Genomic DNA, 144,179 nt, shown 5'->3' on the forward strand with positions numbered 1-144,179 from the left:
CCATTCCCAGCCTCTGCTAAGTGGCCAGATGTTTTCCTCATTAAGGCTTTCCTAGGGTAGAAATGATTCTTGCCTTTTTTAATGCAAGATTAGTAGTCTTTTGGCAAGGCCTAGGAACTGTCTACTTTCAACTGCCTTTAAAGATGAAACTCTTAATATGTATTCTAATACACAGCATCATCTATAAAATGTTTACCCTGAATACAGCCTAGCTGCCAGATTGACCTCCAGCTTACAGGAAATACCAACAGTAGATGATGAACAAGCTAAATGACATGAGGAATAAACAGTCACACAAATCCAGATTATGGGATATTCTCCAAGGCAACTCTTCTAGACTCTTTACTCAATCACATGAAAATAAAAATTAAATAGATAGAAGACAGATAGATAGATAGATAAATTTAAGAGGCAGTGTTCTAGGCTAAAAGAGACTGGAAGAGACACACTGAATGTAATATATAAACCTATATTAAATCCTGATTAAAAATATCAAAATAGTTATAACAGACATTCTTGTGGCAATTGAGGAAATCTGAATATGGACTGGATATTACATTAGAATATGGAATTACCATTATTTTCTTAGGAATGATGTTGGCATCATGTTTATATTGAAGAATGTCTTTATTCTTGGATACAGGGTAGAGTATTTAGGGGTGAAGTGTCATGATGTCTACAACTTACTTTTAAATGGCACAAAAAAGATACCTATGTGTGTACACACAGGGATAAAGCAATGATGTTAAAATCTTCACAGTTGTTGGATCTACACGGAGGTATTCAGTGTATAATTTTTTTCTACTTTTTCATGTGAAGATATTCATGTTAAAAAGCTGGGGGGAAAAACAAGCAAAATAAAAATAAAGAGAAATCCAAGAGAATAAAAATAAATAAAAGGAAAAATATTTTAAAAACTAAAAAATTTTTAAAAGGAAGGGGAGGGCTTCCCTGGTGGCACAGTGGTTGGGAGTCCACCTGCGCCTGTCCCCCGTGTAGGGGACACGGGTTCGTGCCCCGGTCCGGGAGGATCCCACATGCTGCAGAGCAGCTAAGCCCGTGAGCCATGGCTGCTGAGCCTGCGCGTCCAGAGCAAAAAAAAGGAAGGGGAATTTGTTGTAATTAGAAGACACACATTCCATTGCTTTGCCTTCTGAGAAGCATAGTGGAGAAAATATTGCCAGCAAGCACATACACAAGATTGCACTACTACAGTCATCTCTTAGTATCTGTGGGGTATTGGTTCCAAAATCTAGAAGAAACCAAAATCCACGAATGCTCATGTCCTTTGTATAAAATGGCATGGTATTTGCATATAACCTACTGCACATCCTCCCCTATGCTTTAAATCATCTCTAGATTTCTTGTAATATCTAATACAATGTAAGTGCTATGGACATAGTTGTTAATACAATGTAAATGCTATGTACATAGTTGCTGGTGGGCAGCAAATTCAAGTTTTGCTTTTTGAAACTTTCTGGAATTTTTTTTCCAAATAGTTTTCATCTGTGCTTGGTTGAATGTGCAGATTTGGAACCCATGGATATGGAGGGCCGACCATACTAGTGAGACAAGGAAAGAGCAGCATTATAAAATCCCAATGCAGGTTAGTGGTGACGTCTCAGGAGGAAGGAGGAGCACAGATGTCAGTGAACATTATTATCAGTATTCTAGTTCTTAGATTCTGTGGAAGCTTGATATCTATAACATACTATTAATAAATGAATAAATAAAATGGAAGTGGGCCATGCACAAACCGAAGATGGTAGCTCAAATATCTTGTAAAATCATTGTCCAGTTCCTGTACTTGGTTATGTGAATAATGAGAAATTTCCTCATGTAGGAGTCTTCAGTCCTCTGAACACTGAAGCAAACAATTATACTCTTATGTGATGTTTCTATTTATCCACTTCTTTATTCAATCCACAAATATTTATTAAGCGTCTGCTATATTCCAGGTGTATAGTATGTACATAAACATATATATAATTTATTAAGGGTCTGCTATATTCTAGGTATATTGTATTATATAGATGTTATATATAAATGCATGATATATATTTACTGAGGGTCTGCATAAATCAAAGGCTATGAAGACAACATAAAGTGTATAAAGGGGCTTGGGAGCAGAGAGCCTGACTTTTTTGCCAAGCAGCCAAGGGCAAGCTGTCTGAGAAGGGGCCCTTTGGGCAGGCCTGGAATGACTGAGTGAGCTGCTGTCTGTTCTCTGGGCAGGAGTATTCCTGGCAGAGGAACAGTAAGTGCAGAGGAAGGTTCTGCGGCAGGAGTGTGCCCTGTGTCAGGGAACACAGGAGGTCAGAGCAGTTCCAGAGAAGTGATGAGGGTCAGAGAAGGTGCTGAGGCCATCATAAACGCTTCAGATTCAGTGCATTCAAAGCAATCAGTGGTTCTGAGCAGGGAAGTGATATACCTGATTTGTGTTTTTAAAGGTTAAAGCTGAGTGATTCTCTTGAACAAGTGAACCAGAACTTTATTGTGTCCACAAAGGCAGGGGTGATATTCAAAACACTGAGCAACTTTCAAGACAAGGGTCCTGACCAATCAGAACTGACACTGGTCCTGCAAAAGGGCCAGGTGCTGGTAAGCCCCTGCTGGGGCAGGTGGCCAGTTCTGGAGCTGCGGGATCTGGGTGAGGTCTCCGAGGTTGAGGAGGGCAGGGGCAGTGGGGGCAGGGGACATTGGAGGGCTCACGGAATGCCTGATGCCCAAATATGGAAATGGTCAATATTTTAACAAAAGAATGGGTAAATACACGCTTGTATAAAGATATAATGAATAGAAATAAGACTAAATCATATCTCTGTCTAAAGTAGCTAGGATTGTGGTGGAAGTTGAAGGAAACCCAAGCAAGGTGATCAATGAGCAGTTCTACTTCTTCCCCTGATCCCTTTATTCATGGGAAATACAAGAATCATCCGTTCACCTGTGTGTCCATCCACATGTCCATCCAGCTATGCAGAGACTCAATAGGTTTTGAGCTGCTGGTATTATTTGTCAAATACTGTTTTTAGTGCTGGGGATGTATCAGTGAATAAGATAGGCAACATCATGGATTTTGTGGAGTTTATATTTTAATGTAGACAATTAAAATATACACATTAAGCACATTTCAGCCTGAGAAAATAAAAGCTCTTGATGATATAGTGATTGAGAAGCAGGTTGGATACTTTACATTCTATAAACAAATTAGCAAGAAACAGACAATACAAAACAACTAGTTCGTGCTATATCACCAGTCCCTAGAGAAGAGACTGGCACATGGAAGATGCTTAATATACATGAAAAAAAAAAAAAAGAACGTGCAATATTATTTAGCCATTAACTAGAATTAGATACATTTACACATCTACACATGGTAACATGAAAGGGTCTCTATGAGCAGAGATAAGCTGCGGAGAGATCATTTTTGTCAAACTAAATGTAAAACTAAATTCACAGAGAAAGAGCTGTTAGAATAAACACTACATGGTTAACACTGGGAGGAAAAGAGAAGGGACTTCCACTTTTTAGTTAATATATATTTACTGTTTACATTTTAAGGGTACACACTCATTTTGAAATACGAAGGACTTTTTGAAATATGCACACATGGAGGCTAAACAATACACTACTTAATAACGAAGTGAGCACTGAAGAAACCAAAGAGGAAATCAAAAAATACCTAGAAACAAATGACAATGGAGACACGATGACCAAAAACCTATGGGATGCAGCAAAAGCAGTTCTAAGAAGGAAGTTTATAGCAATACAATCCTACCTTAAGAAACAAGAAACATCTCAAATAAGCAACCTAACCTTGCACCTAAAGCAATTAGAGAAAGAAGAACAAAAATCCCCTAAGTCAGCAGAAGGAAACAAATCATAAGCACCAGATCTGAAATAAATAAAAAAGAAATGAAGGAAACGATAGCAAAGATTAGTAAACCTAAAAGCTGGTTCTTTGAGAAGATAAACAAAATTGATAAACCGTTAGCCAGACTCAACAAGAAAAAAGAGGAGAAGACTCAAATCAACAGAATTAGAAATAAAAAAGGAGTAACAACTGACACTGCAGAAATACAAAGGATCATGAGAGATTACTACAAGCAACTCTATGCCAATACAATGGACAACATGGAAGAAATGGACAAATTCTTAGAAGTGCACAGCCTGCCAAGATTGAACCAGGAAGAAATAGAAAATATGAACAGACCAATCACAAGTAATGAAATTGAAACTGTGATTCAAAATCTTCCAACAAACAAAAGCCCAGGACCAGGTGGCTTCACAGATGAATTCTATCAAACATTTAGAGAAGAGCTAACACCTATCCTTCTCAAACTCTTCCAAAATATAGCAGAGGGAGGAACAATCTCAAACTCATTCTACGAGGCCACCATCACCCTGATACCAAAACCGGATAAAGATGTCAAAAAGAAAGAAAACTATAGGCCAATATCACTGATGAACACAGATGCAAAAATCCTCAACAAAATACTAGCAAACAGAATCCAACAGCACGTAAAAAGGATCATACACCATGATCAAGTGGGGTTTATTCCAGGAATTCTTCAATTCTGCAAGGATTCTTCAATATACGCAAATCAATCAATGTGATACACCATATTAACAAATAGAAGGAGCAAAACTATATGATCATCTCAATAGATGCAGAGAAAGCTTTCGACAAAATTCAACACCCATTTATGATAAAAACCCTGCAGAAAGTAGGCATAGAGGCAACTTTCCTCAACATAATAAAGGCCATATATGACAAACCCACAGCCAACATCGTCCTCAATGGTGAAACACTGAAACCATTTCCACCAAGATCAGGAACAAGACAAAGTTGCCCACTCTCACCACTATTATTCAACATAGTTTTGGAAGTTTTAGCCACAGCAATCAGAGAAGAAAAAGAAATAAAAGGAATACAAATCAGAAAAGAAGAAGTAAAGATGTCACTGTTTGCAGATGACATGATACTCTACATAGAGAATCCTAAAGATGCTACCAGAAAACTACTAGAGCTAATCAATGAATTTGGTAAAGTCGCAGGATACAAAATTAATGCACAGAAATCTCTGGCATTCCTATACACTAATGATGAAAAATCTGAAAGTGAAATTAAGAAAACACTCCCATTTACCGTTGAAACAAAAAAAATAAAATGTCTAGGAATAAACCTACCTAAGGAGAAAAAAGACTTATATGCAGAAAATTATAAGACACTGATGAAAGAAATTAAAGATGATACAAATAGATGGAGAGATGTACCATGTTCTTGGATTGGAAGAATCAACATTGTGAAAATGACTCTACTACCCAAAGCAATCTACAGATTCAGTGCAATCCCTATCAAACTACCAATGGCATTTTTCACAGAATTAGAACAAAAAATATCACAATTTGTATGGAAACACAAAAGACCCTGAATAGCCATAGCAATCTTGAGGATGAAAAATGGAGCTGGAGGAATCAGGCTCCCTGACTTCAGACTATACTACAAAGCTACAGTAATCAAGACAGTATGGTACTGGCACAAAAACAGAAATATAGATCAATGGAACAGGATAGAAAGCCCAGATATAAACCCACGCACATATGGTCACCTTATCTTTGATAAAGGAGGCAAGATTATACAGTGGAGAAAAGACAGCCTCTTCAATAAGTGGTGCTGGGAAAACTGGACAGGTACATGTAAAAGTATGAAATTAGAACACTCCCTAACACCATACACAAAAATAAGCTCAAAATGGATTAAAGACCTAAATGTAAGGCCAGACACTATCAAACTCTTAGAGGAAAACATAGGCAGAACACTCTATGACATAAATTACAGCAAGATCCTTTTTGACCCACCTCCTAGACAAATGGAAATAAAAACAAAAATAAACAAATGGGGCCTAATGAAACTTCAAAGCTTTTGCACAGTAAAGGAAATCATAAACAAGACCAAAAGACAACCTTCAGAATGGGAGAAAATATTTGCAAATGAAACAACTGACAAAGGATTAATCTCCAAAATTGACAAGCAGCTCATGCAGCTCAATAACAAAAAAACAAACAACCCAATCCAAAAATGGGCAGAAGACCTAAATAGACATTTCTCCAAAGAAGATATACAGATTGCTAACAAACACATGAAAGAATGCTCAACATCATTAATCATTAGAGAAATGCAAATCAAAACTACGAGATATCATCTCACACCAGTCAGAATGGCCATCATCAAAAAATCTAGAAACAATAAATGCTGGAGAGGGTGTGGAGAAATGGGAACACTCTTGCACTGTTGGTTGGAATGTAAATTGATACAGCCACTATGGATAACAGTATGGAGGTCCCTTAAAAAACTAAAAATAGAAATACCATATGACCCAGCAATTCCACTACTGGGCATATACCCTGAGAAAACCATAATTCAAAAAGAGTCATGTACCAAAATGTTCATTGCAGCTCTATTTACAATAGCCAGGAGATGGAAGCAACCTAAGTGTCCATAATCAGATGAATGGATAAAGAAGATGTGGCACATATATACAATGGAATATTACTCAGCCATTAAAAGAAACGAAATTGAGTTGTTTGTAGTGACGTGAATGGACCTAGAGTCTGTCATACAGAGTGAATTAAGTCAGAAAGAGAAAAACAAATACCGTATGCTAACACATATATATGGAATCTAAGAAAAAAAAAAAAAAAGGTCATGAAGAACCTAGGGGTAAGATGGGAATAAAGACCCAGACCTACTAGAGAATGGACTTGAGGATATGGGGAGGGGGAAGGGTAAGCTGTGACAAAGTGAGAGAGTGGCATGGATATATATACACTACCAAACATAAAATAGATAGCTAGTTGGAAGCAGCCGCATAGCACATGGAGATCAGCTCGGTGCTTTGTGATCACCTAGAGGGGTGGGATAGGGAGGGTGGGAGGGAGGGAGATGCAAGAGGGAAGAGATATGGGAACATATGTATATGTATAACTGATTCACTTTGTTATAAAGCAGAAACTAACACACAATTGTAAAGCAATTATACTCCAATAAAGATGTTAAAAAAAAAAGAAAGATGCACACAATGATTATATGCTTCAAGAAGGGCGATCTGGAAATGGAGCATGGAAACTGGTGAATAATTTGATCCAATCATGAAAACTTATACCAGATAGTCACTTTACAGGTGATGACTCTTCAAACGTTTAGGCAAAGCAAGCTCACTCACACTCAATGCCATCCATCAGCCAGGCTCCCTGATGCTCCTCAGGGCCTGGCACGTGTCCAAGAAATACCTGTATGGAGCAGGCTACATTTTCTAACACATGCATATGTGTTATCTCAGAAACAAGGAGCAGAAAGCATAGTGTAAAAACAGAAAATAGAGAAAAGTATTTCACGTTTCAAATTATAGCATCCGGGTGACACTGTTGAAATAAAATTGTCAGGACCTATGGGTATTTAAATAACCCAGATGGTCACCTTGGAGGAAGATTAGAGACTCTGAGTGGATGAGCTCTCCAGGAGAAAAAAGACCAACCAGGAAGGACGAGCCTATCCTGGTTTCTCAGTCTAGAGAGACCTGACACATGGTGGGGATATCAAACACCTGGAAACAAAGGCATCCTGTGCAGATTTTTGTGGAAGGATTAAAAAACTAACAAGCATGCCCTCCATAAATTCTCCTGGGCAGTGGCGGCCAAAAAGCCCCGCCGTGGACAGCTGCACACAAAAAATGGGTGGGTGGGTTGCCGGCAGGAGAGCATCCAGGGGTGAGGGTTCCCTGACCCTACAGGCTGAGCAGGAGAATCACGGGGCTCAAACTCCTAAAAAAACCTGTAATTTTCAGTTGACTAATGGTAGGAAAATCAACATGTGAATCACCTTTCAAGTATTTAATTTAATTAGACAAGGAAAATGAGGCTTCTTTAAAATTCTTACTTGGTATTAACTTCTGTCACAAAGCAGCCTAGCGTAATTGGTAAAAGTGAAAAAGTGATTACTGAGGCTTAAGCTTATTTATCACAGCTGCTGCACTTTTACAAAGTGAGTTTTACGGTGCTAAACCCTCCGCCAGAGCAGTACAGACCCCGGAGCATGGATTCCAGTGTTTTCATAAACCACCTCTAATAAGCCGCTGTTAATAGGATGGGTGGGGAGGGGAGGGGAGGAGAGTAACGAACATCCCCCCACACCCCACTGGAGCTCACAGTTTGGTCTGTTGTCCTAGGTGCCCATTCTTCCCCTTGCTGTCTTCTCTGTCACTTTTGAATCAGACAGTGATGGTGGGTGAAGGAGCCCTTAGCTCAGATCCTCTAATCCTTGGCAAAGCACTTGCCCAGGGTCACACGGCCATTTACCAGCAAAGCCAATTAAACCCAGGCCATGTGACATCCATGTCACAGACCTTTTCTGTCTTCAGCAAGCCAATCAGAAAGAACAGGGATACAAACAACAAATGCTGGAGAGGGTGTGGAGAAAAAGGAACACTCTTGCACTGTTGGTGGGAATGTAAATTGATAACAGCCACTATGGAGAACAGTATGGTGGTTCCTGAAAAAACTAAAAATAGAATTACCATATGACCCAGCAATCCCACTACTGGGCATATACCCAGAGAAAACCATAATTCAAAAAGACATATGCACCCCAATGTTCATTGCAGCACTATTTACAATAGCCAGGTCATGGAAGCAACCTAAATGCTTATCGACAGATGAATGGATAAAGAAGTTGTGGTACATATATACAATGGAATATTACTCAGCCATAAAAAGGAACAAAATTGAGTCATTTGTTGAGACGTGGATGGATCTAGAGACTGTCATACAGAGTAAAGTAAGTCAGAGAGAGAAAAACAAATATCGTATATTAATGCATGTATGTGGAACCTAGAAAAATGGTATAGATGAACCGGTTTGCAGGGCAGAAGTTGAGACCCAGATGTAGAGAACAAACGTATGGACACCAAGGGGGGAAAACCGCAGTGGGGTGGGGATGGTGGTGTGCTGAATTGGGCGATTGGGATTGACATGTATACACTGATGTGTATAAAATTGATCACTAATAAGAATTTGCAGTATTAAAAAACAAACAAAAAAACAACTAATACTAAACTTTCTTTGGGTTATTTGTATGGAAATATGTTAATATAGATGTTTCAGACATTGCATGAAATTTCTAAAAATCTTATACGTTCTGGTATAATGATGTTATAAGTCATAATTCTAGTTATTACTTTAAAATGTGTATCTCAGAAATAACTAAATTTCCTTGTCAATTGCATTATTATGAACTTTCATCAAATCTTTAACCATGGTCATTTTTAAGTCTTTTGTCATTTACAGACAGCTCTGGATGTACTCTGATGCTTTCACAAAAATGTTCCTATAAAAGGGTTTCATCTTCAAGGAATTCATGGAAAAGACTCTGACAAGTACAGGTTTCTGGTAACTGACTATACTGCTGAACTGAATGAATAAGCATTTTCAGAACTCCAATGGAAAACTGATCAATTCATAAAAGTGCTAACAAAAGATCAAGATGATAAAATAATTAATTACATGGGACTGAGTGAACTGATGAGGGTGATTATAATTTTTGTGACTTTCTGTTTGAATTTAAAAAAAAGAAAGAAAGAACAGGGAGCAGCATTTCAGGAGCCAAAATCAGCAGTGTTGCTCCGCAGCTTTCTGTCTGGTGCTCTTCTGTGGCCCTCCCTGGTTTCCCACTGCATTAGTAACTTCTGTTTACCTCCTCTTCTCCCCAAAGCTCTAAACATTTGGAAGGCAGGTTCCTGACCCCATCTCTCTTCGATTACCGGAGGGCCAACGGCAGCAGTTTGTAGGCACTAGGTACAGCTGTGGTGAAAGAAAGAAGCCTCTCCATACTAATAACTAATGAATTTTAGGAATCACTCTCCTCTACTCAAATAGACCAAAATTTCCACCTAATGAGTGGTTGTTTGCAATGTGCCAGCCTCTGTGCTGGAATCCAAAAAGGAAAAAACAGACCCAGTCTGCAAAGAACTTACAGTCAGGTGGGCAAGAAGAAAATTTTTCTTTTCATTTTTGGGTAAAATATTAAATGAAGGCTCAGAGAATAATAGCACAAACACCCATTTACTCACAACTCAGACATATAAATTTTGTCATATTCATGTGGTCTCTCCCCAAGCCAAAAACCAAACAAATAAAACCAATATTACAGCAGGCCAGGGATTGCTCATGACCCTGGACTTCTAGGCTGGGGATTCCGCTACATTTCCCTTTAGAAAAATACTCGATTAGGTAAGTTAGGAGATACAGGTGTTGGAGAATAGGACTGTTAAAATCCTTCCAAGAATCCAAAGACCCTAAATATTTCATTAAGCACGTTTACCTGACAAAGGATTTCTGGCCCCCTGTACCTCCACCTCAGCCAGCTGTACCCTTGTAAGGAGGCCACATGGCTGACAGGGGCAGGGCGGGCTGCCTGCAGCCACCTCCCAAGACCCACCAGGCCAGGCTTTGGAGCGAGGGGTAGACTGAGCCTCCCTTGGGGAGTTCCCTCGGAACATTTGGGACACCACTATGTACTGTCCTTGCCACATGAGTTCCAACCTGCCCCTCTACCCCAAGGCCACCTGCCCCTGGAGACTAGAAACTTGTGCCACTCGTTACCTGTCTGAGACCTTGGATTATGTGCAGTAGCCTATCCTACCATGAGGAGGAACTTGGGACCTTCCCCTTCCTTCAAGTTGTCTGTTTTACCACTTTCCAGTGAGAACAATCAAACCCATCACATTGTAAACATTAAAATGTGCAAATTTTTCTATAATAATTACACCTCAATAAAACTTTTTTTTTTTTTTTTTAAGTAACTGATTCTTCCTTTTAGCAGGCAGATTCCATCCAGGGATGACTCCATGTCAGTGGCTCTCAGAGTGGCTCCTGGACCGGTAGCAGCGGCATCGGGTGCAAATCTACACTCATCTCCTAGCTGATTAGTTTTTCTTTCTTAAAGCAGGTAACACCAGCTTAGCTCCCAAGAAACCCAGGCTGCATCCATGGGTTGGGTAAGGATTCGTGGGTGCTGTGGTTCCCTTGGGCCCCTCTGGGAGCTCAGGCTGCACCCGGCCTGACCTGGCAGGGTGTCTCCCGTCTGCCATCAGCACTTGGGGCAAGGCTGCTGATACTTCTCCCATCTTCAGGACACGCCACTGGCAGCCTGCCTTGTCGGCAGTACCAAGGCACATGCTGGCTGGAGCAGCCAGAGTCATTGTCTCCCCCACCCCCGAGCAGGCCAGGGCTGTCATTATTAATGTTGGGCAGACATATTATTTACGAGCTGCTAAACTAGGTTGAAGAATAATAACAGCAGGATAACAGAACTACAGGCTACCAGTTTTGTCTGTGCCCAACTTAAATTAAGCAGTTGCAAAAGATAATTGGAGACATAAAGGCCCAGATGTAGAGTCAGCTTGTAATATGGCAAGACAGATTTGTAGTCTTTGTTCACATAACACATACAGAACTATTCAAGGCTGCGCATAGAATAAGGGGACTCATTTCACATGTGGCTTCTGAGAATCACTAGAAATACTTAATACGCACAACTCATGGACAAGTAGGTAGGTGGTTTCTGAAACATCTCATAGTAACTGTTGGATTTTTCTCTTTTTCTCTCTCTTCCATTTGCCATGGAAGAACCTAAATACCCAAATGCAGTGGTTCTAAGACGGTCTCCAGACCAGCACCGTCCACATCATCTGCATTAGAAATGCAGATTCTCAGGCTCCACCCTAGCCCTGCTGCATCAGAAACTCTGGGAGGCTCAGCAATATTTTAACAAGCTCTCCAGGGGATTCTGAGGCCCTCTCAAGTTTGAGACCCTCGCCCGGTAATGGATACAGTGGAGCACCATAATTCCACACTCGGGAATTGTACACATTTTGAATTTAGAACGTGGGAGTCCTCGGTCAAGCATAACACTACCCGGTCTCCACACACTTGGCCTCCCCACAGCAGCCCTGCCTCTTTCCTTTCCCAGGTACTGCTGGCTATGAGTGCTGGCACGATGCTGGCCCCTCAGCACAGGTGTTCCAAAAATATGTGTTAAAGGGACAACCAATCCTCAACTGATCATTTCCAAACTTTCCCCAATTTTGTGAACATCTCAGTAAACAACACAAGGGTGGAATCTATGAAGGTTGTATCAGGAACCTCCCAGAAACACTAAGCTGGGGTTCTACTGCATCAGCAAGACCAAGGGACTGCTCTCAGGAGCTTTATTTTCAATACCAGGGGTCCAGTCTGACTGGAGGAACAACTCAACTTGTCTATCATGTGATGATGAGCTTCTACTAAGCAAGATTTTTATTTCTGTCCATTAAAACAGAAGGTGATTCAAGCACTTTTTAATTTATAAAAATTTTAAATGAAGAAGGTAGTAATGGTATCAGTTAATCTCAGGTCAGGTTTTTTTGGAAGCTCCTAATAACTTCTTAAACATCAAGCATTTCCATGAAGCTAGCCAATTAATTAAAGGCTTTATGAGTAAGCACTTCTACAGAATTCTCAAAGGAATAGCCAGGATCCTCATATAACATAGGGTTTAGATGTTCCATACTGGAGCCTGTATACTCACCCTTTCATCTTAATGCACAAAAGTGTCCAGAAGAGGATGCAACGAGGGGTTACATACTTTGGAGAGCCAGCCAGGCTCAAGGCTGGGAACCTAGTTTCCAGCCACTGGCCCTGGCCCGCTCAGAGTGGGCCACTGCAGGGCCTACTCTGGTGATATAGTGACCCTCCAGGTGGCCTCAGGCAGGTAACATGAAGCCTCATCATTCAGGACACTCAAGGTTGCTATTGTCCCCCTCCCAGCTCTGCGAGTCTTCCTTTCAAGGTAACACGGGAGCCTGCAGAGGACAGACTGACGGTGCGATGACCTGGAGGCTGGTCCAGCAGCATCACCTGCTGCCAGGCCACGGGCAAAGCCCACCAGCCTCTCCTATCCCTGATCTGCGGCATGGGATCCCCCAGGTCTCCTCCAGCTTAACAAGTCTCTCTATCCCCTAAAACCTTCTCACTGAAGAAAGATGTCCAGGACCCATGTAGAAACAGTTAAGCGAGGAAATGGTAAGGTCGGGGAGAAGAGGGCCAAGGGAGCAGACCCCAAGCCCCAGCCCAGTCAGGGCCAGATGGCGACTCCATGTCCAGGAGGCAGGAGGCGTGTGCTACACCCCTCACAGGCTCAGCGTGGAACTTGGGCAAAGGACACGGACAGGGCCCCCAAGGTGGTGGGCGAGCTGCCCTTGGCATTGGGCTGGCAGGGAGACAGATGCTCGGGAACTGCTTCAGGGGTCGGTCAATGCGCTGTTTCTGACACTAGGGGGCTACAGACCCCTCTGACGACTTGACGGCCCAGACCCTCCTCCCAGGAAAAGCCACGTGTGCATGCACACAACATTCGCACAGCCTTATGCGGGGTTCCTAGCTCTGTATTAAGAACCTGAGGAGCAGAGGTACACAGAGAACAAGACAGCGAGAGGCTGGTGCCTGTGATAACAGAGGGAGTAAAGACTCTGGGGAGCCTGGGGAAGGGGGAGTAAGCCCAGGTGGGAGGCTTAGGGAAGCACCCCTGGTGAGGAGGCATGAAAGGCTGGGCCAGGGCTGGGCAGAGCCAGACAGGAAAACCGGAGTGGGGAGGACTCAACCTCAGCCTCTTCATTGTGAAGATGACCAAACACCTACCTGGCAGTATGGGGGTGAGAAGTAAGTTAGAATAAGTATAAGTCCACACAGCTTCGAGTCCACACAGTGAATCTAGTGTTGGTTCCCTTCCGGCTTTCGTACCTGCTACCAGGGCTTTGAAGGGGCTATCACACCCACCTCCTCACTCCCCAAACATCTGGGAGGCAACTGACTGTCTACTCGCAGGTGCTGGTCTTGTTGTTGGGCCGCAAAGCCTAAGGCCAGATCCCTGCCTTCCAGAGGCTTCTGGCATGGCAGGTGGACACAAACATGCAGACCACTTTCCTCCCTAGAAAGAGGAACTGCAAGGCAAAGCCTCCAACTAGGACTTCCTAAAGGAAGGGTAAGGGCCAAGGGGCGGGAGGCTGGGAGGGAAGGGCCTCCTCAGGGCTGGGACAGGAATGCCTTGGAGAAGCAGTCACAGGGGCAGCCCGACTACCAGCCCAGCAGGATGGGACCCCTCCCTTGCTCTCCCCAGCCACAGGACTACCAGCTACCAGGTACTCACACCTGAGTACCAGCCCCCTCCATCACCTCCTTAGTTTCCCATCCCCGTCCAGACTTGACCAGCCCGTTACTGTAAGTCCACAGGCGGCTCTCAACGCAGAAGCCCTGCTCACAACACACAACCACAGCTGACCTCTCTGCAGAGGCACCACAGGCCCGCCCTCCTCCCTGGGGAGGAGAGAGTGACACTCTCCTCCCCAACACATTTCTTTAATCAGAACCTCATCCTTGTCTTCTAAAGCTTTCTTTCTAAGACACACACACATACAAACACATCCCTCCAGGGGTGGATGACAACACACATTTGTCACTTACACATTACAGAGCAGATATGCCTAAGGACAGATTTAATAGGAATCAGGACTAAAGACAAGTGTTCTGAACAGGCTGAAGCAAAGTTGCTGCTTCCTAGGCCATACTGGGTGTAGGATGCAGTGGCAACGCTGTGCAGGTCCAGGCAAGGCAGTGTCCCTCATTCTTTAAGGAGCCAAGGCAAGGCTGTTATTGCTACCAGTTCTGCCTGGCTCAGATCTAGGTTCCTGGTGCACCTTGTTTGTCATCAGACTGTAGCTGTGTACCTGGCCCTTTTCTCCCAGGGCCCACTCTCCCCACAAGGAGACGCATGAGGCAAGGGACTTCCATCTCTCCACCTCTGATATTACATCAGCAGGTGGAGGCCCTAACCCCCTACACCTCATGCCCTAGAAACACCTGCTAGGGGTGGAGAGGTGGTGGTGACTTTCATTGGGTTTAACAGGAAGTTGGAAGAGAAATGACCATCTTGTTACTGACGTGTCCACTGTAATTTTAACGATGGGACCTCAAAATGTTCTATGAATAGTATATTTGAGTTGACAGTACTTTCTGGAATAAAAGCATTATAACTTTAGTCTCAAGGACTGATGAATTAGGGTAAACTAATAAGGTGACATCCTCCAAGTCGGCAGCTCCACTCAGCCCACCATATCTAAATTGACAGGTCTTATTTTCTATTTGTTAGAGATAATTACCTGACAGAAAAATTTATCAATCAGCTTCTTACAGTTGCTATGTGATACAAGGATTTGTACAATTTGTTTCAGTTCAACTTTAATTCTAAGTCAAAATGTCCAAGTTCCTCTCTCTACTCCTCTGCAAGTGTCTTTAACTCTCAATGGAAATACATACTGTGAATGTGAGGGATCATAAAATATGATGAAAAGACAGTGGTGGATCAATCTCTTAGCTGCTTGTAATGAAAACTTAAAGGGAAAAAATGCTGAGTATAAACGCCACTGGCATCGTTGAGCAGCCTCATATATGCAGTTATTCAACTCGCCTTGTAAACACAAAGCAAAACAAAAGCACAGCACAAAGAGAATTCCTAGCCCCACGCTCAGGAGGCTGGCGATGCCGTTCCTAAGGTCGCCCCCAGAACCTAAGCCCTTTCAGTCATGATTTTTTTTTTGTTTTTTTTTGTGGTACGTGGGCCTCTCACTGTTGTGGCCTCTCCCGTTGCGGAGCACAGGCTCTGGACGCGCAGGCTCAGCGGCCATGGCTCACGGGCCCAGCCGCTCCGCAGCATGTGGGATCCTCCCGGACCGGGGCACGAACCCGTGTCCCCTGCATGGGCAGGCGGACTCTCAACCACTGCCCCACCAGGGAAGCCCCAGTCATGATTTTTCAAAAAGACACATTGGAGACCAAGATGGAACTCTCAGGAAGCATTTTGTAGGAAATTAGAGGCAGTTTTATGGATGTGTGGGCTTTAATCCAGGAAGTATACGTATAGAGTCCTGAGCCTTGCCAACTCTTGCCAAAATGTATCTCATTCCATCATTGCTCTGTTAACAAGGGGTTCAGTTTCTGTTCCACAGAAAACACCAGATGCAAGTGAGGGCCAAGCCACCCGAAGCTGGGATCGCCGAAGAACCAGAGGTTGAGGAGTCCTGGCTGCTGTGCCCTTCACTGCCAGCCACTACAGGCAGGGCCACAGTTACTGAGTCACCTCAATTCTCGACCCATAAAAAAGGGCTTCCCTGCCCGTAAAAGAAAGGGCTTGGACTAGATTAATTCATTTGAAGAATAACAACTGAGCACCCACTATGTGAAAGGCCCTGTGTGGCAGGCACCATGGAGAGGAGCAACGGTTAGACGCAGGAGGCAGCTATGCAGCGCTCCCCTGCTACGTGAACAATGACGTCATTCGTACTGCCCGTGGGAAAGCGGGAAAGAGCCCAGCCGGGGGGGATGAACCAGGGGCTCTACCTCAGTCCCCACCTAGCTGCCCTGAGATGTGAGGAGAGCACAGCTGTAACCCACAGAGACACATCAGTGAGCTGGGGTCACTGCTGGGAAGCTCTGAGCTAGACATGCATGGAGGGTCCTCAGGAGAAGTGTGATCCTTCAGAGGCTCAACACACCGTGGGAGCGCGGGGAGGGAGACTCCCAGTAGGCAGAATTCCCCATGACCAGAGCCCTGTGGCATCTCTTCGGAAGTCTGCCACCCCAGTGTCCACGCACCATTGATCACATGGGTCCACTGCTCAGTGACCATGATGGAGGGGAGGGCAGAGAGGTGGGGGCAGAAGGGAGGAAGGAACAGCAAAAGACAACACTGGCAGGAATTAGGAGGACGATACTTACCTGAGATTTGGAGCTGGGAAATGCTGATGCCGTCATCCACACGGCCTGGGTTCCTTGGAAGCTTGAAGGAATAAAGTTACTGGCTGAGGACCAAATGCCACGTGTACCTATGGCTCTGGAAAACTGATTCTTTCGGCAAATACTGTTGGAGATTCAGGCAAATAAGACCCAGGGTCCATCCTCAAGGAGCCCACTGGGCAATGGACTCACAGAAAATGATTTCTTAAGAACACGTAATAAACCAGGAAGAAATGCCATTTGTTCCTCTCTGGTGCTACCCAAGATGGGAAATGGATGTAGCCCAGACTTATTTATTAGGCTTCTTAAATGATGTTATGCTATATTTCCGAATGATATTAAGCTGTATTTCCATCCAGGTAAAGCAGGGTAAACAAGCAATCAGGGAACTCAAAAATCAAAAAAGCAACTTGGCGAGGCCATGCTTTGTGCACGTGTGTGTACTTCACAAAAGGGTTAAGTGGACAGAAGTAAGAGGGGGAAAAAATCTAGAAAACCTCCAGAGAAATATAAAATGGTCATGTACAGTAAGTCCACCCCTACAAGTGTTCTTTTTTTTCAGTAAAGAAAAAGAAAACTGAGCAGTGACCTGACCCAAAACTATCAGAGGAAGAAAAGCAACATCAGCTCAAGACTGAGCAGCAAGAAAAATAAGACTCTGTTTGCCAGATAAAATAGGAGATATCTGCAGCTGGATTACCTCTGTGTCAGTCACAAAGGGTCAGTCTACTCAGCACATAACCGAGTTTCTCAGCTTCAACTGAATCCCCTCATCCAAATTAAGCCATCTCATTTCTGATTCATAAAATACTATTTCACAGAAAAGTGAGTCACTTAATTACTACCTAATGTAACATAAATTACATTTGCATTCATTTAAAACAATTTCCTAATTACAAGGAAACATAAAAAAAGGTTCTGAGTGTGATTTTTAAGATGCTGAAACAAACCAAGATTTAATTTAAAATATATTTACAATAACTACAAATGATTACATGATTTTTTCTTAAAGGTCATATCTGCAACAGAAGAGAAATATTTTGCTTTAATCTGATCCTTTACTTCTAATGGTTTATGGGTCTTCAGAATTGATAAAGCATTTAGCTTGTGGACGCACAACTGAAACCCAGCACGAGGCACTCTGGGCACAGGTGAGTGAGAAATGGAAAGAGCAACACTTGGTGGAAGACACTCCCCTGCAGGACAAGAGACCATGCTCTGCAGCAACAGCGCTATTGCCAGGTTTTATTCACACAATGATGATCTCTCATAGGACCTTGCGCAAAGCACCTCAGTCTTTTTTCATATGGGATTGAGCATGTTAACTGTCACTCAGGAATCAAGAGTTTTTCTGGAAGATAAAGAAGTATCTATAAAATGTACCATGATCTTAGAGAAATGTAGTACAAGATTTTGAACACTATTTATCAGCAGCATACGAGAAGAGTCATGGGCTCCAGTAGAGCCATATGCTGGCTGACCCTTTGCTTTTCATCTAAGACTTAAGAGACCTTATAGGTAATGACAGAATAACTAACGATAAAATAAAGACAAATTTGCCTTTGTATCTTAGGAGTCTACATCAATCTAAATAACAGTATCTGGTAGTGGATATTTAAAATCTTTATTGGTATTAAGCTAATATAAATGCTAACATCAAAGTTTGTCAGACGTGTTAAGAGAACACAAAGCTACATTGTTACATAAATACAAAGATGATACAAAAATCCACTTTCTTTTACCTTTGAAACCCAACTACATGGGATGTGGAAATATTTTTTTATCAAGTAGATAATCTGTTTTATCAATAGCTAGAAAGCCATTTTTGTAAGTTGTCTTTCAGCTGAAAAAACAATACACTACTTACATCATATTGGAAAAGGAATGACCTCAAGATTTCCAAGTAACACAGCTCTTTTTCACATCTGAACTCCCCTGCTGATCATTAGGAACAGTTTCAAATGTCCCATTCTCGGCTTTCATTTGTGCCAAACCCTGGACAAGTCTGTAACAAGGTTATGGTAGCAAAACACTGCGTTTCTGCACGGGGTGCTAAGTCATCTGTCCTCCCTTCTTCTTAGCACAGCATCATTCACATTAGTCTGAGGTCTCTCCTAAATCAAGCTGTGCTTATATACAGAGGAAATATGAAATCAAAGTTATTTTCCTTCTATCTCTTGTAAGCTAATAAACTATCTCAAATTCATTGTTTAACTGAATATACTGTTCTGTTCTTAGAGATGCTGTGGTCCAAACTCTGTCCTCAGTCAAGGTGAGGGAGAGGTGAATACAGCCCCAAAAGGCTCAGTGCTGGATCAACACACTCAAGAATGGGATAGATAGTCTTTTGTTGGTAGGTGTTTGCAGAATACCTTAAAAAAGGGAGGGGGGCTTCCTTATCTGATCCAAAATGGTGCTGTTTTCTGTATCACATTCTTATACAATTCCCAATTATCTAAAATGCTGAGGAATGAAAGACAGAGTTCTGTTTCTTTTGACCAAATAGCTGGAAGTATTAAAAAGTGAAGGTAGACTAGAAATAAAACACAATTCCAATATGTTTTAAACCAGATTTAAGTTGTTTTTTTTTAATTCAAATTGATCCAAAGCAAAACTTACATTACAAAGGAAGAACAAAATACATTATGATATAACACACTAGGAGTTACATGAAAGCTAAATTTGTGGGCAAAGGGCCTCATCCCAATCACATTCTGGGCTGATGAGCAATTCTGCAAGAAAGTTAGAATCTCAGTTTTTGTATGGTCCACTCTGGTAATTAAACTACACATTCTCATCTCATAGGGTGTGTATCTGACAAATCAAGCTAGACTCCCTCACGCTCCAGATGTGTACTCTTGCTACTGCCAGAACACTGAATTCTCTAGCGGAAATGCTGTTCCAAGCATGACTGATAATGAATTAAAAAAACAAAATAGTCAAGTCCTCCAAACTAACAAGCATGGATTATTCTGTGGTAAATAGTTTAGAAATATGGGAATTAAATAATCTAAAAAACTTACTCTGCTGTACATTTATAAACACAAATATTTACACACAAAAAAATCTGTTTTTAAAAGATGAGGTTTGCAGTTCATTAATGATCATCATCTTTTATGAGCTGGTTTCTTTGGTGTACTTGCCAAATATATTTCTAAAAAGGTTTAGTAATAGGCTTAAATAATAAATTTCAAAAGAAACATAGAAGGATCAGTGACAAATTTGATACTATTCTGAACATTTCAGTCAAGATTCTGGAAAAACCAATCAGTTGATTTTCTGAAAATATGTGTTCTCATTATGTTACTACAGAAAGCTTCTCTGTCAATCAAATTCAAGTGCAGACCAGCACGTTCATCACTATATTCCACCAGTTACCAACTTGGAGACATTTTAGTTATTGTTAAATATGATACGTGATTGGGATTCTATTAACAACAACAAAAAAAAAAACATTCTTTTTAAACTTCCAGAAAAATGAAACCTCAAACAATAAATAATGGAATTATACACTTCTTCATTAAATAGAAATTTTGATTCCAGGAAGAGCATTCATAACTTTTTTCTGAAGTCGCAGCAGCAATACAGAACAAAGAATTTACCTTCATCTGACCTTTTTACTTGGAATTCCCTGACTCAAACTCAGTGGCTAACTTAGTTTGGAAACCTTTGACTGGCTGGGGAAAGAAAATCATTTTGAACTAACTGAATAAATTAATAGACACATGAGGAAATAAGTCCTGTGCAAATGTAACATTAACATCACTGCTCAGAGTGCAGGACCCCACAAGCCCTCCCATCTCCTCGTCTCCCTGGGCCCAGGGTTTCAGGGAAAAGTAACACAATTCATTTCTGGCCATGCCAGGTCCCTGATGCTGCAAATGTGCCTTAGCTCTGACCTGGCTATTGGTTTCCAGAATGAGAACACAGCTCAGCTCCTAGCTTCATAAAGGCCTCTCTCTCAGAAGATAACTTTTTGGAGATATTTTTATGAAAAAAAAAAAAGACCACCCATTTCTATCCATCATGTTCCAGTTATAGTTTTGGGATGGTTACAAAACTGGCTACACTCTTAGTGGTTCCCTGTAGAAGAGGCTACGTAGCCCATCTGTGATCCCCCACAGCAACCTATTCCCGAAGCTGCCTGTTCTTCAGAAACCTGTACCCAGCCTAGGCCCAGCAGATCAGACATCTGATGCCACAGCTACTCTGCATCCAAGAGAATAAACTCTGTGCTTGAGGAAATAACACTGCTGGCTCTGAAAAGGGTAAAGCCAGAGTAGACTCCTAATTCTGCTTAGTTATACTTTTCAGGTAGGTGAAATAGCTTTATACTTAATGACTTAAAACTACAAATTCAGACAAGAGAAGCCCTTCATCTTGTAAACTTCTGATAATGAATTTATTACTGGTGTGTAACTATTCTGAAATTTCCTAAAGCACTAAGAACAATACTGGGATATTTTTAAAGTTTCTTCTGAAACTAACATGATGACAAATCAAGCACAGAACTCATTTCCAAGGGCATCACCATAGATCCCTAATGCCTCTAGAACCATTGTTATTGACACTTTATCATATTTATGTTTATACTAAAACATATGCCAATCAACCCAGAAAATAACTGTTCTGAAGAGCGTCACTGTGCATAACTTTAAAATAGATAGGAAATGCTTAATTAGCATATTAGGAATTAACCAGATTTACAAATGTGCACCCATTAGAAATTTTACCCTTTAGAAATTTTATTTCAACTGGGAAGAAAAAAACACCATGAAACCACCCCAAATTATTTAACCATTAAAGCCAAATGGTTTAACAATATTTTGGGCTATTTTTAGGGAATACTCTACCACCAGGACATGAAATTTTCAGCTTAAAGTGAAGTAAAAGACAAAGCTTAAAATGGAAATTGCTAAAATGGAAATTGCAACTGACATACTATGGTTCTGCAATTAAAATTAGTGGTGGTTCCTGTTCTCACAGGCATGTCAAAGCCAGCTGTGGAATGAGGAACATCAAGTGAAATAATGCATAAAATACACCAGAAAGAGTACTGCACTGGAGGCACTGTTTTAAAAACAGAATACACGGGCTTTATAAAGCTATTTTCTTTCCCATTAGTTTTTTTAAAAGCACAATTCAACTAGAGACAGAAGTTGAGACGCAACGTCTCTGGGTAGTGTACTTCAGTTGTTAAAAAAAAAATAAGTTAAAAACAAAAGCACACCAACAGGAAAGCAGAGGTAATGGATTTATGTCATCCAAAGCTACATTAATTAGGAAAAGAACAGTTTGAAACAGCCAATTTGTACTCATTAAAAATGACTGAGGTGACAGCGTTACTTTAAAATTTTCTTAGGGCATTTTCCAGTAGAACCCAGGATGCCCTGGGTAAAACTGTGCCTCCAAACTGTAACAAGTGCTCTGCTGGTTTATAATATTGTGCACGTCAATGAAACCATACATTTGGAAAGGGTAAATTCTCCACTCCTAACCTGCTTGTGTCATTTTGGAAAAACAATTGTTTTAAATGCAATATTGTATAGAAAGCTTGAACCTCGTAAACTTGGACCAAGAAACCAAATTAAGACCTTCAAGCATGTGGGGGGTGTGTGTGTGTGTGTGTTTATATATATAAAAACATCCCTCCCCTACAATGAAAACCAAACAAACAAACAAAAAAAACCTAAAAGTGTATACCTGCTTTCTGATTTCACAGCAAATCAGAAATTGCATAGGATATACTTTGTGCAAGGCAAAAAGCCTTTTAAGTATCTGGAATATAACTCCTATCTTGCTCACAGTTCTGTGTATATCAGATATCATCAAATTTGTGTTTTAAGTAGTCTTTCATGACCTTGGCAATTGGTAGTTCATCAAGTAGCTTTAGGTTTTGAAGGCCTATACATTGTCGAATTTTAATTCGGCACAGGTCCTGCAAGTTTCTGGGCTGTCCTATAAAGACAGAAAAAAGAAAATGTTACAAAGCTGCAAAGCACAACATTTAAGGCGGGCTTTAAGGTTCTGAAAAGAATAGTTTATTTCACTGGGAAGCGTCTCTCTGTGGACTTTACATTCAAAGGATCAGAGAGACTCTAGCTAGGAGGACATGTCCTGGGTACCTTCATATGGTGTCTCATTTGATCCTTTTCACATCCCTGGGATGGTCGATATTTTCACCTCCATTTTACAAATAGGGACACTAAAGATCAGGGATTTTAGTCAATTGCTCAATGTCAGACGACCAATTAAAGCTTTTTAGACAGAGGCTAAAACCAGATCTTCTGACTCTAAGCCTGGTATGCCTACCAGTACAAACTGGAATGTCAGTTCTTGTCCCAGGTAGGCCTCTAATATGCTGGGTGAACCAGTGTGAGGCAAATCACTCTTCTGGGCCTCAGTTTCTCCACCTGAAAAGTGAGGGAACTAAAAGAGATGCTTTCTAACATGGCTCCTCCTGTCAGCTCACTGTCCAGGGCACAGAACACAATCCTGGGGAGCTCTCCCAAATGACATCTGCCCTGGTGTTCACCATGATTCTGGACACAGCAGAACTTGGCTGTGGGGAGGGCATGGACTGGGAGGGCAGCGGGGGTGGAAAAAGCACCCCAAGCTATTCTGAATCTCCATCTCTTCAAACATGCCACCCTGACCATCTGCCAATAAAAACCTCTGCTATAACCCAACTCAAAAGAAAAATTACAAAATGCAATTCCTTTCACTTTTGAATATTGTGTTTTACCAAATCAATATAGATGACCACAAACACAAGCAAAAATTCTTTGCCACAGAGCCTCAGAAGTGTTTGGATTCACATAAATTCTACTTTCATATTAAATAGTAATAATAATACAAGCTAACATATGTTGAATGTGTACTCTGTGCCATGTAGTCTTATAAGCTCCCGATATATACTAACTCGTTTAATCCTTTTACGAGGGAAGTACTTTGATCATCAACCCCATTTTACAGACTGCTTGCATCTCTAAGTAACATGCTCAAAGTCAAGCAGGATGCTATACTTCAGCGATTCTCAGACTTCTTGGCCTCAAAACCTCTTTACAGGGACTTCCCTGGTGGCCCAGTGGATGGGAATCCGCCTGCCAATGCAAGGGACACAGGTTCGATCCCTGGTCCAGGAGGATCCCACGTGCCGCGGAGTGGCTAAGTCCGTGCGCCAGGGCTGCTGAGCCTGCACTCTAGAGCCTGTGAGCCACAACTGCTGAGCCTGCGCTCTAGAGCCGCCAGCCACAACTACTGAGCCTGCGATCTAGAGCCTGTGGGCCATGACTGCTGGGCCCGTGTACCTGGAGCCCGGCTCCGCAATGGGGCGGGGGCACCGCAACGAGAGGCCCGCGCACCGCAGTGGAGAGTGGCCCCCGCTCGCTGCAACTGGAGGGGGCCCGCGCGCAGCAGTGAGGACCCAACGCAGCCATAAATAAATAATAAATAAATAATTAAAAAAAACCCCAAAACACTTTACCATATTAGAGGTTAAAACAGAAATTTCAGAAATACTTATTAATTCATTTAAAAATAACAAAGATAAACCCCATTATATGTTAGTTAACATAAATACCATTGTTATGAAGGTAACAATATTTTCAAAAACAAATGAGAAGAATGGCATTCTTTCACATTTCCGCAAATCTTTTAAAGTTCTGGCTTAACAGATGATGGCTGAACTCTCATATATGCTCCTACACTCAATCTGTTGCGATGAAACCACATCATCCAGTCTCTGGGGAAGCCCACTTACTCTCATAAAAGAAGGAATGTGGAAAAGACAAATAATGTCTTAGTATTATTATGAAAATTGCTCTGACCTCGATATCCTGAAAGAGTCTGGCTAACTCCAGGGGTCCCCAGGCCATACATGGAGTACTACTGCTGTACTTAGTACTTACTTGAATTGTACTCGTTTACAGGGATCACCATTACTCAAAATTAAGTAATTCTTTATAAACGAAAAAGGCTCCTTAAAACTTAGACCTCTGCTCTGTAAGACCTGTATGAACATGTGCTTTCCAAGAGGTACTTAATACATGGTGTCTTAACAGAATCACAGCTGAAGCTACTGCTTTCCTAAAAATGGCTGTAAGCTAGGGGCACATGTATCCGTGGATGTCTGCATAAGGATCCCTGTAAGGCTGTAGCACTCACTCATGAGTCTCTTGGTGAGGTGTGTCCCCCTCATCGTCCAGATCTCTACTAAAAGGGCACTGCTGAAAGGGAGATGAGGTCAGGTTCCCCATCAGATTCTCTCCGAGCTCCTTTTCTCTACAGTACTTAACAAGGCTATGATTTTACATTTACTTGGTGATTACCCATTAATGTCCATCTTCCTCACATGTTCCATGAGGGTAAGACGATTTCTGGTTGCCAATGCAAAAGTCCAATGCCTGACACAATACTCAACGAATACTAGTTGAACAAATGAACACTTAATAGGCTTGTCCTTAAAGTATAAAACAGTCAGCTCATTGCAAAACACACCCATGTCAACGGCAAATCATTTTCTAACCTGTTTTGAATTTTTTTTCATCACCATTCATGGGCTACCTTTAGGAAGAGAATAAATTATCACTGTCATTTTTCAATAAATGCTTATAGTATTTGATCTGCAAATGCAAACCAGAATATGTATCAGATTTGAATCTTCTTTTTTTAAAGAATTTGATTTTCCTAATAGATGGCAGGTTCTTTTCAAGTACAATATTAATGAAAAGAACAACCACGAGGTATTCAGGCAAAAAACAGATGACATAGAATTGACATATATAAATATACATGTGTACTTAAATGAAAACATATCATCTAACAATGTGGAAAACCTGTATTATTGGAATTTGCTTAGCTAAGATAGAAAAGATGGAAACAATAGGTTCCAAATAGGGGATCTTCTGATGGTCTCGTTTTGTGGCAGATTATACTCTCCAAAAACGACCACGGTACCTCCTATGCCTCATGCTCTTTTTTTTTACAATGTGACTGGATACCCCATCATTAAGAGATGGTATCTAGGTTCCCTCTCCTTGAAACTGGGTGGGCTCATGACTATGGTGGAACTCATAGATCATAGCTTTCACCTGGCTCTTGGGACATTCACTCTTGGCACACAGCTATCACCACGCCATGAAGAAGTCTCGACAGTCTACAAAAAGGGACTGAGGTCAATGCCCAACATCCAGGCTGAGCTCCCAGCCAAGTGCCCGCACAACTAGCCAGCCATCAGAGTGAGCCCTTTTGACAGTGGAGAGGCCCCAGTCAAGTGGCTCCAGATGACACTGCTTGGAGTAGAGAAGTAAAATAATCAACTATTATTATTTTAAGCCACTACAATTTGCAGCATTAGATAACCAAGTGAGATTCTGGGATGTGGAAGTAGGGGGTTGCCATTAAAAAAAAAATCTAAAATAGATGGCTTTGTCATTGGGATCAGGCAGGGGGGAAAAGCTTTGACGAGGCTGTTGGTCAGGGCTTAAGGGAAAGTTTTTAAAATGTTACTAGAAGCTGGAGGAAAGGGGAGACTTTTAATGGTTTAATAAATTCAAAGGAGGAAGCTACAGAAATACTACCACCCTCAGAAGCTATTGGTGCATTAGCCTTTCCCAGGGAAAAATGCACTTTCTATGCCTAAATATCAGAAAGTTTTACTCAATTTGCTACAGAATTTTCTTCTTCTTAAGCAGTGTGTTGTGGCAGTCTTTTAATGTCTGGGGAGAATGTGATCTTTTGAAGATTTCCTGACCATGTATAATTCCTGTCTGCAGAAAGACCTTGAATGGTAAAGGCCAGAGTGGTTAAAAGCAGCAACTCTGCAGCCAGCATCAACTGCTGGCCCCAGTAGCTCTTGGGTGAGCTACTTAGCCTCCTGCCTTGGTTTCTGCATCTATGAACTAAGGATAACACCACCTACATAATAGGCCTTACAAGCATATAAAGAATTAGTTTTGGTAAAGTGCTTACAATAGTACACAGGCATATAGTAAGAGCTAATAGAGTATTTGGTAAATAAATGTTAAAATAGTAATTTTAAATACTTGTAAGGATATGTTTTACTTCCCCTTCTCAGAAACGTAGAGGGCTCCTTTTTGGAAGATGAAGTTTCCTGGTGTTAAGACGGTAAGAAAACTAGCTGACAACTTAACAGTAAAAGAACAACTCGTAATCTAGTCCTGGGAAACAGTCCTGAGTAAATTGATGGAAATCATATTCTGGAAATCACCACATGACCTGGAGTTGGCAGAGATGTGAGAACTTTGTATAAAAAAGCTGTGCAGTGATGAAGTGAGGTGTGTCGTTATACTACTGCTCCACAAATAAACAGATATTCCCTCACCTTGCCAGGTAGCAGCACTGAGTGAAAAGCGGGCTACATAATAAAGAGTAATAAAGACTAATTGTAATGACTGTTATTTCTAAGACTATTTAAGGACCCATTTTTTCAGGAATATCATTTTAGGAATAGAAGATTATGACTGAAAAAGAAGTACAGGCATACCTCGTTTTATTGTGTTTCGCAGATACTGCATTTTTTACAAATTGAAGGTCTGTGGCAACCCTGAATTGAGGAAGTCTATCAGCGCCATTTTTCCAGCAGCATTTGCTCACTTCATGTCTCTGTGTCACATTTTGGTAGTTCTTGCAATATTTCAAACATTGCCGTTATTATTATATTATTATGGTGATCTGTGATCAGTGATCCTTTTCTTGAAGTTACTACTAGGCTAAAAGGCTCAGATGATGATTAGCATTTTCTAGCAATAAAGTATTTTTTAAATTAAGGTACACACATTGTTTTTTTAGACATAATGCTATTGCACACTTGATATACTACAATATAGTCTAAACATAACTTTTCCATGCGCTGGGAAACCAAACAATTTGAATGACTTGCTTTATTGCAATAGTCACTTTATTGCAGTGGTCTGGAACAGAACCTGCAGTATCTCTGAGATGTGCCTATTATTTATTTTGTTGTCAACATATCACTCAAAAGTATTTACTGAGCACCTACTATGTACTTAAAAATGCACTGTCCCAGAGATTAAAGGGGCAAGAGAAAGAAGGAGGTGGTGGCAGAGGAAAAGAAGGCAGAGAAAGAGAATAAAGGGAACAAAAGCAAAAAACCAACACACGTGCACGCTGCTTACCAGGCATCTTAGAAAATTACTCCTGTCCTGTTAAATAGCAACTGCCTTGTCCGTGGGATGACAGGGGAGACCTTGGGGGACATCTCACAAAAAGAGTATAATTTAAGGAATTATAAACACTATGGGGGATGCAGAAACACTACAAACTATTATTCATACTAATGAACTACAATGGGATTACATAATACTTCAAAGGGTTATTAGTCTTTCCATTTGGTAAAGAAGCCCATCATTAGTAATAATTGGGCTGGTATAAAATAGGAAATCAGCTTTTGAAGGGTCTGGTCTAGTATAATTACAAAACCAGGGCAGCAGCATAATTTTGAAAATTAAATATCCTAAAGCACCTCCTTTTGACATGACCACCACTGCATTTATAATAGGCTAAACTTATTTATTTAGCACTCTCCATCTTAGGTCAACATCTGGAATGGTCTCCCAATACCTCTTTGTTTTATTTCAGTTTCCCATTTTAAGATCCTACCATAAACACATTTTATTCCTTTGCTTTTGCCTCTGAATTCCCTTCACAGGGACTTAGTATGAAATGTGTTAAATCTTATTTTACAGGACAAAGGTAGTTGCAAGCTCACCTCAAAATAAAAATCATGGTATTGTAAAATAAAAGGCTACTCTGATTTAACTCTTAGATAGAATCCAAAAGTACACAATGTCAGCCTTGATGACATTTGTCCACTTGTTACATTTTTCTTCACAGGCACACGAGCTTTGACCTATTTTTCTCATTTGCACTAAGCCAAACAAAAGCATATATTGCTTCCTAACAAATAACAGAAGTCCCTAGAAGCCTACATAAAAAATAGAAAGTAATACAAATATGACAGAAATAGTACAGAATAAGGTAATAATTTCCATATCAAAGAACCTTAAAATGTGGTGTAATTTGACTTAAAACTGTGTACTATTTATTTATTTATAAAAGTGATTTTAATAATTGGGACTAAATAACCTAATAAGACTACAATGTAGATGTGTAGCAAAATCCCCAATGAGAAGAAAAATCAATAATCAAAAATAACCTTAGTTAAAATGTGTTACACAAATTATTTCCTCAAAGAGTTATACTAAGTAACACTATTTTGGTAAGTCATACTGAAAAAAAAAAAAGAAAAAAAAAGTCAAAGAAATTGATTAAAGAAGCATTTGAAAGGAACACAGGAGGAGTAAGGGCACCTGATGCTGAGGGGTTGTATGGGGTCATCTGCTTACATACCTACCTGTTGCTGTGCTGGACTTAGCTGAGAAAGCCACAGCCTAAATTTCACTTTCTTAAAATTAAAGTCATGATTTATATTCTTACTTTTTTTAAAGTTTAAAACTTTGCAGCTAAAACATACTACTTGACTATGACTAAAATTTAAATAAAGACATGTTTCAGGTTACCATAGTGTTTATAAAATAGTATTTTTTTTTTATAAAGACTTGTTCCTTTATTTTATTTTTTTTATTATTATCTTTTCGGCGTTACGCGGGCCTCTCACTGTTGTGGCCTCTCCCGTTGCGGAGCACAGGCTCCAGAGGCGCAGGCTCAGCGGCCATGGCTCACAGGCCCAGCCACTCCGCGGCATGTGGGATCCTCCCGGACCGGGGCACGAACCCGTGTCCCCTGCATTGGCAGGCGGACTCTCAACCACTGCGCCACCAGGGAAGCCCTAAAATAGTATTTTTAAATGCCCATGATTTCAGGTTACTGTAGTGTTTATAAAATAGTATTTTTAAATGCCCGTAACTGATGTTTTAGAAAGTAACAATCTTAAGTACTTGATGGATTAAGTCTCTGCAAAACAGTTTATCCAACTCATTCCCATTTACCTAATCTTTTTCTCTTAGAAGTATGAGCCCTTTATTTTTCAAATTCCTTTTGGTCAATTTACTTATTTAAAAAGTTTTTATTTAAATAATGTATTTAAAAATTATTTATTAAATACATTAAAATTATTTAAAATTTAATTTAAATAATTAATTCCTATTATTAACTCCTTTAATTCCTTAAAACATACAAATTGAAATATTGATACAACCCAGCACTACCTTTTACCTACTACTGAAGCATATTGAGCAGCTTCTTCAAGTATTTGAACAGCATCTACTAGAAACACAGATCAGTGCATTACCTTAGACTCCTCTAGATATTAAACACAAACCCAACTGGCATATTCTCTGCCTTAAGAGTAATTTATACAAGAGCCTGCCATGCTATGTAAAAAAGAAAAAAAAAAAGGTGTTTAGTAAACAGTTAAGTGGTTAACTTACTCAAGGACTCCTTGGCACCTCTGATATGGTGCTGTGAATGGTGAATCTCTGAAACTGGGATCTAGAATCCAGGGTACTAGTCTTCTAAACTGACTTGCACTCTTAAAATTATAGGACCTCAAAGAATTTTTGTTTATGTGTGTTATATCCATCTATATTCATCATATCTAGAAAATAAACGTCAGAAATTTTAAAAATACTTATTGATTCACTTAAAATACTAGTAATAAATTTATTATCAGTTGAAATAAGTTTTTATGGGAAAAAAGCTGCTTTTCAAAACAAAGATTTCATGAGAAGAGTGGCACTGTTTTACATCTCTGCAAATATCTCTTAGGTCTGGCTTCAGAGAAGACTGCTGGATTTACAGATCTGCTCCTGCGTACCATCTGTTGTAATATGCTGTTATGATTGAAGTAGATGAAGAAAACCCAGACTCACATAGGTAGTTGGAAAAGGAAGACCATTTTCATGGCCTTTTTAGATAATCATGGATCTTCTTTGATACTTCACCAAAACTCAACAAGAGGTGTTTTTTTAAAGGTTAGATGCAATATGGAATCTGAAACCACAACAATGAACTTCTTTTTACTCTTTCACATTAAAATCCATTGGTCTGTTTTGCCCTCTGAACGGATCTTTTACCCATGCATGATTTTGTAACATCATGCATTAGTCATTTGGAAAATACTGGTTACCTGGGTTATTATGCAGATCTTCCATATGTTGACCCAATTTATTACATGATATCAAAAAATTACTTTTGGGGCTTCCCTGGTGGCACAGTGGTTGAGAGTCCGCCTGCCGATGCAGGGGACACGGGTTCGTGCCCGGGTCTGGGAAGATCCCACATGCCACGGAGCGGCTGGGCCTGTGAGCCATGGCCGCTGAGCCTGCGCATCCGGAGCCTGTGCTCCGCAACAGTGAGAGGCCCGCGTATCACACACACACACACAAATTACTTTTGTTATTATCTCTACTAATCTCAAAAATGTCTTTACATGTTGGGAAACTGTCAATGTCCCAGTGGCAAATACAAAAATACAAGTTTTTCAAAATTCTAATTTTCACTTGAAAGCTCAAATTTTATGACTCCCCATAAATACTGTCGGTTGTTTTCCTTAAGGTGACAAATGCACTTTACTCATTTTCAAGAAAATGTCTACCAAATACCAAAGCCTAAACAGCTATAGTTTGGCTGTCTGTCCATCCTTCAGGTAAAAATGGTATTCCACCAAAAATGCTGCTGGTTCAGCTCAAACAAATCACAGATGTACTTTTCCTCAATTCAATCACAGCACTTCATTACATAGTAAGAATACTTTCAATTTCCATCCCACAGAATAATTAAAAGGTACATACTGAAAGGGATAAGATTTAATAAAATTAAGTCAAAGAGATTCCTAAATGGAACTGGAACACTCTTTACTGAGATGGCCTTGTGGTGAAGAACACAACTACTAGTACCCTCTGGGGCTCCTGCCTTGATTAATGCTGAGGTACCTGCCATTTTACCCACCACAGCTCTTACACAGTCAGTGCAGAGACACAGACGTAGTGAACGGACATGTGGGCACGGGGGGGACGGCGAGGGTGGGATGAATTGGGAGACTAGGTTTGACATGAATACACTACTATGTGTAAAACAGATAGCTCATGGGAACCTGCTGTATGGCACAGGGAGCTCAGCTCTGTGCTCTGTGATGACCTAGATGGCGGGGGGCGGGGGGGGAGAAGGGAGGTCCAAGAGGGAGGGGATATAGGTATACATATAGCTGATTCACTTCATTGTACAGCAGAAACTAACACAACATTGTAAAGCAATTTTACTCCAATAAAAAAAAAAGAAAAGGCAAATAATATCTTAGTATTGTTATGAAATTAGTTTTGGCCTCATGGGCACCTAAAACTGTCTCGAGGACCCCCAAGAGTCCACACTGTTCTACATGAATCCAGAAACAAAATAAAACCACATGCAGCAGGATATCATCCTCTTTAAGAGTGTTTATTGGCAAGAATTTTTAAAAGGAGGGACTCCACGGACTATGGTCTAATTCCCCCATTTTTCAGAGAAGGAAACAGACCCATAAGGCAGGTGGAGGCTAAGCAGCTTGCCCAAGTTTATTAGGTAAGTCAGACACTGGGTCAAGAGCCCATTAGCTGCTCTCTCCACCACCAGACTCAGCTGATTCAACGCACCCATGACACAGGCACAGCTGAGAAACCTTCAGGACGCTATAAGGGAGACACGTGCCTCTGAATACAAGTGGGCAAAACTCTACTCAGCCCAAGGGACCATGGATAGGATGATTTTCACATTGTAAGTAAAAATGATAAAAATAATGAATAGACTTCTGGTTTCAGCTCCAACATATAAAGAACTTGAAGTCCTCACTCCAGTCCTTACAAGAAGAAAAAGCTGAACAAACTGAAATTAATGACTTATCTAGGACCCATCGGTAAACTGATGTCACAGGGCAAACCTCCACCATAAAATCTGGAGAGAGAATCAGCTCTAGAGTCACAGCTGAAATCTGTGCACCTGCAGCAGTAGCTACTGGAGCCACAAACTGGTAGGAACACTTAAATGGTCATTTTGACAAACTGCCAGGAGCCGTGCATGGACCAGCCTGAGAGGGAGAGCCACAGTCTTAGGAAACCCCCGATGTTCTGAGCTTTCCTTTCAGGAACCCCATCAGGTTCTCACATGAAGAGACAATAAAGACCCCCTCATGGCTCTGCCAGGGGGAGGGTGAGAATAACTATCTGACATACACTCAGAAACTTCATAACAAAGTCTGTTCTGCAAGGGAAGAGACTTCACCAGAGTCTTATCCCACCTGGAGAATAAACGTTTCTCTGACTCCAGCCACTGCAGTCCTCCTAGCTCACCAAGGTGTGGGTATTTGGGGGTGGGGGGCAGGGCATGAAACAGGGGAGAGGGAAAAACTGCTTTCTCATGAAATCTCTCTTTCTTAAAAAACTTTCATATTCTGAGTAACTCCTTGACTCGGAAAGTTTACATTGTAGGGCAGGGAGATGATAAGGGGAAAAGAGCACTAGATTACAATCCCATTGCTCAAGGAGAGTTCTATTATCATTTAACCATTTCTCAGGGTAAGCTTTACTTATGAAATAGTCTTTCTTGAATTTTTAACGTTGCACCTCTTTTAACAACAGTTTCTTGTGCTCGCCCTTTCTTGTGCATAAATGTTAATTTTTTCTTTTGAATTGGACAAACATTCCTACAATCTCTGCTCTTTATCTTCAGCTAGAGAATTTTTGCCCATTCCTATACGCCAGAGTTTCCATGATCCTCTTAGCTCCAAATGGTGTCTGTGCAAACGCTACATACAAATTATTCTACTTTAATTAACTGCATGCATTTGCATGACCCTCAGAATGAGTGTCTCCAATAGACCTCCATCAACGGATCTCCATCATCCTCCATCAATGGACCTCCATCAGAACGTCTGCTGCTGTCTGTCATCACCACCATTTCTACCGGTCATTGGTCACATTTTCATTGCTCTCTCTGTTGTTGTCCCTTTAGTTTATTTGCTCCACTCTTTTTTTTTTTTTTCTAGTAAAAGAACTAAAAGACCAAAAACTGGCTTATCTAAGCAGGAAACATCTTTCCCTCAGCAAGGTGATCTTCATTCTCCAGGTAGGATCTTTGGCTCTTCTTAGCTGTATTTACTGTTCCAGGGCACAAAAAAGCTGCTCCTTCAGTTGACTGGCTTTCTGGAGGTGATCACATTGAGTTCCAGCCATTCTAGAAGGCAGAGGTTTCTGGAAGTCTGTCTGTAGAATAACAACACCTCTTTGTGGCTTCTCCCTCTACTGTGACCAACAAGGCACCCACAGATACTACCTTATAACTAAGCCACTTGACCTGCTCTGTTTTTATGGAGTGTGTATCAGAGTTTTTATGGCAATTTTCCTAAAAAGCCACAGTAGCTTTTAGATTCTAGGACTACGACTGTCTTGAGTTCTTCCAATTTAAATAACTTGCTCTCTAGTAAAATGGCCCTGAATAAAGACCACCAAGTGGCATTTCTGCTGTCCTTACACCTCAGGAGTTTGAGTTTTCAGATTTGAGGCCAAGGACTTGGGGCCTAGAGAGCGGTAGCTCTCAGCAGCAGTAAAGACTGAAAGGAGCTCAGGGATTTGACTTGATGGCTCCCTGAACCACCTAACCATCTTTCACTCTGGTTTTCTTTTCTTTTTAAAAAATTTATTTATTTATTTATTTATTTTTGGCTGCATTCGGTCTTCATTGCTGCACACGGGCTTTCTCTAGTTGCGGCGAGCGGGGGGCTACTCTTTGTTGCAGCGCACGGGCTTCTCATTGCGGTGGCTTCTCTTGTTATGGAGCACGGGCTCTAGGCGCGTGGGCTTCAGTAGTTGTGGCAATGGGCTCAGTAGTTGTGGCTTGAGGACTCTAGAGTGCAGGCTCAGTAGCTGCGGCGCGCAGGCTTAGCTGCTCCGCGGCATGTGGGATCTTCGCAGACCAGGGCTTGAACCCATGTCCCCTGTGTTGGCAGGTGGATCCTTAACCACTACGCCACCAGGGAAGTCCTCACTCTGGTTTCCAAGAGAGCCAGTACAGAGCTCCAGAGGGCATCAGCTACAGTTGGTCCTTCTAGCACATAATTATTCACTCGGAAAAGAAAATCTAATAAATAATGCACAGGTGAAGCAGAAACACTTAATTTGCTTTTGGCAGGAAACACCACTGACAGCAAAGTCAAGAAGTAATGAATTATGTTGCATCACCTGAAGACAGAGGATAACTGCAGCCTTCCAAGGACAGATGGTCCTTCACTTCTGAAAAGCATCCCAAGTTTGCTCAGCCACCATCCTTACAGATGCAGCCAATCAGCCAACCCACACTTACTGAGGACCTACTAGGTGTATGGCTCTGCTCTAGGTGCAGTGGAGAACTCAAACACAAAGAGGCAGTCCCGTCGATTTTTCTATCTGCCCTAATTTTAAAGGTACGTGTGAATCTCTTTTTAACTCAACATTCTTGCTCTCCAGCAGCACTCCATGGTGGAACTGAGCAGCTCCAAGGGCTGGGGGATGAAGGGGCAGCTCCACCCATCCCCCTGGCTGCCTGTCTCCAGATGCCGACTACACAACAGTTTATAGAGTTGAAAATAGAGGCAATGGTAGAATAAGAATCTAAGGGATTCACTCTGTAGGTAGCAAGCCAGCTCTTGCTGTTCATCCACCCTCACTTAATTAATTATTTTATTTTTAAAAAAACATATATATAGCACTTAAAATGTGCCAGGTACTGTTTTAAGTGCTTTATGAATATTAACTCATTCAATCCTCACAACAAGCCTGTAAGACAGATATAATTACCCCAATTTTAAGATGAGGACACTGAGGCACAGAGCAGTTAGCTAACCCACCCAAAGTTACAGCTAATGTGTGGTAGAGTCACGGCTGGTCTAACGTAGTCTAGCCCTAGTCTACACCATTAACCACTGAGCAAGGTATTTAACAAACAGGCTGCGGCATTTATGTGTGTAACATGCCTTCCTGAAGACAGACAAGGTAATTTAACCATGAGCCTCTAGTGTTCAAGTTAAAACAACAACAATAGCAGCAACCACAAAAATACATTCAGACTTTATTAAGAATAAGATATACTTTATAGGCTACATACCACGACAGAATTCTAACCTCAAGTTCAAGAGTAATCTTATCTTTCACTACACCAACACCCCTACTGGTCTATATAAATGAAAACTGCTAGAACTTTTGCTGAGAGAATCAGCATTTGAATTTTTGCTGTAGTCTTTTCCTAAAATGTGGCCTGGGTCTGAAGGGTCAGCTGGGGAGGAATCAGCACACACAACATGTCCTGTCTCTGGGTACATCAGTGTGCCTCAAAAGCTTTTTAGCCCAAAACACCTCTCCCAAGGCAGGCCTATCTGTGCTGTACAAGTCGACAGCCACTAGGCACTTGTGGATGTTTAAATTTAAATTAATACAATTAAATAAAATTAAAAATTCAGTTCCTATGTGGCACTTGCCACATAATAAGTGTTCAACAGCCACATGGGGCTAGTGGCTACCACAGTCGACAGCACAGAGACCATTTCCATCATCACAGAAAGTTCTATTGGACAGCATGAGTTAGACTCTGAGTGTGATTTCTTTTTATGCTTGAGTCTGAATATACTTAGTGGTAATAATTTCATCCTTCCCTTCTTATGAATAAACAAAATACAAATTACACTTCATTTCTTCATAAGTTTTCTACTCCCAAATTCAGCTCTCAGGGGGGCAGTGGATTATTTATAAGCAGGTCAAGTAAACTCCTCATCCTCCAGTACCTGGTACCCAGAATGTGTTTCTTCTTCCATAACAATGAATGAAACATAAAACTTAGGTGAGGAAGGGGAATTCATTAAAAAGTGTGGCAGACAAATGTTTTGTTTGTAGACTGTGGCTTCATGTGTGATGTTAAGCTCTGAGACACATACTCGACTGGTTACAAGGAAGTCGGACAGGAGAGGGTGGCTACTCCACACAAACTAATACCTCTATCCGAAAAACAACACGAACACATGCACCACTACACACAATGGGTCAGACACTTTTCCTGGCTTTAAAAAAAAGTGCCCACACAAAAACAGGTCAGTTATACAGTCCTGTGTGGGCCAGAGACAGTGGCACCAAATTTTCCACTGGGAGCAAATTTTTCTTTACAGCACTTTCTGATTTCTATCATCCTTAACCTGCATTACTAAGATGTCTGATAAATAGCACTGTTGTTCCATTTCATGTGTGTTCACATTGTAAAGAAGAAGAAAAGCAACAATAAAACATGAGCAACAACTTAGCAATAAAGCACAAATTCTAGGACACTTCCATAGCTATGGATGCTAAGATCCAAAATTCTCCTAATTCCTCAATCTCAAGTCCAGGAAAGCCTGGAAAGACTATGTTTATGACCAGTAGGAACTGCCCTGTTCTAGCATCAATCTTAACACCTAACATCGAGGGTGTTCTAACACCCTATCTACCCCCATTTACTTTTAGTAACACAACTGAATTTTTAATGAAATCCTGTGATATAGAGCTTTCTTTTCATTTCAGATGAATGGAATGAGCAGGGCTAATAAGAATCATTAATGTCTGGTCATTTTAAGTTGTAAAAATACCTTAAGCTCCTCAGAAGATGCAAAAATTTTTTTTAAATGTAATAATAGTAATAATTAAATTACATACTTGTGACTTCTTGTAAGAAATCCAAACACGGTCGACTACTTCCAGAAATGCTTATTGAAACAGCCAGTGGGGTCTGTCCTTCATAGTTCCTTGTGTTCGTGTCCGCTCCATAATTATATAACATCCGTGCACAAAGCACGTCATCCCTAAGGGCAGACAAATGTAAAGGAGTTTGTCCATCTTCTAAGCGACCCAAGTTTGTGTCTGCTCCTCTCTGAAGGAACATTCGGCAATAAGAGTGATTGCTTTTGATCACAGCGTATCGCAACAGGAAACCATTCTGAATGTCAATGTTGGCATTGTGGTCCAGGAGGATTTTCACACAGCTTGACCTCTCTCGGATAATGGCGAGCTGAAGCGGCGTTGTACCTTTATCACTGAGCGGGTCGACCTCAGCCTTGAACTCCAGTAGGAGTCGGACAAATGAGTCCCTACCATAGTGAGCAGCCACATGAAGGGGAGTCCAGCCATCATTGCTTTTTGCATTAATAATGTCGCTCCTGTATTCAGATTCTAACATCAGGCGTGCAATCCGAGCCCGGCCATGCATGGCTGCGTAATGAAGTGCAGTGAAGCCTCCGATTAAGTCCTTAACTGTGGGATCAGCTAGAGTTAAAACCAAAATGAAAACATTAGCAGACTCTGAGACAAAGCAACGAACTCTGCCATGGCACAGCACATCTTAGCCAATTCTCATATGAAATGTGAAATGATTAAACACTATAATGAATATTAAGTCCTTCTTGCCTCAGCTTAATTGAAATACCGTTTTAATGGAGAAAAAATTTAGTAGAAAGTTATCAAACCTCGATTAATAGGATGAGTATATGACTTACAAAGCGTTTAAAAGCTGTATACAAAAAACACAGAGTCCAGATCACCACATCCCCTCTCTTTGCTAATTTCACCAATTGCCCTTGGCTTCCCAACTCCCTCATCTCTGTACTGTTTCATGTTTCTCTTCTGTTTTGAACTTTTTGTTTTATTTTCTCTTCTGCTGCTTCTTGGTCTTAAAAAGAAGCATGTGTAGCAACATCTGCTGATCTAAATTACGGATGTACTGTGGTCTGGCAGACTGTGTTGTTTTAGGGTGTATTAGGTAAAAATTAAAAAAAAAAAAAGGTTTTCTGTGATCTGTAAGAATTCCAAAACATGTAAGATATATGTTAAGTGATCTTGATAAATCGTGTTTTTATAAGATAAAACTCTATTCTGAATTCTTCCTTTTACAAGAACTTTGGAGTTTTTAAGAATTAAGCAGCACACATTGTGAGAAAAATTGGGAGAAACCTCAGCACTGAATAAATATTATTTTCTAAAACAGTTCCAAACCTCTCTCCTAAATCGACAGATTTCTGGAAGAAAAAAAAAAGAAATAAAAGAGAAGAAAAGAAACCAAAATGATTTATCTGCTGTGTGACTCCTCAAGTCACAGACTTTTGTCACCTGCCCCCAATCTTTCCTAAAGCTGAGGGTCAGTTCTACACAGCTCTCATCCCACTAGCCTTCCTGGACAAGGGCAGAAAAGGGGTAAGAACCCTCATATGCTATAGGTAGGTCACTTCCTGGAGGCCAGCAATTCTGTGTGAAGATAACTGGGTGGACCTAACTACCAAGGATTAAAATACTTTCTTCTTATAAAAGTCACCATTAATTTTTAGCTTGTTCATGAAAGAAAAAAATTCATAACTGTTCTTCAAACAAACAAACAAAAAGCCTCCACAGTCATGTGATTAAACAGTCACGTTTTGTTTAGTAAAATGTTGGTTAGTTCTAAAACATTTTATGACAGCTTGGTCTCTTAGAAAAACCTATGAGGCAGAAAACTGTATCTAAAATAGTAATGATACTGTGGAGAATACAAATTTCAATTAAGAAATAGTTACAACAAAAGCTATAAAAAGTTAACACTTTTTAGGTAAGCTATATCAGTTGAATTTCTAAGATTATTTCATATAAACTGACATTACACAACACTAATATGACTTTTATGTGTTTATAGAAAATGAGGGTATCATATCTGCCTTGGTCTTCACTAAAAGAAAGATATACAGTACTTATTCACTACTTAATTTTAAAAAAAAAGGAGCAAGAATATTTAAACAATGCACATTGCTGCCATCTACTGGTAAGGCATGAACATGAGCTGCTGTTTCCATTTTGACAGATGATGCTGAGCCCTCAAATCTGTTTTCAGATACCTCACTTACCTAAAGTAGACTAAGTGAAGACAGGCATGAAATATAAAAAAGCCCCTTCTATTCAAATAAAACCATAAATCTTGCCAAGATGGCCATTCCTAATCTATACCTGACCAATCAACTGCTTCCAGACATTCTCTTTTAATCTGTTAGTGAAATTTAAGAATACCTTTTCTCACTTCTCCCACCTTTCATCTACCATGGGTGCCTTTAAAGTTGCCAGCAAACAGTCTCATGTGCATCCTATACTCGCTTTGTTTGACAGTAAAATTAAAATTACGTTACATAAAATTGCACTTGCATCTTTAGTTTTCCCCCTCAGGTCTTTTTAAGATTCTACTTACAACTTGGTGCTATACCGAGCTAGGAGAAACAAAGATTAACAAATACAGCAATGATCTGCTTAGTCTAAGTAAAAATCACTAAAATCCATTAATTGAGCACACACTGGAAACACAGCACAGAAGGAAGACTGTAGGTTAACAACGTATAAAATCTGTATAGTTACTTTCCTCAAGAAATTAACAAATAGGAAATATAAGACAAAGATGAAAACAAAAATTAATTTAAGGATTATTAGCCAATGCAATAAGATAAGAAAAAGATTTTATTTGTAACAGCAGAAACTACAAAACACCTAGATATAAATTCTGTAAGAAATGTGAAGGGCACATGTGAAGAGACCTTCTTTGACTTAATTGAATTCACTTCATCTGTGTCTGTTCAAATGTTCCTTCAACAGAAAAGCCTTCCCTGAACACTAACATGGTAGCCCCATCACCTCATAACTTTGTCCGCTTTAGCAAGCTTTCTCCCCCCAGGTGCAACCTATTTAATACAAATTGTAGCAGTCTCAAGAAACCCATTTGAAAAGTTTGAAAGTATGTATAAATAAAAGCAGACAAACATTCCCTACCAATATGGCTTCTTTCTTTCCAACAGCTTTACTGAGGTGCAATAAAACTGAACCATTTTAAGTATACAGGTTGATGAACTCTGATGAATTGTATACAGTCATGTGACTACCACTACAGTCAAAATATTGCCATCATCTCAAAAAGTTCCTTCCTGCCTCTTTATAGACAATTTCCTGCCCAGACTCTGGATCCCAGGCAACCACTAATGTTTTGCCTTTCTATAATTTGATATAAGTGGAATCATAGAGTAGTAGGCTTTTGTATTTGACTTATTTCACTTATCATAATGCTTTTGAAATTCATACATGTTGTTGTTCATCAAAAGTTCGTCCCTTTGTATTGCTGAACAGTATACCATAATATGGATATACAGTTATTTATTTATATAGTCAGGAGCAAATGGATAAATGGGTTATTCCTAGGCTATAATGAACAAGCCTACTGTGAACATTCATATACAAGTCTGTTTGTGGATATACGTTTTCAGTTCACTTGGGTAAATACCTAGAAGAGAATTGCTGGGTCATATGTTAAATGTACAATTTAACCTCCTAAAAAAGGGCCAAACTGTTTTTCTAAGTGACTATACAATGTTACACTCCCACCAGCAATGTATGAGCGCTCCTAATATTCTACATCTTCACTAATACTTGGCATTATTAGTAATTTTAATTTTATCAATTCTATTGAGTATAATGGTAACTTACTGGGATTTTAATATACATTACCCTGATGACTACTGATACTGGGCTTATTCTGATACGGGGCTTATTCATATACTTTCTTTTGTGAAGTGTCTGTTGAAATCATTTACCCATTTTTATTGTGTAGTTGTTCTCATTATTGAGTTTAAAACTCAATTGTGTATATATTCTGGAAACAAGCCCTTTTGTCAGATATGTTTTGTATTTTCTCCTAGTCTATGGCTTGCCTTTTCATTTTCTATACTGTGTCTTTTGAAGAGAAAAAGTTTTGAATTTTGATGAAATTTGCCATTTGTTTTCTTCTATGGTTTGTGCTTTTTGTGTCCTGTTTAAGAAATCTTTGCCTAACACAATGTCACATAGGTTTTGTTTTCTTCTAGAAGTTTTATACTTTTAACTCATACTTAGGGCAATGGTCCATTGCTAGCTGATTTCTGTGTACAGCGTAAGATCAGATCAAGGTTCATTATTCTCCATATAAATATCGATTTGATCCAGCACAATTTGTTTAAAAAACTACCTTTTCCTCGATGATTTATCCTGGTGCCTTTGCCACAAAACAATTTACCATACAAGTGTGGATCTATTTCTGAACTCTATTCTGTTCCACTGATCTAAAAGTGTATCCATATACCAGTACCAGATTGTCTTGATTACTGCAGCTTTATAGTAAGTTTTGATAGCAGGTAACATTCTCAAACCTTCTTTAAACTGTTTTGGGCAATAAATTTTAGAATCAACCTACCAATTTCTTCAAACAAGCCTGTTACAATGCTGATTGGAACTCTACCGACTCTAAAAATGTAAATCTGCCCCAAATTATCTAAATAATGTTTATTCTTCCAAACCATGAGCACAGAATACCTCTCTATTTATTTAGGTCTTCTTTAATTTCCCTCAGCAATGTTTTGTACTTTTCAGCATACAAGTACTGCACATTTTTCATTACATTTATTACTAAACTTTGTTGTTATCATAATGAATTGTTTTTACATTTCATTTTCTAAATGTTAATTACTGGTATAGAGAAATAAAACTGATTTTTGTATACCAACTTGTCTATTCTGTAATCTAGCTAAATTCACTTTTTAGTTCTAGAATGTTTGAGATTTCTTATGATTTTCTAAATATACAATTATGTTCTCTGCAAATAAAGACAGCTTTACTTCTTCCTTTCCAATCCCAGGACCCTTATTTGAACAATAAAATGTTGACGAACTGCAGTAAAAGCATATACCCTTGCCTTGCTCCTAATCTCAGAGGGAAAGAATTCAGCAGTTCACCATTTACTATGATGTAAGTTGTAGTTTTTCACAGGTGCCTTTCCTTAGGGTTTGGAAGTTGTCTTCTGCTTTTGGCTTGCTGAGAGTCTTTATGATGAATGGGTATACTATACTGTCACATGCATTTTCTGCATCTATTGAAAGGATCATTTGGTATTTACTTTTATTCTATTAATAGGGTAAATTACTCATCATATTTTCAGATATTAAACAAAGCTTGCATTCTTGGGATAAACACTAGTTGGTCGTGATGTAATATTCTTTTTTATATAATGATGGATGAGATTTGATAGTATTTTGTTAAGGTTATTTCTAATTTGTCATGAGGGAAATTGGTCTGTGGTTTTCATTTCTTGCAATGTCTTTATTTGGTTTCAGGGTACTATATGCCTTATACAATAAGTTTGGAAGTGTTTCCTCAAATCGTTTGGGTAGTGCTGTTATTGTTTATTCCTTTAATATTTGAAATACTTCAACAGAAAAAGCAGCTGGGCCTACCTAAAGACTTTTAGTGTAAAGTTTTAATTATGAACTAAATTTCTTTGATGTAGGACTATTAGATTATTCTATTTTTCCCTTGGGTCAGTTGTGGCCATATGTGTCTTTCGAGGAATCTGTTCATTTCTTCTAAATGGCAGAAGGGTGTTCATTATATTCCTTATTATCCTTTTAGTATCTATAAGATCTGTAGTGAAAACAGTTTTTTCCATACTTGATATTGGTATGTGTCTTTTGTTTTCTTCATCAGTCTAGCTAGAGATTTATCAATTTTACTGATCTTTTCAAAGAACCAGCTTTTTCTTGGTTTCATAAATTTTCTCCATCATTTGTCCATTTTCAATTCCACTGGTTTATTTTCTTCTCTTTGTTATTTCATTCCTATTCTTACTTTGAATTTAATTGTAGCAGTATACAGAAACTGTTCCAAGATAGCCCCCTTTCCTCTCCCTTCCTTTGTCCTATTATGTCATATATATTACATCTTTATATAAGCCCAACAACAGTTTTATAATTATTGTTTTACGTTGTTGTCTTTTAAGAGATGAAAAGGGGGGAATATATTTCTATTGTCTCTGGCAGCACGATTTTAAGGGGGACCCTCCCATAATTCCTGCCTCTTGATGCTCATGCCTTTGTGTAATTCTCTCCCCTCGAGTATGAGCAGGAACTGTGACTTCCTTCTAACCAACAGAATCTGGCAAAGGTGAAAGAATGTCACTACTGTGGTTATGTTATGATACACAACACTCCATCTTGCTAGCAGACTCATTGTAGCAACTTTCACTGCTGCCTTGATGAACTAAGGAGCCTTGGTGGGAAAGCCCACAGGCCAAGACTCTGCAGGTTATCTCTGGGTACTACTGGCAACCTTCAACCAGTAGCCAGCAAGAAGCTGAGGCCCTCAGTCTATACATCCAAGGGAATTCATCTGCTAACAACCTGAATGAGCTTGGAAGCAAATTCTTCTCCATTTAAGCCTACAGATGAGAACAGTCTGGCCAACACCTTAAAACTGTGAGGTAATAAGTATATCTTGTATTAAGTCATATGTTTGTGTAATTTGTTACACAGCAATAGAAAACAAATATACTATTTTTTACATGCATAATTACCTTTACCAGTGATCTTTATTTGCTCTGTGAATTTGGATTACACATGGTCCTTTTCTTTCAGCTGGAAGGACTCCTTTCAGTACTTCTCATAAGGCAGGTCTGAGAGCAACAAATTCCCTTCATTTATCTGGGAACATCTTTATATCACCTTCATTAAAAAAATTTTTTTAAATATTCTTATTGGCTTTTACTTTTTAAAAATTAATTAATTTATTTATTTTTGGCTGAGTTGGGTCTTTGTTGCTGCACGTGGGCTTTCTCTAGTTGCGGCAAGTGGGGGCTACTCTTCGTTGTGGTGTGTGGGCTACTCACTGCGGTGGCTTCTCTTGTTGCGGAGCATGGGCTCTAGGCGTGCGGGCTCAGAAGTTGTGGCTCACGGGCTCTAGAGTGCAGGTTCAGTAGTTGTGGCTCACGGGCTTAGTTGCTCCGCGGCCTGTGGGATTTTCCTGGACCAGGGCTTGAACCCGTGTCCCCTTTGTTGGCAGGCGGATTCTTAACCACTGCGGCACCAGGAAAGCCCTATCACCTTCATTTCTGAAGGACAATTTGGCTGGATTTAAAATTGCTGGTTGACTGTTATTTGTTTTCAGTAATTACAAGATGTCATCCCATTGCCTTCTGGCCACTGTTGTTTCTTATGAGAAATCAGCTGTTAATCTTATCATTGAGGATCCCTCGTATATAATGCATCACTTCTCTAGGTGCTTTCAAGATTTTCTCTTTGTTTTTAACATTCCCCAGTTTGACTATTACATCTCTTAGATGAATATCCTACTTGGAGACACTGAGTGTCTCAGATGTATAGTTTAGCATTTTTCATCAAATACAGGAAGTTTTCAGTCATTTCTTCTTCAAATATTTTTTTCTTTCCCTTTCTCTCTTTCCCCTCTCTTTTCTGGCTCCCATTATGCCTCATGAATATATTGGTATGCTTGATAATGTTCCACAGGTCTATGGGGCCCTGAGTGAGGCTGTGATACTGCTTGCAGCAAGCAACACAGCAGCCTCACATTTAACAGGAGACCTGGCAAATGAGACAGCCATGTGGGCTTTGATAAGCTGCTACATATTTCTGGGAATTGGGAAGGCAGATGCATGCTTAAGAAAGACCAGAGAGGACCCCAGTTATCTACTCACTTCTGGCTGAACATGAGGCCAGAAAATGGAAGCTGGGGCATACCTGTAAATTGTCTGATTATTAAATGTGTCTCATCCTATACACAGATCTCCCTGGCAAAGGGTAGAAGCCTTACCGGCTCAAACTGCTTAAGCACAACCTCTGACCAGTTACCGGTCAAACATAAGTTATTTTGGCCATAAGATGTCTTACGTATCTTATTGTTGTTGATATATTTTTTTTTTCTAGCTTTTTTTTTTTTTTTTTTTTTTTTGCGGTACGCGGGCCTCTCACTGTTGTGGCCTCTCCCTTTGCAGAGCACAGGCTCCGGACGCGCAGGCCCAGCGGCCATGGCTCACGGGCCCAGCCGCTCCGCGGCATGTGGGATCCTCCCAGACCGGGGCACGAGCCCGTGTCCCCTGCATCGGCAGGCGGACTCTCAACCACTGCGCCACCAGGGAAGCCCTGTTGTTGATGTTTTTAAAAATTCTTTTTTTATATGTTCCTCAGACTAGATAATGTCTATTGATAAATTTTCAAGGTCACTGATTCCTTCTTTTGCCAGCTCAAATCTGCTGTTAACCACTCTAATGAATTCTTCATCTTAGTTACTGTACTTTCAACTCTAGAATTTCTATTTATATATATGTATATACATACATTCCCATTTACATATATAAAATTATATGTATTCTATCTCTTTATTGATCATTCCTATTTGATGTGTCACTGTCACATGTTTTCATTTAATTCTTTGAACATGGTTTCCTTATTAGTTCTTTGAATACATTTATAATAGCTATTCTGAAGTTTTGTTAACTAAGTGTAACATCTGGGCCCCTTCATAAGCACTTTCTATTAGCTAGTTTCATTTCTTGTGTATGAGCAATACATTCCTGTTTCTTAGCGTGTCTCATAATTTTACTGAAAATTGAAGATTTTAGACTATATCATAGCACCCCTGGATTTTGATCCTCACCTCTTCCAGGTGGGCTGCTGTTGCTATTTATTTTAGTGAACTGCCTAGACTAATTCTACATAGTCTGTCTCCCTTGTAGCATACAGCCACTTACGTCTCTGCTCAGTTGTTATTATTAAAGTCTGGCTTCTAGGGGCTGCTCCTAGGAATAACTTATGTTTGACCAGTAACTGGTCAGAGGTTGTGCTTAAACAATTTGAGCCAGTAAGGCTTCCACCCTTTGCCCAAGAGATCTGTGTATAGGTTGAGACACACATTCAATAAACAGACAATTTACAATTTACAGCTTCTGTTTTCTGGCCTCATGTTCAGCCAGGGGTGAGTAGATAACTGGGGTCCTCTCTGGCCTTTCTTAAGTATGTATCAGCCTTCCCAATTCCCAGAAATATGTAGCAACTTATCAAAGCCCACATGGCTGTCTCATTTGCCAGGTCTCCTGTTAAATGTGAGGCTGCTCTGTTGCTTGCCCCAACTGGTGTTACAGCCTCAGTCAAGCAGCTGTGCTGTTGGCCTTTCCAGTTTCTTTGCCACCTAGATCAAGACCACAGTTATATTCAACAATGCTCCAGGCATGGGGAATTTCCATGGGCTCCAAAATCAGGTCAGTCCCTTCCATCATCAAGGAGGATTCCAGCTTCCATGATAATGTGACACAGAGATTGTTGGGGAGCAGAGAGGGTAAATGGCAACAGCCACTTTGGGCTCAATTTCTTCTTTTTCAAGTTTCTTAAGGTAAAAACTTCAGTAATTGATTTAAGATGGTTCTTCTTTGCTATTCAAACATTTATAGCTATAAATTCCTCTCTAAGCACTGCTCTAGTACATCCCACAAATTCTGATATATTGTATTTTCACTATCATTCAGTTCAAAATTTGTTTGATTTCTAAATGTCTGAGTTTGTCCTAGACATGTTATTGTTGTTGATTTCTAACAGAATTCCATTGCAGTTAGTGAATATACCCATAAGATTTCAGCCTTTTAAAGTTTACTGACACGTATTTTATTGCCAGCATATGGTTTATCCTAGTGTCCACATTATGCACATAAAAGAATGTATATTCTGATGCAATTTTCAAAAATATTAGGTCAATGTGTTTGATAATTTTTTTTAGATTTTTCTATAGTTATTGATTTTTTAAATCTAGATGTTCTATCAACTGCTGAGAGATGTTAAAAATCTCCAACATTCAGGATTGTGAAACTGGCCATTTCTCCCTTTAACACATATTTTGAAGTTCCCTTCAAATTTTTTGCCTCACGTATTTTGAAGTTCTCTTTCTAGGTGTATGCACATTTTATGACTGTTATTCCTCCTAATGAAGTGCTCCATTTGTCACTGGGAAATGTCTCTCTCTAGTTCTGGTAATAGTCTATGTCTTGCAATCTATTTTATATGATATTAATGTAGCCACTCGGGCCTTCACATGCTTGCCATTTGCATGACATATTTCCCTGATATATCCCATCCATTCATCTACTTTCAACCTACCTGTACCTTTATATTTAAAGTATTATCTTTGTAGTCAGCATGTAATTAATTGAGTTTTGTCTATTTACCTTTCTGATAATTTCTAACTTTTAATTGGAGTGTTTAATCCATTAATGTTTAATATAATTATTGATATAGTTTAGATTTACCATTTTATTATTTGTTTTCCATCTGTCTCCTCTATTGTCCCTCTTCTTCCCTTTACTACCTTTTTTTTTCTTTGTACTATTAGAACATTTTTTAACATTCCATTTTAATGTCTCCATTGACAGTTTAGCTATACTTCTTTGCATTATCTTTTTTTTTTTTTTTTTTTTACTGGTTACTCTAAGGATTGGAATATATAAACTAAACTGTTCAGAAACATTACCAGGATTTGTATGGAGGTTATTATATGCTTCCCATTTGTGTCTAAAAGCTCAACTACTTTTGGACATTACAAAATCCTAAAAGCAGGAAAGTCAGAATTTTACAAAATATATGTATAAGCATTGTACCCTAATTTACTATTTATGTGATTACTCTTCTTAAAAGTTTTAGAAAGCACCAAATGCAATTAGCTAAGTTACACAGGCATAGGCACTGCTTGGAGTTCTAAATACCAGTTATGCATTGTGCCATGTTATTATAGGAAGAAAAAGCAACAATGGAGGAAAAAAAAAATCTAGACAAAAACCTAAAACTTGACTAATAATTCAAAACAGAACAAAGAGCCAGAAAGTCAGATGGTATAATGTTCCCAAACAGAATTTCCCCAAGAAATATTACTTTTTTGTTAATGAAAAACTAAAAATTTAGAAAAGCAGCAAAGCAAAAAACAGCATTCTCTAATACTTACTGTCAACACTTATGATAGACTTCTTTCAGCTTTCCTTCTATACATTTTTAAAAATTACTCATAATTGTAATCATAGTCTAATTACTTAATTTTCCTCTATATTTGGGCACTGAAAATGCCTCCATTTTAAAAATTATATATAATAAAGAGTAAAATTTTCATACAGAAAATAATTCCTGTACCTTAAGACTGCTTCCTTGGAATAAATTAATAGAAGTAGATTTACTGGCAAAAAAATCTCCCGTTTCTCAGGATCTAACATACTACTAAACTTCTTTCCACAAGTGCTTTAATAAACTTCTACCATCAATGTCCCTGTTTCATCGCATTTGGGATTACCATTTGTAAAATCTTTCATTTTTGAAATGCTAAAAATAATTTCTCACCATTCTGCTATGGATTTTTCTAATCACTTATATCTCTCATTTATTTTCTTGTGTTTCATCAAGAGGATTTTACCTACTGTACCAAGAGAAGACCTGAGACACTTATCAGGTGTCTCATCTCAGGTCCCTCCAGGGATGTGTTTTATGGAATTAACTTGTAGAGCTTCAGCTGACCGCCCTCCAGGTCAGTTTGCATAAACACTGAATCTGAAGATAAATAAACACACTAGCTAATATAGGGTCTCTTAATGTTACTCTCTTGAAATGTCCAGTGTAGTATTAGAATTTTTAGAAAGATTCAAAATGGGAAAATGAATATAATAATAGTGGGTTTCTTAAAATTCACACTCTTATAGTAGAGACTCTTCCCCATAATTCCAACAGCACACTAACCTGGTCAGAAAGATTACCAGGATTTGGACAGAGGTACTATTGTATGCATCACATTTGTGTTTAGAAACACTAATATTTTTGGACATTATAAAACCCTAAGTGTTCATCATTTTGAAGCAGGATATCTGAAAGTAAAGCAGTAAAATATCACTTATCTGCACAGGCCAACATTTTACATCTACAAGGTCTAATATGTCTACTAGTCACGTGTGGCTACTGAGTACTTGAAACGTGGCTAGCGTGACTGCGGAACTGAATTTTTTGTTTACTTTAAATGTAAATACAGGCACATATTTTATTGCACTTCACTTTATTGCACTTCAGAGATAATGACTGCAATTTTTACAAATTGAAGGTTTGTGGCAACCCCACCTAGATCCAGTCCATCGGTGCCATTTTCCAACAGCATTTGCTCACTTTCTGTCTCTGTATCACATTAGGATAATTCTCAAAATATTTCAAACTTTTTCATCATTATTATACTTGTTATGGTGATCAGTGATCTTAGATGTGACTATTTTAATTATTTAGGGTTGCCATGAATCACGCCCATAATAAGACAGCGAACTTAATCAATACATGCTGTTATGTGTTCTGACTGCTCCACCAACCAGCCGTTCCCGTCTCTCTCCCTCTCCTCAGGCCTCCCTGTCCCCTGGGACACAACAATATTGAAATCAGGCCTTTAACTGTTCAAATGAAGAGTCACATGTCTCTCACTTTAAATCAAAAGCTAGAAATGATTACGCTTAGTGAGGAAGGCATGTTGAAAACTGAGATAGGCCAAAAGCTAGGCTTCTTGTGCAAAACAGGTAGACAAGTTGTGAATGCAAAGGAAATGTTCTCGAAGGAAATTAGAAGTGCTAATCCAGTGAACACAGGAATAATAAGAACACAGAGCAGCCTTTTTGCTGACAAGGAGAAAATCTGAGTGGGCTGAATAGAAGATCAAACCAGCCACGACATTCCCTAATTTAGCCAAAGCCTAATTCAAAGCAAGGCCCTAACTCTCTTCAATTATGTGAAGGCTGAGAGGGGTGAGGAAACATCCAAAGAACAGTCTGAAGCTAGCAGAGGTTAATTCATGAGGTTCCAAGAAAGAAGCCAACTCCATAACATCAAAATGCAAGGTGAAGCAGCAAGTGCTGATGTAGAAGCTGCAACAAAATTATCCAGAAGATAATTAATGAAGGTGGCTACACTAAACAACAGTGTTTCAATATGGATGAAACAGTGTTATATTGGAAGAAGATGCTACCTAGGACTTTCATAGCTAGAGAAGAGAAGTCAAAGCGCGGCTTCAAGGGACAGGCTGACTCTCATGTTGGGAGCTAATGTAGCTAGTGACTTTAAGTTGAAGCCAGTGCACATTTACCATTCCAAAAATCCTAGTGCCCTTAAGAATTCTACCAAATCTACTCTGTCTGTGCTCTATAAATGGAACAACAAAGCCTGGATGATAGCACACCTGTGTACAACACGGTTTACTGAATATATAAAGTTCGACGTCGAGATCTACTGCTCAGAAATAAAGACTCTTTTCAAAATATTACTGCTGAGGGGCTTCCCTGGTGGCACAGTGGTTGGGGGTCCGCCTGCCGATGCAGGGCACGTGGGTTCGTGCCCCGGTCTGGGAGGATCCCGCATGCCGCGGAGCGGCTGGGCCTGTGAGCCATGGCTGCTGGGCCTGCGTGTCCGGAGCCTGTGCTCCATGGCGGGAGGGGCCGCAGCAGTGAAAGGCCCGCATACCGCAAAAAATACATATATATATATTACTGCCGATATAGGGAGGAAGATGGCGGAAGAGTAAGACGCGGAGATCACCCTCCTCCCCACAGACACACCAGAAATACATCTACACGTGGAACAACTCCTACAGAACACCTACTGAATGCTGACAGAAGACCTCAGACCTCCCAGAAGGCAAGAAACTCCCCACGTACCCGGGTAGGGCAAAAGAAAAAAGAATAAACAAAGACAAAAGAATAGGGACAGGACCTGCACCAGTGGGAGGGAGCTGTGAAGGAGGAAAGGTTTCCACACACTAGGAAGGCCCTTCGCCTTCCTGTGGAGACTGCGGGTGGCGGAGGTGGGAAGCTTCGGAGCCGCGGAGGAGAGCACAGCAACAGGGGTGCGGAGGGAAAAGCAGAGAGATTCCTGCACAGAGGATCGGTGCCGACCGGCACTCAACAGCCCGAGAGGCTTGTCTGCTCACCTGCCAGGGCGGGCGGGGCTGGGAGCTGAGGCTCAGGCTTCGGTCGGAGCGCAGGGAGAGGGGACTGGGATTGGCAGCGTGAACACAGCCTGAAGGGGGCTAGTGCACCACAGCTAGCCAGGAGGGAGTCCGGGAAGAAGTCTGCACGTGCCGAAGAGGCAAGAGACTTTTTCTTCCCTCTTTGTATCCTGGTGCACGAGGAGAGGGGATTAAGAGCGCTGCTTAAAGGAGCTCCAGAGACAGGCTCGAGCCGCGGCTAACAGCACGGACCTCAGAGACGGACATGAGACGCTAAGGCTGCTGCTGCCGCCACCAAGAAGCCTGTGTGCGAGCACAGGTCACTATCCACACCTCCCTTCTGGGGAGTCTGTGCAGCCCGCCACTGCCAGGGTCCCGGGATCCAGGGACAACTTGCCCAGGAGAACGCACTGCGCACCTCAGGCTGGTGCAATGTTCTGCCGGCCTTTGCCACCGCAGGCTTGCCCCACATCGGCACCCCTCCCTCCCCCCGGCCTGAGTGAGCCAGAGCCCCCGAACCAGCTGCTCCTTTAACCCTGTCCTGTCTGAGCAAAGAACAGACACCCTCCGACGACCTACATGCAGAGGCGGTGCCAAATCCAAAGCTGAGCCCTGGGAGCTGTGCGAACAAAGAAGAGAAAGGGAAATCTCTCCCAGCAGCCTCAGGAGCAGCAGATAAAATCTCCAAAATCAACTTGACATACCCTGCATCTGTGGAATACCTGAATAGACAACGAATCATCCCAAATTGAGGAGGTGGACTTTGAGAGCAAGATTTATTATTGTTTCCCCTTTTCCTCTTTTTGTGAGTGTGTATGTGTATGTTCTGTGTGAAATTCTGTCTGTATAGCTTTGCTTTCACCATTTGTCCTAGGGTTCTACCTTTCCGTTTTTTTTTTTTAACTTAAAAATTTTTTTTTCTTAAGAATTATTTTTTTATTTTAATAACTTTTTCTTATTTTACCTTACTTTATTTTCTTTTCTTTTATCCTCTTTCTTTCTCTCTTTTTTTCTACTTTTTCACCCTTTTATTCTGAGCCATGTGGATGGAAAGCTCTTGGTGCTGCAGCCAGGAGTCAGTGCTGTGCCTCTGAGGTGGGAGAGCCAACTTCAGGACACTAGTCCACAAGAGACCTCCCAGCTCCACATAATATCAAACGGCAAAAATTTCCCAGAGATCTCCATCTCAATACAAGCACCCAGCTTCACTCAACGACCAGCAAGCTACAGTGCTGGACACCCTATGCCAAACAATTAGCGAGACAGGAACACAACCCCACCCATTAGCAGAGAGGATGCCTAAAATCATAATAAGTCCACAGGCACCCCAAAACACACCACCAGACGTGGACCTGCCCACCAGAAAGACAAGATCCAGCCTCATCCACCAGAACACAGGCACTAGTCCCCTCCACCAGGAAGCATACACAACCCACTGAAACAACTTTAGCCACTGGGGACAGACACCAAAAACAACGGGAACTAGGAACCTGCAGCCTGCAAAAAGGAGACCCCCAAACACAGTAAGATAAGCAAAATGAGAAGACAGAAAAACACACAGCAGGTGAAGGAGCAAGATAAAAACCCACCAGGCCTAACAAAATGAAGAGGAAATAAGCAGTCTACCTGAAAAAGAATTCAGAATAATGACAGTAAAGATGATCCAAAATCTTGGAAATAGAAAAGAGAAAATGCAAGAAACATTTAACAAGGACCTAGAAGAACTAAAGATGAAACAAGCAACGATGAACAACACAATAAATGAAATTAAAAATACTCTAGATGGGATCAATAGCAGAATAACTGAGGCAGAGGAACAGAGAAGTGACCTGGAAGATAAAATAGTGGAAATAACTACTGCAGAGCAGAATAAAGAAAAAGAATGAAAAGAACTGAGGACAGTCTCAGAGACCTCTGGGGCAACATTAAACGAACCAACATTCGAATTATAGGGGTGCCAGAAGAAGAAGAGAAAAAGGAAGGACTGAGAAAATATTTGAAGAGATTATAGTTGAAAACTTCCCTAATATGGAAAAGGAAATAGTTAATCAAGTCCAGGAAGCACAGAGATTCCCATACGGGATAAATCCAAGGAGAAACATGCCAAGACACATATTAATCAAACTGTCAAAAATTAAATACGAAGAAAACATATTAAAAGCAGCAAGGGAAAAACAACAAATAACACACAAGGGAATCCCCATAAGGTTAACAGCTGATCTTTCAGCAGAAACTCTGCAAGCCAGAAGGGACTGGAAGGACATATTTAAAGTGATGAATACTCTACCCAGCAAGGATCTCATTCAAATTTGATGGAGAAATTAAAACCTTTACAGACAAGCAAAAGCTGAGAGAGTTCAGCACCACCAAACCAGCTTTACAACAAATGCTAAAGGAACTTCTCTAGGCAAGAAACACAAGAGAAGGAAAAGACCTACAATAACAAACCCAAAACAATTAAGATAATGGGAATAGGAACATACATATCGATAATTACCTTAAATGTAAATGGATTAAATGCACCCACCAAATGACACAGATTGGCTGAATGGATACAAAAACAAGACCCATATAAATGCTATCTACAAGAGACCCAATTCACACCTAGAGACACATACAGACTGAAAGTAAGGGGATGGAAAAAGATATTCCATGCAAATGAAAACCAAAAGAAAGCTGGAGTAGCAATTCTCATATCAGACAAAATAGACTTTAAAATAAAGACTATTAGAAGAGACAAAGAAGGACGCTACATAATGATAAAGGGATCGATCCAAGAAGAAGATATAACAATTGTAAATATTTATGCACCCAACATAGGAGCACCTCAATACATAAGGCAAATACTAACAGCCATAAAAGGGGAAATCGACAGTAACACATTCATAGTAGGGGACTTTAACACCCCACTTTCACCAATGGACAGATCATCCAAAATGAAAATAAATACGGAAACACAAGCTTTAAATTATACATTAAACAAGATGGACTTAATTGATATTTATAAGACATTCCATCCAAAAACAACAGAATACACATTTTTCTCAAGTGCTCATGGAACATTCTCCAGAATAGATCATATCTTAGGTCACAAATAAAGGCTTGGTAAATTTAAGAGAATTGAAATTGTATCAAGTATCTTTTCCGACCACAACACTATGAGACTAGATATCAATTACAGGAAAAGATCTGTAAAAAATACAAACACATGGAGTCTAAACAATACACTACTTAATAACGAAGTGATCATTGAAGAAATCAAAGAAGAAATCAAAGTATACCTAGGAACAAGTGACAATGGAGACACGACAACCCAAAACCTATGGGATGCAGCAAAAGCAGTTCTAAGAGGGAAGTTTATAGCAATACAATCCTACCTTAAGAAACAGGAAACATCTCGAATAAACAATCTAAACTTGCACCTAAAGCAATAAGAGGAAGAAGAAAAAAAAGACCCCAAAGTTAGCAGAAGGAAAGAAATCATAAAGATCAGATCAGAAATAAATGAAAGAGAAATGAAGGAAACAATAGCAAAGATCAATAAAACTAAAAGCTGGCTCTTCGAGAAGATAAACAAAATTGATAAACCATTAGCCAGACTCATCAAGAAAAAAGGGAGAAGACTCAAATCAATAGAATTAGAAATGAAAAAGGAGAAGTAACAACTGACACTGCAGAAATACAAAAGATCATGAGAGATTACTACAAGCAACTCTATGCCAACAAAATGGACAACCTGGAAGAAATGGACAAATTCTTAGAAGAGCACAACCTGCCAAGACTGAATCAGGAAGAAATAGAAAATATGAACAGACCAATCACAAGCACTGAAATTGAAACTGTGATTAAAAATCTTCCAACAAACAAAAGCTCAGGACCAGATGGCTTCACAGGCGAATTCTATCAAACATTTAGAGAAGAGCTAACACCCATCCTTCTCAAACTCTTCCAAAATATAGCAGAGGGAGGAACACTCCCAAACTCATTCTATGAGGCCACCATCACCTTGATACCAAAACCAGACAAGGATGTCACAAAGAAAGAAAACTACAGGCCAATATCATTGATGAACATAGATGCAAAAATCCTCAACAAAATACTAGCAAACAGAATCCAACAGCACATTAAAAGGATCATACACCATGATCAAGTGGGGTTTATTCCAGGAATGCAAGGATTCTTCAATATACGCAAATCAATCAAAGTGATACACCATATTAAATTGAAGGAGAAAAACCATATGATCATCTCAATAGGTGCAGAGAAAGCATTCAACACAATTCAACACCCATTTATGATAAAAACCCTGCAGAAAGTAGGCATAGAGGGAACTTTCCTCAACATAATAAAGGCCGTATATGACAAACCCACAGCCAACATCATCCTCAATGGTGAGCAATTGAAACCATTTCCACTAAGATCAGGAACAAGACAAGGCTGCCCACTCTCACCACTCTTATTCAACATAATTTTGGAAGTTTTAGCCACAGCAATCAGAGAAGAAACGGAAATAAAAGGAATCCAAATTGGAAAAGAAGAAGTAAAGCTGTCACTATTTGCAGATGACATGATACTATACATAGAGAATCCTAAAGATGCTACTGGAAAACTACTAGAGCTAATCAATGAATTTGGTAAAGTAGCAGGATACAAAATTAATTTACAGAAATCTCTGGCATTCCTATACACTAATGATGAAAACTCTGAAAGTGAAATCAGGAAAACACTCCCATTTATCATTGCAACAAAAAGAATAAAATATCTAGGAATAAACCTACCTAAGGATACAAAAGACCTGTATGCAGAAAATTATAAGACACTGATGAAAGAAATTAAAGATGATACAAATAGATGGAGAGATATACCATGTTCTTGGATTGGAAGAATCAACATTGTGAAAATGACTCTACTACCCAAAGCAATCTACAGATTCAGTGCAATCCCTATCAAACTACCACTGGCATTTTTCACAGAAGTAGAACAAAATATTTCACAATTTGTATGGAAACACAAAAGACCCCGAATAGCCAAAGCAATCTTGAGAACTAAAAACGGAGCTGGAGGAATCAGGCTCCCTGACTTCAGGCTATACTACAAAGCTACAGTAATCAAGACAGTATGGTACTGGCACAAAAACAGAAATATAGATCAATGGAACAGGATAGAAAACCCAGAGATAAACCCATGCACATATGGTCATCTTATCTTTGATAATGGAGGCAGGAATGTACAGTGGAGAAAGGACAGCATCTTCTATAAGTGGTGCTGGGAAAACTGGACAGGTACATGTAAAAGTATGAGATTAGAACAGTCCCTAACGCCATACACAAAAATATGCTCAAAATGGATTAAAGACCTAAATGTAAGGCCAGACACTATCAAACTCTTAGGGGAAAACATAGGCTGAACACTCTATGACATAAATTACAGCAAGATCCTTTTTGACCCACCTCCTAGACAAATGGAAATAAAAACAAAAATAAACAAATGGGACCTAATGAAACTTAAAAAGCTTTTGCACAGCAAAGGAAACCATAAACAAGACCAAAAGACAACCCTCAGAATGGGAGAAAATATTTGCCTATGAAGCAACTGACAAAGGATTAATCTCCAAAATTTACAAGCAGCACATGCAGCTCAATAACAAAAAAGCAAAGAATCCAATCCAAAAATGGGCAGAAGACCTAAATAGACATTTCTCCAAAGAAGATATACAGATTGCCAACAAACACATGAAAGAATGCACAACATCATTAATCATTAGAGAAATGCAAATCAAAACTACAATGAGATATCATCTCACACCAGTCAGAATGGCCATCATCAAGAAATCTTGAAACAATAAATGCTGGAGAGGGTGTGGAGAAAAGGGAACCCTCTTGCACTGCTGGTGGGAATGTGAATTGGTACAGCCACTATGGAGAACAGTATGGAGGTTCCTTAAAAAACTAAAAATAGAAATACCATATGACCCAGCAATCCCACTATTGGGCATATACCCTGAGAAAACCATAATTCAAAAAGAGTCATATACCAAAATGTTCATTGCAGCTCTATTTACAATAGCCAGGACACGGAAGCAACCTAAATGTCCATTGACAGATGAATGGATAAAGAAGATGTGGCACATATATACAATGGAATATTACTCAGCCATAAAAAGAAACGAAATTGAGTGATTTGTAGTGAGGTGGATGGATCTAGAGTCTGTCATACAAAGTGAAGTAAGTCAGAAAGAGAAAGACAAATACCGTATGCTAACACATTTATATGGAATCTAAGAAAAAACAAATGTCATGAAGAACCTAGGGGTAATACGAGAATAAAGACACAGACCTACTAGAGAATGGACTTGAGGATATGGGGAGGGGGAAGGGTAAGCTGTGACAAAGTGAGAGAGTGCCATGGACATATATACACTACCAAACGTAAAATAGATAGCTAGTGGGAAGCAGCTGCATAGCACAGGGAGATCAGCTCGGTGCTTTGTGACCGCCTGGAGGGGTGGGATAGGGAGGGTGGGAGGGAAGGAGACGCAAGAGGGAGGAGATATGGGAACATATGTATATGTAAAACTGATTCACTTTGTTATAAAGCAGAAACTAACACACCATTGTAAAGCAATTATACTCCAATAAAGATGTAAAAAAATATATATTACTGCTCGTTGACAACGCACCTAGACATCCCAGAGCTCTGATAGAGATATACAATGAGATTAATGTTGTTTTCATGCCTAACACAATATCCATTCTGCAGTCCATGGATCAAGGAGTAATTCTGACTATGAAGTTTTATTATTGAAGAAATACATTTCCTAAGGCTACAGCTGCCATAATTAGTGATTCCTCTGATGGATTCGGGCAAAGTAAATTGAAAACTTTTTGGAAAGGATTCACCATTCTAGATGCCATTAAGAACATACATGATTCATGGGAAGGGGACAAAATATCAATATTAACAAGAGTTTGGAAGAAGTTGATTCCAACCCTCATGGATGCCTCTGAGGGGTTCAAGACTTCAGTGCAGGAAGTAACTGCAGATTACTTAGCAAGAGAACTAGAATTAGAAGTGGAGCCTGAAGATATGACTGAATTGCTGCAATCTCATGATAAAATTTTAACAGGTGAGGAGCTGCTTCTCAGGGATGAGCAAAGGAAGTGATTTCTTGAGATGGAATTTACTCTCAGTGAAGATGCTGTGGAGGTTGTTGAAATCACAAGAAAGGATTTAGAATACTACATAAACCTTGTTGAGAAAGTAGCAGTAGGGTTTAACAAAATTGACTCCAATCTTGGAAGCAGTTCTGCTGTGGATAAAATGCTATCAAACACACTGCATGCTACAGAGAAATCATTCGTGAAAGGAAGAGTTAATCAATGGTGGCAAACTTCATTTTTGTCATATTTTAAGAAATTGCCACTCCAGCCTTCAGCGACCACCACCCTGGTCACTCAGTGGCCAACAACATGAGGGAAGATCCTCCACCAGCAAAAAGATTATGACTCACTGAAGGCTCAGATGATGGTTAGCAATTTTTTAGCAATAAAGTATTTTTTAACTAAGATATGTACATTGTTTCTTTAGACACTGGGAAACCAAAAAATTCATGTGACTCCCTCTGTTGCAATATTCGCTTTATTGGGGTGGTCTGGAACCAACCTTCAGTATCTCTGAGGTATACCTGCTGCCACACTTGCTATAGACAGCACAGGTTTAGATTAAACTAAAGACAGCCTCACTTTTTTTTTTTCCTTTTGGAATATAGACAGTACTAGCAATTCGGGTCAAACTTGCTCATTTCCTCAATGAAACTGGCTTTCTCCCACGCAGCAGCAAGCGAACTTCACATACCTGCTCCACAACCAGGCTTCCCTCTGTGGTCACATGGCTGTCACCACAGCACAGAGATAGGCAACCTCTTAGCTCTGAGGTTTTTTTTTTGTTTTTTTTGTTTTGCGGTACGCGGGGCTCTCACTGTTGTGGCCTCTCCCGTTGCGGAGCACAGGCTCCGGACGCGCAGGCTCAGCAGCCATGGCTCTCGGGCCTAGCTGCTCTGCGGCATGTGGGATCTTCCCGGACCGGGGAACGAACCCGAGTCCCCTGCATCGGCAGGCGGACTCTCAACCACTGCGCCACCAGGGAAGCCCCTAGCTCTGAGTTTTGATAGCTCTGTGTGATCACTCATTGGTGGCTTCATGGTGCAGGTGTACACATTGAATTATAAGATCTGGTCCTTTAATGTACGTGAGATTAAAAATTGCTGGTAGGGTAAACGGCTGATATTAAACATCTATATCCTTTCTTCTTTTCAATTGCTTTGGCTATCTTTCCCCTGCTCATTCAGTAAATGACAACTCTTTTCTTCCTGATCCTCAGCCCCCAAACCTCAGTTATTCTTAATTTCTTTCCCTCTCACCTCATAGCCAATCTATCAGCACATACTGTTGCCTCCATTTTCAAAATAGATCCAGAATCCGACCACTTCTCAACACATCCACTGCTATCATGTAGCCCAAGCCACGAACATCTCTCACCTGAACTATTCCAAAGCGTCCAGACAGGTTTTCCTATTTCTCCTGTGCTCCTCCACAATCTATCTTCCTCAGAGCAGCCAGAGTGAGCCCTTAAGTAAGTTCATATTGTTCCTCAGTTGAGAAGTATTCAATGGCACCCCCATTCTCACTCAGAACAAAGTCCAAAGTCTTTTCCATGCCTTCTAGGAGCTACAGAACATGTCAGCTGACTCTCTCTAGCCCTGTTTGCACCCCCCCCCCATTATTCTGCTCCAGCCACCATCTTCCTGGCTTTTTCTTGAAAGTGCTAAGCATATTCCCAGCCTAGAGTTTTTACTTTAACACTTTTCCTTTAATGCTTTTCTCCCAGATACACACATGGTTTGGTCTTCGTTTCTTTCAGGCCTCAGCTAACATGTCATATTAGAGGCCTTCCCTGAATACCTCATTTAAAACAGAAGCCTGTACCTCTTTATCCCTTCTCTGCTTCCTTTTTCTTCATGACTTGATATCATATATTTACTGTCAACTACTGAAATGTAAGTGCCATGACGACAGGGACTTTATTTTGTTACTGTATTCCCAGCCCTCAGAACAGTGCCTGGCACACAGCAGTGCTCAACAAATACGTGTGGGGTGCAGGGAGATGAGGCTGCAGTCCTGACCAGGCAGCAGTGCCTGAGGCCTTGGGCCCTTTCCCTAAGCTCCCAATACTACAACCACTGAGCTTTCTACAACACACAGCTGTTTCTCCCACTCCTCTCTGTCAAATGGCTCACCACCGTCCCCCAAATAAATGACCAGATAGGCTCCAATCATACTGAATTTTTTTCAGTTCCTAAAACCAAACATGCTCCCTTTCTTCTTCAGCCCTTTACTCAGTGTCTTCTGTGTTTGAAAGAACCCCACACCTCCACCCTTCCAGCAACCCATGCAGCCTCACCTTTCAAGACCTTGATGCAAACCATGTCTTCTCTAGTAAGCCTTCCATGCCACTCCCACCACCTTTACCCCAGCAACTGGGGTGGTCTTTTATACACGGCGCTTAGCTCACTCTGCTGGGACCGCATTGTTTTCTTACAGGTCATATAGAATCATGGTTAAGACAATGGGTTTGAATCCTGACTCTGCAATTTATGAAGTGAATGACTGAGCAAATTACTTACCATCCTGTGGCTCCGTTTTCTCAGTGGAAAAATTACTACTTACCCTCACAGAATAGTTGTGAAGAATTAGGCTGATACTAAATGCTCAACAAATGTTGGCTACAAATCCATCCACCCACTAGACTATGAAGTGCCAGAAGGCGAGCACAATGATTACGTCCGTATCTCAGGGCCTGGCCAGAGCCTGGCATACGTTACGTGCTCAATCAATATTTGCTGAATAAATATAAGAATAAGTGACCAGCTGGCCACCTCATCCTCATCTAACTATCTATATGAATTCTATCTCAGGCACAGAGGTGGGGGAGGGGAGAGGGAGGGAAAGAGGAAGGTGAACCCTTGTTTCTTGTGCATTTCTTTGCTCACTTTCCCATATTTGAATCTTTGACTGCATTTCACCTTAATGTCCATCACAAAATAAACGTATTAACAGGAGGAGACCAATCTAACTGGAAGTTTATAAGCTCTTAAAGAAACTGTGGTTTAAGGAAAAGAGCAGGTATGATGAATTCAGAGACTTTTCTAATCCCACCTGGCCCATTTTCAATCAATATTTTTTAATAAAAAGAAAAGGATCAGCCTTGTCTCTGTAAGGCTGGGGAACAATTATTTTAGATAACTGGTGTTTGTTTCCTCTTTCTCTCTCGCATTGAGAACAATACAGATATGGGTTCTGTCCTCATGAAGCCTCAGACTAACAAGAATAGAATTAAATAGAATACTACAAAAATAATTTATTATGCTTGTGATAGGAACTACAATAACAAGGTACAGAGCCCGATAGTATCACATGATAGAGGGATCTGACCAAGTCCGGATGGTAAGGGAAGGCTTCCCTGAGAAAGTGTGGGGAGAGGTGAGGGAGATGCAGGCAGGAGCCAGGCGAAGGTGGCAGCACTGCAGGGAGCAGGGGGACCCCAGCAGGTCCTGGGCACACGCCTCTGAGCTCAGTGAGTCTGAAAGAACGCAGATGGGCTGTGGCTCAAAGACAAGCTGGGAAGATATCGCTGACGAGCAGAGGCTGCAGGGCTGTGTAGGTCACATTAAGGACTCAATATTGTCCCAAGAGAAGTGGGAAACCACTGACGGATTTTAAAAGGAAATAGTTTAATTGTCATTTTTAACAGATCGCTCCATTTAGAGACTGGTTGGAAGGGGGCAGTACTGGAAGCAGGAATGAAAGAGACATCATAACCGTCCTGGTGAGGAACAAGGTTTCCTTGCCCAAAGGCGGGGCAGTGCCTCCAACGAAAGGAAGTGAAAAGATCTGACAACTATTTAGGAGGATGGTTTCTAGATTTCTGGCACAGCAGTCATAGGCTGTAGTGCCATCTACTGCAAAAGAACACGGTCAAAGCAGCAGCTCGTGCTGCGCTGTGCTGTGAGCCACAAGTGTGGAGAAGCTGAACAGGCAGCTGGGTACACTGGTCTAGGAATCAGAAGCCAGGCCTAGACTAAATACAGAGCAAGTCTAAGCATCACACGTGGCCAAGGGGAGCAAGGAGGAGGAAGTCTCCTCTCCTATTTGTGTTTCCAAATCGATACACAATGTGCTATTAAAAACTACTCCCTAAATCTCTTATTGTACTAGGGTAAAAGGAGGAAGTAAAAGGTGCTATACAAGAATAAGTGAGGGGCTTCTGCAAAATATGTAATTTTGTTGTTTTAAAATTTTATATGGAAATGTAAAGTGCTAAGAATAGCCAAGACATCCTTAAAGAACAAGGAGAGGAGATTTGCTCCCCCAGATATTAAAACTTATTAGAGAATAATAATAATTTACAACAATATTATACTGACCCAGGGATATAACAACAGACAATAGAACTAATGGAACCATGTGTATATAAAAACTTTATACCTGAGTTGGCAAGACATAACAATGCGGAAAGAAAGGATGATTTAGGCTACCTTTACGTATGAAATTGTACCTGACCACCTCATGTTATACGCCAAAACCAATTCTGGATAGATTAAAGACCTAAATGCCATGAAACATCTTAGAAAAAAATATAGGCAAATAATGACCCTGTGGTATGATGTACAAGACACAAAAAGCACAAACTATAAGCCAAAGGAGAAACACAGTTTACCTACTTAAAATGCAAACTTCTGCCCGCAAAAAACAAGCAAAACAACAATGTGGAAAAGCCACAAGCTGGGAGAAGACTGTTGCAACATATAACTAACAGCAGAGAATACATAAACAACTCCTACAAGTCATAAGAAAAAGACAAGCAAGCAGCCCAGTCTTGCAATGCTTTGTTACTCATATGTCATTTTCGGGAAAAAAGGAGGCAAGCAAATCACACAGAGGAAGAGCAAACCACTTAGTGACACACTCCTGGCAAAGGCAGGGGGCTGGGCACCCTCCCACCTGGTTAAGGGCAGAGCCATTAACAACCTTCTTTGGAGGACGATTTGTCAATATCCATCAAAACAACAACAACAAAAAAAAATATCTGACAACCCTTCGATGTGGCAATTATACTTCTTGGAATTATCCAAGAGATAAATTCACATATGTAAAAAGATTAGTCAAGGACATTCTCTGTAATACTGTTTCTAGAAGCAGAAAAATGAAAAATTAGAATGTTCAACAATGGGGAGTAAGTTTAAATAAATTACATCCATACAATGGAATCAATGACAAGGAACTATCACTTAGAGAAACCGTTTTGTGAAAAAAATCAAGATGCAGAACAGACGATTAACAAAAGAGAAGCAGGCTAGAAGATGGAGGGTGGAAAATATGCATACTTATATGCACAGACTATCTCTGCAGGGACACAGAAGAATCCAGTAAGAGTGACTGCCTCTGGGAAGGAGAGGAGGGGCCAGTGCTGAAGAGCAGACATTTCCCCCTCATTGAACAGTCCGTATCACCTTTCGTTTTGTTTTTAACCATGTATTTATATGTATGTGTTACCTTCTTAATAAAATGTCCTACTGAGAAAATTTCAGCCACTCAAAAAATAAAAAAGAATGGTTTAAACAAACGATAGTATATCCACAGTAATAAATACTATATCTAGCAGTTGAACAGAGTAAACCTATATGTATTAATACTGAATAGGTACAAGGTTCCTTTCTGGGGTAATGAAAATGTTTTAAAATTGGTTGTGGTAATGGATGCCCAACTCTATGAATACACTAAAAGCCACTGAATTGTACACTTTAAAAGGGTGAATTGTAAGGTATGTGAATTCTATCTCAATAAAAGCTGTTAAAAATATCTACATACACATACATACACAAAAAGAGAGGGGGGATGGTGAGGAAACAGGATTCAGCAAACTGGGACCAGAGGCCGAATCCGGCACACCACTGGTTTTTATAGTTTTATCAGCACATGGCCACACTCATTCATTCACATATTGTCTATGGCTGCTTTCATGCTACAAAGGCAGAGCTGAGTAGTTAACAACAGAGACAGGAGGGCTTGCAAAGCCCCAAATCTTTACCATCTAGCCTTTTACAGAAAAAGTTTGCCAACCCAATATTAAAAAAGCCTTAAGTTATGTACAGCTGAGCAAAAAATAACAGTTGCAGAATAATACAGTCAGTATGATATCATTTACGTTCTAAAAACCACACACAACACAATAAGACATATTTTCTATAAGTGCATTTAGGAAATGATCTAGAAAGATAAGGACCAAACCAAACTCATACCCATGAGTTACTTCTAGGCAGGGGTAGGCAGGTTAAGGATTGGGAGTTGGCCAAAGGGGACTTTGGCTTTATTTGTAATTTATTTGAAAATGTATTTTATTTGTTTTAAGGAGACAAGTTCATATATTACCTGAGTAATTGAACTTTCTTTCTAATTAATATTTTAAATATTTTAAAAGCAAGGCTGGCAGAAACAGAAAAGTAACAGGACTAGGTAGAGTTTAAAAATGTGAGTTCTGATCTTGGTCTTAATTTTACTAAGCACTGCCAGAATTTTAAGTATTCTGATCCTACACCCACTTTTTAGTTTTTTCAGATCTTTCTCCTGGCATTCCTCTTACATTTCTCCTTCGTTGCCTTCAGAGCTGAGGTTTTCAAGTTTCAAGGTGAAATGAGATATGAGCAAGGGCAGCAGGGAGGGATGGAGGATGGCTACAAAGGAGGCACAGGTTAGCAAATGGTGGTGTCCTGTCAACAGTCAACTATTTCAGGGATATAATTCTTATTTCAGGGCCACTCGGATGTGTGATGATTCCTAGTCTCAGGTTTAGCAGGACTTTGCAGTAAGTCCACGCTCATAGCCTTTGTATTCCTAGCTTCACATAATTCACAAGACCCTAATGAGAGCTGTGTGACTTCTAACATTTTCTGTACTTCAAATTAGTTTGCAAGTAAGTTTGACTAGTCTTGTAACAAAGTACACCATAGAAATGGAACTAAATGACTGTTAATAAGCAATCCAGGCCCTAGAATGGTACATAATGGATCCTGAGTCCCAAGCAAGCTATTTTACACCATAATTTACAAAAATAATATGGGTACAAATGACAAAATACACTTGTTCATCTTTAGGAAAATAAATTAAGTGAAAATCTAATGGGAGAAAAAAGTAAATGACTTTAAGACAATTATTAGTTACTATTAATTACAGGAATGGACAGTTTTTCAAGCAAGAACATTAAATGTCAAATGAAGTTTCCAACTGCATATGTTACACAAAATTAGACCTCAGCTAACCAATCTTGTAGGATACCTAGAAACTATGTACAATTCTAGAAAAGGCAAGTGCTCTAAAACAGTAATAAAAGCAACTAAAATTTTTTTATGAAGAGGTAAATTCAAAAGATAGGGTATCCTGAAGGCCATGGTATTGACAGGGGGCCTGTGCTAGCTCAGTTAGCTTGAGCAAGTCTCAAAAGGGGGAGCTTGAGCAACTCTCAGTTGTTGGGACCACAGCCACTTCTGCTTCTGAAACAAAGCAACTGGACAACCTGAAGAAGGGCTGCTTTTAGTTGAAATAATCTGGGGAAATCTGGCTATATAGAAACTAGAGTTACAAGGGGAAAAAAAGCACATTCAACAAACTGATTTTTTAGACAATCTGGTTTGAAACAAGACTCAGCATAATTTTAACACATCTTCACAAAGGAGACAATAAGAAGTCTAGTATTAGCAAAAAGAAGCATTAGAAATTATATACACAAGCACTCACATATTTTAAACTAAAGAGAATTTCATTTTAAGTTTCTCCTTGGGAAAAAAGGGTTTGCTCCTAATAAACTCACCTCCATGTTCTAGAAATACGCGAACACATCTTTCCTTTCCTCTTGCTGCAGAGAAATGAAGCAGGGTCCAGCCATTAGCATCCCGGCCATTTGGAGAATAGCCTTGTTCTAACATCTTTCGTACCGTGTGAACATCCCCGGCAGCTACTGCAGCTTGAATCTGCAACTCTTCCTGGAGTTCAGGGTTCCTTCGACAATGGTGGTGTAACATCCTAGCTGAGTCCACTTTTTACAAAGGATTCATTAGGTCACAGGGATCAACCTTGAAGGGTAGGTAGAATACATAAAATTTAGAATACTTGACACCTGACAGTGTGTTCATTAAATAGCACAGAAGTTTCCATTGCTAAATCATGTAAACTTTAGTGATGACAGTTCATACTACTACAACAAATTAACATGTATCAGTTTTGACCAAAACTTTCAGTTATTTCCCTAAGATTATAAAAGATTTCAAAAAGAAAGTGAGGCATAAAGCCCTAAAATGCCAAAACAGGAAATTTCCTCTGCAGCCTTTTGTAAACTCAAAGCAAATATCAATGAACACAGCATTTATTTTAGGTAAAATGGAAAGTGATGCTGGGCAGCTGAAGATGGAGACAACAGAGGAAGCAAATGAGTACTTGTCTTAGGAGTTTGCATTTACCTGATGCACATGGAAAATTTAAGTTATAAACCATTCAAGGATTCTATCACAGATCAGCGAGTACATATCGAGTATCAAATGGACAATTCATAGACTAGGACTAAAGACCTCCAGCTATAAGAAGTAGTTTAAAATTTTAAAAAAGCAAACACCTTTAGGCTGGTCCCCTAAAGTATTTCAACAATATTTTATTTTTAGCCCCAAAGAGTGGAAAGTTGGGGGGAAGGGGCAGTGGGCGGGGTTTAAGTAAATTAGAGGAAAATGTGTAGATTATATTTACTTTCCTTTTGTTTCTGTCTCTCTTTCTATCCTCCCCACTTTATGTCCTCTGAGGCACGAATTACTACTCCTCTTTTTCTGCCACATTTCTTTTGCACTTTTCTAATTTCCATTTTCCAGAAGTTTTATTCTACAAATACTCAAAGTAGCAAGATCATACAAAATATTTAAAAACTAAAGGAATCTAAACAATCTGTTGATTAACCACATGAAAAAAGTAAAAGCAGTATATAGAATTCCAACACTCTCTAATAGGTCACAAAAGAGGTGTGTACTCAAACCCAATGTAAAATGAGATCTACTTCATGCAAACAGGAAAGTCCAAACTGAATTGGTGAAAAGTTACATCTTATATGTGTGTATATAAAAACTTTTTTAGTGCATTTTTTAGCTTTTAAATACATACAGAAACTTAAACTACATAATTCTAGGAAGCCATTCCATCTGGGCTAACTTTAAGGTATAGATTAAACTCACCTCCTAATTAGTAGCTTCCATTTCTAAAAATAAAAAATTATGTGAAAGTCCTTTAAAGACATTCTGGTCTCATATGTAGGTTAGACATCTTGGGATAATCTTGTTACCAATAATAGTTTACCTTGTAAAACTTCTCCTTACAGACTGTACAAAGGTCAACTTAAGCCTAACTTAGGTCATAACTTAGGTCATATTATCACAGCTTAATAGTATAATCACATATCCTACCTGGTTCCATACATAGAAAATGGTTATTACAAAACTCCTAAGTATCACTACTAAGTAATGTAATTTAAAAATATCAGGCTATCGGGGCTTCCCTGGTGGCGCAGTGGTTGCGAGTCCGCCTGCCGATACAGGGGACGCGGGTTCGTGCCCTGGTCCGGGAAGATCCCACATGCCGCGGAGCGGCTGGGCCCGTGAGCCATGGCCGCTGGGGCTGTGCATCCGGAGCCTGTGCTCTGCAACGGGAGAGGCCACAACAATGAGAGGCCACCGTACCGCAAAAAAAAAAAAAAAAAAAAAAAAAAAAAAAATCAGGCTATCTCCTCAAGGAAAATTGGGAAATGAGAAATTTCCTGACAAGTTGTTTTAATAAACATGATTTCCCCCATCTCTTCCCTTAATTACTTTTTCAACTGACACTAAAATTAAGTCTCTTGTCTTAGAAATTTTAAAACCAAGAATCCTTTTGTAATAGGTTTTTGCTTATTTTTAGCATTATAAGGAAAGATGAAGACCATTAGAAGGAGTTAATAGAAACTACTACCATATACTCAAAACAATCATCTTTAACAGATTTTTCTTTTTTAATTGGGATGATCACCTTGGCACTTAAGGCATACTATGCAAGGAAAAAGATTCAAACAATAACAAAACAAACCTGGATTTTCTTTTAGCAAGTGCTGTGTTTAGTATGAATTAGGTGATCTGAAGGACAAATAAAAGCTAAATGGATTTTACCCCAGAACAGCACAGATGACTTATGACCCTCAGTCACTTACCTTACGGGAAGAATGCCCCTTTTCCTGATACGTGGATTGCCTAATAACCATTGTGCACATACAGCATCGTGAGTAGGGGGCTCAGAGTGTGTCCAGATTCCGGTGTCAATGAGCTCTTTTTTAACCTAAAAATGAATGAAATAACAATCACAGGAAATTTTCTAAAAAAAAAATAAAGAAACATAGCTGCCTGAGTAGCCTACCTTTTGATGAGCTTATATTTTAGCACTTTACAACAAACTTACAGAGCAAAGAAAGAACTTAAATCAATTCTTAGAAAAAATTATCTCAAATCTACATTAACCCGCAAGGTGGTATAGGATATGACTTATTTTCAGGAATTTTTTTTTTCTAGAAAGGCAGGTGTGTTTTTTTTTTTAATGAATAAGGAAAATAATAAATCACACACTTGGAATTTGGATGCAAACACAAATTCTTCTTTTTGCTCTATTCAAAATATATTTTCAGTACTGAATTACTTTTTAATTGGCATCGCAAGTTTCTTACTCTTTCTAAACAATTAAAATGAGAATATATCTGCATTCAATACGATAGGTGGCTAGGGTCAAAATGGAATCTATGACAACTAAAAGGAGATTTTCTTTAAATGCTGGTTCTTCGTACACACAAAAGGCATCACATTAATAATTTTGAAACTTTTATTCCTTTATGCATACACCAAACTAGGTAAAAGATTAACAGTCTTGCCAGCTTCTCCATATGGATTCTGAAAAAATTCTCTACAACTAAAAGAATAGGGATCTTTCTCCACGTCAAATAAATCCTAGATCTGTGAATTCCATTAAGGTTAAGAACACAGGCAAAGTGACTTCCATGCATTACACCAGAATCCCTCTGGGAATTACTCACTGGGAGGACTGCCGTCCCATATCAGTGGGGTGGGTGTGCTAATAAGCCCTCCATCACTTAAACAAGGAATGGTCAAGCTGCCTGGCAATCTGATAAGCTATGGAGAAAAGTGACAGTCATAGGTGGTGGTGGCTAAAGACCAGGATTTTCAACCAATCCAAATTAGTATGGTCTACTTTGAACCTTTCCTCTTTTCACACTTTATTTTTTCTTGTCAAACTTCTTCAAGGAAGGCCAAAGACTCTGCAAACATGCACTTGGAAATAAATAATATTTGGTTTAAAACTCTGCTTAACACTTCTAACTGAACTAGGCATGATCAGAACAACTCCTACATGGCAAGCTGTAAAAAATGCAGTTATCCTTACAGAAATGGCTGATTCTAAGACTGGGCAAGAAATATAGACGATGAGCCTAGAGCATCTCACAGTGCCAAAAAGCAAGGAAGTACTCCAAGAAAAATGCAATGATGGGGGTATGTCAAAGGGACAGAGGAGCCAACCAAAAGAGCTCTCAATAGCCAAGATGGAACAATTCGAACAAGAAGATAATCAAAGTACTATTAGAGTCTAACCCAAAGTACAGAATAAATATCAGTAAGTCTGTATTGATATAAATAACTAATTAAATTTTAAAAGGGGGAGAAGAAATAAATCTCCTGTGCAAAATTCCAAATAACTTGTGTAAATTCTCTCCCCTCAAGGAGGTGGAGCACAACCCCTCTCTCCTTAAGTGTGACTTCCTTTCAAAGAGGATAGTATGGGGGAGGGGGGAAGAAACTTTACAGTGGGAAACCTGAAAAACACTGCCTCAGCCAGGTGATCATGGTCAAAATCAAGAGTGCCAAGTCATGTTGTTAGTATATGATGAGAATGGCAATTTACCTCTGTGCTCTTTCTCCCCAAAACCCACAGACCTAGCCTAATCATGAGGAAAATATCAGACTAATTCCAATTGAGGGGCATTCTACAAAATACCTGACCAGTACTCTTCAAAATGTCAAGGTCATCAAAAGCAAGGAAACAAAGAAGTCTGAGAAACAGTCATAGCCAAGAGGAGCCTAAACAGACGACTAAATGGAATGTGATATCCTAGATGGGATCCTAGAACAGAAAAAAAGATATTAGGTAAAAGCTAAAGAAATCTCAATACAGTATGGGTTTTAGTTCATAAGAATGTTCATTACTGGTTCATTAATTGTGGCAAACGTATCTATTAATATAAGATGTTAATTAGGGGAAGGTGAGTGTGCAGTATATGGGAATTCTGTATTACCTTCGCTATTTTTCCATAAATCTAGAACTGCACTAAAATAAAAAATGCAAACCAATGTCTCCAATGGTGAGCCTGCAGCATTTCCACAAAGGAACATGTGATTACTTCACATGTGAGCTACACCTACAGTGCAAGAATGAACACCACTGAATGCCTTACTTCTAAGTGTGTCCTCAGTACTCCCTGCCTCCCAAGAAAAGTGGAGATGACCCTCTACGGTCTTGAGCCTTTAAGAGTCCTTGTTCTTGTTGCTTTCCATATAGCCGTCACCACTTCCATGAATGCAGCGGAGTGGTGGGGAGGACATGTGAGGTGGGGGTTGAGGAGAATATGAAACGGTATTAATTTATTAACAATGTCAAGAAAGGCTTTGTTAAAAGTCAAAGTGACTCAACTATTTCTCTCTTATAAGAAAAGACGCACAAACAACAGTAACTTGTGATAATCCCACGTGGTCTGCTTCAATTAGACAAATGAAAGTCTACTGAGTGTCTGACACATGCCTGGCATACTACTAGGCTTTGGCCACTCGTATCATCCCTGGGTAGAACTTTAATAGAGAGTTTTGCATACTTCAAATGAATCAAATACACCTAGAATGGTTAAGATCCTTTTTCTCTTTTCTGACAATACCAAGCTCTATAAATAATAACCATAGGTTTAAACCAAAAAAGCGCTTCAGTCTTTATGGGAAAAAACAACATAAGACACACATAACATGCACACATGACCCCTGTCAACTGCATATGTTAAATTATGAAGGCCAATGACTTATTACCAAAATATCCTAATAGTTCAAAGCATCAGATGAGTTAATTTCATCCTGGTGTAATTTTATGAGAGTTTGCATTTACTAGAGTAGAACCATCCATGTATGTATAAGTACAGGGGAAAAAGACTATTGAACTTAGTAAATATAATATCCAGTGGTAAAGTTACCTATTAAAAACTAAAAAGGAAGCCCAGAGATGAGAATGGAAAAAAGTCTATTCCCCCTCAAAAAGTGCAAGTTTGAAAGTCTGATAGCTCATGGTAGTGACCTATAAAATTAAAAAATATGGCGGAGGCAATTTTCTAATAAACATATGTACAATGTAAGTTGACTCAGAATGACTAAAACTCTAAGGGTGCAATCTTTAGAAATCCCATTCTAGGTTTCACAGTCAGAAAAAGAAAAAAAAAACATACTAACAAGGAAGACTTCAGAATTATGTATCAAAATGAGCTGCTTCCCAATGTATATCACTTTTATATAAGATTTTACTGCCCAATGTTAATGGTGTGTTTAAATTGTATGAATTTATCTTTTCTACTCTACACTTTTCTTACAAAAGAAAACAATCTAGGCATCCAAGCTTTTATACTGTTGACAATATTAGAAACTATAAATTTAGGAATTAAAATGTTGCCATCTAATTTCTATATAGATGCCAAGTGAACCTCATTAAGTTAAAACCAAAGCTTCTTGCTTCATATAATTAAAAGAAATCTATATTCACAAAATAAAGAATAGCTATAAAACAAAATATATTTAAGATCTGTCTAAAATTATATAACTTCCACCAAATTTGCCCACATGTCCCCAGTTTCCTTTGGCATAAATGATTAGTCATTAATGGCTTTTTACATATTATTTTCACTAAAAGGCCACACATTTTTTTGGTTAAGTGACACACATTAGAACTGTGCTTTCAGATTTCACACAAACTAGAAACAAGATAACAGCTTGCTACTCAAAAAAAGAAATAAGCATTTCTTTGCAGAGTAAACAGAGATACAGGCTGGAAAGGAAATAAAATCAGCAACTCCAAGGATACTGGCTCTGAGGAGAGAAAAAAAAAACAAAAAACAAAAAAACCAATAGTTTACAAGTCCTAAGAAGGAAGATGGATGCAGAAACACTACAATGCCCGAAGTGTGCAACATGGGTGAGATGGATGTTAACGAGGTCTACTCGTATAACTAAGAGCCTGGACCCAAAATGAAGTAGAAGTGTTATTTTAGTATCACTCAACAAAGCACCATAGTGTTTATGTTCCAAAACAAGTGAGGGTATTCCTATTCCCTTCAAATTACTGGGCCTCCATATAACATAAGGATTTATTATCATGCAAGACTTATCTATAAGTCTCCTAAGTTCTAACAGAAAGACCAAGAAATTTCATGAAATGTGGACAAGGTAACAGAGGAAATTTCGTAATTCACTTCCCCAGACCCAATTCAAAGCATAAATCACAAGCACTATAAGTGATGAAGTCTTGTCAGTCTTATCTCATTAACCCATGTCTGGCATTACCACCTTAGCAACCTCATGTCGGTACCTAAGTTTGTAAGAAGTGAGACAAGCATTCCACATAAGGCATGCCTTCTGTTGAGAATGAAATGAAAGGATGAAAGTCACGTATTAGATATGCTTATAGAAACTACCTGACTTTAGACTTTTTAGGAACAGTATGTACTTCTGTGTTATCAAATAAAGAGATATTGTACGTGTCATAATTGTGAATGGCATCACTTTAGGTATGAAGAAAATAAGTACTGGCCATAGCATACTCAAAATGCAACACTTCAATTAAAATCAGTGATTCTTCCTATGTGATCTTAAATCTTACTTGATTACCAAAAAAATTGGGTGTTTTAAATTTTTTTTTCCTTTCAAAACCATGCGAATGACAACAGAATTAACACAAAGTTAACTACCAGACTGAAAAAGATAAACTACCTATCTGGCCATGTTGGTAACGAAGTACTAAATTCAATATTTTACATGACTGGCATAACCTAGACCAAATACTCTCAATCATGCTAATATTAGGAACAGATGCTGACAATTTATATATATTCTGTAATCTTAGAAAAATCATTAAAAGCTGAGAGGATCAATGAAACATTATTTAAGCAATGAGAATGAACTGACTGGAAACCAGAGGAAAGCAGTGTTCTCTCTTTACCCTACATACTTGACTCAGCACAGGTGGTAATATCCCTCAGAAATAAAAACATGCTAGAGTTCAATCTAAAGTATAAATATATTTAACTGAGAAGGCCTGAATAGAAAATACATAATTCATTTTTACCTTAAAAACATATTTCAAGTATTTTATCATTTTTTTCAAAGTTCTAAAGGAATCATTAGGCATTTCTCTAGTGACTCACATATTTAAATAATGAAAACCGCATTCTACCTAGCTTTTACTGAAATGAAGTGGACCCTACATATACATACAAAGGGTGCCCTAAATGTTCACTGTGTAATAGTCATCAGTAGATACTGATTTTAAATCCCATTCAGTAGCATACACTCTCATTTTGGTGTCCAGTTCCAGATCTCAAGAAAATGCAAACCCTCAGAGCCCCTTAAGTCTCTTTAGCTACACCTTGACAATTAGAAGTATCAGGAAAGACATTAATTTCCTTTTCTGGAAGGCAGAAAGTCCAGTAAAACAGAGTAAGTCAAAGATTTCCTAACAACTTCTGCTATTTTAAGTACTTCTTTGTACCTAAAATTCCCTAAACAATCTGAGATATTAAAATAACTCTGAGATTAACAAGTCACTTTATACTCCTGCTATTGGATGTTAGAGAAGCTATTCATTTGGCTAATTTCTGAATTAACTCTTACATAATTTCTCTGTTCACATCCCCTCTTTAGGACTTACATGAATGTCCTAAACCTACCTTTAGTCTATTTTCAGAGGCAGCAACGAAATACAGCAGCAGAAATGTGATCACATGAATTAGATGCTTAAATTTCAATTTAACAAATTCTCTGTAAGGGTTTTAAAATGAGAAATCTTATGAAGAGTGCCAAAATAAAACCCTAGATTCTAAACACACCAAAACATTATTTTGTTTTAAAATTCCTGACTGTCAAATGATTAACAAGATATTCTGTAATATAAGTATTAGAAAATGAGGTATAACAAATACGATTTATCTTTTTATAAGAGTTTCAGAGCCCAGCCACATCTGTCACACAGAAACACACAAAAGCCCAAAGAGTTAATTATACATAAGTGCTTCGGGAGGGAGTATTGCTTTCATACCATTCATACTACTAAGGTACACAGATTCACTTTTTACTAGAGAAAAAAAAAGTCACATTATTTTCTGAAACTCACAAATTTCAAGCTATTACTGTACCATCCTCTACCAAACCCCTGTCAGTTAGGTAACTCAAAAGATTTTCTGATGGAGGTAGAGGAAAGATGATAGGAAAGAACAGGGGAAAACAGAAAATTGTGGTTTAACTGAAAAGCAGAGTCATTCAGAACTAACAAGCCATTAACAAGGAACTGAGGAATTCCTATGAGAGTAAGAGGGGCAGGGGGAGCTACAAAAAGGTCTCAAAGTCTCTGAGCTGGGTAAATGGTACAGTGCACCAAAAGATAATGCAAAACACGGAAACACACTGTACAGAGAGAAAGGGGAAAAACATGTTCCTGGGAAAGAGAAGTTATTAAAATGTTAAGGATTGGGGCATGGGCAGTGTTTTTGTTTTTGCTGGGAAACTTGGAGCCAGGAAAGGGTTGCATTCCCAGGTAACTATCCTGAAAATAAAGCACTGCTTAATGAGTAGGGGCCAGGAATAAACAGTGGGGGAGGGGAGGGCTGGCTTATTACCTTTATGGAGGATGCTGGTCAGAGGCTCGCTGCTGCTTCTCTGGTGGGTGGGCAACCCCGTTCCTGCTCTCTCGCCTCCCCTAGCCAGCTCAAACCTGGAAATCAGAAACCTGTGAGTGATGCAGTACCCCGGGGTCGAGGAGGAGGGGGCTCTGAAGAAGGGGGAGCAGAGGAAGAGACTGGTAAAAGGCAAGCAGGAAGAAGCAGTGATTCTCCTCCCTCCCAGGCCAGCCCCCTTCCCCTCAGGAGAGGTAACTGACTTTACCTGTCTCCTCAGCTGCTGTTTCTCTTCTTTCTTTCAGCCTCCTCCACACTCACCAACTTCTCCATTGAAGAAACAGCCCAGGCAGGGCCGGACACGGGTGTTCTTGATCCTCCTTCGATGCCTCACGGCCCCAGCCCGGCGAGCATCCAGACTGCCGAGCAGACTGGAGGCGGCGGTCCTGGCCGCCGGGCAGCCTCGGGGCAGGGGTGCAGGGAGGAAGTCCCGGCTCGGGTGGGGGGGCAGTCCCCGTCTGAGGGCTCGGAGCAGGGGGCTGCCGCGCTCCGGGCCGGAGGCTCCCAGCTATGAGGGGACACGGGAGGTCTCAGGGCAGCGAGGTCCCAGGTCATTCAGGGTCCGAAGTGCCAGCCACGGGGACTCCAGGCAGGGGGCTTTCGGGATGCACTTTGCACTGATCCACCCCCGCCCCCTCCCTCCAACACTTTGGGGTCACTGGGATGGGACCAAGCCTTTAGCGGCCAATCACCGGCCGCACTGGAGCCTGAGCCAGGTCCGGGGTGGGTGGGGGTGGGGGTTGGAGGCGACTTGGTTGGTTGGTTGCTTCCTTCCCTCCTCCTTACCCCAGCAGTACCCACCCCTTGCCTGCCGTAAAGCCGCCTGTGCATTCGCGACAGTAAGAGGAGGCGTGCCGATCTAGGTTAGGACTCGTCTCCGATTGGCCTCACTCACTTCCCCCTCCGCCAGGGGGCGGAGGGACTCGAAGCGGTTGCTAAGAAACACTGTAGGCCGAACAGGTCCTCTGCTCATGCGGAAGAGGAAACGCCTTGTACTTTCCGTGAACTACGGTGTCTCGGAAGGGGCCGGGGCTCCCTCGAATGGCGGTGCGAAAGCAGAGTGGCTTGAGTCAGCTCCCTGGCAGGTAACTGGGCGCAGCCGCTAACCTCGGCGGCGGGGGAGGCGTGTGTGCGGCCGTGTGTGCGGCCGACTAAGAGGCTGTTCCAGGGCTTAGGATTGCGGAGGCGTCAGTCCCCAGGAAGCCAGGAGAGGGGCGGCTTGTCCCGCCGCTCTCCTCAGAGCTTTTTAGACGCGAGTGCCGGGTCCTGGGCTCCTCTCTCGGTCCCTGAGGCTCCGCTAGCTCCCAGGCTGGGCGTGCCTCGCCTAGCATGGAAAAGAGGACTCTCTGTGGGGTGACGGTGACGCTTCAAGGGCTTTCCTGCAAGAACAGCGACTCTCACGAATTCCTGTGAATGAAAGGGAAAAGAGTGGAAAATATGGGAGGAGGACGTGTTTATTAACTGCATTTTTTCGTTTAGCCGGTATTTACCCTCCGGGCACTGTTCTAGCCGTTAGGGAGACAACGGTGAACAAGATAGGATAGATGCAATCATTTGCCCTCGTCACTTTTACAGAGAGACCGACAAACACAAAATTACTTATCAGATAGGGATAGGTTATGTAAAGAAAAGCAGAATAATGGGATCGAGATTGGCTAGGGCGCGATGGCTATTTTAGATAGGAAAGGTCTCTGAGGAAGTGACATTTATGAGTATCGATCTGAGTGAGGAAGAGCCAGCCATGCCAAGATCTGAGGGAAGAATTTTTCAGGCAGAGACATCAAAAGGGCAGAGCTTCTGACTCTGGAATAATCTTTGCTGTTGGCAGGAACTGCAAGAAAGAAGGCCAGGTAGTCAAGCAGCGTAAGAGGGAGCATGGTTAGTAATGAAGTTGAGGGTGGGGGAGCGGGGTGCGACAGGCTGCGGATCTTGCAAGACCTTGTAGCGGGTGGTCGGAAAGTTATCGTATCTGTTTATGTTTTGAAAAGATCACTGGCTGCTCAGTGGAGAAGACTGTAGCTGGGAGTGAGGTTAAGGCAAATGTGAAAGACTGTTGTAGTAGTCCAGGCAGTAGTAGACATTATCTTAAACTAAGTCACCCAGTACACCAGACGTTTGACTACCACCGATGTCCTCAAAGAAAGGCCTAACTGTATAAAGGAAGTATGCATTTCAACATATCAGCTGTTTTTGTTTAATAAAATATATTAAGATGTTTTGTGGCAGATGGGGGTCACTGAAAACACTTTAAATTTATATCCTGGTATATTATTGTACATTATCATTCATTTATCAAGAATACTAGTTTTGGTGCCTTCTACATGAGCTACTTATTGGCTTAGGTAGGCAAACTGGGTTCAGGCCTGCCCAGGGAAGCTCATAGTCAAGCGTAGGGGAACCAAACTAGAAAATAGTTATGGACAATTCAGTGAGAGAAATACTGTGTATAGGCTGAGGGAGCACTTGGCAGGGCCCTCTAATCCTGACTTGGATATGTGGAGGGCTCCCCAAGACTGGAGGTTTCCTAGTTGAAGGTTGAGAGTGGGAGGGAAATGGTTGAGTGTGATTTAGAAAGAATGGGCCAAGCAAAGCTTGGGAATCTTTAAAGTGCACAGAGTTTCTGAGGCCCTCAGAGAAAGCCTGGAGCTAAGTTTGTGGGGTACAGAGGTGAGAAGACCCCAAGAGCCAGATCTCAAAGGACATGCTAAGCCATGTTCAAGGATTTGGACTTTATCCAAATGAAAGTTGAGATGTTTTTCAGAAGGAAGTGGGTGTAGGGTGGGCCAAGAAACAGCCGCTTAGCACGGACTCTGTTGTGGTTGTCCAGGGTAGGAGTGGTGTACCGTAACAGTGGCAGTGAGGATAGAGAGAAGTGAGGTTAGGAAGGGTCCAGGAACATAGCCAGGTTTCTCACTTGGGTGACTATGAGATACAGGTGCCGTACACTGAGATGGCAAGTTTGAGAGGCCATAGACTGAGTTGAGTTTGTATTGAAGGTGCTGTGGAAACTCCAAGTGCAGCTCTCCACTGGCATTTAGATACATGAGTGTGGAGCCCAGAAGAGAGCTAGACCTAACTATGGGTTCTGAGTTGTTAGCATGTAGATATTAATTGAAGACATTGAAAGTCCATGAAACATTTAAGGGACTACAGTCAACCCTCTGTATTCACAGGTTACACATTCAACCAACCTCAGCTCAAAAATATTTGTAAAAAGAAAAACATTCCAGAAAGTTCCAAAAAGCAAAACTTGAACTTGCCACCAGCTTAGCAACTATTTACATACCATTTATGTTATATTAGGTATTGTAAGTAAGAGATGATTTAAAGTATAGGGGAGGATGTGCATAGGTTATATGCAAATACAACGCCATTTTATGTAAGGGACTTGAGCATCCACTGATTTTGGTATCCCCGAGGGGTCCAGAACCAATCTCATACCCAGAAATGACTGTAGAAGGAAAGGGGTCCAGCAAGCCTGTCTGAGAAGGAATCTCCAGAGAGGAAGAAGGAACTCCAAGAGAAATTGACTTGTCAAGGATTAGTATGTGTTTAGAAAAAGGCAAAAATATTTTTAATGGAAGGGCTACACAATTATTATCTGTGTGAACATGTGCCCATTTTTCCTTTAAAGAATATACCCCTTTGGCCAGCAAGTCTACTGATGAAATTGTAAGCAGAAGCCCCTTTTAAGAAGAAAACTTGAAGACTTGCAGGGGGAGGGGAATGAAAAGATGTATTATAAAGTGAGAACCCTCATGCATGATAGAGAAGGCACTGAAATTCTATGGATTGATGATTAAATTAATATTCACATCTGGTGAGCCCTAAAGACTTCTTTCCCTTGTTCTGTGTAAGGCTTTTCAGAAAATACAAATTCTTAAAAGAACATTCTTGCTAAACATTTGCTTAGATTAGAAAAAATTAAAGTTGTGTATTATTAAAAGCCAGGCTGCAAATTATACAAGAGAAGTTTTTAATCACTTCTGGCTGTTTCTTTAAACCAAATCCACCCAGAAAGTATCATATCTAACTGTATATTCAAAAGAATATACAGTGCAAAACTCTGCGAGCAGTTTCCAAAGGGGTTTCAACAAGAGCCTGGAACAAAGGTACTCTATTTGGAGGTAACTCTTCATAAAAAAACTACATTGAAGGCTACTACATATTTTTGGATGTATAATTCCCAATTTTTAAAAAATCAGCTATTTTTTATATCTTTATACTTCTCAGCAATATTTCATAACTTTGAATTTATAAATTTCCCTTCCTCCTTGAAGTACATAGCTGAATTATAATTAGAAACCAGTTATATTCAGACATATTAAATGATATTACATATTAGCAACTTCTGACCTTTCAATTCTGCCATGATTTCTTACTGGTTTATTATAAAAACAAAATAACATCACAAAAAGTTTGGAAACCAACTTACAATACCTCAACTTCAGTACCACCACCAACTGCATTTTCTTTTTTTTTTTCTTTTTTTTTTTTTTTTTTTTTTTGCGGTACGTGGGCCTCTCACTGTTGTGGCCTCTCCCGTTGCGGAGCACAGGCTCCGGACGCGCAGGCTTAGTGGCCATGGCTCACGGGCCCAGCCGCTCCGCGGCATATGGGGTCTTCCTGGACCAGGGCACGAACCCGTGTCCCCTGCATCGGCAGGCGGACTCTCGACCACTGCGCCACCAGGGAAGCCCCCAACTGTACTTTTGCATACTCTTTTTGTCTTCAGACATTTCACACAGTTCCAACAGTACTTGTGCTATGGGGAATTCCCTGGCAGTCCAGTGGTTGGGACTCCCACGCTGTCACTGCCGAGGGCCCAGGTTCGATCCCTGGTTGAGAAACTAAAATCCCACAAGCCACATGGCGTGGCCAAAAAAAATAATAATAAACCTCATGCCATGAATTTCTAGACTTTGTGCATTCTGCCTAAATAATTACTGCTTCCTTCTTGGCAACCTGGATTGCCACCTGACATCCCTAGTACTCTTGGTTTCTTGAATTGCGTAGAGGCTTTAGGAATCTCCTGGTCCAGGGATTTTCAAATTTTCGTAGCAGTGGGACTCCATTGTAAAAAAGTCTATTAAAAGTGGTATTTTACTAGTATGAATGTAAGTTATAAGTTCAGTTTTATAATGTTTACTGATTATAAAATCAGGCAGTTTTGAATTCCAAAAGGAATGAAAGAATGAATAAATATGTGAATAGTTATGGAGAACACGTTCAGTCTTACAGCATCCTCAGCACCCACGCAATTTGGATAGTGTGTTTGCAAAATGCCGCTTCAACCAAGACATGAAGGTCTATGAGCTTCTTAACAGAAGCTGGTATCTGAGTTGAGTCCTAATTTTTCCAAGCTTTTCCACTTCTCTTGTCATTTATCTTTCACTTGAAATCCTTTGTTCAGGTTGCAATAATTTTTAAGATTACTGACAGGTACAATTATATCACAACCAGGGAACATGGTATTACCACACTTTCACAGAATGTGCTTCTAGATAATTCTAAGTTGCTTTACTGTATTGGTGCTCTCAAATTTGGTAATTCTTAAATTATAACTTTTCATTGATTGAAAAGTTTAGATTGCATAATATTTTTAACAAGTGAAAATTGATTAGATTTCACCAGACATACTTCATTTTCCATTCAGTTAGGTGATATCAAATTCACACAAATGGAAACACTAATTTTACAACATATAAATGAGATAATTCAGGATCAACGTTTATGATGTTTTAGTTCATAAAACCCTGACTCAACCTGAATTAAGTTTATACCCTGCATGGAAGCGGACTTGATTGTTGGAAAAATGCTCAAGCCCCACTGCAGCAACTCTGATTCAGTTGGTGCCTAGGGCTCAGGCATTTTTCCTAGTGCCCCAGAGAGTTCAGTGTGTGACTGAAGTCAAGAATTACTGCCCAGAAGGCTGTGTCTTAAAGCACGCAGTGTTGGTGGAGAGAGTAAGCAGGTTATGCCCTGATGACAGCAGACACCATTCTTGGGACTGCAGGGAGATCGGGACCTGTGTGTTGTAAATAGGGCCACCAGACACGCAGTCACATCATCTGCCTTTTAGCCTAACTTTGTTCAGCAGTACCTGGCAGGAAAAGAGGATGGGGATGGATAGAGAAATTCCACTTTGACCTCACGGTCCCAGCAAAAAAATGCTGAAAGAAAGGAAGCTAACTACTGGCTCTTGAGCTTCTTGTAGCCCTGATTCTGCTAATTTAAGAGATTTTGTTCCCTCAAGGGTAGTTTTAATTTGCACTTTATTGTGACTTCAATGTGTGCAGCTCGAGCACATTGTTAGGTGTGTAATACAGTAAAGACTGAATGAGCTCAGAACTCAAGCCCTGCTATAGATAGTACTGCATTTATAATTTTTTGACATGAAATTTTTATTGTATTTTAAAATTCATAAGTTAAAAATTATACAGCAGTTAAAAATTTTTTTGAGATCAAAACAGTACTAAAATGAACTTTGGAACTGATTTTAGGATTATTTTGGACATACACACTACTCATGGACAGTAAATGAATGAAGTTAATAAATCCCTGAGAACTTGACTGAAGCAGAATATTCAGCCATGAACATATTCAATAAATATTTGTTAATACTACCGTGTACCTGGCATTGAACTAGGAGCTGGGGAAGAAGTGATGAACCAGACTCCTCTTTTTTTTTTTTTTTCCTGAGCTTTTAATTTTATTTATTTATTTTTGACTGTGTTGGGTCTTCGTTTCTGTGCGAGGACTTTCTCTAGTTGTGGCAAGCGGGGGCCACTCTTCATTGCGGTGCACGGGCCTCTCACTGTCCCGGCCTCTCTTGTTGAGGAGCACAGGCAGGCTCCAGACGCACAGGCTCAGTAGTTGTGGCTCACGGGCCTAGTTGCTCCGCGGCATGTGGCATCTTCCCAGACCAGGGCTCGAACCCGTGTCCCCTGCATTAGCAGGCAGATTCTCAACCACTGCACCACCAGGGAAGCCCAACCAGACTCCTCTTAAGGCAGGAGTGTTACAAATTATTGCACAGATAAATTAAAGTACAATTGTGACACATTCTGTAAGACAGCAGTGGTGCTAGGAGACTGAGAGTATCTCAGGAGGACCTAACCTTGATGGAGAAAGTCATTATTATTAGTTTCAGGTGAGCAACATAATGATTCAATACTTGTATATACTGCAAAATGATCACCACAATAAATCTAGTTAACGTCCATCTCCTTACATAGTTACAGATTTTTTGTGTGATGAGAACTTTTAAAATCTACTCCCTTAGTAACTTTCAAATATACAATACAGTATTGTTAACTATAGTCACCATGCTGTACATTCCATTCCATGACTTACTTATTTTTGACCACCTTCAACCATTTTTCCCACACCCCACCCCCTGCCTCTAGTAAGCACCAGTCTGTTCTCTGTATCCATGAATTTGGGGGTTTTTTAGATTCCACATATCAAAGAGATCATATGGTATTTGTCTTTTTTAATCTGACTTATTTCACTTAGTATAATGCCCTCAGGGTCCACCCACATTGTCACAAATGGCAAGATTTTGTTCTTTTTTTATGGCTGAACAATAATATCTATATCTATAGATATATAAATATATAGATATCACATCTTCTTTATCCATTCATCCATTGATGGACCCTTAGGTTGCTTCCATGTCTTGGCTATTGTGGATGATGCTGCAGTGAACATAGGGATGTATATATCTTTTCAAGTTAGTGTTTTCACTTCCTTTGGATAAATACCCAGAGGTGGAATTGCTGGATCATATAATAGTTCTAGTTTTAATTTTTTTTAAGGGACCTCCATACTGTTTTCCATAGTGGCTGCACTAATTTACATTCCCACAAGGGTTCCCTTTTCTCCACATCCTCACCAACACTTGCTATTTCTTGTCTTTTTGATAAACAGCCAATCTAATAGGTATGAGGTGGTAGGTATCTCATTGTGGTTTTGACTTGCATTTCCCTGATGATCAATGATGTTGAGCATCTTTTAGTGTTACCTGTTGGCCATCTGTATGTCTTTGGAAAAATGTCTATTCAGATCCTCTGCCCATTTTTTAATCAGTTTTTTGGATTTTTTGTTTTTGCTATCAAGTTATATGAGTTCTTTATATATTTTGGATATTAAATCTTTATCAGATATATGGTTTGCAAATATTTTCTCCCATTTTGTAGGTTGCCTTTGCATTTGCTGCTTGATTCCTTTGCTTGCAATTTATGGAAACAACCTAAGTATGTGTCGATGGATGATAAAAAAAAAATAACAAAAACACCAAAGTCATAGATACAGAAAACAGATCAGTGTTTGTTAGAGATTGGTGGGGTGGGGGGAAGTGGAGGGCAAATGAGTGAAGGGGATCAAAAGTTACAAACATCCACTTATAAAATAAATAAATTCTGGGGATGTCATGTACAGCATGGTGACTGTGGTTAATAATACTGTATTCCATATTTGAAAGTTGCTAAGAGAGCAGATCTTAATGGTTCTCATCACACAAAAAAATTTTTGAAACTATGTTGATGGATGTTAATTGGATTTATTGTAGTGATCATTTTGCAATATATATAGAGAGAGTGAGTCATTATTTTGTACACCTGAAACTAATATAATGTTATATATCAATTATAACTCAATTAAAAAAGAATCTGGTAAATAGTGTCTTCTATTTGTGCCTTTCTAAACTTGCCACTCCTTTAAAAAATGGGGGAGGAGCATTGTTTTTTCTCAAAATAAATCATGTTCATTCATTTTTTAACAATTTCACACCATAAATAGAAGTACAAAGGAAGTAAAAGGAAGGAGTGGGGTGGGCAGGGCCTGGAGTCATTCCTGCCGTGTGTTGTCTTAACAGGGCCACCTGGGGCGCAGGAAACACTGACAGATGTGCACTGGGGATTATTACGGAGACAATCATTTAACTTAACCCTCCCAGCGTCATTATGCCCTTGAACATGGAAGGAGACTGAAGCTGAGGTGATAGCTTGCCCTATGGTGACCCTGATGTGGTAGAGACATATGACTCTAGATCCCAGATCCCAGGTTCTTACCAGTATACCACGTTGACAGAAAAACACTTTTAAGTATTGTCTTAATCATACATTTTATCTTTTATCTATAACTTAACAGACTTTTTCTTTATGCTAAAAAAAAATGCCTGACCTGGATCAGAGTCCTGCCAACAAGAGTTTAATAGGAGGACGATTTACAAACATGAGGCAGGGTCTAAGTGTTCTTAGTGTTTTAGCAATAACCTGGAAACTTGTTAGAAATAAAAATTTGGGGGCCCCATCCCAGAACTGCTGTATCTGAAACTCCTGGGGTAAGGCCTGCAGTCTGCTTTTACATGCCTTGGCAAGTGATTCTGAGGCAGCTAAAACTTGTTTTAAGGAAATGAGCAAGGGATGGTGTACACTGGGGGCTGGTAACTGCCAGTACCTGCTCTAGGCCTGGAGGTAAGTAGAAGGAGCAGTTCCTGAAACTGGAAAGAACAGTCTCCTGCTCTCCCTCTCCCCCCTCCCCACCCCCTCGTCTCCTACAGGAGCATGTTGGGACGCAGAGAAAGGGGAAGAGTAGAACTAGCAGGGCGAAGGGAAGGTGCCCAACACAGGATGTGCTGTTGGAACATATCCTTCCCCCTCTTGTCACTAGGGTAGAGAGGTGCTCTTGAAATCAGAGTTGGCCAGCTATGATGGCCCTGATGGTGGACATGGATGATGGGAACCTCTGTCCTTTCATCTTCTGGGCCTTCTCAGTGCCTTCACTGCCCTCTCAGACTTTCCTAACCTTGGCACTGCCACCCAGGTTCCCCGCCCCCTCCCAACTTTCTGTGGAGTCTAACCAGACCCACTTTAATTTTTTGGACAAAGTAAATGCCATCTCAGTTGGGGGAAGGAACTGGAATCTTAGAAGCAGCCTTTGTTTAGAGTGCCTCAACTTCTGCCTCAAGAATCACAGCAGCCTTGTTATTGGAGAGAGAGATTAAGTAACCTGTCTGGCTGTGGTCAGATTTGAACCTATTGTTCCATTAGGCCAAAGCCCAGTATTGAGAGATTCTAGTCACTTAGCAAACCATTAGCTTCTCATAGAAAGAAAAGCAGTTTTTTACTTTACATACTGACCATGAAAGTAATTATTTTTCTGTATTCCTAGTTTAGAGTTTATGTAAAAAAAAGAACTCCCTAGAAGTAGTGTCATTTTTTTTTTTTTTTAGACAAAGGAGTAAATTACTAGCAACTTGTTTTCTGAGAATTTTAAAATTAAGTTGTGGGAGAATGTTTTCTAGTGAATAGACTATGCACTTAAAAGCTCTATTTCTTAGGAATACTTCTTAAGAAAATACTTTTAAATACCATTCTCAGTTTTCAGTCTAGAAATTTTTAAAATCAATTTCTAATAAGTTTACGTTTATATTTTAGTTGATATTAATGAAGTCTTACGCATATTGTTGCTAAGGATCAGAAGGCTGATGTCTATAGCTGAAATTGTTATTTTTTTAATTTAACTTTTTATTTTGAGCTAATTGTAAATTCACATGAAGTTGTAAGAAATAATACAGAGAGATCTTGTGTACCCTTCAACTAGTTTCCTCCAATGGTAGATCTTGCAAAACTGTAGTACAGTATCACAACCAGGATATTGACATTGATACAATCAATCTGCTGCTCCAACTCAGATTCCCCTTTTACTTCTATTAATTTACGTGTCTGTATTTAGTTCAATGCAATTTTATCACATATATAGGTTAGCGTGTTCCCCATCAGTTCTATTATCACAAGGCCATTATGACCCACCCACCAAGTGGGAGGGGCCCTCACTAACATCTGGCAACCACTGATGTGCTCTCCAGCTCTCTAATTTTGTCATTTCAAGAATTGAACCATACAGTATGCAGCCTTTTGACATTGGCTTTTTTCTCTTAGCGTGATTCCCTTAAGGGTCATCCAAATTATTGCATGTATCAATAGTTCTTTCCTTCTTATTACTGAGTAGTATGGATGTACCACAGTTTATTCATCCGTTGAAGGACAACTGGATTGTCTCTAGTTGTGGGCTGCTGTGAATAAACCTACTACGAACTTTCACATACAGGTTTTTGTGTGAAAATAAGTCTTTATTTTGCTGGAATAAGTGCCCAAGAGTGTAATTACTGGGTCATATGGTAGCATGTTTAGCTTTTTTGTTTTGTTTTAAAGACTATATTTTTTTAGAACAGTTTTAGGTTCACAACAAAATTAAGAGGAAGGTACAGAGATTTCCTGTATACGCTCTGTATACGCTCTGCCCCCACACATGCATTATCTTCTCCATTATCAGCATCTGCAGATGGGATACCACAGTGGTACATGTGTTACAGTTGATAAGCCTACATTGACGCGTCATAATCACCCAAATCCATAGTTCACATTAGGGTTTACTTTTGGTGTTTTACATCCTATGGGTTTAGACAAATGTATAATCACATGTATCCATCATTGTAGTATCATTCAGAGTAGTTTCACTGCCCTAAAGTCCTGTGCTCTGTGTATTCATCCTTCCCCTCATCCCCCAACTTCTGGCAACCACTGATCTTTTTACTGTCTCCATAGTCTTGTCTTTTCCAGAGTGTCATATAACTGGAATCATACACTGTGTAGCCTTTTCAGATTGACTTCTTTCACTTAGTAATATGCTTTTAAGTTTCCTCCATGTCTTTTTCATGGCTTGATAGCACTTTCATTTTAGCATGAATAATATTCCATTGCGTGGATGTACCACAGTTTATATATATTCATTCACCTACTTAAGGATATCTTCGTTGTTGCCAAGTTTTGGCAATTATGCATGTGCAGGTTTTTTTCTGGGCATAAGTTTTCAACTCCTCTGGGTAAACACCGAGGAGTGCAGTTGCTGGAACGACGTGGTAAGAGTATGTTTAGTTTTCTAAGAAACTGCCAAACTGTCTTCCAGTGACTGTACCATTCTGTGTTCCCACCAGCAATGTAGAGTGGTCCACTTTCTCCATGTTCTGGCCAGAATTTGGTATCACTAATTTTTATTTCAATCACATTGATAGTGGTATTTACTGTGGTTTTAATTTACATTTCCCTAATGGCTAATGTAGTTGGACATCTTTTTGTGTACTTACTTGCTCTATATCCTCTTTAGTGAACATGTCCGTGTCTCTTGCCTATTTCCTAATTGAATTATTATTATCTTTTTTAACATTGAGTTTTTTATATATTCTAGATACTAGTCCATTGTTGGAAATGTCGTTAGCAAATATTTTCTCTCAGTCTGTGCTTATCTTTTTATCCTCTTAATAGGGTCTTTCACAGAACAAAAGTTTTTAATTTTGTTGAGGTCCAGTTTATCAGTTTTTACTTTTATGGATTGGGCTTTGAAGGCCAAGTCTAAGAGCTCTTTGCCTAGCCTTGGATCCCAAAGATTTTCTCCTTTTTTTTCTAAAAGGTTAATTTTAAGTATTAAGCCTGTGATGCATCTTGAGTTAATCGTTGTAAAAGGTTGAAATTATTTTAAATGAAGTTAAATCAAGGTCTTAGTCACTCCTATTTATACTGCCTTTAAATTGTTGATGAACTGATATCAAAGTATGATCAGTGGATAGTTAGGCTTTTCACCCTGGGTTTGATGTAGCTACTAAAAGTAATTTAGTGTAAAAATCAATCAAATGGGTGTCCTGATTAATGTTTCAACCTTTGGTTGCTGAGTATCATTTGAAAAAATTAATTGTGGTTTGCACTGGGAAGTGGCATAGTTGGGAAGTTGTATAGTAATTGGCCTTGATTTTAGAATTTGTGCAGCACGTAGAAATGATTCTGAGGATCAGTATTCTGCTTTAAGGTATTGTGGGAGTACAAACAGAAACTGTTAGGGCTTCCCTGGTGGCGCAGTGGTTGAGAGTCCACCTGCCGATGCAGGGGACATGGGTTCGTGCCCCGGTTCGGGAGGATCCCACATGCCGCGGAGCGGCTGGACCCGTGAGCCATGGCCTCTGGGCCTGCGCGTCCGGAGCCTGTGCTCCGCAACGGGAGAGGCCACAACAGTGAGAGGCCCGGGCAAAAAAAAAAAAAAAAGAAACTGTTAAAGATTAGGCTGTGTGAGTTACTCCTTACACTTAAGAAGTTTATTAGAGAGCTTCTATTCAACCATTGCCCTGAGGCTTTGGAACATCAGAGGAAATTTGAGAAGGGGCACTGGCTGTGAAATTAGACTTTCTGGGTTCAAATCCTGATTCTGCCACTTAACTGGCTCTGAAACTTGATCTCTTTGTGCCTTAGTTTCCTTATTGTAAAATGGGTGTGGTAATTAAGTACCCACCTATTACAGTTGTTATGAAGCTATTACTCACTTAAAACAGTTTCTGATATATAGTGGGTGCTCGATAAACTTCAGCAATTATTATCCCTAAATCATTGATTTTATGTGAAGATGGGTGGGGAATATATTTTTTATATTAAGACAAGCATGATTCTATTAGGATTTGACTGCAAAATTCAGATAGTTTACAGTCCTTAAACAATAAAAGAGAGACTTTAAACAAATTTTGTGCTTGTAATGGGCACCCCCTTAGGCCCCCTGACGTGGGAATTCACTTTCCTTTTCCAGGAGGCGTTTTCTGAAAGAACTCAGAGAAGCACTGCTCATCCACTTTTCCTAATTAGGTCTCTCCTAACACTTGTGTCCTTTACAGGCTAGACAAATCTCTCTCATTTATCCAGGATAGCTGGCTCCACAGCCTCTCAGCATTCTGAGCATCCTTCCCCAGACACTTCGCTTTGGTGAATCGCTTTAAGTGAATCCCCTAGTTCTTTTTTTCAGGATTTGTCCTTCCCTTTAGTGCTATGATTGCTTTAAAACAACAACTGCAGTTCTCAATTCTCAGTGGGTTACCACAGACATTTGTTTCAATGCACGTTTCTTTGGCCAGCATTAATATCTTAAAAGACACTGTAATTAGGAAGGGTTTATAATGGTCACAGTAGAAGCAGCCTAGTACCTACTGTCTTCATTCATTTGTTATCTGCCTGGCATTTGTGACCCCTAGTTAATGCTTTTGTTTTTCTTTCTGTCTATAAAGCATCATTTTGACTCTTTGTATCTTCAAGTTTATAACTTTTCAATCTGATTTCTCATAACCACTCTTATCAAGATCCTGGGTCCCACCGTGATAGAAAACAGCCCATCCTCCCCTCCAATCCCCCCAAACCCCCAAAATGCTTTTTTGTTTACCTATTTATTGGCATTCACTTTAGTTTTGTGTGCTGAAATTATTGAACCACTTGAAATGGGTCTTTTTATAGGTTGAAACTAGTTGAAATAGCAGCAGTTTTATTCTCATTTGTAGTAAAATTTAAGGACTTAAGATGTATAGAAATACTATTAGAAGTATTTTTATTGCTATAGCATTGAAATAAAAATAATTCCATTTGTGGTTGAAAATTATATTAATAGAGTTGAGCATACAATATTAAAACCTAATTAGGTAGGTTTACTGATTAAATTAGTTTTAAAATTAAAAATATTGTCACAGAATATATTATATAATAGAATATATATTAAAATGTCAGTAGTTTTATTGGGAAGAAATGTTATAACTAAAATATAAAGTAAAATAAGTAAGATGGAATTCATCTTTGAAGTAGAATATGAAAACTAATTTCTAGTATGTGACAGACAAAATATACCAGGCAATTAAGGAGATGATTTTATTCAAGCTATTGCAACAGGGAGAATGTATATTAATGGAAAACCTCTCAAAGAAGGAAAAAATGGGGAGTTTTATAAAACTAGGGAGTCAGTAAGGAAGGGTGAAGGTGGCTCCTATCTGGAAATACGGTCAGCCCTTTCTTGGAACACAGAAGGTTCAGTGCTTCTTAACCATGGCTGCTTTCTGGGAGCACAGGGCTCAGGTAAATTTTAACATTGTCAGGTGGAACAAGGTTACTGATATTACCGTATTAGGTTATGTTTATAAATTGTGTGAGATACACACCATGGTTTGAAAATAGAATTTGGTGAAAACTTTACAGAAGCTTCATTTGTAACCTTAAAATCTATAGGTTTCTTAATATTTATTTCTGCACTGGAGGACTAAAACAGGGCAGCTTTGTCTTGTAAGGGTGACCAGGAATTGAAATTCCTCACAAGCTAAGCAAGGGGAAGAAACCAGTGGAGAGGGAGGTTTGAAGACCAAGGGCAGGCCAGTAGGCCCTATAGTAAAAGTGAGACCCAGTAAAAGTGACAGCCCTCCCTATGAGGTCTCTTCCAGTGAGGAAGGAAGGTGGTTAAAGATGGGCATTTATAAGTGGGTCTGGGTAAAGGAGGGAATTTCATGGATTTTGTTAAATATAAATTTTAAAAGGACAAAATCATGACCCATATAAAATGAACGCGGAACAATGATTTTATTTAACTAGTTAATTAATGAAAGAACTAGACAAATGTCACAACCATTTTAAAAGAAAAGTTGACTTTATATAGAGTAAAAGAATGTTGGAATGAGTTTACAGATGGAAGCAAAACTGGCTTTTCCCACTTCAGGAAGGGTTGCCCCTTCACCAGACAATTATGGGCATGTCCACAGACAGGAATTATTTGCATTGCTATCAGTCAGCTACAATTTACCAAGGTGTAAAATAGCTCAAAGGCAGTGAAAAGACGGAGCCCTGTAGGATCCGATAATTCCCAGAGGCTCCAGTATTCCATTGAAAGGATATTCAGTAATCTCTTTTGCTTGCACCAAAGTCTTTCATTTTTCCTAGCCACGCTTGCTGTATAGTAACTACATACTTTCTCTAATATTCAGTTATCAGTTGATTGCCCATTTCTCTGCTTTAAAAGCCACGTCTGATCCTTTCCTTTCTCCCCACTCTTTCTGGTCTCCATCAGGTCAAAGGAGCCTGGGGCAACCAGGATGTCTAAATTTATATCCAGCTACAAATACAAAATACAGTTTGCTCACGTTCGGATTGCTTTTGCTTAACGTCTTGTCTTTTTCTTGGGATGGCATTTACAAATTTTTTTTTTTTTTTTTTTTTTTTGCGGCACGCGGGCCTCTCACTGTTGTGGCCTCTCCCGTTGCGGAGCACAGGCTCCGGACGCGCAGGCTCAGCGGCCATGGCTCACGGGCCCAGCTGCTCCGCGGCATATGGGATCCTCCCAGACCGGGGCACGAACCCGTATCCCCTGCATCAGCAGGCGGACTCTCAACCACTGCACCACCAGGGAGGCCCCACAAATTTTTAATTTAATGTTATAAATGATAACCAGGGTTTCTCTATATTATCATATAATTTTAAGTTGGGAGTTAATCAGCAATAACCATAATAGTTTGACCACATAGCAATCTAACTTTAGGTTTTCATCTATAAGTTGAAAGTAAAAGTTAATGAATTTGAGTTATTAGCCAAATGGTTCTCAACCTGGATGATTTTGCCTCCCAAGGGCATGCTACTGGCATCTAGTGGGTAGAGGCCAGGAATGCTGCTAAAACTTCCTACAATGCATAAGACAGCTCCCCCAAAGCAAAATTACCCAGTTCCTACTGTTAATAGTGCCAAGGTTGAGAAACTCTGACAGCCCATTGAAAAATGTTAGAGGCAAGCTAAAGTTTTACTGTAATAAAATTAAAAATAATTTTATGATCTTAAATCTATATGAAAAACATAAATTTTATTTTTATGGTTTTAAAATAATCTTATTACCAATTTTCCATTTTTAGAAATTAAGCCATCAGTATTACCTTTAACTTGAGAGACTAAATGATTAGGTGGAAACAGATGCCTTTCCCTTGTAATGTAATGTATATAACACTTATATTTTTAAATTATTTTTCCTATTTTAGGTTTTATTGAAGAAGCAGAGATTCATCCCATTTCTAAGATTAATATTTACAATTTGGATTTGTCGACCTTCTTGTAAGATATATTTGGCAATCAAAATGAAAGCTTTCTTTGAAGTTTTAGAACAATTATACAGGAAAGTACTTCTTGGAGCCACACTTGAAAATGACAGCCGTGATTACATCTTTTATCTCAACCCAGCATTTTCAGATCAAGATTGCTCTACAACCACCTCCTCAGACTGCTCAAACATCCTTGATGTTCAGGGCAAGCATCAGCCATCCTCTGTCAATTTGGCTACCCCTTCTGTAGCACCTGTGTGTTTGCAGAGACATTTTCAGATGAGCAGTACCCGAGAAATAATGCTCCTTCAGTTAACAGTGATCAGAGTGATGATAATCAGAATATTATCTGTCGAAACTGAATTGCATGCAAAGGAGAAATATAGAGATATAATTAAAATTCTTTTAAAATCATCTGACATCGATTCTAAACTAGTAAGCCCATTTGCTTTTGGGTTTTTTTTTAAGATCTAGATTTTTAAAATATAAGTTTTAACATTCAGTAACAGTAGGTAAATTTATTTGTTTTCTTATAGACCTGTATGTTCCAAAACTCGGATAAATTGTTATCTCACATGGCTGCAAAGTGCCTTGCACTACTTCTGTATTTCCAATTGAAGGAAAAGGTAAGATAAGTAATCAAATTATGTTACTGTTTCTTTTATAGTTTCTTTAGAATTGCTCTCTGGCATTCAGTATTTTATCAGTAAAATATTTGCTCACACAATAACGTGTAAATCCACAAAAGTGTAAGAATAGAATAATATGATGATGGCTTATATCAAGGATTAGAGTCTTAAATATGTTGTAAATCTTCACAAATCAGATTCTTAACCCAAAAGATGGGTTTCACGTCAGAGAGTTCATAACTTTCTTCAGATTGTCAAAGAAGTAGGTGGGCCTCCTTCCTCCCCTCCAAAAAAAAGGTTTAGGAACCCCTGCTTGAGACTAAGACCATTTTCACAGGTTTAATATAAATAAATTCTAAGAGTGGTCCTCAGCATAATGAAAAAATAACAAATTATCAGATTTTTCTCTTATCTCTGAATTATTTAATAAATCTAAATTTACTGACTTCTTTCAGCTATAATTGCTTGTTCCTTTCTTAAAATAACATTCTTTCCTGAATTAAAAAAGGCAGTATTTGCAGTAGAAAATTTGGGAAAAAAGAAAATGTATAAAGACCAAAATAAAAATTGCATATCATTCCAGCTACCAGAGATAATAACCACTGCTAATATTTTCATGTTCCCTTTGATCTTTTATTTCTATGGCATATTGAATTTCTTGATTTAAGGAATATTAGGATATTTGTGTCCTTGTTTTAACAAATATTATCATACTTTTTTTTTTGGAAGGGAGTAAGCAATGTTGTATTGAGTTGTATGTAATAGGCAATTTGTAATTGTAAAGAAAATATTGTATTATAACTTACTCCTTTAAATTTTTTCTAACTTCTAGATAACATTGAGTAATTCCTGGATTTCTTTTTGCCAAAAAAATCTTTCTGAATATTCTGAAAGTGATAAAGTAGTATACTGCCTCTGGATGCTTACCTTTGTAATAAAAGAAATCTTTAAAGATACATGTTCACAAAAAACAGGTATGAATTATGTTTCCCCGTAAACAATGGTCATTATCTTGTTCCCAAGGAGCATTATAGTTATATAATGAAGAGTAAAACTTACTTTACAACGTCTGATCTGTCTTGAAGTATGAAAAACTAAAGAATTGTGCCCCATATTTTTTGATTGAGGATACCTTTTTAAAAGGAAAAAAATGTAAAACTTCACTATTATTAAAAATTGAAATTAAAGCTTTTCGTTTTTATATATCCTTTGCATCGTCTGATGTTACTGCTATTTGTAAAATGGGTATTAGCCATGGTTATTAGCTCTTACTTAGTCTGTGTATCTTCATTTGTTCATGTTAGAGATAAACAATCTAATCCATTTTTTCATCTTATAAAGTGATAATAATTATAAAAATTGAATTGTAAAATTGTTTTTTAAGAAGTCTTTGTTTTTCCTGTTGCTTATAATTACTATTTTTTTAATCACAGAAATTCTAAAGCAGTTCCTGACTCCTTTTGACACTATTTTTGAAGTCTTCTACAATTCCTTATTTTCTCAGCATTTTGAAAACAACCAAGATACTTCTAAACTAATAAACAGCTTGATATGTTTCCTGGAATTGCTTGAACTTCTTATAGCCTCCAGAATCCACCTGAAGTTACATTTCACTTGCCAGAGGATGTTATTTTTGAAACCTTCTTGTGTGTTCGACGTTATTACCGGGCCTATTCAGGCTTTTGTCAAAAGGAAATTCATCATATTCATCAAAAAGTGCCTTCTCTGCAAAGTGGGTGAAGACCTTTGTCGGGGATCTGTCCCTACCTTCATGGCACCAGATCATCCTTTAGATGTGGACCTGTTGGCTTTGGCTGATGCTGTTCTGCAAGCTGTGGATTTGGGCTTGTTGAGGACACTGTCTCTCTATGGAAAACCTTCCTGCTTTGGAGGCGATGAAGTCCAACCTGGATGTGAGTGTGTCCCTGGTCCAGATCATGTGATCCTTAGAGCAGCGAGCTTACTTATCATTAGATCCTTAGAAATCAAGTTTCAAAATGGTGCTTCAGCAAATGAAATGAAAGGTAACTCTCTCAACTCCTTTTGTATGCAAAGTAATGGGTAATTATTTACTGAAGTAAAATTATTCATAATTATCAAATCTCAGGACTGTAATTTCACAATTTAAGCTATATGTTATTCTAGTTACAATTTATTAATTTTCTTCAAAAAAAAGAAAAAACTAGAATTGCCTTAAGAAAAAAAGTTTCAGTTTTGTGCTCTAAACTGAATTTGCATGGTATAGTTAATTATGTTTAAAAAAAAATAAGATGCTGTTGAGTTACTTCGAAGTAAGCAATGTCAATTCATATTCAGATATTTGTAGTATATTATTCATATTTTCCTTCATAAAATTGGTATATCTACTAATACAGATTTTTGACAATTAGGAGTTGAATCAAAACTATTATGTCAAGTTATATTGATGAAGAAATTTTTGTATAAAATTTCCAGGATGTTAACTTAGAGTCCAAAGAGAGCCATTTAAAGTATTCAGTGTAGGTGCTGGGGAAGGTTATGTCCTCTGTTTCATTTGAGAAAAATGAATAGTAAACGTCTCTAAGCAAGCAGCATAGAGTTTCAGTGAAAGGTTTGAATTGTAAGCAATGACTTCCCCGAATTGCTTCAGATAACATTTAGCTTGTAGTAACACTCAAGATATAATACTGTGCAGTTATCATTTACAACACTAGATGGCGTGTGTTATATGTCAAGAATTTTAAATTGCAGTTAAAACTCCTCAAAACCTTTTTGACTTTTGTGCTTAATAGTAGTACTTTCTTTTAATACTTTAAACAATTTTAAACAAACAAAAAAATTTTTTTCTGTTATTTTGAGGGCAAATTATTTTTGTTTGGGTGCATTGTTGCCTCTAGTAACAAACCATGTGGCGTCCAGTGAAGTGATTTCTGTTGCCTACTACTCATTCATTTATAGGCTTTTAGCAAGAATTTATGTAACTTTTATTTCTCAGAGATAATTAGTTATTTGGCAGCATGGGAAGTAGATGATCTGGCTATACATTTTAACTGTATCCTACTGAGTGGGTCACTTTTTCTCTGAAGCTCAGTTTCCTAATATACAGAGTGGAGATAATCCCTAACTCACAAACTTTTTGAAAGTGTGAATTATGAAAATGAATTTTAAAGTACTCTAGATATTATAAATTTATATATAGGCAAGTTATTATAAATGCATTCATAAACTGTTGCCTGCTCCTTGAAATTTGCATTTTTTGAAGTTGATTTACAGAGGTTCATGTCTGAGTTACTGACCTTCTTAAAGCCTCACCTTCAGCCGTCTCTGCAATCACACAATCTTTGTGAGTGGTTGTCTAGGGTCTTCATAGAACAAGACGATGACATGCTGGAGGCTGCCAAAACAGCAATGGGCATCTACCTGAAGTTGACCAGGTTCGTATATTTTAAAGTAATTATACTAACTACATGCCAGGAAAGCAGAAAACATTTTTAATAATGTGTTGGACATACTATTTACTTTCCATCATTAGGGGGGAAAAAAATCCCTAACAATCTTGTGGTTTCCTTATAAGTTCCAATTCCTTTCTTTAACCCTGCCCTACATGAAAATAGATTACATTTGAGTTCTCATTATGAAAACTTGGCTGGCTAGGCAGATCTAGGGATTGGAACTAGACTGATATTAGACAGCATGGGTTCTGGCTGAGTCTCCACCTTTGCTTTACCTGTGTGATCAGGAATAAGTTAATACACTTGTCTAAGTCTTAATTTAATTGATGTTTAAGAACTCTTTTCACCTCTGAGACTAACTTGTCTGTATTGAACTTCTGTAAGGTGATTTTTGACTTTGTAAAGGTGAGTACAATCTTGTAAGTAATCAAAGGAGCTGTTGTAAATTTTCATTTTAATGTACAGTTGAACTGGGATTGATATCATCTTGAGGCAGATATCTGAAATTGATTATGAACTTACGTTACTGATGACATTTTATACTGATCCTATTTCTGTTTATTAAAACAGCTGTACTTGGTCAATCTTGGGTCAATCTTCTTGTGGCAAATATCTGTAATTGGTAATGAAGTTAATAACTGAAAACCTTTTACACTGTTTCTGCTTCTGCTTTATTAAAACCTTAAAGTATTTGCTTTATTTCCATTTCTTTCTTGGCTTCAGAGAAAGGGATTTCTTACTAATGACTGTCGGTGCAGTGTTGTGCTGCCAGTTCTTACTTGTATTATGACACTGCTGGCAGTGGCTGCTTTCAGACTGTAAGAGTTTGGGGCCAGTTTTCAAAAGGTTCTAATCAAGAACACAGAATTCCTGCATGCGATTTGAATTAGGCTTAGAAACGGTCAAATACAAATTCCGTCTGAATGCACATGCCTCGTAGAGTATATCTTAGTTGTATTCAAAGCTGACTTCTTACTCCTCAAGAAAGAGGAAGCCTCTGAATTAAATTTACTTTGTATGTGAATTTCTAACTTTCTTAGCTTGAGTTTAGTGTGCTCGCAGAGGCATGTGCTCATGTCATATGTATTTTTTTTAATGTAACTGTATTAGTTAAGAGTGACTGGCTGTAAATGATAGAAATCAACATAAGTTGGTCTAAGCAAAAAAAAAAAAAAAAAAAAGGAATTTATTGGCTCTTAATTGGGAATTCTAAGGGGTCACACTGGCATCAAGTATAACTGTATATGACTCAAACCATGTCATTGATTATTTCTCTTTGTTTCTATCTCACGGCTCTGAATTAATTCTCAGACAGGGCCACCAGCAGTGCCAGGCTTACAGCAGCCTTACAGTTATAATCTTTAATGGTGCCAGCAGAAGTCCTGGAGAGATCTGATTAGCCTGCGTGGGTCACAGATTCATGTTGGAATCATGGTGGCCAGGAGCTTGGGTACTCTGATTGGTCAGTCTGGGTCACATGCCCACCCCTGTTGAGGCAAGTGTGGAAGGAAAGGAAGGAGGTTAATTCCCACCTGTGGTAACAGGGAATTAGTTACCTGTAGGAACAAGGAATTCTGATGTCAAGAGACAGGAAGACAGAGGACTTTAATTGGGCAGGTAAAAACTAGAACTACCAAAGTCAATGGATTTTATTGAATCAGATTTATATGGAGTTTGTGGAAAAAGAGATTGTTTTGAAATTTTTTTTCTTTTTAAAAAGCATACATTAAAAAGAAATTTGATAGGAGAATTTATGGTTTGTGAATTACATCTGTCAAAACTTATATTTGTGAACAGTCATTAATCTGAAGTCTCTGCTCTCTTTGTTTTCAGAGAATGTGAAGCTACTGAAAGCTTGACCCAAGAAAAAGAAATGTGGAACCATCACACACATGAAAATGGCTATAATCCACACTGTATTTTTTTATTCTTATTAAAAAATATAGGATTTGATTCTACAGTTCTTCTTGATTTTTTGATTTCATCAGAAACCTGTTTTCTTGAGTATTTTGTTAGGTATTTAAAATTATTGCAAAAAGACTGGGATAATTTTTTCACCGTTTGCAAGTACTTTGATATAACTGAATCTAAAGATAACGTAAATATTTGTTGTTGTGTCTCCTCACTTGTCCAAGACAGAAGCAGCAACCAAACAGAACCTAGTCCTTTGGCTGTTCTTGGTAATCACAGAGATGCTCATGCTTGGGTCTCTTGGGCTTCTGAAGCTTCTTCTGAACCACTGAACCATGCTGTGATGTCTGAGGAGGCCCAGGCCACACTCCAGGCTAATAGTCTGCCTCCCCCACGAACTTCTCAAAGTCTGGTAGATTATGAAACCTCTGATGATTCTGAAGAAGAATCCACAGACCAGCGTTTAGCAAACAGTAGACTAACATCTTTACACCAAGAAGCAACGAAGAAAATTCAGGACACAATTGGAACAAGTAGGGATAAAAAAGAACTTAGCCTGGAGTCTCAGTCAAGGTCTCTGGTTCCCAAAGAATCTAATACTCCCTTCTCTGTTGATTGTCACATAGGCCCAAATAACATTGCTTCTAAAGTGGGAATATCTTACAGAACAGTAAAGTGCTTTGAAGAGCTACAAGGTGCCATTTATCGTTTGCAGAAGAAAAATCTGTTCCCATATAATCCAACAGCACTTTTGAAGTTGTTAAAACATATTGAGACAATATATAATAGAAGTATGACTCCTTTGTAAAGCAGGAACTGGTTTTCCCTAATATAATTGTGCCTTAATGAGATAACAGTAAAAAAAAAAAAAAAAAACTTCAAGAGGGTTTTCTAACATGCTTTTCCTTTGCCTTTTGGAAGCTGCCTAGTGACTGAAAAAGATATCAAATGATAAGTCACTTGATACAAGTACAGTGCTCAAAATTTATGGTAGTTCAACTTACACAAATTTGGGATAGTTATTGTATTAGTTTCTTATTGCTGCTGTAAAAATTACCACAAACTTGGTGGCTTAAAACAACAGAGATTTATCCTTTCACAGTTCTGGAGGCTAGAAGTTCAAAATCAAGATGGCTACAGGGCCACACTTTCTCTCAAGGCTCTAGGGGAGAATCCTTCCCTGCCTCTTCCTAGCTTCTGGCCATTGCTGGCAATCCTCGGTATTCCTGGACTTGTAGCTGCATCACTCCAGTCTCTTTCTCTGTTGTCACATGACATTTTCCCTGTGTGTCTATCTGTATCCAGTTTCCCTCTTGTAAGGACACCAGTCACTGAGTTAGGGCCCACTCTGATCCAGTGTGACCGCATCTTAGCTTAATTATATCAGCAAGTACCCTGTCTCCAACAAATAAGGTCACATGCACAGGTTCTGGGTAGATGTGAATTTTGGGAGGGACGCTGTTTAAGCCAGTATGGTTATTATTTCCCCCTGAGGTATTTACGTGTAATGTGATATGTAAAAAACTTAAATCTTAGCAGTTTTTTAAAGAGAGGTGATTAGCTCTATACGTATATATGTGGTCTACGAACACAAGTGTATTCTTTAAAAAGAGTTTTAATAGGTAATTTTCCTATTTAAAATTGTTGTGATATGGATAATTATATTCTGTCTTTTTGAGAGGAGGCAGTAAATTTAAGTTTTCATGTCATTACAGGCATACCTCATTTTATTGTGCTTCACTTTGTTGTGCTTTGTAGATATTGCATTTTTTACAAATTGAAGGTTTGTGGCAGTCCTGTGTCATACAAGTCTTTTGGTGCCATTTTTTCCAACAACATTTGCTTACTTTGTGTCTTTGTGTCACATTTTGGTAATTGCAATATTTCAAACTTTTTCATTATTTGTTACAAATATAAAACTTTAATGGATGAGGAGTTGCTTCTTACGAATGAGCAAAGAAAGTGGTTTCTTAAGATGGAATCTGCTCCCGGTGAAGATTCTGTGAAGGTTGTTGAAATGACAACAAAGGATTTAAAATATTATATAAACTTAGTTGATAAAGCAGCGGCAGGGATTGAGAGGACTCCAATTTTGCAAGCACTTCTACTACGGGTAAACTGCTGTCAAATGCATTGCTTGCTACAGAGAAATGGTTCATGAAAGGCAGAGTCCATCAGTGGGGCAAACTTCATGGCTGTCTTATTTTAAGAAATTGCCATGGCCACCGTGATCAGTCAGCAGCCATCGATATCGGGGCAAGACTCTCCACCAGCAAAAAAAATTACACCTCGCTGAAGGCTTACATGATGGTTAGCATGTTTTAGCAATAAAGTATTTCTTTATTAAGATATATAGGCATAATGCCATTGCACACTTACTAGACTGTATAGTGTAAACGTAACTTTCATATGCACTGGGAAACCAAAAAATCCGTGTGACTCACCTTGTGATATTTGCTTTATTGTGGTGATCTGGAACTGAATCCACGATATCTCCAAGGTCTGTGATGGATTTATATACTGAGAGCATAACTATATTGCGCTGGTCAGTCTGTCATTAAGACAATCTGAAATGTCCTTAAAATATTTTTTTAAATGATCCTTTTATAGAGAAATATAAGGAGACTGAACCTATCAGACATTAAAATATATTTTAAGGCTGTGTTAATCAAAACAGGGTAGTACTCATTCAGGTAGAAATGGGAAGATCAGTGGAACTAAACAGAGGATGGCTAATCAGAATAACAGATACTAATGTTAACCAAAGAGAAATGCAGAGGTCAAAAACTGTCTGGTAACGGAGTTGGGGGTATACATTGGGGCAGCTTCTACATAAATTAAAAAGTATGTATCTTCAAGGATTTTCAATGCCACATTGTTTATAAAAGCGAAAGACTAGAAATAATCTGGTTAAGTAAGTCATAATATATATATTCATAGTATGTATGCTCAGTTATATATACTTGTGGAAAGAATGGGCTGTATTCATGTTTACAGAAATGAAACATTTACAGTTAAAAAAAAATGAGTATACTGGGCTCCTATTTAAGAAAAGAAGGTGGGGAAGGAGTAATACACACACATTTATATATGCCTTTGTGTGTTTATAAAATATTTCTGTAAGAACATAGAAGAAAATACTAATAGTGGTTGCCCTGGGAAACAGATCTGAAGTAGAAAATTTGACTTCTCATTATATATCTCTTTCTACTCTTACTTGTTTTTAACTGGGTACTTTTTTTTTTAGTTAAATTTTTTTTAAGGAAATGAAAAAAACAAACCTGATTCTTTATGTTCCTAAGGGTACATAAATGTTAAGTGCATTAAAAGTCATGCTTATAAAGATATGTTTTTGACCTGTGTTTATCTATAAGGTTAATAAGGAACCATCAGTCCCTTGTTATATCTAAAATGAGGAAAAGGCAATCTCCTATGTATGCAGAGTGTTGGCATTTCAGAGACGCTACATATATTCAATATAACCCTTAGGTGTAAGCCAATTCCTCCCACCCTCACTGAAGCCCTACTATTGGTGAAGGTGACTTGACTCTGGCCATGTGATAACTTTCCTGGCTGTTCAGAGTACCAGAGCTGTCCTGAGGTAGTCCATAAAGGAACACAAAACTAGTGATATTTGCACGATGAGTTTCCAGTCTGTTACTCCACCTCTTCTTCAAGTAAATGCATGTGTGTCCAAGTGACCACAAAGTGTCATGAATCTAATTTATTGTTTTAACTTAAAATACAACAGATGCAGCAAAATACATGTATACGACTTGATGAATTTTCACAAACAACATACCTGTGAAACCAGTATCCACATCAAGAAACAACATTACTGGCACTCAGGGGTCCCCCTTGGATTCCCTTCCAGTCACTATCCACCGGTAAAGGTAACTATACCCTAAATTGAGACAACATAGATTAATTTTGCCTAGTTTTGTCTTTCATGTAAATGGAATCATAGAGTATGTGTTCTTTTATATCTGGTTTCTTCAACATTATTTGGAAGCATGTTCTAATTTATTTTTTAAATAATTGCCAAGTAGCTGCATTTCAGCTATTAGTAACAAAATACTTATAACTCCTCAAAATTGTCTATGGCACTCCCAATGTGCTAGGATGGTGAAATTGACAAACAGTGGTTGAAACAAAATAGAGACTGAAACAGGTTATACAGGGCCTTGTGCAGTTGGCCCCAACCTGTTCCTCTAGTCTCACCTGTGGTTCTCACCCCACTCACTGTCTTAGGAGCACCACCTTTTGCCTTACATATTCATTCATCAAGCCCCATCTTTTTTTTTTTTTTTTTTTTTTTGGTCAAGCCCCATCTTAAATGTTGGACCTGTGAAGCTTTCTCCACCTGTTTTGAACCATTAGATCTCACATGCTTTATGTTCTCTTCACTGTGCTCTTTCCTGTATTGTAGCATTTGTCACATTATGTTTTAATAATTTGCCAACAGTCTCCATTTGCCATGCTCTTTTTACATTGTCCCTCGAGAACAGCATCATGTCTGCCCCATTATTATAAACACACCACAAATGTTAAGCAAATGAGAAGAGATCCTCTCCAAGGACTTGATAGTCTTCTGGGGCAGACAGGTGTGCAGAGACCTAAAATCTTTAATGCATATATCAGTCACACTTCCTATATGCCGGCTGCTGTTCCAGGTGCTCTGATAATCCTCACAATAATAGGTACTATGATGATCCCTATTTTGCGGATGAGATTAACTTGGTAAACTGGTAAAGTGGCAGAGCCGAGACAGTGGATCTAGTCAGTCTAGTTCCAACCTCCTCTCCATAACTGCCTGTCTCCAAGCAGAGGGTGGTACATGTGCACTATTAAAACTAACATTGTACTGTGTGTGGTAAGTGGTACGAAGAGAAGTCATGCTGGCAAGCTATGCTGGGGTCAGAGCATCCAAGACCTTGTGTGCTGTGCTAAGGAGTTTTGACTGTTTTGTAGGCAGTGGAGAGCCAGTGTGGTTTTCAAGTAAGTGACTGGTTTTGTGTTTGAAGAAAGTGACTCCATAGCAACATATTGGCTAGGCAGACAAGTAGAAAGATTGAAAAGAATCCTGGGGAAGTCCCACTGGCATCAGGGGCAACAGGAATGGAAGAGGGGGAGCAAGGCCTTCTTGCTGAATGCCTGCATCAGGCCCCCTCCCTCCATAGACTCACTAAGACATGAGTGAAGGAGCAGTGAGACACACAAGCACTGACTGAGCAGTCCAAGAAAGCCAAATCCTGAGCAGGTCTTTGGACTGAGGAACAGCAGGCACAGCTGAGGACAGGGCTACCACACTGAAATGGGCTTAATTAGACACATACTGAATGCTGAGAACCACCACCACCCCTCAACTTTTCCCCCAGGAAATTAGAAGAGAGTTCTGTGGAACCTGACACAGATTTCAGAGGAAAGATCTAAAGGTACATTGTGGGGCGGGGGGTTCCCCAAAGAAATTACTCGGCCAAGTCTCCCAACTATGAAGCCCACAGTCACAAACCACCCATGGGCAGAGTTTCTAGTTGGCATTTATATGCCCAACTCTTACATAGGAGTGAACAGCCAAGGATCATGAGGCATTTGCGGAAGGTCTCTTAACATGACAGAGGCCAAAACAAACAAGACAGATTAGGCAAGGAGGAGATTAATCTAGTAATATCCTCAGAGATAAATGGTTATAAAAGATAATACATAAAAAAATATTCAGGAGAAACAAACTTCTTATCAATGAATAATGCAATCGTAGAAATGAGAAATTAGAAATGTAGTCAGTTGAGGAAATCTAAAAAGTATAACAGCAGGATGAAAAAAATTGGAAAATAAAGAGAAATGACAAAATTTGAGGACAGTTCACGAGGTTCAATAACTGAATAGCAGAAGTTCTAGACAGAAAAGTGGAAACAGAGAGGGAAAAGTACTAAAGTAATCCAGGAAAAATTTCCAGAACTGAAAGACTCAGTCTTTCAACAATGTGTGAATATTATAACTGGAAAAAAATATACACCTAAATTTTACAAAGGAAGGAGAAGATCAGCCTGAGACAGGAGCTGTTTTCTCACTCACACGTGCACGGTGGAGATGCAGCTGCTGCTGTTCACGGAAATAGGGGAAGTAGATCGTTACAGTCTAGAGGAGGAAAATGAGCTCCATCTTCACCTGAGTGACTTGGGCACTGTCTTCAGCACATGTTGATGCCCAGCAGACAGATAGAAATCCTGTGTTGAAAATGAGAAGATCAGCGTTAGAGCAAGACTTAGGAGTCATTTGCCTATGCATTATGAAAATCACAGGAGAAGGTCTGATTCCCCTGAAACTAGGGAGAGGGGGGGAAAGAGGTCTGGATGAAGAAGGAAAGTGAAAAAAATTACAGAGGCCAGAGAACAAGAAATACTTTGCAGAAACTAAGGTCAGGTAGGGCTTTGAGAAGGGAAATGTATATGGAGTTTAGTATCTGAGAAGACGCTGGGCATTTTGACCATCAGTAAGCTGTTGGTCACTTGTGACAAACCAGCTTTAGTTGGACCCGGAGAGAGGAGAGGGAGAGGAGGTAGAAACCACCAGGACAGTGATTTTCAACTTTTTTGTGTTCTCTGTGCCATCTGAATACTGGGATTTGTTGTGGCACCTGTGAAATGACTGTGTCATCACTGACTTGAATGCCATCCCCAGAGGCAACATTGTGGTCACCAAGCACCTGCTGGGACTCTGACCTACCTCCTGACCTCTCCTCAGGGCACATGTGGCCCACTCATGCTGCATTTAGCCCACTTGGACTGCCCAGGGGTTTGGAAAAACTTGACCTAAATACTGAACTTTAATTGGTCTTTTATGAATTGTCATTTGTGACACCATATAGAGTTGTCTTGCTTTATATTAAAATACTCATTTGAAAATTGTGGTTGATAAAATGCCTTTTCTGACTATATTATTATAGGTCGGACTAGCAAACCAACTGTAAGTTTTTCTAATTATTCTAAGGAAAGTGGAGCTAAACAAAGCAGATCAAAGCCTTTACAGTTAACCCCATGTATCCCCTCCTAATTATACAGTTCATTAGTATATTTTTTAAGATATAGAAAAAACGGATCCCCTTCTAAATTTGCCATTGACATTAACCTTTTCAAGTAGATTGACTAAACTGTAATACAGTTACTCACTGTGTTGGGTAAAATACATGTTTATATATACCCTGGATTGTTTGTGTTTTTTTTTTTTCTCTTTGGGACTTTAGCTATTTTTTCAAAGAAAGTAGTTTTCTAATACTTAGAAGAACTGAGAAATGGAATGTGATCAGGGTATGATTTCCTTTCCAGTAAGAAAAGTTCAGGTGTTTTTAGTCTGGTTTGAGACAAGAGTCTACCTAATCATTGAAAGCTGTAGAGTTTAAAACTTGGGTTTACATTAAAGATATTGTCTAGGAGTGGGGATTGGGATTGTCTGTGGCATCATGATAGCATGTGGGGTTTTTTTTAAGTGCTTTAGACCTCCTGCAAGGCACATTTCTCCCTTGAGGCCCACAAAGTGAACACACCAACAGTACATTTATGATTGCTTATGACTTTGTTTTTTAAGTTATTTAACAAACTATAATAAGGAAGCACAGGTTTTCCTGCAGCTAAACTTTTTTTTATTTGCTAAGAAAGGAAGTTTATTTTCCACTTCTAAATTGCTGACTTTGTTTGTTCATTTCTGTAAAACATAAGAGTAGTATAGCCCACTACTGTAAAATAGAATTGGATTTTTGACTGCCGATTTTCCTATAAATTCTTTTAAATTTTTTTTTCTGATTTTGCTATTTTTTTCAGTAATAAAGTGGAAAGATTCCCCTTACTAGATTGTTGACAGGTAAATCATTTTTGGTGTCATGTAGCATTCTTTGCTTGAATATGGCATATGTCCTCTTGTGTGTCACTTTTAATATGTATAATGAATGATTTGATGGTTATATGGAAGTGAAAATGAGTGGTGAACTAGAAAATAAAATTGATTGGCAACAGCTTTATACGAATGAGTTTTATTAAAAACTAAGAGTGAAATCAGAGTAACATTTAGGAGTAATCACAAACAGCCTGATTCTCTGAAAGGTCTGTATGGACAAAAAAGTATGTCAGGACACCTTCAGATGGGGATTTGGAAATGGATCTTGAACAGCACTCTGCACTTCCTGGATCGGCATGGAGAGAGAAGAAACAACCAAGATTCCATCAGAAGTATTTCTTTTAACAGCATTATAAAAAGTTAACAGTATTGTTTATTTTGTTCTTTAATAGTCTGTTATAGAGGGTGTCAAAGGGCCACCTGCAGCAAAGGTATGTCATTCCAGGTGTTATAGGTCAGTGGTGACATACCACCATGGGAGGCTGGACTCACAAACACAGTAGCATGCCATGTGGGACAGTGATATGTAGAAAATATGCTAGAACTCTTATGCCATCTGTGTTATACACCCGGGCTGTGCAACTTGATTTGTGAACCAGCTGATGAAAAAAAAAATCACTGTAGTATCTCAAGAAAAGTGCTTTGGGACCATCCAAGACCAGGGTTTGCGGTTCCAACTATATTATATGACTTTAAATCTAAACCTTTGGGTATGAGTTCTTTGGTCTGGTCACGTACGAGCAGCAGACAATAAATAAATGGACCTTATAAACAATCAAAAAGTTCCCTTTTAATAGTTGAAAAGTTGTTCCTTTTTATTGAAGTATAGCATACATAGTTTTAACCTTAAAATGATTTTTGTTGTCATAAATTACATTTTTGCCATTACAGTTTATTCTTTTTTGTTATTTCCTTTGTTTTCTCTTGGGCTGCAGATGGGTTGTTAGTAATTTGTACTAAGTCTTGTAGTTATTTGGAAAACATACCTACTTTTTTAACTATACAAGTCATTACCTTTTATGCTTTCAAAACAAATGTTTGAAAATTCCTTTTTCATCAAAGACTGAAGCCATAAGTGTAGACTCCATTATATGCAAATTTAGTTCACTTTCACTTTTCCTGCCCCCTCCAGTTTTCTGGCCATTGTTAATTTCATATGAATTCATAAACCAAATTGCTGTTTCCCCAAAATTTGTACATTATATAGCTTCTCCCAATTTTACTTTTGCCTTTTACATTCCATTTTATTATCACCATTATATTTATTTATTACATTGTCTTAACTCTGTTTCACAATCTGTCCAATGAACTAATCTCAGTTTTGGTTCCTCTCGGGTAACGTTTCCAAGAAGGAAGTCTAGGGTATGTCTCTCAGCAATTTTTCTAGGAAGGGGGATATATTTTCTGAGACCTCGTATATCGGAGTGTCTTTTGGTTGCCATTCCTTTGTTGACCTGAATAACAACTTGTTTGAGAACAGTTTTTGTGTTACAACTTTTCTTAAACCATTGCCATTTTGCTCTTCTTTTCTATCCTTAGCTTCTGGAGAAGAAAGCTGAGACCATCCTCATTTGATTATTTTTAGGTTAACTGATTTTCTGATGGATGTGTCCAAACTAATTTCTTGTCCTTGAAATCCAGAAATTTCCTGAGGTTCTGACTACATCTGGTTCTCTTTTGAGTATTCTTGCCTAGAACAAGATGAGTCTTACATACCATCCCAGATATGTTTTCTAGGTTCTCTTTTGCCATTCCTTCAGTATTCTTTACATTTCATTTTTAAATCATCATTTGTAGATTGAGTTTCTGCTTTCTAATCTCCATGCTTACTTTCCTCTCTTAACACCCTCATCCTTGTTCTTTTTTCTGAGTGTTCTGGTGGAATATCTGAACTCTTTCCTTCTTCATACCTGATTTGATCTTCTCCAATGTCAGTTCAGCTCATCATCACCTCCAAAGCAGGTGTTAAATTATGGTTATTTTTCTACTTCCTTGAAATCTCCTTTCATCCATCTCTATTCATATATTACCTTCATCCCAACTCCTTGTTTTCTTATCTCATCCTGAGCTCTCCTTGATGCCTTTTTGTTTTTATTTCATGGAGAACTAATTAAGACTTAGCACTTAATAAGACTTACTTAATCATTAAGTTGCTCATTATTAAGAACATAATTTTCTACATTTTCTGTGCACTCAAATAGTAAAAATAGCTGTCATTTTCTGAGTGCTTAATTTTTCCAGATATTATGCTAAATGCTTTCTAGACTTTTTTTCCCCTCATTTAATCCTCAGGACACCCTGCAAGGAGGAATTATTATCCTTATTTTACTCATGAGGAAAATAGCATTTAAAAGGACTATTAAAAAGCCCAAGGTCACACATCCCAAAGTTAATAAGTTGAAGAGTCGTAGTTTAAACCCAGGGCTGTCTGGCTCCAAAGCCTGTTTCCTTACTACACTATACTATCTTCTCTATAAATGATTTTAGGTTTATATTTAATAAAATATTCAGAGGAATAATACCCCCCCCTTTTACTGGAGGGGTATTGTTCATTGCCCCATTTTATCTATCTTCTATTTATGATCTACCTCTGTTAATTCAACCTTGTAATGAGAGATCACTGCAGACCTGGGTTTATGTAATTATTCTAGAAGTTTCCTCTCCCTCTCCCTACCCCACGAATTGTGAACAGTCTGTAGGCCAGTTACAATGTTATTTTCCCCCTAGAAACGTGTAGTTGAGTAGCAAGGGCACTGGGTTTGGACTCACGAAAACCCCAGATTCGAGCCTCAGCTGTACTATGTGCGAGCTGTGTAGCTTGGGCAAGTTACTTAGCCCCTCCGTTACATGCCTGTGTTACGAGGTCAGTGTGCCTATTAGGAGAGGTGTAGGCCCAGGTAAATTCCTGCCACCAAAAGCAAGATGTTGTTACTACGGTGCAGCGTGGTGGCCTGTTGGGGCTCCCTCTCGGCCCCACCCAGGGTCCCACGCCCTCAGGCCTCGAGCAGCCCGCGTCCCAGGATGCACCGCTGCGCTAACCGCCCAGCCCGGCTTACGATAGGAGCCTCAGCCTCAGGACAAAGGAGGAGAAAGGTGTGTGGGAAGGATGCGGCTCAGGGGCCCTGCGGCCGGGTGTGCACCGGGCGGGCCCGACCTCACCGCTGGGAGACGTCACTGCGCAGGCCGAGGCCGAGTCTGGGTCCCTGTGCCCACGCAGGCCAAGGCTGTGCCCCTGTCCCCACGCAGGCTGTGTACTGGGCCCCTTCCTCGCCCAGGCCGAGGCCGAGTCCAGCTACCTGTCCCCACGCAGGCCGAGGCCGCGTCCTAGGCCGAGTCTCTGCCCCTCCTGCTGCAGCCCCTGCTTACCAGGCCTTGCAAAGTCGGTTAGGCGCGTCCCAGGGCTACAGTGCCAAGCAGGTTTCCATCTTTGCCTTTGTCTTTGCCTTCATGGGTTTTTGTGAATTGCTGGGTTGGCTCCATCTTATCAACCAGGTGAGTAGAGGTCAAGCCCAGATTTCTGCCGACTTCTAAGTCAGGGAACCTCAGAGCCTGTCGGGAAGTGGACTGAAGGCCTAGACTTGATTCCACAGGCCACTGTGGCCTTTGTACTCCTGTCCAGGACATCTTTCTGTGTGGGCTTTTTCTCAGGTGAAAGTTATTATCCCTATGTGACTTTAAACAAACTCTAACAATACCCTTTTATTTACTCTAAAAATTCAACAGAATTTATCAAGGACCCAGTATGTGCTTAGACCCAGTATGAGATCTGGGTGCTGGGGCCTCAAAAATGAAAAAGGCACCCATCCTATTCCCCATAGTCATAGTTTGGAGGCCTAAATCACCCTCTGATATTTGATGCTTACTCCAATTTTTCTTTTACCCCATCAGAAAATGTCTGAAATGAGGGGAGGAAACAGATATCTAAGTAGTATGTGGAGTTGTAGAAAGGGTAAGTCGATTCGGTTAGGTTGGTTTGGGCACTGTAAATTGTGCCTCATAATCCATTAACAGGTCAGTAAACAAGTTTAGTAAGTCCAGACCAGCATTTTTCTAAAAGATTAGAATAGCCAATAGAGTACATCAAAAATAGTATGGATAAGTACTGTTGTGCAAAACTTTGGTTTGTTATATATATATTTATAGGTGTATTTGTACTAGGTTGTGATGCAAAATGTATTTATTGTGAATTACATTTTAAAAGTTAAGTTACAGGTTTAGATCAGGACAAATATGTTACGTATATACAAAGTACCCTTGCAGTAGTAATAATCTATCTTGATAACAATTATTTGCAAAGATTGGAACTATAAAAGAGTCAAATGGTATTTCTGCCCTAATTAGCTTCATGTTTGATATTTACTTTACATGGTATTAGCATGGCATGTATTTGGGTATCTGATCCATCACATTCATTATAGATCATTGCTGATGTGTAAGGAATGGAATGGCAGAATTACTCCAATATATGAGATCAGACACTCTGGTGGTTGCCGATTATAGAAGCCACAAGCCATCACTGTTACTGTGAAAATATGCATGATTTATAGGTTATGTCTGTTGTTACCATGTGTGACCATATGAAGATCTTTGCTTTACATTGTCCTTGCTAAAAGCCAGTGATGAAATTTAACAGTCTGAGAGTTTTCTGGTCTGCTCTAGTTATGATGTTACTTTCTCTGAAAACTTGATGCAGAGCATATCTGAGGTCAAAGGGTTTTTGCTATTGAAAGATGTTTTTCTTTTCAGCTTTGATTAAATATTTTTTTTTAAATAAATTTATTTATTTATTTTTGGCTGTGTCGGGTCTTCGTTGCTGCACACAGGCTTTCTCTAGTTGCGGCCAGTGGGGACTACTCTTCGTTGCGGTGCACCGTCTTCTCATTGCCGTGGCTTCTCTTGTTGTGGAGCATGGACTCTAGGCACGTGGGCTTCAGTAGTTGTGGCACGCGGGCTCAGTAGCTGTGGCACGTGGGCTTTAGAGCGCAGGCTCAGTAGTTGTAGCGCACGGGCTTAGTTGCTCCACGGGATCTTCCCAGACCAGGTCTTGAACCTGAGTTCCCTGCATTGGCAGGCAGATTCTTAACCACTGCACCACCAGGGAAGGCCCAAAAGGTTTTTTAAAAATTTGTGACTAAAATTTAAAGCTCTTAACTCTTACTGTAATAATTAGTTTTTATATTTTGTGTTTGTATTTATTTGTTGAATGATTAGTTGGTTGATTTTGATTTTAAGGATTTAAATAACTATAAGTTTGGACTATAGTTGTTGAAATTAATTTCCCAGTGTACAATTTATCCTCTAATGTTTAGGCCAGACATTTAATTGTAAATGGCTAGTATTTTATTTTGCAGATGGACCTTGCAGACAGTTTAACATGATCAAGCAAACTATTATATTTTTATTTTAACCATGCTTACTGGTGTAGTAACTGCTATGATAGGAATTCCATAAATGTATGAATGAATGAACACTATAAATTTTTTTTTTTTTTTTTTTTTTTTTTGCGGTACTCGGGCCTCTCACTGTTGTGGTCTCTCCCGTTGCGGAGCACAGGCTCCGGACACGCAGGCTCAGCGGCCATGGCTCATGGGCCCAGCTGCTCCACTGCATGCGGGATCCCCCCAGACCGGGGCACGAACCCGCATCTCCCGCATCGGCAGGCGGACCCTCAACCACTGCGCCACCAGGGAAGCCCTATAAATTATTCATGTAAACATTTGGTGATACATATTATTAGTTTTTAGTAAAACAATTTTTATACCTGGAAAGGTTGTGTAGTTGAGTAGCAACTTTAAGAGAAACTGGTTTCTTTTAAGAGAAACATATTCGGCAGGTTTAGTCCAGAGAAATTATAAGGCATCTATTTTAAATGAGATAAGTGAATAGAAGTCATCTTGTCCTACAGGACACTTTCAAACAGCACCTAACAGTGAAACAAGTTATGTGACATCTGAATTTCTAATTCAAAACCAGCCTAACACAAAAGAGGTTAAAAAGGGGGGAGGGGTATTATTTTTCCTTATTTGAGGTCTCAGGAGAAGCCAGTGAGGGGCATTTTATAATCAACTTAGTATGTGGTATTTTGCTCATTTCCCTTTAGTCTCTTTCAAAGTGTTAGACCCCAGCAATTGCTGTGTAGTTCAGCTGATCTGTTGATAGTTTCCCACAGAGAGCAAATGATTGTGGACATTCAGGGAATGTACTTGCTTTTTCCAGCCATAGCCAAAGCTTGAGACTCTTAAGTAGCTAGAAAGCAGGGACCATAGCTGCCTTGTTCACTGTGATTTGCTATTTTTAGGCACATAGGAAGTGCTCAATAAATAATTGTTGAAGGAATGAAAATACCATGGAAGGAGGAAGAGCAGCAGCAGAAGGTACATATAGCTTAAAACATGGGGGAAAGAGTATTATCAGATCCTTAACTAATATTTATTGAGGGTCTCCTATGAACCTGGTAGTGTTTCTGGGCTCATGGGCTGTTTACAGCCTAGGGGAGACAAGGCACATACTGATCAAGTTGTGTTACAGGAGGATTTTGTGCAGTGCTATTAAAATATGGGTCTGGGGCTTCCCTGGTGGCGCAGTGGTTGAGAGTCCGCCTGCCGATGCAGGGGACACGGGTTCGTGCCCCAGTCCAGGAAGATCCCACATGCTGCGGAGCGGCTGTGCCCGTGAGCCATGGCCGCTGGGCCTGCGTGTCCAGAGCCTGTGCTCCACAACGGGAGAGGCCACAACAGTGAGAAGCCCGCGTACCGCAAAAAAAAAAAAAAAAAAAAATGGGGCTGCACATAAAGTGGGGCTAATGGTGTGATTTGGATAATAAGTGTAAAGAGAAAGAGAAAGGTTGATTCAGGTTGATTTGAGAGGCAAAGTTTCCCAGAGGAAATGTGTGGGGCTGGGATAAGGAGGGATCACAGGTGGGGCATGAGCATAGCCACTGGCTCAGGCCAAGGGGAGATTGGTATTGGGGTACAGTTGAGAGTAAAGTGGGATAGCCTGGGTGGAGATTATATTTTGGAGGAGAGGTTAGGAAATAGTCACGGAAGTTAGATTTCATGTAACCAGCATAAAGAAGCCATAAGTTCTGGAGCAAGGAAGCATTTTGTGTTTTGAGAGTACTTGGTAGCTGCAAGCAGGAGGGCAGCCCTCCCTCAGAGACCAGAAAGGGACAGGAAGCAGCCCCCAGGATTGGAACCTCAGCACCACTTTCAGTCACACCAGGATGTTCTGGTCACTTTGGATGCTTTGGTGGCACAAAAGCAACTGATGAAGGGAAATGCCTTTGGCCTAGAACTCCACTTTAGGAGGGTTTGGAAATGACTAAAGGGTGACCAAGTCTGCTCAACTGCCACAGAACCACACATGCTCACTCCCAACCTCAAGCCTGTCTGTGTCTCTAATGCCCTGTGGAGTAACAAAGTCTTTTATTAACAAGGAGGCAGAAGTGTGAGTTCTTGTTCTCGGGAATGAGTCTTAGTTGCTGATCTCATGAAATTTAGTCCAGCTTGTGTTTTCCATAAAGCACTCCATCCTGATTTTTAAAAAATTGCTCCCCAAAATTCATAAGCTGAAGAGAGGTACCTATCCTTGGGGGTCTCAGGTTGCCAAGCACATCTTCTCCCAGTTCTTTGTCGGCAGGTGGCATGTAGGGTATGGGGTAAGAGGGAGAATGGGAGGGAAAAGATAGACCATAAGCTCCTTGAGGTCAGGGGTCTTCTGTTCATCTTTGTGTTTCAAGCAGCTTATATAATAAATGTGTTGAATGAATGATGGCTGGATGGATAAGGGGCATTTTGTTTCCTTACTGTCTAGTCACACATAACGTGGTATCAATGGCCCAGATATTTATTAAAACATTCATCTTCTTCCTACCTCCTCTTCCTTCCTACCTGTTTAGTGCTGATGCAATTCATAAAGCACATGGAATGCCCAGCACAGTGCTGGATAAAGGGACTGTAGATGTTAAAGCTGCCAAGTCCAGCCTTCACAGACTGAGATAATCATGGGATTAATGATTTTGAGGATGAAAAGTTTATCTGCCCACTCCAGTCTGATTCCTGATGCCATACTGTGTAGTCTGAGCTCCTCATTTAAAATCCATGGCTTATGCTTGCTTGCACAAAGGATATGAAATAATAAATTTTGAAGTCAATCTCCTTTATTGTCCCAGTTTGTACCTGGGTAGAGCATATAAATATACCCACACCACATACACATGTGTCTGTTTCCCTCTGCACTCTGTATAATAGGGTTAGTGAACAGTTCTGCTCATTTGTGTGAGTATGCATCTGTGTCAGTTTGGGCAGTCATGCTATATTATTATTCTTGAGATCCTTAGCTCCTTCAAAAGACATAATGTGATGTGCCTGGCACTAGTATGAACCCAATAAATACTTGCTGAATGAGTATTTATTCATTGACTAACAAATGAACAAATACTCTGTTCAGAGAATGGTAATGGGTGCTACTTGGAAACTTTATACAGTCCTTATGCTCAAGATTTAATTGGAGAAACTAAGTCTACATGCAAGAAATAAAGTCTATTAGGGATAAACATAGGAATAAAACCTATAGATTAAATATATTAATAATAATTATTATTATAATCATAGCTAAAATTCACAGAGTGCTTACTATATGCCAGGTACTCTCCTAAGTGCTTTGATGGATATTAACTAATTTAATGTTTTCCTAACTCTATAAGGTATTGCTGTTATCCTCCCCATTTTGCAGTTGAGAAACCTGAGGAACTGAGAGGTTAAATGACTTGTCTGGAGTCACACAGTCAATAAGAGTAAGATCACATAATGAGCACAAAGTGGCACTGGGGCTTAGCAACAAAACCTTTCTGCAGGAGGCGAGTTGAGATGTGGCCTGCCCCATCACTGAGGCACAGACCAGCTGCTGGCCATCACTGGGCGTGGCAAACGAAGCTGTGGAGAGCCCGCTAACATGATGATGTGTGATCTGGCTGGCACGTGACACCACAGGCTTCCCAGAGAATGTGCCAGATGGATTCTAAAGATCCTTTGCTTCAAGTACTCAATATGTGACAGACTTAAGTCTTCAAGGGAAGACTCTCCCCCTCTCCTAACAAGCTCAAAGTAGAAATGGCCATCTTCTCAACACACAAATGCCGACTTTCAATTTTGAAAAAGCCCAGTGAATTACCTTTGAGAAAGTAACTACCCTTTGTGGTAGAGAGGAAGATACGATGGTAGATAGCTAGATAACTGAATGTACTCTCTCAGCACTGAGTGTCCACTCTGCCAAGAACTGTTTGGACTCCTGAGGACTCAGCAGTGAACAAGGCAGATGGAAGTCCCAGTCCTCATGGAGCTGCCATTCTAATGGGGAGACAGACAGTAAAACAAATAAGTAAGAGATAGTGAGGAGTGACCAGGGGAAACAAAGCAGGAGAGGGGATGGAGCTTTAGGAAAGGGAGGGCACTTGAGTGCAGGAGAACCCTTAGTTCTGATGATTCGCTCTTCAGTTTCCTCACTTTCTCACGAAGTAGCCTCTCAAATCACCTGTCAGAGACCCTTGCAACACTGGGCCAGGGAAAGTGTGGACCCTGGTGGGTGGGGTAAGGGAGACACAATTCAGTTCCTACAGTCTGTAATCTACTGTGGAGATTGAATCATGGAGGCAGGGGGACTATTTTATGTCAATATTCAATCAGTGTAGGTATTTGTGCAGACATTTCCTTGTTTCATTATATCCCACAGGAGTTTTCCCATATACCTATTTAAAGAATACACGGTTTGGTAGCATTTTGAGTTAACATTTCTATCTCTGAGCAAACCTTTGCATTTGAAGAATCTGTGAAGACGATGAGATGAAACATTACAAGAAAACAGAGTTTGTTGATAGCAAAAGCTCAGAAAATTGGACTGGTTAGGTTAAGATGGACATGGCCAAAACTATTCATTATGTTTCTTGGAAGAGATTTTCTCCTTTGAGGAGAAAAGCAGATCAGTTCTATTAAACTTATATTTTCTTCTCTGGAAAGTTAGATTAAGGTTCAGTGTCAAACATAACATGCAGCGTAGAATATCAGAAGCTGCCCCACTTCCCTTTCCTCCACACCCACACCACGTGCAGCTGTGTACCTCTGCTCCTTGCTAGCAGAGCTATGGCACCATGTCTAGTTGTCTGCTTCCTGCTGGGTCCCACAGTCCATTTTTCTGTGTCCTGCTTCCTCTGTTTTCCTCTTCTGAGATCCTAAGTAGCCTTCCAGAATCTTGATTGGATTTACCTGAGTCCACACTGCTCTTATCCCCCACCCCTCTTTTACTCTGTGAAATATCCTTTACGCTCTTTCTTACTTTAGTAACCTTTAGTGACAAGATTTACCTGAGTCCACACTGCTCTTATCCCCCGCCCCTCTTTTACTCTGTGAAATATCCTTTACACTCTTTCTTACTTTAGTAACCTTTAGTGACAAGATTGGTCTGTGTGTAAAAACGCATCAGTTTTGTAATGTACCCCTTGTTGCTCCCCTCGAAACTTCTCCACTCTTATCAGGCTTAATTGCCTACATTTAATTGTCAGAGGTAATATTCACTTTTTAAAATGCAATGATCATTAAGATTTTAATAAATGATTTAATATCTATAATGGAGATTCAAATATATAAAACTGATTCAATGTCTTAACTCCTAAAGTTTTCTCATAAAATGAAACAGTTAAGTATTGCCTAGAAGTGACACCCACACATGCATCTTGCTCTATCATGCTTCCTTCAGGTTCTCTGTTTTCTGTTAGCAATGAACTGATACATTTATGATGAAGCACAAGTGAGAAAGAGAGAAAAAAAAAAGAGAAAAAGAAAAGCATTACCTTAGGAGTCCTGGAAAGAACCATGTTTATATTTATTTATCTTCCTCAGAGGAACTCCCAGACGTGAGGCTTACATGTCTGGGAGTCCCCGCAATTCACAGCTCCCCCAAGTCACAACTAGCAAACCTCCAGAATTCCTCTCTTCCATCCCTCTAGATGTTGTCCCCTGTTGCATAGGTTTTTCATCTGTCTCTAAAGAAGGAGGAACTACACCTTGACCTTGACTCAAAAAGTACAGCAGATGTGAAATTCTTTTAATGATAGAGAAGATATTGAGCTATGTATAAATACTTCATATTTGATTTGAACATTCTATCTCATCAGTAGGTGACATGTATTTAGTTATACAATTGACAAACAAAAAAATGTGGTCCTACAACACTCTTGGCTTGTTTAATTCTGAGAAAGGGCATCCAGAGTAGAGTTCAGGTGTATCCTCTTCCCCAGATATCTGCAGAGTGAAATTGAGTGTTTGATGCCCACAATTTAACTGTTGACAAGTGTTAACTGTTGACAAGTATTGAACAGCTCAGCACTGCGCTAAGCTCCAGAAATATAAGGATGTGTAAGGCATGTCCCAGAGGGATTCCCAGTGTAGTGGGGAAGCAGATACAGAACCAACTAAGTTGTAATAGTAGAGTGAACATTGTAATATAGGTATAAACACAGAACAGGGAGGGCTGAAAGCTGCAGGACTTGGCAGGGGAGTCAGACTTTCATCACTCAGAGAGGGCAGAGAGCAGTCAATGGAAGGGCATGGAAGCTGCCTGTTTGCTTTGCCTGGAAGGTAGTGGGAAGGGACAAGAGAAGATTCTGGAGGAGTAGCTATCTCCTGTGCTAAGGAGACCTATAGGAAAAGGTGGCTGGCGGAGCTTTATCAGCAGGGGAAAGAGACATGATAAAGAAAAAAAACTTAATTGGGAAGATAATGTTACTGAGTCCAAGCTCGTACTGCTTACTGTACAACAGGCCAATAAACTGAGAAATGAGTTGTTGGGGTGAGGAGTAGCAACTTTATTCAGAAAGCCAGCAGACCAAGAAAACAGTGGACTAGTGTCCCAAAGAACCATCTTCCCTGAGTTAGCATTCAAGCTTCTTTTATACTAAAAGGCGAGGGGGTGCGTTTGGTTCTGCAATTTCTTGGTGCCAGAATCCTTTGTTCTTGCAGAGGTCCAGTCACAATGTTCCTATAAACTTCCAACAAGACAAATGTTATTCTCTGTTCTGCAACCTTTTATCTCCATGTGAATGGAAAAGTGTTATATATTTAAAGGTCAGAGCCTTGTGAATGAGCTATCCTGTATATTTCAGGCTATAGGCAACATTCTTAACTTGTAGCCAAAGCAATAGAATACAAGGTTTAAAGAAAAAGAAACAGATCCAACATGAAGTTAGATTTGTTCTTCCCTATTACAATAAGTCTGGTGGCAGTTAGAAGACAATAGACTAGAAATGGATCGTGTGAGGTAATTCTGCATAGTCTCCTGGCAAGATCTGATGAGGGTCTGAACCACAGTCTGCGCATTTAGTGCCCACTCTGCTGGAAGTTCACCACCTGCCAGATGAGCTTTAACTTTTATGACCACCTTAATAGAAAAAAGAAAGTCTGGGAAGAGAAAAACAGCCTAGGAGAATTGAGTGAGCAAGTGTTGAGTGAAAGGGCCTTGACCAGGCTTCCTTCTTTGAACTGAATTCATTAGAGAAATTTGAGAAACTATGGAGTTTCAAAGCACTTGAAACTGGCATTTCCCCTCCTCTGCCTCTAGTCAGCTTTTAATTTGCTCTCAGCTATTAAGCTGATAGAAGAAAAAAGCTGTCTTTCAGCAGTTGAAGTCAGCCAATGAGAAGAGCTTCGAATCAGGCATTCAGAGGAGGCAGTACCTCCTGCCCAGACCTCCTGGGAGACAAGGTTCAGCTTATAAGAGGGACAGGAATAAACTTGTTGAAGTTTTCTTACTTGTCAAAGCACCTTTAAATAATCCACGCCTGCAATAGTTTCATCTTCAGGCAAGAGAAAGTGAAAATGGCCCCAAAAGTTGCAACATCTCAAATAAACACTATAAAATGAGGGACACTTGCCTTTAAAGTTGAAGTGCCTCAAGCAGACAAACAACATTTATATTGTGCTACTAAAAGGTTTGTCTTTCCTTGTCTGTGATGATTGTTCTTTGAGACACAAATAAAAACAAAGCGAATTGCATCCAACTATTCTAAAAATAAAAGATGATCTGATTTCTTTTTCTTTTTTTGGTCATTTTATGGTTCAAAAAAGGGATTTTTTTTCAATGGCTAGGAAACAGGTGGGAAAGTTGCCTTTCTGAGACTGATGCTCCTTGGTAATGAGTTTGGTGGTGCAGTGCTGGTGGTAGTGGTGGTGATTTAGTTAGCAAAAAGCCCTGCCTGTGTTCAGGCTTCTGGAGAGTACTACGGCTGTCAGACCAGCTCGGAGGATAGCGCAGGGCTGCCATCAGTGTTTCAGGTCTCTTTCTGCCTTCCTTTTAATACAAACAGCAAGACTATCCTGTTCAGTAGTTGACTAATGACTGTGTGCACTGAAATGCAATGATGATGAAGCAGTTGATGCATTTGTGACTCAGTGTCCCACTGAATTCCAGTTTTCTCCTCTCCAAGTGGTCAAACAGGAAACAAGATTGCATCAGGAAGAATCTGAAGGTGCCATCCAGTAGCTGTGCCTCACGTCACTGACTGCCCTCAGTCAGAAATCTTGACCTGCAACTTTAGAGGGTGGGTCTCTGAAAGAATTTCAGAGCTTACACAGAGCTGAGGTGTGTTGCTCTCTCATGAGAGCAAAGTTGGCTGGAGCACTGAGAGTCTGGCTCTGTCTCTCGTCACAACCAAGGGGCATCTTTGTGGACTGAAGTTTCAGAAAGGTAGGCACCACGTTGCGGATGTTGTTACTATTTGAGAACCTTCAAAACCAAGTTGGCCTTGGCTGTGTGTGTGTGTGTGTGTGTGTGTGTGTGTGTGTGAGAGAGAGAGAGAGAGAGAGAGAGAGAGAGAGAGAGAAGGAGAGAGAGGGAGAGAGAGAGGGAGAGAGAGAGTGGGAGAGAAATGATGAAAATGTTTGTTTTGGGCCTGATTGTGGGAGAGATACAGAAAAGAGAGTTTTGAAGCCATTTGCTTGATGAGTTTTTCTTCAGAAGTCTTTAGTAGTGGAGAGTAAATGTTGAATTCAAACTTCTAACTTGTATTACTTGCTCTTTGGCGAGTTTAAACTGATTCACTGAAGGGACAGGAAGAATTGTTCAGAGAGTGGAATCACATGAGGCTGAACACTCAATCAGCATAACTTGGTTTATTTGGAAAGCCTTGACTCAAGCTGAAATGCAAAGGGTGACCGAGGATCTCCAGGCGGCATAGCAAAAGCCATTTTAGAATGTCTTAAATTTGGAACAAGGCAGAATTTGCTCATCTCACAGTAACAAGGTTTTCTAAGCTGGTTCTGTCTTAAGGGAGATAGTCTAAATGTCATGTCCAGAAGACATTAGGTGATTAATTCTAAAACTGCCAGCTTTGTGCAGAAAAGCGAAACAAAAACAAAACTTTTTTTTTTCTAACCCATGTTTAGTGAAGATGTTCTTTTAAGAAATTTTATTTCCTGAAAAGCCTTACACAGAGCAAAGGAAAGAAACCTTTGGGACTCACCAGATGATGAATATTAATTTATTCATTAATCTATAATGTCCAAGGTCCTTCTCTACCATGAATGAGGATTCAGACTTTAAACACCTTTCATTCCTCTCCCCTACAAGCCTTTTTTAAAAAGGGGGTTTCCACTTAAAATTTCATCAGTAGAATTGCTGGACAAAGGGACAAATTCTTGAAGGGGAAAATAGGCATATGTTCATACTGACAGTAATTGTATAGTCTTCCCATTAAAAATATTCTGTCTTTTCTAAAAGCAATCAAATTAATTTATATAAGTTTGAAGATAATTCTGGGTTAGCAATAATCTGCACTTAGTGGGTTCTTGCTGTATGTATATGCATTTCCCATTTAATTCATTGAGACAAGACTCATCTTATGCAGTTTTCAGATAAGGAAATTTAGGCTCAGTGAGATTTTAGCAGTATAATAGGGAAGAGAGAAAGCCAGAACTCTGTTGCCTTCCTACACACAGATATATATACAATCATATATATATATGATTGGAGCCTTCTATTCTCCTATTGTATTCCATCAGCCCTTTACAGAGTCCTTGTCACCTGGAGGTGTTTCTGAATCCAAAATAATATGCAGATATGTTAATTTGGTATCATAGCAAAAGAACAAGAGCCAATCTATAATTTGCTTCTACTCTTGGGGTGAAGGCATGATGAACTGGACTGAACAGACCTAGATTTGAATAGCTCCTTCCTGGTTACTAATTATGTGACCTAGGCAAGTCAGTGAAATTCTTCAAACCTCAGTTTCCTTATTTATAAGCTATTTATTATAATGTCCATCACATGGCATTGTTTGTTATAAGGAATAGAGAGACAAGTTATGCAGTGTGTCGTCTGCATGACTGAAAAATGGTAGGCTTTCGATAAATAGTAGTCATTTCTCCAATTATTTGTTGATGCTTTGGCATGCCAGATCCTGTTCTGGGCATGGGGGTATCAGCAGTGAACAATGGAGGCAAGAACCTGCCCTCATGGAGCTGCCTGGTGCTTGTTTATTATATCATCGTGTGATTGACTTTCTTTGAATATCACGTTGTAATTATTGAGATCCTTTATAGTGGATACCATCCAGCTTTGACATAGCCTCTGAAGCAGGGTAGTCAAAGTCCTGTGCCAAGATTCCCCTAAAGCATAGTAGAATCAGGCAAAAAGCAAGAACATCAGATACTTGTTTTACCAAAGTCAGTTTGTTGTGCTAATCATTTCAGAGTTAGAGGTCAGGAAAGATGTGTTTTTATGCACACATTCACACACACACACACACACATACACACACACACACACACACACACAGTTCATCTGAGTTTTCCTGGGCTCCCAAAGCCATAGCAGAAACCTTGCTGGCAGGATGCATGTGGGAGGAGGGTCTGGCTCCAAGAACTCATGGAACAGAGAGTAGTGTGGCAACCATTCATTTGCTTTGGGCCCCAGGCCATCTACTCAGGAGCCTTGGGCTTTCCAAGGCCTCCACAGTGTGAATTTAGGTGTGAATTTATGCAATACAAAGCTTGAACTGGAGATAGTATACCTTTATAAAGACAGATTCAGGACAAGAGTGATTGATTTATTTACTGGCTAAAAGCCTGGAGTTAAGTAGGCCAGTTGGCATCAAGAATGGCATTTCGGCATCTGTCTCTAACTTTGAATCCCAGTGAACTGCAGATCATGGCAGAGAGATAGGAGAGGAACACAGGGAAGCTCCCTCTGGAATCAAATGCAATTGTATTCTTCCTTTTCCTGGAAACACCTGCGCACACAATACCACTGACCTCATTGGTCTTACACATCGTGAGTTTGTTTTAATTTAGTTGGTAGACCCAGAATGATTGAAGAAATCTTTGTGTCATCCCAGACAGACCAGAAATTGGCACTCTGAAAGGAGACTTTCTTAAGTGGCAGGACTGACTTTCCTAAGCCCAGTGCAACAATCAATCTCATCATTTTATGGGCCATACTATATATTGCCTTAAGATTGTGTCTTATAGCAAGGATTTTAAATGATGAAAATATAAACTAAGTTAAAAGCCTAATTAGAATAAATTAGGGCTTAGGTATAAAAACCTCAAACAGCACGTGGATGGAGAGATTAAGAACCTTTGACCTTGGGACTTCCCTAGTGGTCCAGTGGGTGAGATTCCACACTCCCAATGCAGGGGGCCTGGGTTCAATCCCTGATTGGAGAACTAGGTCCCGCATGCATGCCACAACCAAGAAGTCTGCATGTCTCAACGAAGAGCCCACATGCTGCAACTAAGACTCAGCACAGCCTAAATAAATAAATAAATAAATAAATTTTTTTTAAAAAAGACGCTTTGACCTTATACAACACTGTAACAGCCTAAATTTTCCCAGGGATTTCTGTGGATAGGGGACAGATGTTCCATTGTAAATGGACTTCAGCAATCACTGTATTTTTGAAACAGTTAAATTATTTCCAAATTTCATTATTATCAGACCTTAAAGTCTGAGGAAGCCCATTAACAAGTAGAAGAGGGCTGTGTGAGAGGGAGTTTGACCTTGAGACACATTTCCCCTTTCCCAAGTGGGAGGATTTAAAATTTCTCAGGCAGGGAGTGTTCACATGCTGCTCAAATATAAAGTTAAAGGGTTTTGGTTCATTTAAAAAACCATTTCCTCTTTATTTTTTTGCCAACCTGGTCGCTGGAAAGTCTGTGGAGGGTATCTGTACAGCGTTCTAAGGAGTGTGAACTGAACAGACCAGAGGCCTTACGCATAGCTGGCATTTGGTTTACAGAAGTTCCAATTCAATGGAAACTGTCCTTTTTTTTTTTTTTTTCCTGAATTTATCTTCAGGAAATACCAGGAAACTAATACATTTAACCAAAATTTCCAAATTCATCTGCTCAGTATTGGTACACGCAAACACACACCACACAGACACACAGATGCACATACCCACACACACGACATAGACACAGATACACACATACACACACTACACAGACACACACGTTCGTGTGCATGTGCACAATATAAAAACAAAATCAAAAGATACACGCTTTTTGCATGTGTGCAGCAAAGGTTTAGTTCTCCTGTCATAGATTGTGCTGCCTTCTTCCATCCTATAGCTCTGCCTTCTGAAACATGTGACGTGTGGTCACTGGGCCTGGAGAAGGGAGAAATGGAAGCAGTTTTCTAGCTTTTTTTTTTTTTTTTTTTTGCGGTACGCGGGCCTCTCACTGCTGTGGCCTCTCCCGTTGTGGAGCACAGGCTCCGAACATGCAGGCTCAGCAGCCATGGCTCACGGGCCCAGCCGCTCCGCGGCATGTGGGATCTTCCCAGACCGGGACACGAACCCGTGTCCCCTGCATCGGCAGGCGGTCTCTCAACCGCTGCGCCACCAGGGAAGCCCCAGTTTTCTAGCTTTTTTTAAAACTGAGATATAATTGACATATTATACTAGCTTCAGGTGTTGTTACATAATAATTAAATATTTGTATATATTATGAAATAATCACCAAACATAATTCTCGTTAATGGGAAAACTGTAAAATTCACAGCTAATGCATATATTTAGGTTATTTGAAGAGATAAAATATTACATTAAGGGACTTGAAATAATTTTTATTTATATTTCCATGTTCTAAAATGAAGTGATTAGGGAGGAAAAAGCATATGCCATAATCCATTTGTTCTTTATAGAGTACTTGTGTTCCAGAACAAGGCTTATTTCTTTTATTTTGATTCATTTGCCAGCCATACTTTAGCAGGTAGTCAATAAATACTTGTTGGTTAGATTGCTCCTGACACAGGCTGAACAATAATTATTTCAAGATTCAAGCAAAAATTCTGAGAGCATTTTCTTCAATAATGACGATGACTTGACATCATTTAATAACTAAATTGTCTTCAATTTCTTCCCCTCAAATTTTGTTTTCTTGCTTGACATCTGATTAAAAATGTAAAATATGCTGATGCTGAACAAATCTCAAACTGCGCAGATGGGCAATTTTCATTTGTGATGTTCCCACGGGCTCACTGTCACTTCCGACCTTGGGTCAGCGTTACGGGCTTATAAGGAGCTCCTCCTGTTCCATTAGCTGTAACTGGCTTTCCCTGACTTGTTTCCAATGGAAATATGCTTTCTGTGGAATGCTGGTCTACAACCAATTGTGGAAGAGAAAACGTCAGAGCATTACTAGATGATGACTGTAAAATAATATTCAAGTTGGATTTTCCTAAGTAATTGTTTCACAGATTACACTATTACAGTGGTTTTCAAACCTCTTTTAATGATCACTGATGGTAAATACTTTTAGATCTCAACTCAGAACACACACGCACATTAACTGGAATAAAAGTTTCCCAAAACAATACTTGATATGTATTGATGTTTTCTCTTCTATTCCATTCCACTCTATAAAATTTCTGGTCATGATCTACTAATTAATTTTGTAGCTGGTAGTGGTTCTCAATACTGGCTGAAAGTAAGAATCAACTAGGAAACTTTAAAAAAAATACTAAAGCCAAAGGCACAACAGACCAATGAAATGGACTAGAGATTCCAGAAATAAACCTCCACTTTACATATTGGACACAATACATTTACTCCAATACATATTGGACCCTTGATTTATGACAGTATTGATAATATAGGGAAAGAATGATCATTTGAATATCCATATGGAAAAAAATTAACCTTGTTTCTAACCTCAAAATGTATAGAGATCTAAATGTTAGTATGGATGTGACAGGTAAAATAATATAACTTCTGGATCTGTACTGTTCCGTGCAGTAGAAGTTGAATATCATAATTCTTTTGTTCACTTTCAGAGCATCTTTTTCTTTTTGGTCAACCTTAAGACATTTATAGTTAAATTTCACTGACATGAATGACACAGGGGAACTCTGAATCCTCTCTTACAGCATATGGAGCCAGCAACCTGCCCTGCGGGTCAGCCCAACCCCAGTTCCACCACTCTCATCTAGGTTCACATGTGGTCCTGCTTTACAGAATCAGACTAGTCATTCATGGTAGCACTAATGGCAACTGTATGTTTTGGCAGAAAAAAATCTGAGGAAATACCCAATAAGTCTTAGTTTAGAGAAGAAGATTTTAAATAGAAGGCTTAGAAACCCATAGACCCCAGATCAAGATCAATAGAGGAATAGCCAGCAGATCACACTGGCACATGTTGGACCTCCCCCGACCAGGGAAAAGGGAGTTGGCTCTGTGCCTGACATGGAACTGACCTGGGACCTTGGTACGTGTCAGCATGGTGTTTTCTCTGATTCACAACAGCTAATGGCAGAAATCAGAGACAAATGAAAATCATATAAATATATATTGGACAGAAATTTAAGGATGCCCTTTTGAAAAGAATATATATTTGAACAGTCTGGAAACCTAGGGAAATTTTTATTTTTAAATATGTTACATTTTTCATATAATATACCCAGAATGTTTTCTCTTCCAGATACTTTTGCAGTCAAAAGATCCCTAATTTTTTATAAAATAAAATAAATAAAATATATTTATTTATTTGGCTGTGCTGGGTCTTAGTTGCATAACGTGGGATCTTCGTTGCAGCATTCAGGATCTAGTTCCCTGACCAGGGATCGAACCTGGGCCCCCTGCATTGGGCGCACGGAGTCTTAACCACTGGACCACCGGGGAAATCCCAAAAGATCCCTAAATTTAAAGCCATGGATTTAATCATTAATCTCCCCCAAAAGTATAATTAATAAATGAAATATTTCCTCTACGTTGCAGACTTTGCAGATACCCTATATGTCTCTCTGTGTCTCTGTCTCTGTGTCTCTTTCCCCCTATCTACTTAAAATCTGGGTGTTCTGCATTTCTTTTTTCTTTAAGGGGCTTCTTGCATTAGATAGAGCTAGACAGGAATGACTAGTTCTTTTCAGTTTTGAGATCTTATGAGTTACTTTCTCTTGGTGAGTAAATAGCAAGAGCTAGTGGCCATGGACAGAGGGAGAGTCTGGGCTGAGGAAGGGAGATGACCCATCCCTGTTTGCTCAAAGGAGGAAACAGTGACTATTCCAGCAGGTGCCCAATTTCCTAATCTCATGCCAGCACTTCTTGCCAGGGGGAAATCTCCCGTTTTATTTATTTATTTTTTTAATGATTTCTGAGTTAAAGAAGGAAACTGTTGGGAATGTGTAACTGAGATTATTTTTCTGTACTCCTTCACTGCTTCCCTGCCCTCTGCTCTAGGCTCTCACACCCACTGCACCCCACCCTCATCTGAAGATAACGGGAATCTTTGTCATCTTGTTCTTTTCTAAGGGATGTTTCCTTCTGCAGTGGCAGCAGGAAACATTTCATAAGCATATATTTTAAATATTAAAATTGGAGGCTTGCTTCATCAGTTCTCTAATAACACCAAGTCCTTCCCTAAAAGTAACTTTCTTCCTCTTTATCAGTGAGTGAGACAGATGTTCCAGATTCCTTCTTGATCAAGGTGTGGCTCTATACCCTTTTGTAGGTTTCACTCTCTTTTATAAGAGATTCCTTTGGTGACACTTCCCCCGACGGCTACCGTGTTGTAAGAAATCCTGCTGACACTGAGGAAATGAATTACCCTGTCAAGAAAATGGATTATCCCTCAGAAAAGCTGCTCCCCCACCAACACTGGGTCGGGTAACCTCAATACTGATCAGGGTATTACAGGAAATCAGTGAATGATGGTTGCCTGTTGTGCCACCTGGAAGTCCATAGTGCCATTGATGAGGAAATGTAAATAGTGACCACAGTACCAACACCTGCAGCTTACTGGGCACTTACTATACACGGAGCGTTACAAAGTGATTGAGACACATGACCTCATTTCATCCTGACCTAAAGTTTACAAACATAAAAATCATTATACCTGTTTTACAGATGAGGTCATATAGCTGGAAAGGGGTAGGATGGGCATTCAGATTCCCAAACATCTATTCTTGACAAGCCAATAGGCCTTGGGTTCCTACGCATCCTGTCCTGAAATTCTATCCCAGTGTGTTGTGGGGGGAAGGTCTGGGCATCCCCCCAGGTGAGTCTGACCATTGGGAAGGTTGGAACTAGGTGACTGTATACAAGACAGCCTCTCCAGGACTTGTCTCCAGACTCTCTGTTTAGCAGAGTTTGTGCCCATTATGTGGGCTTCCTCTACTGAAAGAAGAATATGAAACCAGTTATCTTTTCCCAGTAGTGAGAGATGTGAACATAGTGGCAGGAAGGCAGCTGTGAAGGAGCAGGAGATGTCCCATTCCTCTCCCTTGGAGAATCTTTTTAAACTTAGCATTTAATCTTATTATTTAAACCAGCCTGACATGGGATTCTTGCCCCTACCCAATAAAGTCAGGATAATAAGATAGTATCAATACATAACATTGATTCTGTACGTATTCAGGCGTATTCAGGTAAAGTACATACATACCTAGTCACTCTTAATCCACAACAGGTCTTTGCAGTAGGTAGAATTAGCACCATTTAATTCAGACGAAGATTCAGAGATTGAGTTGTCCAAGACCTAGCTATTGACAGATCTGGCCCTTGAACGGGCTGTCTGACGCCAGAGCCAAGGTTCTTTCTTTTTCAGCTGTTTGAAAGAAAGTGAGCTACTTGAGGCAGTGTATGTAGCACTGCACTCTTTTAAAAAATTCTTAAATTGCAGGCTTGCGATTTGTATGGTGGTCTTCCTGACCTGAGACTAAGTGAGTGGGGAGCTTCTGCAGAACCTGCCACAGTGCGCAGGAGGACTTTGCACCCAGCCAATCCCCCAGTTTCTCCAGTGGGAAAACCTGAGACAGAATCAGGGCCTGGCCTCGGGTTCCTCTGTGAGTCACTAGCAGCAGCGAGGTTCTCAACTCCCTTGCTTTTGCCTGCATCAGTCCCTCGTGCCTGAGACTAATAACAGCGTAATTTATGAAGCAAGATGTGTGACTCACCAGGCAAGGGAGGAGAGCTTGCAAGGAAGGACACGGCGGAGAGGAGCAACATATTTAACAGCAACTGGAAAGGAAATGCTGACATGATGGTAATTGGGTTAAAATTTCTTTACATTGCAACACCATTGCCTGGTTACCCAGCTGTTAATTTATATTTTAGACTTCTAAAGTTAACTAAAAAGGGGGGCGGGAACAGGGGAAAGAGGGAAAGGGAATTCTACCTTTGAAGGCAGAATTATCAAATCTATGTAACTTTCTCATAGATTTCTTCTCAATCATCTTGGACCCCTTTTCTTTGAACCCCAGGATTTGCATTCTTCTAAAACTTATCCATTGTGTAACTTTGCTTTACATCCTTCTTATTTCAGTCATACCTGTTTTTCTGCAAGCTCCTATCCATGTTAGCAGTCTAAATAAACTTCCTCAGTCACTTACCTCTCTTGTTCCTGAGCTGGCCTTTGGCAATCTTTGTCAGTTAATGACCAGGACAGAGATGAACCAGAGATCCGATAAAGGTGAAGAGGCATCCAGGAGAATTACTTTTTGGTGAATACTCCCTCCTTAAATGGCTTTTTCTGCATTATCTTTATTATCTCCAGAATCTAAAGTCAGTTTATAGATAGGTCACAAGAGCCTGTCTTCCTGTTGACCAAGGAAGCACATTTTAAATTTTCAGTTACCTGTATGTGTGTGTAAAAAGGCTGTGATAAGTTTTATGTAGGTAGCAAACTTGCCTTACTTCAAATCATCTATTAGTTTTTGTATATGAAACATTAACTTACAAAGTTAACTTAAAAAGTTAGCCTCTTAAAATATATTAATGTGAAATAAATCACCTTAATAACACCTTTTACTATGGGAAGCTGGGTGCATACTGGGAAAACAATAATTTAAAATCTTAAATATGCAGAGTTTTACTGTTCTAGCATATCAGTTATTTTTTCATGTTTCTTTCTAGTTTTTGTCTTTACACACATGCTCACACACATATGTTTATGATTAAAATAGTATATTATACGAGATCATATACCATCATATGATCATAGTATAGATATAATTTTGAATTTTCTTTTTTAAACGTGTCATAACACTTTTCATGTTTATAAATTTTACAATTTTAGCATTAATTGATTATTATTATATAGAGTTAACATTTAAAAATGTACTTAAACATTCCATATTTTAAAAATCCATTATTTACTAATACTGAAGTGTTATTTATTAACTATAGTTTAAAAAGTTTTCTGTCCAATTTACACATATTTCTAGGTAAGCATGAACATTTTAGTGACTCCTAAAATTTATTATCCGATTCCAAAAGGGTGGTATCATTTACGTTGCCACCAGTAACATAGGAATGTACATTTATATGTAAATGATATATATGAGACATTTATAGCATAGTTAGCACTGAGTATTATTTTTAAATAATGTCTTCTAATTTAATAGGTGTAAATTATAGGATTTTAGGACCTGGAAGTTCATTTAGTTGCTCTCTTTAGAAGGGCAACCTGGTATTTGATAGCTTGACTCCAATTTGCCGTTTAACAGGCATGTAATACAGTGATTTACAAATATTTACTCACTTTGTTATTTTAACAACCTCATCAGGGTGGTACAATTATTATTTCCGTTTTGTAGCTGGGGAAACTGACATTAAGTTAGTTGTCGAAGGGCACATAGCTAGTTAAGTGTCAGAACACAGGCAGTCTGGCTCCAGAGTCCATGTGCTTGACAACTGTGTTATACTGGCTCCCTTAATATCTATTTAGCATATACTGTTTGTACGCTTTCCGTATGCCAAGTTATGGGTGCTATTGTGAGTAAAAACAATTTTAGTCCCTGCCCTCATGGATCTGGAAGTCTGGGGAGGGCACCAGACTTTAATCAAATCAACATATATATAATTACAAATTTGATACATGTTATGAAGAAAAAGGATGGAGTGATGGTAGCATCTAACAGGAATATTTCTTTTAGCTGTAAGAGTGATGGGGGGGCAGGGGTCATGGAAAGTCTTGATGAAGATCTTAGAGATACTTAAATTGAGACTTGAAGGATAAGGAGGAGAGAGTAGGGTAAAGATGGGTGAAAAGAGCATTCTAGGCAGAAGGAATAGTCTATGCATATGCCCTGAGGCAGGAAAGGACTTTCCCTTCTGCTCTAAGGGTCATAAAGCTGACCGGCTTGCTTGTGGGATCACAAAGTGAGGAGAAGGGGATGCACAAGTGAGCCTGGAATAGCAGGCAGGGGTCCAGTGGTCCAGGGCCATGCCACAAGCTTCTCACTCACAGAAGAGTGCACACAGGGGGAGGAAGGTGAGAGCTGCCTCCAAACACAGCTGGAGTTGTTTTGGGCAATAAGTTGCCGGCAGAGCCATCCCCAGGTGGGGTTTCTTGTGCACACAACAGCAAACGGTGACCCTGCCTGTGCTTTTCTAGGAATTAAACTTCACTGGCTCATTATTTGAGTTAGGAAGGGGATATTTATGTTAGGAACCTAGATCAAGGCATATTGTGAAGTCTTATTATAGAGCCAAGAGAAACATGGCCTGAAGAGAACAGCACCAGGGGAGAGAGCCTTCGCTTGAGAGAGAACATGACCCCGTACAGATGCCAAGTGCCTTGTTGGCATTTTAGGGATTTATTCGTTTTGCTGGAAATTTTTCCATAATGTGTACTAACAATGAAAAAGTATTGTTCTAGAAGAAAGTGATAGCTGGCTCATGGGGACATTAACCTATGCTTTGGAATCAGTGGAAGCAAAAAGGCAGAAGCACATCTTCCTAAAATCTCAAGTCAACTTTTACTCTATAAGCGAACTCTACATACAGTATTAGAAGGGCAAAATGAGAAGGCCCTTTCTTCTAATTTCAATTTCAGAGGTCTTTTTGATTTGCTCAATATAACTTTAGCTTTTGTTAATTAGTATTAGAGTAAGCACATAAAGTTTGTTGGACTTTTCCATCAAGTCAATCAGGATTAGAGAATGAAGGATTGACCAGTAGGAAGAACTCTAAAGAGTATAGGAATCACAGCTATAGGAAGCAGTCACGACCCCTGGGGCGGAGATAGAGTACACAAGGAAGAGGCCCCCAGGGCTGATGTGCAGACCCTGATGAAGAGGGCACTGAGGGGTCACTATGGAAAACCAGCAGAACTGGCTGGCTATGGAACTAGCCTTCAGAAACTTGCGGGAAATCTGCCCTCTAGGGTGCTGTTCATTGGGAAGTGTCTCGCTGGAGACACTCTGGCCACAAAACTCCCCAGGAAGGTGCTGGTGGATTCTGCTGGCTGCTGGGGGCTGCTGGAGCCTTCACTGGGAGTGCACCAGAGCCAAAACCAAAACTTCTTCCTCCTGCGGTGTCTCTCCACCACTCCCTACTTAGAAAGGTCCTGGGCCCGCTGGCAAAGGGAAATAGGTAAAGGGACCAAAGAGACCAGACTTCACAGAGCAGGCAAACAGGGTCAAAATCTAATGACTTACATGAAATAAAAGTTTATTTCTCTTGTACATAACAGTCCAGATATGGGTGGACCAGGGCTAATGTGCTAATTGGCTTCAAAAATTGCTCCAGTTCTGTCATCCCTATTTCCAGCTGTCAGGAAGGAAGACAGAGAGAAGCCAGGACATGCAGCTTGGTCTTTAGGGAGATTACCCAAATCAGTTCCCACTCCTGTGTCATTGACCCAGACATGGTCACTCATGGCCGCACCTAGCCGTGCTAGAAGGAGGTTGGGAAATGTTGCCTCGTGTGGCAGGGCAGCCACGTGCCAGGTTAAACTGGGGGTGGGGGGGGTCTGTAACTAAAAGGCAGAATCAATGGATACTTAGGACATCCTGACACCCCTCAATGGCATCTTTGAGGCAATACCATGTTTCTGCTACAGATCTTCTGAAATTTTCCTTTTCATCTCTAAATTCGTTCTGAATTTCTTTGAGGCTTTAAATTGGTATAATTGTAAAATTCAATATGAGGGAATTAAAATTGTTTTTATCTTGTAAGTTAATTACTTCTTTACATAAAGTATAGGGTTTTTTTTTTTCCCTTCTCTTCAGTTTTCTAAAGTTATAAGCCCAGGCATTTATTAGCTTTTTTAAACTAACTTAGTCATAATAAATATCCTTCAGAGTTAAGTTGCTCTGTCATTTGCATTGTCTTATCCATTTGAAATGGCGCAACTTAAAATGCTTTCAGAATTGGAATTTACAACTGGCTCAGTGCTTACACTGTTCACAGGAAGCAAGTAGCTGCTCATGTTTTCTTTTGTGTTTTATCTTAAAGGCATAAACCAGTTCTTTTGGCTGAGTTGGTAGAGTTAAGGTAGACTAAAGGTAGATAAACATGTTTACCTGACCTCCTACACCAAATTTTAAAAATTGTTCTCCAACTAATGAAAATGAAGTTGTATATAGTTATCAATAAATTAGATATAATTTCTGGCCATGGTGTCACGCCTTTATTGTTCAAAACTCCATTCCAGCCTCAGTAAACCCTCCATCAGTTCATTCAGCAAGCACTTGTATAGTGTCTACTGTGTGGCAAACTTTGGGTATACAGTAGTGTATGAGCCACACAAGGTCCTTGCTCTTCTGGAGCTGACTTTCTCTTCACCAGAGAACCCTGGTCCCTCTGTAATCCAGCTGGTCACCCAGTCACAAAAACTCTCACCAACCCTCATATCTTCCAACCATAATAATACTCAGAAATTGTGAACACTGATTCAAGAGTGTCTCTCACTGCATTGCTCAGGAATATGCCTTTAGTTCAATTTAACTTGTTTTCCTAACTTCCCATTTCTCATCACTGTCCTCTATCTGAGAGATATTTTCTGTTCTGTAGAGATACTTTCTTGTCACTCCCCTCTATCCAAGAGATATGTTCTGTAGAGTTATCTTCTAAACTGATGTGATGTTTATAGTAGGGATTAGATGGATAGTTACCAGAAGCTGTCCAAAGACTCAGCCTGACTTGGAGTTCTTACCTCAGCAATAGTTTGAGTACCACATTTTTTCAGAACTTTACAAAAATGTTGCTTCAAATAGTGATAAACCTGTAACCCAGATGATTTTATTTCTTCAAGTCCTAAGGTCAGATTTAATGGTGTGTGTCTGAGAAAGTGGCTCAATAGGCTTCCTTCACCCTGATGGGTTCTGTATCCATGAGGTCAGAAAATAATGAGTCATAAAAACCTACATTCATTAGATTGTCTTCCTGCAAACTACTGGCAGCTGGAGTTGAAAATAGGGTTTAAAATTTCCACAGTATTAGTGGGAAAACACAGCTGGGCTATGATGCCACCTCCATTACTGAACTTCCCCAAAGTAAAAAGAAATAACTGCAGGTACTTTTCTTGTAAATATTTCCTATTTTTAAAAATAGCTTCAGATTCTTTTATATAAATAAAAATTATAGTTCCTTCAGATTTTTTTTTTATGTAAGTAGGAATTTTGGTACTTAGAGAATGTACAAAGGATGGGAAAAAATGGAGTTTGAGTAGCTGATGAGAAAAAAAGGGACGGAGAATGGCCAAGGAGTAAATGAATACATTTGCTTCCAAGAGAACACTAAGCAGAGACGGAAAAGTTGTCAACACGGTTGGCAATTTTCAGTTGCCAGAAAGGCCTAGAGTTCAGCCAAATGAATCAAGATGAGAGATGGGCTATGAGTTTGATGTGGGAGTCAGTGAGCTTCTCAGAGTGTTTAAAAGTGACTGAGTCACAGGCAGGGCTCCTGAATGACTGATTCATTGTTGCAAATGCTCAGGATATTTTTTTTTTTTTAGAGCAGTAACTTGTGAGGTTTTAAAAACACAGGTATCTCTCCATCTCAATATTTTCTAACTCTCCTTCCATCTGAGGATTGTTTAAATATCACAATAGTTAGTTAACACAGCATACAGGTACCATTCCACTCACTGTGTAGGTAATGTTTGTCATCCACCAAGCATCTTTTTAAGGCTGAGTCAGGGAAGCCAGCAGCCTCTGTTACACTGAACAACCAAGGAACCCTTAAGTAGTGACTGAGTGCCACTGTCGCATTTGAAATGTAGGCGGAACAGGAGCAAAAATGGGAGAGAAAGAAAGAAAAGGGGACCAACAAGTGTCCATTGCGGGCAAGATGAGATCCAAGGCTAACCAGAGGGAGAAACTGACATGCTACAGGCTGCCAGTCCCTCCTCAGTTACTCAAGGGAGTTCCTGCTTCCCCATTTAAACTTTAGAAGGAAATCCTAAGAACAGGCACTTCTGCTAAATTTAAGGTTCAGACAGCTGAATTGGAGCTGTCCGTTTCTCCTGAAGGAGAATGGGGATAATGCTAGGTGTATCAGTCAGTGCTCTTGATTGTAAGCAATGGAATACACCTCTTTCTTTACTACCTTAAACAAAAGGCTTCACTGAAAGTGACTCACAGCACCAAAAGAAGGGTGATGGACCAGACCTGGGCCACAGTAGAAACCAAGAGACTAAGGTGATCAGGAAAGCCAGGAAGCCGAGAGATGACAACTGTCTTCTCAGCAGCAACAGCCTAGGCAGAATGCCATCTGCTGCTGATGCTGCTCATCCCGGTCTGGTCCAGATTCAAAGTCCTGAGTAAAGCCTCCATTTTGCCAACCCCAGGCCATCCCAGGCCAACGGCTAGCAGATGGAAAATTGTCCGCCTTGGCTTTCACAGTGGGAAAGGCATGGTACCAACTCTACACACATTGTTGATTTCCTCTGCTACTAGGAGGGCTGGAAGCTGGGCTCCCTCTGGAACAGCACGTCCTGTACACTAGAGTCAGGGAAAGATGACTGTAAAGGATGCCAGAGGTCCTGGGACAGGCCTGTGGCCTTAGGACAGCTACTGAGAGGCTAAGAGAATGTGACTTGCTTCTTGCTACTAGACTGAAATGGCAGAAAAGAGGAGGAGAGTGCCATTCCCAGTTCTCTCTCTCTGCTTAGCCCTGGATCTCGTCTTGGGAGCAAGTATGGTAGAGAGGCTGGCTGGAGGGTTAGCCTGGATGAGTAAAGCCCACTGCCCAGAGCTAGGCTGTTGACCTGTGGATGTCTACTGAACACTGTATACCAAAGTCTGTCATCTGAGAGAGCCATTTTTCCTTCAGAGGAGTTAGTCTGTTTTTATTTTTTAAAGCATGAATTTTTTTTTTCTCCCAGAAAGCCATTAACTTTAAAATCATGCTGAAGTCTGAATCTGTATATAGTCTTTCTTTCACTATTTTTTTGGGGGGGTTCATGAACACAATCTTTTTTTTTTTTTTTTTTTTTGGCTGCACCGCACCGCTTGCGGGATCTTAGTTCCTTGACCAGGGGTCAAACCCGCATCCTTGGTGGTGAAAGTGCGGAGCACTAACCACTGCACCGCCTGGGAATTTCCCATGGACACAACCTTGACTCAGGTGAATTTGGGAGGTAAAACTCAAGACCCTTAAATGAGATGATAGGAAGCTTTAGCATGAAGTTCAGGCTGAGTCATGGATTAAAAGATGTAAAGGTTAAAGGAGGATGAAGCTGAGAAGGAGACTTTTATTTATTTATTTATTTATTTAAAAAAAATTTTTAACATCTTTATTGGAGTATAATTGCTTTATAATGGTGTATTAGTTTCTGCTTTATAACAAAGTGAATCAGTTGTACATATACATATGTTCCCATATCTCTTCCCTCTTGCGTCGCCCTCCCTCCCACCCTCCCTATCCCACCCCTCTAGGTGGTCACAAACCACCAAGCTGATCTCCCTGTGCTATGTGGCTGCTTCCCACTAGCTATCTGTTTTACATTTGGTAGTGTATATAAGTCAGAAGGAGACTTTTTAACTTTTTTATTTTAGATATAACTCACATACCATATAATTCACCCACTTAAATGTGCAATTTAATGTTTTTTTTAGTATATTCACAGAGTTGTGCAACCAGCACCACATTCAATTTATGAACATTTTCATCACCCCCAAAAGAAACCCTGAACCCATTAGCAGCCACTCCCCACTTCCCCCCACACCCCCGTGTACACCCTAAGGAACTACTAAACTACTGTTTGTCTCCCTATTCTGAACATTTCACATGACCGGAATCATAAAATATGTGCCTTTTGTGCCTGGCTTCTTTTACTTAGCATGTTTTCAAGAGCCATCCATGTTGTAGCATGAATCCTTTCAATTCTCTTGAGTATATACCTAGGAGTAGAATTGCTGGGTCAAATGGTAACTCCGTGTTTAACATTTCAAGGAACTGCCGGACTGTTTTCCACAGCAGCTGCACCATTTTACTTTCCCTCAAGCAATATATGAGGGTTCCAATTTCTCCACATCCTGCCAACATTGTTATCTTTTTTGATTATAGCCATCTTAGTGGGTATAATGAAGGGTATCTCTGGGTTTGTTTCTTATTTGCATTCCCCTCATGGCTAATGATGTTGAACATTTTTTCATGTGCCTATTGGCCATTTGTATATCTTCTTTGATGAAATGTCTATTCCAGATCCTTTGCCCATTTTAAAATTGGGTTATTTGTCCTTTTATTATTGAGTTCTAAGTGTTCTTCATATGTTCTAAATACAAGTCCCTTATCAGATATATGATTTTCAAATATTTCCTCCCATTCGATGGATTGTCTTTTTTTTTTAACATCTTTATTGGAGTATAATTGCTTTACAATGGTGTGTTAGTTTCTGCTTTATAACAAAGCGAATCAGTTATACATATACATATGTTCCCATATCTCTTCCCTCTTGCGTCACCCTCCCTCCCCACCCTCCCTATCCCACCCCTCTAGGTGGTCACAAACCACCGAGCTGATCTCCCTGTGCTATGCGGCTGCTTCCCACTAGCTATCTACTTTACATTTGGTAGTGTATATATATGTCCATACCATTCTCTCACTTTGTCACAGCTTACCCTTCCCCCTCCCCGTATCCTCAAGTCCATTCTCTAGTAGGTCTGTGTCTTTATTCCCATCTTGCCCCTGTGTTCTTCATGACATTTTTTTTTCTTAAATTCCATATATATGTGTTAGCATACGGTATTTGTTTTTCTCTTTCTGACTTACTTCACTCTGTATGACAGACTCTAGGTCCATCCATCTCACTACAAATAACTCAATTTCATTTCTTTTTATGGCTGAGTAATATTCCATTGTATATATGTGCCACATCTTCTTTATCCGTTCAGCTGTTGATGGACACTTAGGTTGCTTCCATGTCCTGGCTATTGTAAATAGAGCTGCAATGAACATTTTGGCACATGACTTTTTTGAATTACGGTTTTCTCAGGGTATATGCCCAGTAGTGGGATTGCTGGGTCGTATGGTAGTTCTATTTTTAGTTTTTTAAGGAAACTCCATACTGTTCTCCATAGTGGCTGTATCAATTTACATTCCCACCAACAGTGCAAGAGTGTTCCTTTTTCTCCACACCCTCTATATGGATTGTCTTTTTGTGTGTGTGTGTGGTTCACGGGCCTCTCACTGTTGTGGCCTCTTCCGTTGCGGAGCACAGGCTCTGGACATGCAGGCTCAGCAGCCATGGCTCACGGGCCCAGCCGCTCCGTGGCATGTGGGATCTTCCCGGACCGGGGCACGAACCCGTGTCCCCTGCATCGGCAGGCGGACTCTCAACCACTGCACCACCAGGGAAGCCCTGGATTGTCTTTTAACTTTCTTGATTGTATCCATTGAAACACAACATGTGTTAATTTTGATGAAATCCAATTTATCTATTTTTTATTTTGTTGTTTGTGCTTTGGATGTCATGTGCAAGAAGGCTTTGCTTAACCCCAGGTGTTGAAGATTTACTCCTATATAATATTCTAAGAGTGTTATTATTTTAGCCCTTATATTTAGATCTGTGCTTCATTTTGAGTTAATTTTTGTATGTCCTGTGAAGAAGAGATTCTTAACTCTTTTGAAGCAGCAGTAATTGATGTTTGGTGGCAGCACATGAAGAAAGAGTAAATAGTGTAGATTTTTTTTCTCAATTTGAACTACATATCCCAGGGGGCCACCCTTAACTTCTGAGTTCTTTCTCTCTCCCCATATATGTTTTTGGTTGTTCGATGTTAAAGTTACTAGGCTTTCAACAAATCTTGTTTCATTGCTTGCATATTATTTAGCGTGGCAACCCCTATATAACCATTGTAAGCTGTTTATTTAGTAATATTTCACACTGGACAAAATAATCTTTACTGCCTGGAGTTGCATTTTAGGAGTGAGCAAACTATTTTGTGTAATTATTATAATAGTATCAAAACTAACTCACTGCCATTGCTATTTGTTCCCTGAGTCATAGTCTATTAAATTTGGAGCTAATAAAGTAATGAACATGCTGAGGCAAACTTTTAGGAAGAAATGGATCTCCCCTTGCAGAAGTAGATCGTTCTGATGCAGTGAGGGACACAGGCATGGTACAAGGTTTGTCCGTTATAGGAGAGACTCCCATGACCTGGACTCATTTCTAAGATCTGTAGGAAGTTTGAATTTTAGCTGTAGTCTTGCTCAAAGAATTGTGCCTGCTCTTGTTCAGTCCCAATCTGGCTGTGCACTTCAATGCAGATTTCCTCTCTTAATTCCCTCTGGTCAGTTATGTCAGATGGTCCAGGCAACCAGGCTGGAATCCTCAGCTCCCTTGCCAAAGTGTGTTAATTCTTCCTTCCTAACAACTCTTTCATCAGTTCTCACTGTCTCCTCCCGAGTCCAGATCCAGGTCAGTCCTGACTCAGTTGTAAGCTCCCTGAAGTCTAGGATCATCCCTTTCCTTTCTGTAGACCCAAAGACTGATAGAAAGTATTCAATAAATATTTCCTGATGACCTTTATTCCACCATATTTGCACAATTTTGCGACTGTATTAATGCTACTTACCCTCCTCCAGGGTAGAAGTTACAGTAAAATGATTAATACATGAAAAAGAAGGCAGCCCCTCTCCTTCTCCACACAAGGCTTGCAGGTATGGGTGTGACTGGTTTCCTGCTACTTTGCACACACATGTCTCTGAGCAGGAGATGAGAAATGGAATAAAGTAGGGAATATCTCACCGTGGTTAGTTATTTGGTTTTGGTGTGGATTTTTCTGAAGCATATTGATGTCCACACTCTGGAATTCTTCCTCATCTGAAATCAGAAATGTTGATACTCCACTCTGATCCTCACCTCTGATTGAATCTTTCCGCTCTCTTGGGTCCCACTCCTACCAGACTTGTTCTTTGGCCTCTGGTCCCTTGAGTTTTGTATTTTTTCCCCTCCGTCTCATTTCTTTCTTGGCCTCTCTTTATTCTCTACCCAGTTTGGATCTCATGTGTAATCTCATAAATGGCGTGATCAGCAGGTTCAGCTCCCTGATACCACTGCTCTCTGCAGCTTCCAATTTCTGACCATATTTAGTGCTTCAAACTCCTAATTGCTCTTCAGTCTTCCTGTGTCCTGAAATGTACTCCATATTGCTGCCAGAGAGTGGCCATGTGTGTGCCCGGCCGGGGGTTCTGGAGGCTGAAACCCAGATCTCATTCTGCTGGCAAGAAGGGCTGTGTCTGCCCAGAGGGGACACCATCCTCTAATCGGCACAAAGATACCACGTGGGCTCTCAGAGGACCTGGCTGCCCAAGCAGCCTTTCTAAAATATCTGATTATTTTATTCCTCTGCATAATACTCTTCCTGGGTTCCATTGGTTAAAGCCCAAGCTCCTTAGCCTGGATTGCAGACACTCTGTGACCAAGTCTGAACTGTCTCACCAGCCTTTTTTTTTTTTAAAGAAGATGTTGGGGGTAGGAGTTTATTAATTAATTAATTAATTTTTGCTGTGTTGGGTCTTCGTTTCTGTGTGAGGGCTTTCTCTAGTTGTGGCAAGCGGGGGCCACTCTTCATCACGGTGCGCGGGCCTCTCACTATCGCGGCCTCTCTTGTTGCGGAGCACAGGCTCCAGACGCGCAGGCTCAGTAGTTGTGGTTCACGGGCCTAGTTGCTCCGCGGCATGTGGGATCCTCCCAGACCAGGGCTCGAACCCGTGTCCCCTGCATTAGCAGGCAGATTCTCAACCGCTGCGCAACCAGGGAAGCCCTCACCAGCCTTTTGATGAGAGTTGCCGTATGATTTATTACTCAAACTGGGACACTTCTGAAAGGAAGGGGCACTATTACTAATTATGCCAGGACAATAAACCGAGACTCTGAGCACCTGTGTGTGACCCAGCATCCCACACCTTGGATTCTTAGGCTGTGGTGGAACCACGCTGCTGGTGGTGTTCCTTGGGCACCTGGTATTTACAAATCAAGAGGTTTTGACAGAGTTATTTTGACCACCCTGCTGTGAATCTGAGGACATTTGACTTCTTTCTCTGATGAACTGTTAAAGGATTACATCAAAACATCCTCAAGGTCAAAATGTCAAGATTAAAATTGTCATAGCCTAAATGATGAGATTGGAGCATCTAAATGTTCTTCTGTGTTTCTGGTTACTTGATCAGTGTACTTTCTCTCCTTAAAACTTCTATTCCCTCTTTGCCACTTTCCTGCCTTTCCCTGGTTTACTTCCACTTACCGTAATTTAAGACATCTTGAACATTGTTTAAGATCATCTGCTCCAGTGGGCTTTCCCGACGCGTCTTGGCTGGGCTCAGTGCTGGTCACCTTGTTCCCACAGCACCCACTACAAGCCTGTTTCACTGTACCTGGAAAAAGTGTGTCAGAGTCGTCTGTCAGGCCTGCCTTGCCCACAGAATATAAGGTCCTTAAGGCAAGAACGCTGTCTCTTTAATCTTTGCATCCTCAGTGCCTAGCACAGGGCTTGACAAATAATAGAATCTCTGTAAATGTTTGTTGACATGGACTAATTTGAATTCTTTATTGTAATACAAAGTTAAATATGCTTGTCCTTTATCTCCTGGAGAAGTTCTTAGGATATTAGCGAAGGTTTATACGTACTTGGAGCTTTCATGAAGTTGGCCTTTGGCATGTTGAAGTTGTAGAGATTATTGTTAGATTAATTTTCATATGATAGAAACATATAAGAGGAAGACACATACCCATAATATTAACACGTGTTGTGCCAAGAGTGTGAACAGTGGTATGTTAAACTTCAGTTTGCCATGCCACAGCCGAAATTCTTCTGAGAATGTTGGCAGAGTAATTCCTGTTTAATGCAATGAAGCTCCATGAAGCCCGGTAAATAATAGTACTCCGTTCTGTTCAATAATAGTACCCTGTGTTCTAAACTCTCTGGTTTAGGTATTTTGAGTAAAGGTGTCAATGTTGTCTCAATTTTAAGTATTTGTCCTATAAGTCTAATGTATTCTTTTTCCATCTCTCTAGAATGTTTCAGATGTTGAAAGAATGGTTTTGGTTGGAAAGATTCTGGCTTCCTCCAACAATAAAGTGGTCAGATCTTGAAGATCATGATGGGCTCGTCTTTGTGAAACCCTCTCATTTATATATGACCATTCCATATGCTTTTGGCTTGATAATTATCAGACATTTTTTTGAAAAGTAAGTAGTGTTTGTATGTCTTTCCTCCCCATTCCCCTTCTTTGCCCCACCTCTAGAATAAAGAATTTTGGTAAGATTCTTAAAGAATGTGTTGTTCAGAGGTCACCACTAATGGGCTACAGATTCTTGGGGGAGTTCATGAAATTAAATGCACACTAAATATTATCTAGACTGAACAAATAAAAATTAGAAACACAATCTCCTCAAGTACATTTGTTTTACAAAGAAGAAAATTGAGATCAAGAGAGGTTAAGGATCACAGAGCTTATTAGTGTCAATGACGGTACAAGAACTCAGCTCATCTTCCATGTACCATGTTGTCTGACAATGGATATGAATCCCCATGTCTTTGTTGGCAGTATTAGGAGAGTATGACTAGGGGATGCATTATCATTTTAGAATGCCTATAAAATAGCAAAAATGGCTCATTAAAGACCAAACTTAATATTGCTTTATAGCATAGTTTACTTTGAAGGTTTATTGAAAGTTTTAATAGCAGGCCTTCATTCCAAGGTATAAGGAAATCAAAGAAAAATATCAATTTGCTTTCTCAGAAAAAGTAAACTTCTTTTCTTTTTCTTAATTTAATTTAAATAGATATTACCTCCAACCTTTTATTAAAACTGTACTAGTGTTATGATAACTGAAGATAAATGTTCATCTATAATCTCTGTAGTTGTCTCTATTTCAAAAAACTGTTATTAGCACATTAATTTTTTTGGAGCAAAAACAATATTCAAATGTCAAGACTTGGATAAACTTAAGACAAAATCTGATAAAGATCATTTTGTCCAAGACTAACTGTAATGCAGATCATATGTTTATAACCATTTGCAGGGTCCTTATCTCAAGAGTTAGTTTGACCAACTCTGTTTCATGGATTGTCCAAAAGGTTTTTATACAAATAACAGCTTCACTTGGGCCAACAATGTGCTATTGCTATTGGGAGAAAAAGAAAGCCCCTCAATACCACTAAGCTCTAGCTGAGAACATTTGAAAATGTTCTTCCTTTTTGACAGTTAATTTTACTTTTACTCACATGTTTGGATTTGTCAAAGAATGCCTAAATAAAGTAGCATTGTGCCACTGCACTTCCAAATTAGCAAATTACTCTGCTGTCCTGAAATACTTGCTTTTCTTGCAGAGTGTCTGGTGATCTTTGAACTTGTCATCCAGGTCCTCTGTTTATTTGCACTGCAGATTTCCTACTTTTTGGTGGACAGATCCATTTTTAACATTTTGATCAGACAGTGAACTAGAAAAATTTTTGTTTGCCAAAGCAGCATAGTTGTGGAGGACCAACTAACTTGTTATGCCCTCGTCTTAGCCTCTCCAACAATTATCAGGAAGGAATCCAATCTTCTTTTAATTCCTAGGACCATTCTTGCTTCTTCTCAAGAGGTTAAGTATAGTCTTTCGTAACTCCTTATAACTTTAACAACTCCCAATTACTCACCCTTAGTTTTTTCCATCCCATGACACTACAGAAAACTATGTGTTGCTCCACTAATCTCATATCTCTCTTTTTTTCTGTATTTCTTTTAATGCAATAGAAGGAAGGAAAATTTAACATGGGAGCAAGATCACACTTTTTGAAGTGTAAG

General features: G+C 39.7%; 3 protein-coding genes across 5 annotated transcripts in view; 2 read left to right on the plus strand and 1 right to left on the minus strand.

Annotated features, from left to right (window-relative positions):
• Nucleotides 1-19,456: 19,456 nt before the first annotated feature.
• On the minus strand, nt 19,457-76,521 carry ASB7 (ankyrin repeat and SOCS box containing 7). 2 transcript variants are annotated; one of them, XM_082618105.1, is made up of 6 exons: nt 76,137-76,521; nt 75,819-75,913; nt 69,051-69,175; nt 66,645-66,906; nt 37,569-38,174; nt 19,457-22,842 (listed from the first exon to the last, which is right to left on the minus strand). In XM_082618105.1, the coding sequence occupies exons 4-6, from the start codon at nt 66,853-66,855 to the stop codon at nt 22,703-22,705; spliced, it is 957 nt and encodes a 318-aa protein (XP_082474231.1). In that variant the 5' UTR covers nt 66,856-66,906; nt 69,051-69,175; nt 75,819-75,913; nt 76,137-76,521; the 3' UTR covers nt 19,457-22,702. The 2 variants fall into 2 exon arrangements, with proteins under 2 accessions (XP_082474231.1, XP_082474230.1); XM_082618104.1 differs by having other exon boundaries at nt 76,084-76,521.
• Nucleotides 76,522-76,829: 308 nt separating this feature from the next.
• LINS1 (lines homolog 1) lies at nt 76,830-100,614 on the plus strand. 2 transcript variants are annotated; one of them, XM_082619137.1, is made up of 7 exons: nt 76,830-76,960; nt 92,746-93,240; nt 93,342-93,431; nt 94,267-94,408; nt 94,868-95,458; nt 96,676-96,847; nt 98,699-100,614. In XM_082619137.1, the coding sequence occupies exons 1-7, from the start codon at nt 76,847-76,849 to the stop codon at nt 99,582-99,584; spliced, it is 2,490 nt and encodes an 829-aa protein (XP_082475263.1). In that variant the 5' UTR covers nt 76,830-76,846; the 3' UTR covers nt 99,585-100,614. The 2 variants fall into 2 exon arrangements, with proteins under 2 accessions (XP_082475263.1, XP_082475264.1); XM_082619138.1 differs by having other exon boundaries at nt 94,868-95,347.
• Nucleotides 100,615-129,109: 28,495 nt separating this feature from the next.
• The window catches only part of CERS3 (ceramide synthase 3), a 97,925-nt gene continuing 82,855 nt past the window's right edge, over nt 129,110-144,179 (plus strand). The window contains exons 1-2 of the mRNA XM_082619139.1: nt 129,110-129,195; nt 142,402-142,575. Of these exons, the coding sequence (XP_082475265.1) occupies nt 142,403-142,575 (173 nt within the window). The 5' untranslated portion in view covers nt 129,110-129,195; nt 142,402. The remainder of the gene's footprint in view (nt 129,196-142,401; nt 142,576-144,179) is intronic.

Source organism: Mesoplodon mirus (assembly GCF_964341445.2).
Source record: "Mesoplodon mirus genome assembly, chromosome: 4".
NCBI lineage: Eukaryota > Metazoa > Chordata > Mammalia > Artiodactyla > Ziphiidae > Mesoplodon > Mesoplodon mirus.

Bases quoted from the DNA above. Each gene is read 5' to 3' on its own strand.
- ASB7 (XM_082618105.1), bottom strand. From the start codon at position 66,855: ATGTTACACCACCATTGTCGAAGGAACCCTGAACTCCAGGAAGAGTTG. The intron at 38,175-66,644 runs GTGAGTTTATTA...TTTTAACTCTAG, and splicing joins CGTATTTCTAGAACATGGAG to CTGATCCCACAGTTAAGGAC. The intron at 22,843-37,568 runs GTATGTAATTTA...CTGTCTTTATAG, and splicing joins TTTCTTACAAGAAGTCACAA to GACAGCCCAGAAACTTGCAG.
- LINS1 (XM_082619137.1), top strand. From the start codon at position 76,847: ATGCGGAAGAGGAAACGCCTTGTACTTTCCGTGAACTACGGTGTCTCG. The intron at 93,241-93,341 runs GTAAGCCCATTT...GTTTTCTTATAG, and splicing joins CTGACATCGATTCTAAACTA to ACCTGTATGTTCCAAAACTC. The intron at 95,459-96,675 runs GTAACTCTCTCA...CATTTTTTGAAG, and splicing joins TTCAGCAAATGAAATGAAAG to TTGATTTACAGAGGTTCATG.